The sequence below is a fragment of the Thermobia domestica genome, chromosome 17 (assembly GCF_964235325.1).
Source record: "Thermobia domestica chromosome 17, izTheDome1.hap1.1, whole genome shotgun sequence".
NCBI classification, from domain to species: Eukaryota; Metazoa; Arthropoda; class Insecta; order Zygentoma; family Lepismatidae; genus Thermobia; species Thermobia domestica.
The window spans coordinates 47,448,179-47,592,357 of NC_137470.1; positions in this window are offsets into that span (position 1 = coordinate 47,448,179).

The following is a 144,179-nucleotide window of genomic DNA, read 5'->3' on the forward strand; positions in this document are numbered from 1 at the left end:
TAATCAACTGTTGCTCAACCACAGGTCACCGTGACGTCTCCATATAGAATTATTCTCCGCATAACTAAATCACTTACACTATGTATTTAAGATTTAAAAAACAGAAAAGTTCACCACAACGGAAATCGAGGCCTGTTATCAGTCAAGGCTAGTGGAATTATAAGAAAGAACGGAACATACTTCCGGTGTGTTTTAAAAATATATCAACCATAGCTTATGTTGTGGTTAACTTTTGTGTTTAAAATCTATCCTATGAAACAACAAGAACCACCAACATGATGAAACATGATGTAACTTTACTTCGTAAATTTCCTATGTAACCACAAAGAAATCCCTCTCGATTTCGAGTTGTATTTAAAACAAAAAAAAGGACATAAAATACGCTAATACTATTCTTAATAATAATAAGCATAGGAATACTAACAATACTAACCTATAAACCCCCCTAACATTCCCCCCTAATTATAAAGAAACGTTATGTAGTCCCCTGCAAAAAACATGTACTCTGGTATAGCAAATGTAACTGCATCCCTGATTATTAGAATTTGTATCTGTTATTACCATAGGCCATTAGGGCATAAACTAACACACTAACCATAGGGTCAGTCCTTCAACTATTCAGTCTCCCCCTTACTGACACAACCTCCCATGGATTCACGAAAAGAAATCTAGAGTTGTTATATGTAAGCCTTAGGTACGCTAAAATGCGCGAATCGGTTGTAATGTCTGTATATTGTCAGTATACGTAAATATCAATGTGACTAGCGTAATGCATACCACACAGGATGAGAGAAACCAAATCGAGGTCGAAATAGCAAACAGACTGAGTAGAAGTTTAAAAAAACAAAAAAAAGTTTATAAAAACAGATATACATACTGTGATCATTTGTATAGAACAGAGCTATACAGTAAGTTTGTAATATATTACATTTATTGCATTATCAATGTAGAGAGCAATAGCTAATAATGTGAGATTCATTCTTCGATAACATTAGGATGAGTTTAATATAAAATGCGTATAGACGCACTTAAAACATTTATTAAGCATTCAGCAACTGTTTTAATCGCTAGTTGTTAATTATTCAAGTTATTTTACATACGCGATTTAATCATTTAGTATGCAATCGCTGCTATGTTACAAATAAATATATTACCAGATATGTAATGAAGTACTCAAATACTTTCAAAGATATATTTTCCTTACATGTCATAAAATATTCACTTGATTCTGGAAAGTAGAGTATAGCCTATGCTTTACGAAGTATAACTGGTATATTGAAACAACATAAGAAATTTTGTTCACAAACTGTAAGGCACAACCCCGCAATAATTTAAAAAAAATTAAGGCAACACCATCGAGTGTACTATTCTATATCATTGCATGTTTGTCCCATTTGGCTTATACTATAAACAATGAGAACTACTCTTGTAAATTTATCGTTCATCACAGTCAAACTTTAAAGCGCTTCACGCCATTTTCGTTTGAGTGTATTTAATGTTGAATTTCTTTCATTTATAGTTGAATAAAAATTAGTAGCCTGAGGCAATCACATTTAACACGTATAACTATAATTGTACTCAGTACAGGAAAGACAATTGTACTTAGCAAATCAGTAAACTCACAAAATCTTAATTTTCTTTATAATACTAGAAGTTGTACTCATAATCGGTTCGAAGTCATGCTTAATAATATGGTTAGGAATTGGTTTAAAAAAAAGTCTACTATTGTGAGTTCACACGAAACCTTTTGATAATTATAAGCTAGAAGGATTCCATGATTGTAAGGTTTCATCCTACATATTTCAATCCACTATTTTGTTAGTGGAATTGTGTAACATTTAAACGTACTATAGTTAAGACACATGAAATCTTACAATCCCGCTCTCTTGCAGTTTATTCGTTCATAATCTCCAAATTCCTCAAGAAAGTTTTGTTTTTAGTTTCCTAGCGCCTTACGTAAGGCCCGTTCTATATTAACCCTTTAACTCCCAGCAACTTGCCTTGGACAACCGTTTCTGTAATTGGATATAAATATCAGAAAGATAACTTTCGACATTTTTTTTTGTTTATTTTTTTTTACCGAGGTCGGCGGATAACTGTTACACAGTTGTGCCTCGACGTCCTAAGCCGGACTCAACTTATGGGGCGAGACGCCCGCGCTTTTCTAATTGTGTGCAGTAAGGAAAAGAGAGAAAGGGAGAACGGAGTCAGTTGAGGTTCAGATTGAATTAGCAACCTGATGCCTCATTGACACCAACCCTCACGCATGTAATAGTGGTATGACCCTGGCTTTGATTTACTCAGATCACAGTGCTGGGTCCCGGATGCCACTTTAGTTAATACCACGCAAGCGATAAGTACATGAAATCTATTGTGTATTTGGAGCTATGTGTGAAACAAAAACTGTAAAAATAAATGTAAAATAGGAATTTCAACCCCGGCGTGATAGGGAAAAATCATAGAGAAACTGGATGTCTTAGCCACTATTGAGCATGCCCGTGAAGAAGTTCCTCCAAGCTCGACGAGGCTCGTGACGTCGCTTTCGAGCGACGTCAGACTGGCAGAAATGCGTGGGACGAAACGCCTTTATAAGCGAGGCCTGTTCGCCGGGCCGGTGGATTCTGAAGCCGACGGTCGACGAGTGTGTGTCTTCCTTAGTCACGGCCGCTCCGCAAAAGATCAGGTATGTGATTATTTTTTTCTAAGTTCCCCCTCGACTTGGGATGAGTACCAGGAGATTTGTTAGAAACACCTTGAGAATGTTTAGTACAAATATGAAGTTAATTTAACTCGAGACCAAATACCCTCTTCGAGAATTAACACTTTTCCCTTTGAGCCAATGCAAGTTGCGATGTACGAAGTTCAATCTCACTATTTCCAATAAATCGCGGTTTAGCATAAAACCTTCTAGCACCCGTTGAATAATGTAGGGGTTGTGCTCCTCCTTACGTGGTGTAGTAATACTTTCAAGTTGTAATTCAAAGTAACCGATTTGTAAAATTCATCTGTATTCTCATTTTTATTTTTTTTATTCTTATAAATAAAACGTAAAATGGAATGGTCTCTTTAATTTAGACAAGCCATCCCACCTATCTAGATTCAGCTCACAGTCTTCATATGTTACCTGGGTTTCGATCTCCAGTACAAGCTCTACCACTGTTAGTGCACTTTCTCATCATCTTCGAACCAGTAGGCCAAAGACGCTTTCAATACCGAGGCTAAAAGGGAGTTGGACTCCGAACCAACTTTGTAATACTGGGTAGAGAGTAGAGGAGTGATCTCAAATACGATTTCACAAAAGAAAGTGTACACGATTGCTACGCCAATCCCAGAAAACAACAAAACATCATAACAATATATTTAAGTGGATGTATGTGTGTGTGCGTCAACACAATTCTGATATGTCTAGAGCAATTTTAACCATACTTCTCTTACAATATGGAAAAGAGTACTGTCGGCATACATATCAAAAATGTTATAAAAGAATCGATATCAGTATCGAATCCATACTTCGCTTAGGTAAATAGTTCTACTTTCAATCCAAGTCCAATTAAGCTCCCATTAGCACCCAGAGGGGTTACGTAGCGACATAAAAATATCGGAATCAACCGATATTACATTCGAATCGTAATTTTTCAGCGCCGCTAACTGTGCCGTATTTCCCATTAGTCCAACTAGGCTCGTGCCTAGAGAGCAACACCTTTGAAGAGCGAAATGTTTAAAAATTAAATATATTCATTTTTTCGCATGAAAAAGTTTAAAAAATCAAGAGGAAATATACTGTTTCATAAACAATCCTCTTTTACTATTCTAATATGTTTAATGAAAGCGTAAGAAATCTAAAAATAATTCAGAACATGTTTCCCATTTGATATTTTTTGTTACGTAGTTGTAGCTGTAGCATCTAGTGAGTGGTGTTTAACTGTAAACAATTCACTAATTAAACACTAATTGTTTTATTTTTAAGTTAGGGATCAAGGGTTGGAGAAATATGTAGTAATTGGGGGCGGCGAGAGCAAAAGTGCTTAGGGACGCAGAGCTTCTAAATGCAGCACTGGTAGCTAAATTAATTGGTAGAAATTTTAATGCAATTTAAGACCAAATGTAGTTCTAGCGGTTTCAGCATCCGTTTACTCTCCTAGGAGGAATGAAAGGGACTGACATCAAAATTATAAAAAGATCGACATTAGTGTCGAATCCATAATTTTGGGGGTCGCTTAGATAAAGAGTTGCAATCCAGATGTGATGTAAGTTATGCTCCCATTAGCACCCTGAAGGAGTGTGTGAAAAATGACATGTAGAAGTAATTGAAAATGACCAATGTTAGTGTCGAATCCATATCTTTCGGGGTCCCCAAGTTCATTGGGAGCAATTCTGATGATCTTTAAGTTCATCTTCCTGTTGGTGTAAGGTTCCCTAGCACATCTAATAAGGAGATTCGAAGGGAGTAACATATCCAATGATTCAAAACGACCAATATTAGTGTAGAGTCCATAGTTTCGTTATAACAGATATCAATAGCAACACTTCTGAACGAACTTGTCAGCTGGATTTTGAATTTACAGGGGCAGCATAGAATGCATTTTAAGTATTTTAAGTACTGCTCTAAGTATTTTAATGTTTCTGTATAAATGAATATTACAGCCTAACGGCGGAATGTCTGGGACAACCTTTACCAAACTTTTGGGATATATTACTTTCTATCTAAGAAGAAAATATTGTAGTAGTATGGAATTTTGGAAGTGGGAGGTACTTTTTAATCGTATCAATTTCTCACCGTGAGAAGAAATGATCATTTCAACTATTAAGCCAACCTTCGCAATCGATGAAAAATTGTGTGGATGTATGTTTCAACTTTTAAATGAAATAAGACATGTTAAAATCAAAGATGGACTGGGTCAATGGGTCGGTTGGTAAGTGGGTGAAATGGGTCAAGATGTGTGAGTGGGTCAGTGGATCGTGAGTCAAAAGGACGTGACCTACTGCAAAACACCACTCACTGTGACTCACACTGACCCACCGACCCATTCTGTTCAGTGGATTGTAGACAGCATCTTCTGAACACTGGTGAGCTTGTCTACGTTTTATTTTCAAAATCTCCATTTTTCTTGTTTCCAATGAAAAAAGTTCAGGTACTCTTGGATTTTGATATTTGCAATTCTAAGAGTGGCAATAGCAATAGGAGGTCGATTTTGAGATGCATCCTGTGAGCTTTTAGAGGAGATAACTACTGGAAAATCATATTTTTGAATCACCTGTAATATATGGATTAATATATAAAAAAATGAAAGTAACTATGCGTGATCATCACGGTCAAATTGCAAAGTCAAATGAAATGATGTAATCAGGTCCCAATCCCAACTGGGAAGTATTCATACGCGTATCATTTTCATTATAATACATATCCTTAGGGGGGAATAGGGGTCCGAATTTTTGCGAAAAATTGAGTGTCTCACAAGCCGTTCATGTTAGCTGAAATTCAGTATATATCTCTTTATTAAAAATAAACAGAACGTTTCCTGACATTTTTAAAAATTTTCTTTTATGAGCGGGGGGAGCCTTTTTTTATATATGGAAAATTGGTAGTGGGTTGGTTTGTAAAAACAATCGAAAACGATTGATATTAGTAGAGGAACAAAATGAGAAATGAAAACTACAGTTCTTCGCATTTTATACCCACTGCTTTCTATTACAGTAATTGCTGAAGCTGGTTTTTAATATATAGAGCGTTCAGAGCATAAGGCAATCAAGCCATAAAGTTATGAGAAAAATGGCCATAAAATTTGCATTTCAAGTTTAATTACAAGGTCATTTTTAAATTATTACTTCATGCTTAATTATATGGAAAACTAGTTTTATTGTTTATGTTGATCTACTTGATCTTGATTTGAGACTCAAATTTCATCCTTTTTTCTGCCGAAATGTATCTGTAAGCCAACAAAGAAATAATCATATATGATAAATTTAAATTCATCTTAATTCGGAAGATGAGAAACATTTTACCAATGTATATCGTAAACGTCAGGTCCACCGGTGTTGTAACAGAGCAGTGTTTGAGCGATTGACGGTAGGAATTCAAACTCCGATTAGTGATAATTTCACAGTCTTGTTTCATTACAAGTGTAACCTCTTTAGTCAAAGCGAGGAGGACATGGATCATGGTTCAGAGTTAATGACGATGGGTTTTGGTGGGTCGGAGTTGGTCACAATGGTTCAGAGTGGTTCATCGTTGGTGGTGGGTCAGAGTGGGTCAATGGGTCATTTGGGTGATGGATGATGGTGGATCATTGTGAGTCGTGGATCAAATTTTCATTGACCCACACCATCTCTGGTTAAAATTGTACTCAAGAGAAGAGGCACCGAATTATGCTCAAATTTTGCACATAGATTGTACTCCACCAGAAAGCAGTACATCTGAAACAGTTCACGGTACCACCTCCTAGAACTCGAGATATAGGGGTTTGTCTGTTTGGCTAATAAGACCGCAATGATTTATCCTACCGCAAGCAAGCTTTTTATCATCGCTTCCCTGAGGAATACAGAATTACACGTGGCTAGTAATCGTAACGTTGATTGTTCACGCCCATCCCGGGGTATTTATTTTAGTGTTTTTTTCTAATTCACCTAAATATAGACAAAGCACGCATATAGGACATTTAACGTATTTTGGGGATGTAGATTTATCGTTCGTTGGCGTTCCGTCGTGTCTCTGCCGCTGGTGTTATAATTTTCAAAACTGAAGTGGAGCAATCGCAGATCGTCGCTGCGGGGCCGTCAATTTTTGACGAGAGATCGTTAGTTGTCCATCGGTGATCCACCGACGCTTACGGCATGGTCCGTTGGCACCCCTAAAAATCTCATACGGTGAAACAGATATGAAAATCGGAAAACACGTATTTAATGTTTTCAAAGGTACTCCGTGTCGAGGCAAAACATATGCCAAAGGGCCCCTCGGATGGTCCCCAGGATGGATCCAACTTAAAATTTGAACATGGCAAGGGGAATTTAGTAAATCATTTGAAAGTTGTGCTAGAAGAAGAAATATTTTAAGTCTCGAGTCTCTATGCTAAATTTGAGCAAAATAGCGAGTCAAGATGGTAATAAATTCTTTGAAAATTTCGTGACCATCTCTTGAAATGTGAAACTTTGAAACCGATATCAGAAGATGTAAACACTTGTCTTGTCATTGCAAAGTATAATCCACCAACGTAGAACAAAAAGTATAATGCACCAACGTTCCTTAAATTTTTGTATTCTGCCATTAATTTCATAATTCACAATCACCTTGTCCTTTAGCCTAAAGACACAACCATGGAACGTAGAATTTAATATTAATGATGTAATAAACCCACAACGGAGCACTTCTTGTTTTACCTTGGTGCATTATACTTTTGCAATGGTAAGACAAATGTTTACCCCTTCTGATACCAGTTTCACAGTTTCACATTTCTGGAGGTGGTCACGGAGTTTTCAATGAAGGATTTAGTACAATCTTAAACGCTTGCTATTTTCCACAAGTTTAGCATAAAGACTCGAGTCTATTACCATCTCTTTTAATTTTGGCAATACTTTTAAATATACTACTTGATTCCCCTTGCCATTTTCAAATTTTGAGTTGCACCTCTCCTGGGGACCTTGGCGCAATCTTTTTACCTCAACAAGGAATACCTTTGAAATTATAAAATACGTGTTTTCCAGTTTTGACATCTGTTTCATCGTTTCAGACTTTTAGGAGTGCCAACGGGCTTCATGGATACCATTCTTCTTTATTCTCTTAGTTTTCAGATACAAGCCCCCATGCCGTAAGCGTCAGTGGACCACCAATACGCAACTGACGACCTTTCGCCAAAACTTGGTGATACCGCAGCTACGATCCGTGGTGCTCCACTTTTGTTTTGAAAATTATACCACCAGCGGAAGAGACTCGACGAAACGCCAACGAACCACAAAATTACTCCCCCAAAATATGTTAAATCGTCTATATGCCTGATTTGTTTATATTCAGGCGAGTGTAAAAAAATAGGGATGGACAGAACCGGTTCCTGGTGGAACCGGTTTTCGGGTTTGAACGGATCCGGTACTCAAACCGGTTCTGAAAACCGGATCTCCGAGAACCGGTTCCTCGCGGAACCGCAACTTTGTGGCCATCCCTAGTAAGAACACTAGAAAATAAAGCAAGTACCTCAAGTTGGGCGCGAACCTTCAACCTTAAGTTTACTAGCCGCGTATTTTTCTGACTTCGCCTCTGAAAGGATGAAGAAAATCTCGCTTGTAGAAGAATAAATTGTTGAGGTCTTCATTTAGCCAATCAAACAAATCCCTCTGTGTTGAGTTCTGTGAGATGGTACTGTGAACCGTTTCGAGATTTCTTTCTTTCTGGTGGGGTACTATCTATGTGCAAAATTTGAGAAAATCGCCGACGAGCACCTTCGAAGCCACTCCTCTTTAGTACAATGTTAACCAGAGATGGCGTGGGTCAATGAAACATTGATCCACAACATACTGGTCCACCACACATCGTGACCCACGACCCACCGTCACCCACAATGACTCACCACCCAACGTAACCCATTCACCCAACGTAACCCATTCACCCAACATAATCCACTCTGACCCAACACCAACTATAACAACTCTGAACCATTGTGACCAACTCAGACCCACTAAAATATATCGTCATTAACTTTGATCCGTGATCAACGCCATCTTCTCTACTGATTAAAGAAGTTATATTTGTAATAAACCAATTTTTTCAGTAGTTAGCTACTCTAAAAACTCTCAGTCTGCATCTCAATAGCCAAGTAATAAGTGCCATTTCCATTGTTACAATTGCAAATATCAAAATCCAACCTCATTTTATTACCTCATTTTATGTCTACAATATCTGTGCACAATTTCATTCACTTCGGCTCACTTCCTCTGGCCTTTCGGACCACAACACTTAAAATTTTGGGTGGGGGTTTTGCCCCCTAAAACCGTTTTTCCGCAGAAAATTAACGAATACGTTTTTCCGTATTCGTTTATTTTTGTGTATTGTCCCTAAAAATGTGTCGTTCCAATGTTTCTTCAATTTCTTCTGACATACTGTTATTAGCACTTTCCTCGCTTCACCGAAGCAAAAATAGTTCTTTGAACGTCATTGGTGTTCAAGATCTGGTTGTCTCATTGAAATCTCAACCAAAAATGATAACTCATTATTTGTTTTCGGAAGTTAATAAGCTAACAATGCTTTATCTTGCTATTCATATGACTTCAGTGACACCAGAAAGATTATTTTCGGCTTTATGAAGAATGAAATCTTATCTTCGGAGTAGGCCTACCATGACCCAATATAGATTAACTACTTGATGAATCTTCATTCCTACAAAGATCTTCTCGAAGTTATGAAATAACCCATTAACATTGCCAAGGAGCTCATATTAGTTGATGTGATCTTGAGTTTAACGTCCTTTGAGCAGCGAGGCTATATGAGACGGGTCTTACTGATTAGTAGTGAAATCCGAACCACATGAGCTCTCACCACGGTCTCTCACGCCAACGGAGCGTACGCTAACCACTTAGCCACGAAGCTCGGAGCTCATATTAGTGAAGAAGAAAGTACATTATGGTAATTTCAGTGCAGACAACTACGTACGACGACTGATAAATGAATATTTGTTACGGTATCTTGAATATATTGTGATAATTGTCAATCTTATTTGATGTCATTTATTAAAAAATAGCATTCTCATTTCTGTAACTCACTACAGTATACGAGTTAAATTTCACACATTGTGCAAAAGAGGGGAAGGGATTACAACATACAGTCGCGAAAGAAATAAGTCAGGCGGGCAAGAGAAGAAAATATTCCCAACTCTATTTACGTGAGTTAACTTCTGCGAGAGACTTTCTGCTTTCACGCGAGGTCTGTAGGCATCTTTCCCAAACAAATCCAGTATCTGCTGAAAAGCAATGTTCTTTTCGATACTAAGCTTAGTGCTTTTAGAAAGAGAAGGAAAACAGTACTTGAATTTGTTTTCGAGGAAAACAAATAATTCATGCATAGTAGTTTACAAGTGCCAGATTACCTATTATAATTAATTCGGCTTGTGATGTGTAACAAGTCGTTCATGTTACTCTAATTGTGTTGGAAAGGCGCTCCCGATTCCGACGTCGATTGGTTGGGTGGCGGATTGATTTGGAGTTTACTATTCTATTCAGAGCGAGGCAATTTAACACGTGGACCTATATCTTAACGTGGAATCTGAATCACATAAGCTCCCACCAGGGATCGATCCCGGGTCTCCCATCCGAAAATGAGCACTCTAACTATTATGAGGGAATTCTCCACGGTTCAGTGGTGCTATTCAGCTGGTTCGATAGAACCGGTGGTTAAAATATTTTCAGTTCGCAGAACCGTTTGTTAAACCCAGACAACAGTAAATGTTACCCAGTTACACCCAGAAACAGTACATTTTTCTTTAACTATCTTTGTTTTTAGAACCTCTTGCAGCTACAGGGTTAAACATATGATATCTCAGAACAAGGTATAAGCGTTTATTTCTTAATCTCAAATGCTCACATATCAAGAATGAGAACTGCGATTACATCAGTATAGTTGTGAGGGTTATTTATATTCGAAACGTATACACACCATTATCAACAACGACGTCAACTTCGTGATTTTTGCTATTGTTGTTCACGAAGGGGAGCTCTCGTCTCGTGAAGTATCATGGAAATTAAATTTTGTTTTGAAAAAGGTTTAATTATTTCTATTGAACGATGTCGTCTTGTGCCGTTTCCTCAGCAACTACTTTCTGCACACAATAACACACACATCAGTAAATAGCATGTATATCAGTTTTCAGTATTATAGCGTGTCGTTTACTCGACATACATTGCAATCAAAAGATCTTATAGTTGTAGCATCTGAACTATCGTATAAGTTGTGTTTTAAATATCCCAATCATCTATTGCGTAATTGCTGCTACCTGTATTGCGTGAAATTTCCACCAATATTGTTTCACGCGTTTAACTTAACAGCTTTTATTATTTCTCTTTGTTAAGGAGGAAGTTTGGATCACACATTCTTTATAAGTGAGATTAAGAGATTAAGAAAGAATCTCCCTTAGTCTTGAAGGAAGTAGTAAAAAAAACCCTTAGGTAACAGGAAAAAGACCCTTAGATAACAGGAATAATAAAGACTTTGAAGTTGAATATTATGCTGCCCACACCAAACGAAAAATTTTATTTTCAGATGGACAATGATCCAGGCATCTTTATCTTCCATTAAATAATTAAGAATCACTGTTGATTGAAAATGCTGAGAAATAAGAGGTTTCATTCATTATGTGTATGGGGACAGTTGGTCGTAAAGGTGTAACAGCTTTCTCAGTCCAGCTATTCTGAGTGAGGTTTTTCTTCGGTTTTCTTCATTCATACCAGGCAAATGCCGGGATGGCACCTAACATACAGGTCCCAGTTCACCTACTTCCTTTTCCATTCCTGTCTTCCTTCGTCACTAATTGACTCCATGCCGCCTCGAATGAATGCGATGATAGATAATATTGGTTCGTGGATACACTATTAGGTTTAAAATTATAAGATTTTTATGTTTATTGAAGACTGTTTTGTTCAAGACTAATATTAGTTTGAAGTGTTCACGAGCAGAAGGGAAAAAATAGTTCTAAGCATTTGGAATTGCAAAGACACACTGAGATATTTTATCTTGTTCTTCTTGTTTAATAAGTGAAATTATATTTTTTTTCTTTTTCGATAGGAATTATTTTTAATTCATCATTTTTCTATTGGAGTTAGGGAAACATTCTGAACAATTTTGAAACACACAAGGCCAAAGCGAACTTAAGTAGAATATTTTATTTTGTTATTTGTGTGAAATATATTTTTTTCTTTCTTTCTTCCTATATACCAAGGGTAAAAGTGGATCTGAAAAGGTAGGGGGAGGCATGAGTCACGCCACTCCCCGTGCCTATCTTTGGCCATTGTAAATTTTTAGAAAGTAGAAGGATGCCTCAGATATTTTCTGGAAGTGAAGGGGCGACGTCCCCCGACGTTCCCCCTCAGTTTTACCCCTACTATATATGAGAATTAACATTTCCCTTTATTCATATTATGGAAATAACAAAATGGATATTCAGAATAGTTTTGGTTTTCAAACACTTAATGCCAAGAAGCAAGCATATCTCCATGAAATAAGCATATCGTTTCATTTGTTTCTTTCTTCACTCTTCTATCTATCTAGTCGATCGCCTGAAGGCAAAACATCGAACAGCAAACAAGCTGGTTCGACACGTGCCAACGACAGAATGAAAGTCTTGATTTTAGTACTAAAGCTGCCTTCCAGGCAAAAGAAAAAGAAAGCAAAATGCCCGCAGGCGAGGCTCTGTGACTAAAACAACTGATAAGACTTTTTTTTATTATACAGAAGGTTGTTGTTGAAGCCTCTTTATTCCTTATAAAAACAATATATCCAGATTCACGGAAGCCCACAGGATAGAAAGTTGAAAAAATATCTTTATCATTCAGATCCTTTATTACCTATATTATTATTATTATTATTATTATTATTATTATTATTATTATTATTATTATTATTATTAGTAGTAGTAGTAGTAGTAGTAGTAGTAGTAGTAGTAGTATCACATAATATTTTTTCGTTAGTCTTCACAGCAATTAATACTTAGCAGCAGGGGTAAAAGTGCTTGGGAACGCGTGGGGACGCCGACCCCCATCTCCAAAAAATGTGTATGGCGTCCCCCCAGTTCCGAAGGAATTACAATGGGCAAAGATAGGCATTGGATACGGCGTGATGTCATGCCGCTACCTACTGTCCCCTACCTTTTCAGATTCACTTTATCCCTGCTTAGCAGGAAATCGATAGAAAAGTTAGTAGGACGTAGGGTGGTCCTTAATTTTTGATTTCCGAATTTCTTTGGACGAAACCCCCAAAAATGGTTCCATGTGGGACTAAATTAAGCCAGGAGAAAAGTTAGCTCCATTGAATAATTTTAAATGGTACCTCAAGCGACCTAAACTTTTGAACCCGATTACTATACATAGTATATGGGAAAAGTATTGAATAAACTCTTGTAATTTAGAAACGCTTTAAGGGAATGCGAAAATACCCTTGATAATGGGACCAGAAGAGGAGATACACCTAATTTTGTATTGTATTGGCATGGCGGCTATCTTGAAGTCCGCCATCTTATATTCAGATCAAAATTTTTAAATTGGAAGAGGGTTATGTGATATATCGTTTTCTGGTACCGTTTTACCAGAAACACAAATCTGTCAGTATTGTAAAGATAGCTTTAGTCGTGTAAGAATTATTACCTATGAAATGATTTCGGGAATGAAACTCTTGTTAAAACAAAAAAAAAAAAAAAAAGTTCAAATGTCAGGGTTAACATTTGAATATTTCAATTTTCTAGTTAGTTTTAATGGAAAAAATGCAAGCTGCGGATACAACCATATTATATGTCGAAAAGGAATTTATTTAATTGGTAGTGCCAATGAACAGATTTTGGGAAGTAAATTACAATCAAACAAGCAAGTGTTGAGTGTCTTTTTCTACAACTTGAGAACGGTAAATATTACAGTGAGGGAAGGTGCACCATTAGCTGTTAAAGAAACTGAGGTATTTTGGCAAAAGGCAAGGATCTCGGTTAAGGATACCCAACGCAGTGTTGACAAACTGATTGTATTGTATGAGAAATGATGAGCATTACATAAGAACAATGAAACGTCGAGTGAAGCGCAAAGGCAAAAAGAAGTAGTCTTCTCAAGGCTTGTCTGATTCATTTGATATAGCACACACTAATGCTCTAGGTATAATTGAAATCAAGAAAGATAGAGAGTTTCTTTTGTCTCAAAGACGAGGTCAACGGTGCTTGCATTCTGCTAAAGCAGAAGCTCTAAAAAAAACTTCTATACCTTCCTTGTAGACACCGCATTTATGAATTAGTTTTAAAATGTGTATTTGATAAGTGTTGTGTTTGGTTTGCAGCTGAACCGAACGTTCCTCTATTTAAGCGTTTCTCAGAACGAGTGGTATAAAATAAGTTGCACTAACTTTCTTCCAGGAATTGATGATGATGATGATGTAAGGAACAATATTTCCGATGGGAAAATTGAAGTGTTAAATTTTGTTATCAATCTTGTAGAAACAGGACACCACAGGAAGATTACAGGGAATTTTTTTGACTGGTCATCATATTCTTGGATGGTATACCTCCTCGAGGCGTTTTCTTTCGTTTGCCTGGAACAACTCACCATGCAGGGTGGAAGGGAAAAGCAATCTACTGTTTAAAAACATGTCTCTTTCGCTAACAATTTAGTTTAACGAAGCAAATAGAAACGGGCCTTCGGAGAGTATGCATTTTTCTAATACGACTATATGTGCAAGCTTGCTTTAAATGTGATTGAGCATCCCATTCACCATTACAAGACCTGCAACTTTTGAAAGGTTTGTACAGTTATAGACAAATAGATGTTGAATTCTCTCTTTAAATTCTCTCGCTGTCTCTGGTACTTGGCGAAGGAACACGTAGTTTTTTTATGTAGTTAGCATTATGAAAAAAAAGTGATTGACAGAATGAGAACTGTAAGGGGAAACCGTGAAACAGCAAAGAGGCTTGATTCAATAGATGATACGATAAAAATTCTTGTGAAAAGAGAAATCAGTCGTTTTGTTAAAATAAACACAAATTTTCCTCGAGAGATTTAAAATACCTAAAGGGTTTCTTGAGTGTGATTAGGTTTGATGGTCAAATAATAATGACTATTAAATTCAGTCACGTAGCAAACAATGCAGCAGAAGGAGAAGTGAAACAAATAGAATATTACAACAACGTTCTTACGAAAAATGAAGAACCGAAACAGTTTCTTTTGCGGATAGTGAAGATCCACAGATAATCTTTTCTTAGATGTGTCCAAAGTGAACTGTGTATCAAATAAGATTGAAAACTTCTTCCAAGTTATAATTTTTCTCTTTCCTCATAATGGTCTATGAGTCATCTTGATGAAAACTTATTTTTAGTTCATAGCGAAACAAAGATTTAGGTTTCTCTAGCAGTTTGTTTCACTTTATGTAAAAAAATAACATAAAAAAAGCAAAATTCTTACAAATATGTTGTCTATAACTACAATAAGAAGGATTTCGTTTTTCATGTGTAATAACTCTTACATGATTGTGTAATAACGTATCTTGAAAATAATGCCAGATTTGTGCTTCTGGTAAAACGCTACCTCAAAACGATATGTCCTGTGACCCTCTTCCTATCTAAAACTTTTTCCTGGACTCAAGATGGCGGATTTCAAGATGGCCGCTATGATAATGCTATACAGGATTAGATTGGTCTGTTTTTCTAGTTCCATTATTCAAGATATCTTCCCATTTCCTTAAACCGTTTCTAAATTACAAAGGATTGTTCCAGATTTTCCCATATACTACGTATTTTAATCGGATTCAAAACTTTAGGTCGCTTGAGGCACCATTTAAAATTATTCAATGGATCTAATTTTTCTTTTGGCTTAATTTTGTCCCATATGGAACCATTTTAGAGGGCTCGTCCAAGGAAATTCCTAAATTTATTTTTCCCATATAAATAAGGACCACCCTAGTAGGACAGCTACTCTTTATTGATAAAAATCGTAATTTGGCAGTTATTAAAAACAATATTCCTGTGTCTAGAGGTAGAAGAGAGGGGACTATGCAAGTTACTATTGCGAAGTATAAAAATGAAACCTGTGTTCAACACTGACTACGCATCATTCAAGGATTTTTTTTTAAAAAAAAGCGAAATGCTTACACCTTTTCAAAAGTAAAATTAATATAATTACTAATACATTCATTGAACAATTCAGGGTTAGCAGCACTCTTAAAACCACTTGAGATCTTTCGAGTGCAAATTCAAGTAAAGTTAACGCATGGAAGACCCAGGTTCGACTGCCGTTGGGAGTTCATGTTATTCGGATTCGACGTTAATTAGTAGGTCTACGTATCATATAACTACGCTGCTGAAAGGGACGTTAAGCTCAAAATCAACTAAAGAAAAGTTAAAACAATGAGAAAGTTTTCAACTGTTTTGAAATATTCAATTCTATGTTAATTAAAACTACATACAGTATTTGATAATAGAAGCATCGACAGAAATACAATATTCAATAAAGCAAACTTTTCGAGTAGGGTTTGTCTGAAGATATTTACAAATATAGAAAATAGTTTTAAAAGGTGCATAATGCAGAAATACTATTTTATCGCGTATGAACTTGAGGTTTTTAGAACAGCAAGTTCTGACCAGGTATTAACATTGCAGAACCAGGATATGATCAAGGGATGGACTAAAGCATAGTTTCCAACTTTACCCAGTGTAAATAAAGTAGGATTGAAACCCATTTTATCCAGTGTATACCTGAGCGTCATCGGGGGTTGTAGCCCCTATAAAATTCCCCTCGGATCCACACCTGTTGAAACTAATTCATATTTCATAACTTCACACACGGCACGATCAAGCACTGAATCTATTGAAATCTTACTACTTAATAATTATCGAGTGTCTACAATTTTTCTATTAAAGCTTATAGTATATTCTATCATAATATAAATTCTCACTCATGTAGTGTGTACTATTGTAACTAGAGATGCGCAGGAGACAAGATTTGTGGCTGTCTCGTCTCGAAAATGTGCTGGAAAGGTGATGTCGCGACTCGAAAAATGTATATTTCTCTATTGGAAAAGCCGTGTCTCGACTCGAATTTTGTCAGGAAAATCCTGTCTCGATTCGTCTCGTGCGCATCCTTAAGTGTAACTCATGATAAAAATTATTTGTTTTCAAATAAAATGAAACGGTTGATGTGGCCGCTGCCGAGTAGAAGACATGCAATATATTAAATCGCCTCGCAACCCACTTGCCCACACGCTTAGGTTACACTCTTCAACCTTTTTCCCATGGTATCTAAAGTATCGGCTAATCTTAAATTCGCATTGCCGATTCGGATTTTCTAACAAGAATTATTATGTTGCAACTTAATTTGGATGTAAAATCCTGACTTAATTAGCATTTAAGAACATTGCAGTGTGCATTAAAATCATGACAGAAATATAGTTAAATCTCAGTTTCAAATTTCATGTCTACCGAATACTTGTACTGTCATTTGTTTCAATGTTGGTAGGAGCCAAAGGTTCCAATTCATCCCAACTTTCCGCTTTAATTCCCTCTATTTGTTTGTAAAGAAATATAGTAACACTTCCGAAGCGTAACACTCCGATTTTGATAAAATTTGAAAGGTAGACTATACATGAAATAAACGAATACGGGTTTCTTATTTTCTGCGGAAAAACGGTTTTAAGGGACAAAAGCCCCCAACCACAATTTTGAAAGTTGACGCCCGAAAGGCAAAAACCAAGTAAACCGAAGTAAACGAAATTTTACAGACATATTGCAGACATATTGCAGACATAAAATGAGGGAACACTTGTTTCGTATTTTCCTGGAAAAACGGTTAGGTGGGGAACGGACCCCTCCAAAACAAAAGTGAAGGCCCGGAAGGCAAGAGGAAGTGAATCGAAGTGAATGAAATTGTGTACAGATATTGTAGATATAAAATGAGGGAATACGTTTTTCTTATTTTCCTGAGAAAAAGTAAACCGTTTATATGGGACACAGACACCTCCAGAACTTTGATCTCGAACTATCAAACTGCTAATAAGAGTATGTCAGAAGTGCTTGAAAGACATGAAGAATTGGAACAGCACATTGTGTAGAGAAAATACGCAAAAAAACGAATACGGCTTTTCTTTTATTTTCTGCGGAAAAAAACTGTTTTAAGAGGCAAGAGCCCCCGCAAAAAATTGAAATTTAAAGACCAAAATGCAAGAAGAAGTGCACCTAATTGAATGAAATTGTGTACATATATTGTAGACGTAAAATGAGATAATTGGGTTTCGTATTTTCCGGATAAAAGCGGTTGAGTGACGCACGGACCTTATAAACTGTTGATTACGGAATATCAAAAGTGCAAATAAGCATACGTCAGTAGATCCTAAAGAATATGGAGAATTGCAACGAAACTTCGTAAAGGGACTATTTTTAAAACAATATATGAAACGTGTTTAAATTTTTGCGGAAGAACCGTGTTGGGGCCTAGGCCCCATCCGATAAAAGGAAAATACTACCATAATAGCGAAGGAAGAAATGGACCCAAAGAAATCAAACTTGTGAGTAGATATTATATAGACCAGGTGTAAAATAAGTACTATCGTGTTTCTCAAGTGTCCCTATCCGGTTGCTTCAAATTTGAAAGATCAACAGCAATATGGAAATAAATCGACATGTTTTTTTTCTGTTTATGCGGAAAAACATTGCAAGGGTTAAAGGTGCCTCTGAAATACTATAAAATACGCTATACTGTTTGCACTCGATAGTTTTTCCACTCAACACCTCGGTTCACTCAACAGTTTTTTTTTCTTTCAAGAAAATTCGCAACATGTATTCCCTCAACTTACTTCTACAATTTTAGTGCATATATCATTCACTTCGGTCCAATTCTTCTTGCCTTTTGGGTTGAAATTCCAAAATTTTGGACGAGGGATTGTGACCCAAAGACCATTTTTCCCTTGAAAATAAAAAAATGTATTCGCTTACTTTTTGCCTATTGTTCATACAAAAAGCTTCGTCACAATTCTTCATGTCCTTTATACACATCTGACATAATGTTAGTAGCAGTTTTGATATTTCGTGACCAAAGGTTTTGAGGAGTCAGTGCCCTACCCAACCGTTTTCTTCAGGAAAATACGAAACCCAAATTCCCTCATTTTATGTCTACAATATCTGCGTACAATTTCATTCTCTTCGGTTCGTTTCTTTTTGCATTTCGGAAGTCAACTTTCAAAATTTTGTTTGGCAGCTTCTGCCAACTAAAACCGTTTTCCCGCAGAACATAAAAAAAACCCGTATTCATTTACTTTCTGCGTATTGTCCATACAGAAAGTTATGTTCCAATTTTTCATGTTCTTTACACACATCTGACATACTGTTACTACCACTTTTGATTTTTCGTGAACAAAGGTTTCGAAGGGCCCGTGCCCCACACTACCATTCTTCCAGGAAATTACGAAACTCGTATCCTCATTTTACTCTGTAATATCTGTGAACAATTTCATTCACTTCGGTTCACTTCTTCTTTCCTTCCGGGCGTCAAATTTCAAAATCTCGGGTGGGGGCTTTTGCCCCATAAACCGTTTTTCCGCAGAACAAACAAACTGTATCGCTTTATTTTTTGCGTATTGTTAATACACAAAGTTATGTTGCAATTTTTAATGTCGTTTGCACACATCTGACATACTGTTGCTAGCAGTTTCGATATTTGCAGATGAAAGGTTTGGAGGGGTTCGTGCTCTATCCAACCCTTTTTTCCTGGAAAATAAATCGTATTCCCTCATTTTACGTCTGCAATTTCTGTGCACAATTGCACACATTCCGGTTCACTTCTTTTTGTCTTTCGGGAGTGAAATTTGCAAATTTTGGGTCGGAGCTTTTGTCCCTAATACCGGTTTTCGAAGAACATAAAAGAATCCGTATTCCTGTAATTTTTGCGTATTATCAATACAAAAAGTTTCGGTGCAATTCTGCATGTACTTTACACACATCTGACGTAGTGTTACCAGCATTTTTCATTTTTTTGTGATTAAAGGTTTGGAGGGGTCGGTGCCCAAACCAACCGTTTTCTCCAAGAAAATACAAAACCCGTATTCCCTTATTTCATGTCTACAAAATATGTGCAAATTTTATTAACTTCGGTTCAGTTCTATCTTCCTTTCGGGCGTGAACTTTAAAACTTTAGGGTGGAAGTTTCTGCCTCTAAAACCGTTTTCCCGCAGAATATAAAAAAAACCGTATTCGTTTACTTTTTGGCTATTGTCCATACACAAAGTTAAGTTGCACTTCTTCATGGCCTTTACACATATCTGACACTGTTACTAGCAATTTTCATATTTCGTGATCAAAGGTTAGTGGGTCCGTGCGCACCCAACCCTTTTTTCCAGCAAAATATCAAACCCATTTTCCCTTATATTGTGTCTACAATATCCGTGGACAATTTCATCCACTTCGGTTCACTTCTGTTTGCCTTTCCGGCGTCAAGATTCATAATTTTAGGTGAGAGCTTTTGCCCCTTAAAACCGTTTTTCTGCAGAAAATAAACCTTATTCAGTTATTTTCTTCGTATTGCTCGTACATAAAGTTTCGTTCCAATTCGTCATTTCCTTTACACAAATCTGACAAACAGTTAATAGTACTTTTGATATTTCGTGATCAAAGGTTTGGAGGGGTCCGTGTCCCACCCAATCTTTTCTCCAGGAAAATATGAAACCGGTATTACCTCATTTTGTCTACAATATCTGTCCATAATTTAATTCAATTCAGTTCACTTCTTTTTGCCTTTCGGGCGTCAATTTTCAAGTTTTTTGGTAGCCTCTACTCCATAATGCCGTTTTTCCGCAGAGCATAGAAAAAACGGTGTTCCTTTATTTTTTGCGTATTATTGATACAAGAAGTTTCGTTTCAATAATTCTTGTCCTTGACACACACCTGACATACTGTTACTAGCACTTTTCATATTTCGTGGTCAAAGGTTAGAGGGGTCCGTGCCGCATCCAACCCCATTTCCCAGCTAAATACCAAACCCAGATTCCCTCATTTTGTATCTACAATATCCGTGGGTAATTTCATTCACTTCGGTACACTTCTGTTTTCCTTTCCGGCGTCAACATTCGTAATTTTGGGTGAGAGATTATGGCCCCTAAAACCGTTTTTCTGTAGAAAGTAAAAAAGCGTTTTCCTTTATTTTTTGTGTATTGTCCATACAAAAATTTTTTTTTGCAATTCTTCATATCTTTAACACATATCTTACATACTGTTAGTAGCACATTTGATTTTTCGTGATCAAAGTTTTGGACGCGTCCGTGCCCCACCCAACCGTTATCTACGAAACTCGTATCCTCATTTTACGTCTGTAATATTTGTTCAGAATTTCATTCACTTCGGTTCATTTCTTTTTGCGTTTCGGGAGTCAAATTTGAAACTTTTGGATTGGAGCTTTGGTCTCCAAGTACCGTTTTTTGCAGAAAATTAAAAAAAACGGTATTCCTGTAATTTTTGCGTGTTACCGATACAAAAAGATTTGGTGCAATTCTTCATGTAGTTTACACACATCTGATATACTGTTACTAGCACTTTTCATATTTTCGTGATCAAAGGTTAGAGGGGTCCGTGCCGCATCCAACCCCTTTTCCCAGCAAAATACCAAATCCATATTCCCTCATTTTATATATACAATATCCGTGGACAATTACATTCACTTCGCTTCACTTCTGTGTGCCTTTCCGGCGTCAATTTTCATAATTTTGGGTGAGAGCTTTCGCCCCTTAAAACTGTTTTTCTACAGAAAATAAACCTTATTCATTTATTTTCTGCGTATTGCCCGTACATAAAGTTTCGTTCCAATTCGTCATTTCCTTTACACAAATCTGACAAACAGTTAATAGCAATTTTGATATTTCGTGATCAAAGGTTTGGAAAGGTCTGTGCCCCACCCAACCTATTCTCCAGGAAAATATGATACCCGTATTCCCTCATTTTATGTCTACAATATCTTCAGAATTTCATTCAATTCGGTTCACTTCCTTTTGCCTTCCGGACGTCAATTTTCAAGTTATTGTTTGGGAGCCTCTACTCCCTAATTTCGTTTTTGCGCAGTGCATAGAAAAACCGGTGTTTCTTTATTTTTTTGCGTATTATCGATACAAGAAGTTTCGTTTCAATACTTCCTGTCCTTTACATACACCTGACATACTTTTTCTAGAACTTTTCATATTTCATGATCAAAGGTTAAGGGGGCCGTGCCTAACCCAACTTTTTTTTCAGGAAAATACCAAACCCGTATTCCCTCATTTTATGTCTACAATATCTGTTCAGAATTTCATTCAATTCGGTTCACTTCTTTTTGCCTTCCGGACGTCAATTTTCAAGTTATTGTTTGGGAGCCTCTACTCCCAAATGCCGCTTTTCCGCAGAGCATAGAAACACCGGTGTTCCTTTTTTTCGCGTATTATTGATACAAGAAGTTTCGTTTCAATAATTCTTGTCCTTTACACGCACCTGACATACTGTTACTAGCACTTTTCATATTTTGTAATCAAAGGTTAGAGGAGTCCGTGCCGCATCCAACCCCTTTTCCCAGCAAAATACCAAATCCATATTCCCTCATTTTATATATACAATATCCGTGGACAATTTCATTCACTTCGGTTCACTTCTGTTTGCTTTCCGGCGTCAAATTTGCAAATATAGGGTGGGAGTTTCTGCCCCCTAAAACGGTTTTACGCATAGCATAGAAAAAACGGTGTTCCTTTATTTTTTGCGTATAATCGATACAAGAAGTTTCGTTTCAATAATTCTTGTCCTTTACACACACCTGACATACTGTTACTAGCATTTTTCATATTTCGTGATCAAAGGTTAGGATGAGTACGTGCCGCATCCAACCCCGTTTCCCAGCTAAATACCAAACCCATATTCCCTCATTTTATATCTACAATATCCGTGGACAATTTCATTCACTACTGTTCACTTCCGTTTTCCTTTCCGGCGTTTTAATTCATAATTTTGTGTGAGAGCCTATAGCCCCTAAAACCGTTTTTCCGCAGAAAGTAAAAAAAAAACGTTTTCCTTTATTTTTTGTGTATTGTCCATACAAAAATTTCTTTGCAATTCTTCATGTCGTTTACACATATCTTACATACTGTTACTAGCACATTTGATTTTTCGTGATCAAAGGTTTGGAGGGGTCCGTGCCCCACCCAACCGTTATCTACATGAAAATACGAAACTCGTATCCTCATTTTACGTCTGCAATATCTGTTCAAAATTTCATTCACTTCGGTTCATTTCTTTTTGCCTTTCGGGTGTCAAGTTTGAAAATTTTGGGTCGGAGCTTTGGTCTCCAACTACCGTTTTTTACAGAAAATAGAAAAACCAGTATTCCTTTAATTTTTGCGAATTACCGATACAAAAAGTTTTGGTGCAATTCTTCATGTACTTTACGCACACCTGACATAATGTTACTACCACTTTTCACTTTTTGTGATCAAAGGTTTGGAGGGTCCGGTGCCCCACCCAACCCTTTTTTTTCAGCAAAATACCAAACCCATATTCCTTCATTTTATGTCTACAATATCCGTGGACAATTTCATTCACTTCGCTTCACTTCTGTTTGCCTTTCCGGCGTCAACTTTCATAATTTTGGGTGAGAAATTGTGTCCCTTAAAACCGTTTTTCTGCAGAAAATAAACCGTATTCAGTTATTTTCTGCGTATTGCCCGTACATAATGTTTCGTTCCAATTCGTCATTTTCTTTACACAAATCTGACAAACAGTTAATAGCACTTTTGATATTTCGTGATCAAAGGTTAGTGGGTCCGTGCGCACCCAACCCTTTTTTCCAGCAAAATATCAAACCCATTTTCCCTTATATTGTGTCTACAATATCCGTGGACAATTTCATCCACTTCGGTTCACTTCTGTTTGCCTTTCCGGCGTCAAGATTCATAATTTTAGGTGAGAGCTTTTGCCCCTTAAAACCGTTTTTCTGCAGAAAATAAACCTTATTCAGTTATTTTCTTCGTATTGCCCGTACATAAAGTTTCGTTCCAATTCGTCATTTCCTTTACACAAATCTGACAAACAGTTAATAGTACTTTTGATATTTCGTGATCAAAGGTTTGGAGGGGTCCGTGTCCCACCCAATCTTTTCTCCAGGAAAATATGAAACCGGTATTACCTCATTTTGTCTACAATATCTGTCCATAATTTAATTCAATTCAGTTCACTTCTTTTTGCCTTTCGGGCGTCAATTTTCAAGTTTTTTGGTAGCCTCTACTCCATAATGCCGTTTTTCCGCAGAGCATAGAAAAAACGGTGTTCCTTTATTTTTTGCGTATTATTGATACAAGAAGTTTCGTTTCAATAATTCTTGTCCTTGACACACACCTGACATACTGTTACTAGCACTTTTCATATTTCGTGGTCAAAGGTTAGAGGGGTCCGTGCCGCATCCAACCCCATTTCCCAGCTAAATACCAAACCCAGATTCCCTCATTTTGTATCTACAATATCCGTGGGTAATTTCATTCACTTCGGTTCACTTCTGTTTTTCTTTCCGGCGTCAACATTCGTAATTTTGGGTGAGAGATTATGGCCCCTAAAACCGTTTTTCTGTAGAAAGTAAAAAAGCGTTTTCCTTTATTTTTTGTGTATTGTCCATACAAAATTTTTTTTGCAATTCTTCATATCTTTAACACATATCTTACATACTGTTAGTAGCACATTTGATTTTTCGTGATCAAAGTTTTGGACGCGTCCGTGCCCCACCCAACCGTTATCTACATGAAAATACGAAACTCGTATCCTCATTTTACGTCTGCAATATCTGTTCAAAATTTCATTCACTTCGGTTCATTTCTTTTTGCGTTTCGGGAGTCAAATTTGAAACTTTTGGATTGGAGCTTTGGTCTCCAAGTACCGTTTTTTGCAGAAAATAAAAAAACGGTATTCCTGTAATTTTTGCGAATTACCGATACAAAAAGATTTGGTGCAATTCTTCATGTAGTTTACACACATCTGATATACTGTTACTAGCACTTTTCATATTTTCGTGATCAAAGGTTAGAGGGGTCCGTGCCGCATCCAACCCCTTTTCCCAGCAAAATACCAAATCCATATTCCCTCATTTTATATATACAATATCCGTGGACAATTACATTCACTTCGCTTCACTTCTGTGTGCCTTTCCGGCGTCAATTTTCATAATTTTTTGTGAGAGCTTTCGCCCCTTAAAACTGTTTTTCTACAGAAAATAAACCTTATTCATTTATTTTCTGCGTATTGCCCGTACATAAAGTTTCGTTCCAATTCGTCATTTCCTTTACACAAATCTGACAAATAGTTAATAGCAATTTTGATATTTCGTGATCAAAGGCTTGGAAAGGTCTGTGCCCCACCCAACCTATTCTCCAGGAAAAAATGATACCCGTATTCCCTCATTTTATGTCTACAATATCTTCAGAATTTCATTCAATTCGGTTCACTTCCTTTTGCCTTCCGGACGTCAATTTTCAAGTTATTGTTTGGGAGCCTCTACTCCCTAATTTCGTTTTTGCGCAGTGCATAGAAAAACCGGTGTTTCTTTATTTTTTTGCGTATTATCGATACAAGAAGTTTCGTTTCAATACTTCCTGTCCTTTACATACACCTGACATACTGTTTCTAGCACTTTTCATATTTCATGATCAAAGGTTAGGGGGGCCGTGCCTAACCCAACTTTTTTTTTTCAGGAAAATACCAAACCCGTATTCCCTCATTTTATGTCTACAATATCTGTTCAGAATTTCATTCACTTCGGTTCACTTCTGTTTTCCTTTCCGGCGTCAACATCATAATTTGGGGTGAGAGCTTGTGGCCCATGAAACCGTTTTTCTGTAGAAAGTAAAAAAGCGTTTTCCTTTATTTTTTTTTATATTGTCCATACAAAAATTTCTTTGCAATTCTTCATGTCGTTAACACACATCTGACATACTGTTACTCGAACATTTGATTTTTCGTGATCAAAGTTTGGGACGAGCCCGTGCCCCACCCAACCGTTGTCTACATTAAAATTCGAAACCCGTATTCTCATTTTACGTCTACAATATCTGTGCACAATTTCATTCTCTTCAGTTCACTTCTTCTTACCTTTCGGTCGTCAAGTTTCAAAATTTTGGGTGGAAGCTTTCGCCCCTAAGTCTGTTTTTCCGCAGAAAATTAAAGAAAACCCGTATTCCTTTTTTCTTTGCGTACTGTCCATACAAAGGTTTCGTTGCAATTCTTCATGTCTTTTGCACAGTTCTGACATATCGTTAGTAGCAATTTTGATATTTTGTGATCAAAGGTTTGGAGGGGTCCGTGCCCCACCCAACCGTTTTTGCAGGTAAATACGAAACTCGTATTCCCTCGTTTTACGTCTGCAATATCTGTGCACAATTTCATTGACTTTGGTTAAATTGTTCTTGCCTGTCGGGTGTCATCTTTCACCATTTAAAGTGTTTTTTTTAATTAAAACTTTACATTATGTAACTTTGTCTTTTTTATGAGATTCTTTTTTTGGATGGGGAGGATGAAATGCTTTCCTCTGATATCTTTTTCTTGCCATTCGTCTTGTTTGAACTGCTTAAGCAAGATCATTTTGTAACTTTTGATCTCATCCAACTCCGTCACGATAATAAAATTGTTATTTTTAACAATTTGTTTTATTCTCTTATTTGCAGTTTGTCCCACTGATATATTTTTTACAAAATCTAGGTTTGGTCCAACGCCTTTCGAATTCGGAACCAACCCAATCGCCGAGCTTTTTGGGTTGCCTGCTATTGCAGGAAAACGAGAAATTCAGGTGATAATGCACTTTTGGAGTCGTGTATATATTTTTCTTCATTACAACTGAGTTCACGCTCACGTATGGACTCTCATGAGACTGTGTGTTATTTTCTGCCCGGAGTGATCATAGCAGCCCAGAGCCGCGGTTCACTTGCACCGAATGCGTGTGTGAAGGCGTATATTTAAGACAATATAAAGCTAGCAGCTGTAGCTCATGTGAGCGGCTCATAGGATCCTAGTGTGAAGGCTACCTTACTCTACGGATTTTTGGAGGACATTGTATCTTTAACGAACATGGAAAGAATTATAGAGATTACTATTTACCAACGAAAGTAAGTTTGTGGACACTAATTTAGAATAGATGACCATTAAAGAATGAACTTGCATTTACAATTCATGAAACGCGATTACAGATATTTTAAACTAAAACAAGGGAAGAGAAATTTTAATCATTTTTAGTGTCTGAGAACAGCAGTATTTGTGATTTAAGAAAACACGAGAGGTGTTTGTTGAAAAACTTTTAGGAAATTTATACTGTGTTGATGACACGTTTTCTCCCTAAGCACAAAAATAGAAGAAAGTTTGCCTTGGCATGGCTTGGTTTATCATGATGAAATTTGGAATATGTGTGCATGTTTAAAATAACACTTCCCTTATTGATACACGAGAAACGAAGATTACCATTATATGATATACTAAACTATGTTCCCTCACGATATAAAATACTGGAATCAATATATGAAAATGTTAACACCCACTCCTAAAATAAATAAATATAAATATTGTTGCCCTTAATTAAGATATTATCATACTATACCGTAGCATTGTACTGTATTGATTATCTTTGTGGGTATTGCATTCTGTTTTTTAAGAAGAATATCTTCAATTTTTCTAGAATTGTAAATATTATATGTGCTCTTCTAATTCTTGTGGTGGATTAATGTTACAATGGAGGACCCTGTCGTAGCAGAGCAACATAGCTCAGCGGTTAGAGCATTAGATTTACATTCGAAAGGTCCCGCGGTTGATTCAAAGCCAATTACTTTTTCATTTTAAGAACAACACTTAGAGGTTGCATTGTGTAGGAAAAATATTTAAAGGATCCGTATGAATATATTTGTAATGCCTAGGTAACCATACTCTATTTCTGAATGGATATAAATTATTTAAAAAATATATACTCGTAAAATTATTGAAGAGAAAAATGCACTAGTTAAAATGTGTAACGATGTGGAAATGATTTAAGTTATAGGATATACTTTTCTGGGTCGGTATAATTTGAATTTCTTTTTACACATGTACCTTATAATTATTTGTGGATCCTTGCAAAAAATAAATAGTGATAACTATTGCAGGGTAGTGGCAAAACTTTTATTGGTTCGCTAATTGATGGCTATCTTTTATTCTTTTGTAATATTACTCAGTGTTAAATAGTGCTGCTAAAAGTTGCGCTTCCGAGACTCTATATATTCAAAGATGAATCCCAGTCTAGCGCAAATTTCAATCTCGTGATGAACTTTACTTACGGAAGACGCCATGGCTATTCTCAGGTGCGGAGTTTGGGAATGGCTAATGGGGCTTCCACCCAAGCCCCGTTATATATACCTATATATAACAGCACCGAAACGGAAATGTTTGAATTTATTAGTACTTCTGGTTCCGACACTGAATTTCGTAGATGAAACATTGTAACGAGATATCGAGAAGTGGTTTCATGCAATTGATTCGTCGCCTCAAGAATAGGCTCTTCTTCTTCTTTTTCATTCCTTTCTACATTCTTTTCAAACCAAAAGTAGTTGAAATAAACGACTTTTGTTTCCAACCTTTGTGGCCATAGAACTAAAACAGGAAGTGGTAGGGAGTTATGGCTTTCTGATACGGATTCAGTGTCCGAGGAACAGACCCTACCTTTGATCTTATTTCTGTATTCAACCAATAGTTATAGTTCTACTACTTGAATTTTGAGTATTGAATTCTCGAAGTTTGGACAGTAGTTTCATGATGTGAAACTACGCTCACTTATTATTTTATTATTTCTGTTTATAGTACTTCTTGAATAACTGATAAATGTAGTATATAAATCGTAAGATTTTTCCCCTTGGAACTATTTTAGTTAGTCAGGACGTTTAACGACAATACGACAATTATATTTTTGCTGTTATTATTTGCTTGTCAGACCACTGGCTGATTTACCCTGTACAAAGGACATTCTAATAATGTTACTACTACAATTATATCCTACTATACACTTTTCTTGCTCTTTCCATTCATTTCTTTTTAACCGGTGGGGCCACTCGGTCGAAAAAGTGTAAAAAGCTTTTTCCAGCCCGCCATCCTAAATGAGTTATTTCTGGGTTTTCCTCATTCACACCAGGCAAATGCTGAGGTGGTGAATAACATATAGGTCCCAGGCCGTTTCCTTCCTTCCCTTTCCCCGGATAGTGTGTTTGTCGAGGGACGTCATCCCTCATACGCGACGGGCTAGCATGGCCACAGATGACGAAAGCCCAGAAATCTAAATCCTAAATCCTAAATCATTTCCTTTTAAACAATTAAATTGTAATATTTACCTTGATCCATCCAGCCATTTAGTTTTATCATCGCTCAGTGTCAACTAGTGGTGTCAAGCTGTTTAAATAATCATTTGACCTTATGATCAGTCAATTTGCGTGATTAAAATGTAGCCTTGATACCGTATTGATTTTAGGGATGGTATCGAGACGAGACGAGAAGAGACTTCGTACAGTTTCGGTCTCGTCTCGGTTGATAAATAGCGGTCTTTGTCTCGATCTCGTCTCGAGTCACAAATCGCTGTCTCGGTCTCGTCAAGGTCAACAGGTGCTTGTCTTGATCTCGGTCTCGGTCTCGAAGGCCAAGTCTCGGTCTCGTCTCGAGTCTCGTCTCGAAAGTCTCGAAATAAATAGTATGAAATTAAAATTGTGAAAGTATTATTATCGTACAGTCTGTCGTTTCCGGTTCTTACTTTTTGCCTTCATTCTTGACAGAATTCTGGTATGATGTACTTCTTCGTAGCTATAATTTGTTAGCGTTACTGCTTTCCATGCGTGTGTTCCGGGTTCAATCATCAGTGGGTATAACATACCTGGGGAAAAACCCTAATAGTAACCCATATTTCACTTTCAGCAATAGACTTTGTCTCAAATAGCCTCAGTACTGTCTATACAATTAAACTCTATTAAATTAACTCCAGTACTATACAGTAGTTTGTTTCCTTCCTTTGAGTCAGAATTGTTCAATACCTCCTAACGGAATAACGCAACACATAGCATCCCGAATGTATTTAATCGTATTGAAATTGAAATTTTACAATTTCTCACTTATTATCCAAAATACTCTGCTTTGATTGTCATTTTAAAAACAGAATATAACGTTCATTATCGTAACAAATAGAGTAAATTATTACCACCATATATTTTGTTTCAAATGGATCAATTGCTTTATTGCCGTTTCACATCTTAGTGTTTAATTGACACTTAAAAACAGGCACTTCCTTAACCTTATGGTGGGAGCTACTGCATTCATCTTTGCTATCTGTGGTCTCGGGTTGGATCACCAAACAAGTTAGATTCAAAGTCTTATGTTTCGTATAGTTCGCGTCTCACTTTAAGTACATTCTGTTTCTTATACAAGTTTATAAGGTAATAATGTATTATATAAGCATATGTCCAGTGCCGTAACATAGATTAAGCTTATTCCTGAGTTCTCAGCGGTGCATGGGGCCGCGGTAGCTCAGTGGTAGAGCGTTCACCTCTGGTGCTTTGGGTTCCTGGTTCGATCCCAATCCCCGCCAAGTGAACTTTGTGGTGGACAAACACCGTGTGTGTGGGTTTCCTCGGGGTTCTCTCGTTTCCTCCCACTTTCTTGATTCCACCATTTCATTCATTACTCATCATCACCATCTCCTTTAGCCTAACCGGCATAACCGTGGGGCCTTAAACTCAAAGATTTCATTTCTTTTTTCTCAGCGGTGCATGTGATCTTTATTCGAGAAAACCAATAATGCCTTCATTACGCTGAAATTTTATATTGCTCGAAAATTACTTGCGAAACATGGACATACATATTATGTAAATATACAGGTAATTCGAGCTATATGTATCTATTTTCTCTGTCCCGGCAAAACAAGGGATTCCTAACTTTCTAGTTTTTTTTTTTAATTTTCGTAGTTTTGCTGCAATATGAAGGATCAAATTTGTTTTTCGCTGTACGAATTTCGTTAAATTTTGGATCTGTTTTTACTCTACGTTACCAAGTAAAAGTTATATATATACATGAACTTAGAACTTTAGAGGTAGACTATGCTAAGTCATTTTTTGGTCGAAATAGAGTTAAGAATACTTTTTTAATAGACTATGTTCTTTCTAGTGGTGTAACAATGTAAGTCTAAAAGCATCCTATTACTTTGTAACTACTTAGTATATTTTGAAAACAGTACTATAAGTCTTACTTTAGGAACTGGTTTTTCGCTTCTCTTGTAAAATTACGAAATTATGACTTCGTTTAGTTTACCTCTGAGATCCAGATATAATAAAATCATAGCCATAATCATTATCAACCATTGTCAATCCACTGCTGGATGAAGGTCTTTCAAAGTCTTCTCCACAACTATCTATCTTGAGCAATTCTTTTTCAGGTTACTCCCCAGTTGTCCTTGATTGCCTCAAAACTTCTTCTATAAGAACGTTTCCTAGGCTGTTTTTATCTCTTTGTATCATGTCTAGAATTATTTTTGTTCATCGATTATAATGTCTTGCAATATGTCCATCACATTTTCCAGCGCATGTTAAAAATTATTCAATTAGTATCAGTCATTAGTTGCCAAATAATTCATTTCTACTGTATATATTTGGCCTACAAATAGTTCAAATCCGCTACTTTTAGAGCACAGACATGCTACTTTTTGATCTTGGAATGTGGCAACACTGACTCAATGATTTAAATCAACCCAATGTGAGGACCTGCATTTGGTCTAGCGGCTAGCATGCTTGACTTCGGTTCGCGTGCTTCCGAATTGGATTTCCGGTGGGGGTACAGTTGAACGAATGAGGTGGTTCGGATTCCATTATAATCATTAGCTCCACGTCTCCTTTAGATGCCCTAGCACACTAAACAACAAAAATCAGAATCCTGAGGTGCCTCCACAACAATTTTTAAACAGGAAGTTTGACTACGGGCCTATGATATAAAGTACTATCTAACTACCTCCACAAAAATTGTTGCGTATCTAAAACATGTATTTTTGGATCTACTAGTTCCTAAGTGAAGTCTTGACCCGACTACAGTAGATCCCATAGTTTTGGAGCTATGGACCTTTAGAATTCATTTTTTCATGTTTGCAGCAGCCTATAACAAGTAAACGATGGGGTTTTCGCCCTATGTTTATTGCAAGTTTTTTGTTTGTTTTACTCTCAGGAATCACTCCTCTGCTTGTGAACAACGAATTTAGCGCCATACTATATATATATATATATATATATATATATATATATATATATATATATATATATATACAGGGTGGTAGGTAACTCCACCGACAAACTTTCGGAGGTGATTCCTTATATGAAATGAAAGAAAAAAGTTCTGATAAACATAGGTCGAAAAACGTCTCCTTTCAGAGTTATCAACCCCCGAAAATTCGAAAAATCGTGTTTCGAAACGCCCTGCCTTAAAAACTATAGAAACTATCCCAACCGGTTTAAGAAATTACACAGAAACTAGTATGCAATCTATCTAAATAAACATGTTTTACCATCCTCCGTTATCGGCGAAATCCACGCGCCATTAGTACTTAAAAGAATATCCCTATACCTCAAATTCCTATACCGATAACGGACCACGGTAGAACATACATATTTAGATAGAATGCATACTAGTTCCTTTGTAATTCCTTAAACCGCTTGGGATCGGTCTTGTAGTTTCTAAGGTAGAGCGTTTCGAAACGTTAATTTCCGGCGGTTCATAACTCTGAAATGAGACTTTTTTGCCCCATGTTATATGAATTATAATTACATAAAAATGCTCATATTGAAATCAAATAAAGTTCAAACGGTAGCGGAAGGATTACATTTTTACCTGTAATCTGCACTAGCTCAGTTCATTCACCGCCACACCTCCAACTGGGCGCCATTTACGTCCACACATTCGCGTAGGCGGCGCTGGAATTCACTCACAGCGTTCCGCCGTGTTTGATCCGAAATGGCAGCCACAGACGCCCTGATTTTGTCCTTTAAGTTCTCCAAACCACTTGGCTTCTTTGCATAAATTTCCGTTTTTACATGACCCCAAAGCCAGAAGTCGTAGGAGGTAAGGTCGGGTGATCTTGGTGATCGACACACCAGAATTGGTTATTTTAGCACTGCGTACCAAAGAACACATTGAGCTTTCTCTTTCACCGACACCATCTTTGATACGGTAAAAAAATAGTCTTCTCAGAGGAGTTTTTCATTTATTTATTTATTTAAAAGACACACACACCAATACAGCTTACAACTTACTTTTAACAGTCAACATTGAAACAACAATGAAAACAACAATGGATAGAATTTGGTAAGAAACTGACCCTTGCCCTCCCTCTCCCTCTCTCAACGTGTTCAGAGTTGCCGCTTATCTAACAGTGTTGTCCGTCCAGACTTTATGAAAACCCTGTATATATATATATATATATATATATATATATATATATATATATATATATATAGAGAGAGAGAGAGAGAGAGAGAGAGAGAGAGAGAGAGAGAGACAGACAGACAGAGAGATTATATACAACAGCAGTGGATTTTGTTTCGGGAGAGGCTTGAGGAACTGGTAAACATTTGTGTTGTACGTGCAATGCGAAAAAATGATTACAAATTCATATCGGGAGGGGCTTGAGCCCGACACCTACACCCTAAATACGCCACTGTACATCAGTCAACCGTTCCCATATTATCTCATACAGCAACGAAACAAATTTTGAGTAAAGGCAAAATAACTATCAATATTCGAGACGAGACCGAGACTTTCGAGACTGACCATGGTCTCGTCTCGGTCTCGTCTCGATTTATAGAGGTCTATCTCGGTCTCGGTCTCGTCTCGGTATGTAAAAGTCCGTCTCGGTCTCGTCTCGTTACATAAAAGTGCGTCTCGGTCTCGTCTCGATAATTCGAGACGAGACCCAGACGATACCGAGACTAGTCTCGGTCTCGGTACCATCCCTAATTGGTTTCTTGAATAATAAACTATGCTCTCCAGGAAGAATAATATAAAGTGTTATTAGTACAGTGGACATAAGCTAGATGTTATCAAATAAATTCCTACTAGCTTTTTGAATGTCGTAATCACAAATGTCACAAAACAAATTCTGTTCTTAAACCAGCAACGATAATCAATAGCGTCAGGCACTATGGCATTTGTTATTGACTCAGCAACCTCATTCAATATTAAAATCAACTATTATACAGCTTTGAATATATAACTGTGAAAATATGTTTTTTTAAAGTCCATCACTCGTTTCAGCAACTAAAATATGATATATAGGATATGGATATGCACTTTAAAATAGAATTCAAAACACCGTAGAATGTTTAAACACCAAACGTCTTCCAACGGGAACCGAACACACAATTTTTGGCCCTAAAGTCGTCCGTACTGTCCATTACACCATCACCACCGTCCGTTACCAAAAGTTGAAGTTATAAACTAATTGGCCCTCACTCTACAAACACAAATACAAATATCTATTTGAAATTAGAATAAAGCAAGATTAAGAAACCTGGTGGAAGAAGCGTGAGTCCCACACTTATCACTTAATGACAAGGAAAGAGTTATAGTTTTGTAAAAAGTAAATAACAAAAAGGTTTGGCATGTCCCACAGCCAGTATTTTCTAACCACTTCCAATAAGTGGCACCATTTTCACTTTAAGCAATCAAAAAAATCCTTGGAAAAGTAGTAGACGCTTTTCTTTCATCAGAGTGTTTATTATTATTTGTGGGATCGTAATACATTTCACAAAGACTTTATTCACTTATTTTAAATCTTTTTTTTCTTCTTTAAAACGTTATATTCTGCAAAAAAAAAAAAAAAGATACAATACTAAAATCTCAATAGCCACTTTACTACTTTTCTGGTTGAAATGAGATTCCTATCTGATTTAGCAATAGCACAATGACGACTTTCTTTAACTTCCTATGATCTAATATAGTATTGGTTTTAACTCAACGCAAAGTAATATTTCGGGTTTAGTTTACGACGATCGAAACAGCAGTTGTGTTCCTTTTTTTATTTATTATGTTGCAATGCGATACGCATAGGTATTAGAAGATGGGTCTGCCACAGGAACAAAGCTGTTCCGCGAAAATGTATTTGTACTGGGCGGAAATAATGATACAAGTTCCCTTCAAAATGCGAAAACTATTTTAGTGGCATTTGTACTCGATATATTTAATTGTGGCTCTACTTCACCAACATACGTTTTCATTTACAGAATATAATTAGTCTATAATAATAGATAGGAGAACAATAGAGAGAAGTGCAGAGGTCTTATTAACACTCTCAGCCCCAACCCTGTTTGAGTAAATTTCATCCCGGGACCGTACTACGGTTTGCTATGAACACTGTCAGCCCATATGTATCTATTTGATACACGTGGTTCATCAGTAAACCCTCACTGTGTATCAAAAAGATACACATGGGGCTGAAAGTGTTAAAATCTTGCAGAGACATGGGTTTAGAAGTAAATGCAGAGAAAACTAAATACCGTCGGGATCGTAATACGGTAAATTATGGATGCGATAAAATATCAAATAATATTTTTGATAAAGTGGATTCTATCAAATATCTAGACGGAAACCATATTCACGAAGAAATTAAATGTCGACTAAAAGCAGGGAATTCCTGTTATTATTAGTAGAGAAAAAATGGTCGATCTGGACCATACCTAGGCCATAAGAGAACAATCCAGGTATCGCCTGATCCGAAGTACTCGATAGTCCAGTGTCGTACGATACGCCATGACCCATGTACCGTTCAACCATGGAAAATGGAACACCCCGAAAACTCGTTCTCTTTTATGAGCACTTTTTGGGAGTAGCTATATTCATTCCCTTTTATGAGCACTTTTTTTCAACCCCTGTTTTAAGATAGTAGAAATTACATAAGATTATGAGCCTATTTTTCAACCCCATTTTTCAACATAGCAGAAACTGCATAAGACTATGTAACATAACAAAGCTAATAAAAGAGTATGGCTTGTTTTCTAACCCTTATTTTAACATAGCAGAAATTACATAAGACTATGTAACATAGCAAAGGATACTAAGATAACAGACAATAGCGGGGATGTATTCGTACTCGTTTATAAGCACTTTTTTGAACCCCTATTTTAACATAACAGAAATTACTTAATACAATGAAAACATAAACCAATCATATATTACACAGAGACTACGAACATAGCAGAGCTGATAAAAGAGTATGGGCTATTTTCTAACCACTATTTAACATAACACAGATTACACCCTTATTTAATACAGCAGGGGTGTATTCGTTCTCTGTTATGAGCACATTTTTCCACCCCTATTTTCACATAGCCAAAATGACATAAGACTATGAGCACAGAGGCTACGAAAACACTTCTAAGTAACAAGCAAAGACTACTAACATAACAGAGAATAATGGGGTGTATTCGTTCCCTTTTATCAACCCCTACGTAACATAGCATATAATGCATAACACTGTGAACACAGAGACTACAAAGAACACTCCTATGTAACATAGAAAAAGACTATAAACACACCTATGGTATACCACAACCCTTATATAACATAGTAGATATTACACAAGAAAGGCTACATAGTATTAGACTATGAGTACATTTTCCAACCCTATTTAACATAGCAGAGACTTGACCAGGTATAGTAAACTGTTTTTTAGGGGTGTACTCGTTCTCCTTTATTACCACTTTTTTTAACCCCTGTTTTAACATAGGAGAAATTACTCATCTGGTCCTGCATGTCCCAAAGTACTGAACATCGAGGCTATCGAACACAGAAGCAACATATTGAGGTGCTGGCTCCACATTCAGTAAAAGGTCATCAACTACTACATGCCTCAAAAGTACTAACCTTCGAGGTCAAAGGTCAAATGTTTAAACCCTAATGACTGGTAAACGAAGCAACGTATTGATGTACTGTTTCCACATTTAGTAATAGGTCATCAACTACTGCATGTCACAAAATACTCACCATCGAGGTCAAAGGTCAAATATTTAAATTAGAATAACTCGTAAACGGAGCAACGTAGTGAGGTGCTGTTTACACATTCAGTAATGGATCCCAACTATTGCATGTCTCCAAAGTACTGACCATCGAGGTCAAAGGTCAAATATTTAAACCCGAATAACTCGTAAACGGAGCGACAATTGAGGTGCCGTTTCCACATTTAGTAATGGATCCCCAACTACTGCATGTTCCAAAAGTACTGACCATCGAGGTAAAAGGTCAAATATTTAAACTCGAATAACTCGTAAACGGAGAAAAGGAATTGAAAGCGTGTTTCTACATTTAGTAACAGGTCATCAACTTCTACATCTCCGAAGAGTACTGACCATCGAGGTCAAAGGACAAATGATTAAACCGTAAAAACTCGTAAACGAAGCAACATATTGAGGTGCTGTTTCCACCTTTAGTTACATGTTATCAACTTCTACTTGTTTTAAAAGTACTGACCACGAGGTCAAAGGTCAAATATTTAAACCCGAAAAACTCGTAAACGGAGAAAAGGAATTGAAAGCGTGTTTCCATATTCATTAAAAGGTCATCAACTTCTACATGTCTCTAAAGTACTGACCTTCAAGGTCAAAGGTCAAAGGTTTAAACCCTAATAACTCGTAAACGAAACAACATATTGAGGTGAAGTTTCCGCATTTGGAAACAGGTTATCAACTTCTACATGTCTCCAAAGTACTGACCATCGAGGACAAAGGTCAAATATTTAAATTCGAATAACTCGTAAACAGAGCAACGTAGTGAGGTGCTGTTTCCACATTTAGTAATGGATTCCCAACTACTGCATGTCCCAAAAGTACTGACCATCGAAGTAAAAGGTCAAATATTTAAACTCAATTTACTCGTACAAGGAGCAACATATTGAGGTGCCGTTTCCACAGTTAGTAATAGGTCATCAACCACTACATGTACCAATAGCACTGACTATCCAGGTCAAAGCTCAAATATTGAAATCCGAATAACTTGCAAACGGAGCAATATATTTAGGTGTTGTTACCACATTTAGTAACAGGTCGTCAACTACTGCATGTACTGAAACTACTGACCATCCAGGTCAGAAATCAAATATTTATCCCTTAATAATTTGTAAACAGACCGACAGAGATATTTTTGTGGCCTATTCAATTTTTCTACCCAGCAGAAAAAAGTGTAGAATGAATAAATTTGAGTGGGTTATTTACTTTTGTTTTAACGAGACAAAAATCAAAGAAACGTTATTTTAATTAACTGAGAATTTTATAACTCTTGTACTACGCAAATAAAGGAAGGAATAAATTCGTACCAGTAGAAAAAAGTGTAGAAGGACCATTTTAACTAGCTGAGTATTTAATACCATTTTATACTACTCAAATAAACGAAAGAATAAATATGGGTATTCTACTTTTGTACCAACAAGAAAAAAACGAAGAAGGACCTAGCTGAGTATTTTAAATCATCTTGTATTATTTAAATAATCAAAGGGATAAATTGAGTGCCTATTGATTTTTGTACCAATCAGAAATAACATTTTAACTAGCTCAGAATGTCTATACCTTTTTGTACTATTTAAACAAAACAGAAGAATAAATTTGTACTAACGAGAAAAAGCGAAGAAGTTTCACTTCAACTAACTCTAAACTTCATATCATTTTGCAATATTCAAATAATCGAAGGAATAAATTTGTGTGACGTATTCAGTTTTGTACCAAGGAGAAAAAAGGAAAGAATTAACATTTTGGGCTATTCAAATAAACGAAAAAATGAATTTGGATGGAATATTTATTTTTGTACTAACGAGAAAGAAAGTAAAGATATGCCATTTTAACTAGTTCAATATTTCTGTAAAATCTTGTACTATTTAAACAAACGAAGGAATATATTTGAGTGGTCTATTCAGTTTTGTACCAACGAGAAATGCCCTTTTTAACTTGCTCGGAAATTCTAGGCCATGTTGTACTATTTAAACAAACGAAGTGATAAATTTGAGTGACGTATTCAATTTTGTACCAATGAGAAATGCCATTTTAACTAGTTGAGTATTTTAAACTATTCTGTACCATTTTAAATAAACAGCGGAATAAATTTGTACTAACCAGAAAAAGCGAAAGAGAACTCAGAATTTATGTATAACTTTTGTACTGTTCAAATAAGCGAGAAAATATATTTGGGTGTCCTACATTTATATCAACAAAAAATGCCAGTTAACTAACTCAGCATTTTATACTATTTTGTACTCTTTAAATAAACAAAAGAATATATTTGTACTAACTAGAAAAAGTGGAAAAATACCTTTTTAACTGGCTCAGAAGTTCTCTACCAGTTTGTACTATTTAAACAAACGAAGGGACAACTTTTGTGTGAGCTTTTCAATTTTGTAGCAAGAAGAAAAAAGGCTAAGAAGGACCTTTTTAACTAACTCAGATATTTATATCGTTTTGTAATACTCAAATAAACGAAGAACTAAATTTGGATGGAATATCAAGTTTTGTGCCAAGCAGAAAAAAGGAAAGAATTAACATTTTGTACTAATCAAGTAAACAAAGTACTGACCAGAAATGGTGAAGAATTATCATTTTAACTAACTCAGCATTTTATACCTTTTTGTGCCATTCATATAATTGAAGGAACTAATTTGAGTGGTCTATTTGATTTTTGTACCAATCATAAGAAAAAACCAAGAAGGTCCATTTTAATAAGCTTAGCATTTTATAAACATTTGTGCCATTTAAAAAAAATGAATACGTATGTTGTAGAGTCCTATTTCCTTTTGTACCAACAAGAGAAAAAGCGAAGAAGTACTATTTTTAACTGGCTTAAATTTATACCTTTTCGAATATTTAAACAAACGATGGGATAAATTTGTACCAGAAAGAAAAAGTGAAGACTTGCCAGTTTAACTAGCTCAGCTTTTTGTGCTACTCAAACAAAACGAAGCAATATATTGGAGTGTTCTATTGAATTTTGTACCAACGAGAACTGCCATTTTTAACTAGCTCAGAATTTCTAGACCATGTTGTTCTATTTAAACAACGGAATAAATTTGCACTAACCAGAGAAAGCAAAGAAGTTTCATTTTAACTAACTCAGAATTTTATATCATTTTGTAATACTCAAATAAACGAAGAAATAAATTTGTTTGACCAATTCAGTTTTGTAGCAAGCAGAAAAAAGGAAAGAATTAACATTTTGTACTAATCAAATAAACGAAGGAATAAATTTGGGTGGCCCATTTAGTTTCGTACCAACCACGACAAAAAGCGAGGAAGGTCCATTTTAACTAGCTTAATATTTCTGTACTACTCAAATAAGCGAAGGAATAAATTTGGGTAATCCATTTTATTTTTTTACCAATCAGAAGTAAATCAAAGAAGGTCAATTTTAACTAGTTCACCACTTTATACCATTTTGTACTATTCAAATAAACGAAATAATAAATTTGAGTGTCCTATTCAGTTTTGTACAGATCAGAAGGAAACCAAAGAAGGTCCATTTTAAATAGCTCAGCATTTTAACCTTTCTAGGGGATTCAAATAAACGAAGCAATAAATTTGAGTGTTCTATTTTTGTGGTACTAGAGTTTGTACTATTTTGTATATTGTTGTGTCACCCAGAGGAAGGACCACTTTAAAGTAGCATTGCCTCTCCCGTCACTAAGTAAGGCTCATTGTTATATGATTAATGGACATGCGTTTAGCGAATTAGGCCTTACATTTAGTATAGGTTTGCAAAATACTAAAACGGAGACTCTAAAGTCTAAAGTTTCCCGGTCACTAACTACATATTTGAACGTAAGATTTAACAAACCAGAACTGCCATTGGTTACAGACGATAAATATTCAATTAGAAGAGAGTTGTGCCATAATTCAATTTTAACTTAATTCTGTAGAACAGACTCAATAGCAATTAGCGTTATTAAGGGATGAATACGTGCTAAAGAAAACTGATGAAGGGCTACGAATCATGGCAATATAAAAAAAGAAGAAACAGCATGCTTGGCAATTTTGGATCACAGTGCTGATAGAGGAAAAGGCAGAAGGAATACTAGACGAAACGAGATCATATCAAAGCAAAAATAAGCTCACCAAGGGAAAAGAAGTTTCCAAAGTTCCATGTTGCACACCATCTATAGAAAAGTGCTGAATTATTAGCTACGAACAGCTTTATTCAACTCAAAACTATTATTCTTTCCGTTGCTGCAGATATTTAAGTTTCTCAATATTAATGCACTTTAAATAAAATAAAAAAGGAACGATACGAATGAGGTACCTAAAATTTGTATCTTTAGTATAGTGAGGGTCCTAAGGTACAGAGTATTGAGCGCATTTTTTTTTCTTATATAACATAGGGCACCTTAATAGTGTGGAAATTAAACGACTATTAACAAAAATTTTTCATTAGGCAAAAGCTCCCTATTTAGTGCATTTTTTACGTGACGAAAGAGGCAATGCTATTTTAAACTGACACAGCAATATACAAAAAGGTGCAAAATCTAGTACCACAAAAATAGAACACACACTTTTATTCCCTCGTTCATTTGAATCCCCTAGAAAGGTTAAAATGCTGAACTATTTAAAATGGACCTTCTTTGCTTTTCTTCTGATTGGTACATAATTGAGTAGGTCACTCAAATGTATTCCTTCGTTTATTTGAGTAGTACAAAATGGTATAAAGTGGTGAACTAGTTAAAATTGACCATCTTTGATTTACTTCTGATTGATACAAAAAATAAAATGAATTACCCAAATTTATTCCTTTGTTTATTTGAGTCATACAGAAATATTAAGGTGGTTAAAATTGACCTTCATCGCTTTTTGTCGTGGTTGATACAAAACTAAATGAGCCACCCAAATTTATTCCTTCGTTTATTTGATTAGTACAAAATTTTAATTCTTTCCTTTTTTCTGCTTGCTATAAAACTGAATAGGTCACACAAATTTATTCCTTCGTTTATTTGAGTATTACAAAATGATATAAAATTCTGAGTTAGTTAAAATGAAACTTCTTCGCTTTCTCTGGTTAGTACAAATTTATTCCTTTGTTTCTTTAAATAGTACAAAATGGTATAGACATTCTGAGCTAGATAAAATGGCATTTCTTGTTGGTACAAAATTGAATAGGTCACTCAAATTTATCCCTTTGTTTGTTTAAATACTACAATATGATCTAGAAATTCTGAGCTAGTTAAATATGGCATTTCTAGTTGGTACAAAATTGAATAGAACACTCAAATTTATTGCTTCGTTTTGTTTGAGTAGCACAAAAAAAGGTATAGCATGCTGAGCTAGCTAAACTGGCAAGTCTTCACTTTTTCTTTTTGGTACAAGTTTATCCCATCGTTTGTTTAAATGTTAAAAATGTATAAAATTTAAGCCAGTTAAAAATAGTCCTTCTTCGCTTTTTCTCTCGTTGGTACAAATGGAAATAGGACACTACAACATATGTATTCATTTTTTAAATGGTACAAAAATTTACAAAATACTAAGCTTGTTAAAATGGCTTTCTTTTTTTCTTATGATTGGTACAAAAATCAACTAGACAACTCAAATTCATTCCTTCGATTATTTGAATGGCACAAAAACGTACAAAATCCTAAGTTAGTTAAAATGGTCACTCTTCGCCTTTTCTTGTCAGTACTTTGTTTACTTGATTAGTACAAAATGTTAATTCTTTCTTTTTTTCTGCTTGGCACAAAACTAGATACTCCATCCAAATTGTTTTCTTTGTTTTTTGAGTACTACAAAATGATATAAAATTCCGAGTTAGTTGAAATAGTACTTCTTAGCTTTTTTTCTTCTTGCTACATAATTGAGAAGCTCACTCAAAAGTTGACCCTTCGTTTGTTTAAATAGTACAAAATAGTAGAGAACTTCTGAGCCAGTTAAAAAGGTCTTTTGTTCGCTTTTTCTAGTTAGTACAAATATATTTCTTTGTTTATTTAAATAGTACAAAATGGTATAAAATGATGAGCTAGTTAGCATTTCTTGTTGGTATAAGAGTAGGACACCTAAATATATTTTTTTCGTTTTTTTTGAGCAGTACAAAAATTGTACATAAATTCTCAGTCCTTTTTCGCTTTTTTCTGGTTAGTACAAATTTATTTCGCTGTTTATTTAAATAGTACAAAATGGTTTAAAATACTCATCTAGTTAAAATGTCATTTATCGTTGGTACAAAATTAAATACCTCACTCAAATTTATCACTTCGTTTGTTTAAATAGTACAACATGGCCTAGAATTTCCGAGCAAGTTAAAAAGGGCATTTCTCGTTGGCACAAAATAGAATAAGCCAGTCAAATATATTCCTTCGTTTGTTTAAATAGTACAAAATGGTACAGAAATATTGAACTAGTTAAAATGGCATATCGTTGCTTTCTTTCTCGTTAGTACAAAAACAAATATTCCATCCAAATTCATTTTTTGTTTATTTGAATAGCCCAAGATGTTAATTCTTTCCTTTTTTCTGCTTGGTACAAAACTGAATACGTCACACAAATTTATTCCTTCGATTATTTGAATATTGCAAAATGATATGAAGTTTAGAGTTAGTTGAAGTGAAACTTCTTCGCTTTTTCTCGTTAGTACAAATTTATTCTTCTGTTTTGTTTAAATAGTACAAAAAGGTATAGACATTCTGAGCTAGTTAAAATGTTATTTCTGATTGGTACAAAAATCAATAGGCACTCAATTTATCCCTTTGATTATTTAAATAATACAAGATGATTTAAAATACTCAGCTAGGTCCTTCTTCGTTTTTTTCTTGTTGGTACAAAAGTAGAATACCCATATTTATTCTTTCGTTTATTTGAGTAGTATAAAATGGTATTAAATACTCAGCTAGTTAAAATGGCCCTTCTACACTTTTTTCTACTGGTACAAATTTATTCCTTCCTTTATTTGCGTAGTACAAAAGTTATAAAATTCTCAGTTAGTTAAAATTACGTTTCTTTGATTTTTTTCTCGTTAAAACAAAAGTAAATAAACAACTCGAATTTATTCATTCTTCACTTCTTTCTGCTGGGTATAAAAATTGAATAGGTCACAAAAATTTCTCCGTCGGTCTGTTTACAAATTATTAAGGGATAAATATTAGACCTTTGACCTGGGTGGTCAGTATTTTTGGTACACGCAGTGGTTGATGAGCTGTTACTAAATGTGGAAACAGCACCTCAATATGTTGCTCCGTTTGAGTTATTCGGGTCTTAATATTGGATCTTTGACCTGGATGGTAAGTACTTTTGGTACATGCAGTAGTTGATGATCTGTTACTAAATGTGGAAACAGCGCCTCAATATGTAGCTCCCTTTGCGAGTTTTTCGGATCTAAATATTTGATGCTAGGGGCGTCGAACTCTCTCTATGATTCGTTTCTGTGATGATATTCCTCTACACCTTCATTTCACAACTCTGCTGACAAACTCAAAAGTGTCTGCGCCGATGAACCGGCAGAATGATATTCATTGTACATGAAGTTGGTTGTTCTCTAACGGTTCGATCCTGCTTGCCTCCGATGATCCTGCACCTTCCTCAACTTCGTGGCAAATACCCTTTGTTGTTGTGTTCTACTTGGTTTTGTGTGGCTGAAGAATGATGACTTTGGAGTTCAAAGAATCTGGAAGTGTCAGGCTGTGCTTCAAGGTATGCGGAAGGGCAATGAGGAAACTAGTCGAGTTTATTAACAAATATGTGTTTACAGAGGCTGTCTGAGAGTGTACAGTCTTAATAAAAGTTTTCTTCCGATGAATTTTAACGAGAGCTCCTAATTTTGTAAAACACAGTCGCAATTTAAAAAAATAATAGAATTTAGCGAAGTAACTTAAATGTTTGCACCGTCATTTCACAGTCACATCTCTCTGATTACACTGATACTTCACAATGCTAATATTTCATTACTTTTGAAAAGGTCAATACCGTACAAAAATTCTTCGTGTAAGTAATAGAATTGGAACTGATCTACAGTAACCACATATTCTTTGCACTACACCTTCAGCAAGAACTATAAATGTTACGATAATATAATTTACAGTTTCTTAGTAACGTTATTTGTTTCATTGTTCATTCAAATTATAGTATATTTTCAACATCCGTGCAGATTAAAGTTCTGGTATATGTTCATTGTGTAATAAATAGCATAACGTTATTTTTGAAGGGAAAAGCATAAACTGTTATCTTAATGCTTGAAGAATCATAATAAGTTAGCGGCTTAACATTTTACCAGGAAAGTTTGAAGAGCATATCTTTCATAACAGCCTCCTTAGAGTTTCATCTGAGGGAGCGAAGATTGACGAGCAGACACAATGCGTTATTTTTTTATTCCTTGTTACTTATTGAACGTTCATTAAGCTGATGGAGTCTGTTGCATAAATGTATTATCTGTGCAATTGTTGCGTTATGGTTAGTTATATGTCATTATACAACCAAATGTCTTGTATTACTTTAGTTCCGTGTAAAACAAAGAAAAAATGTTTTCTCATATTCGTTTTTCTTTCTGAAATACTAGACTAGGTTTCAAACTTGTGCATAACTTTGTTTTGTATAGATGTTTCTTTGCTTTTTTTACAAGAAAACTGCATCAATTATCGCCTACACTTACTACATTGTCTACTGAGAAAAGTATGACGTTGACTATGGCACATAACTGATTAAGATTTCCCATTATTTACTCAGAAAACCTTGAATTTAAGAATTCTCTTTAAGTCTAGGGAGTGAAATTCATTATATAAATTCTTAATTAAAAAAATAAAGGAAAACGTATTTCAGCGTTTACAAATATTCCGGTCCTGAACGGGGAAAGTGGGACAATATGTAGTATTATGAGAAAGAGGGAAAGCGATTTATTCAAAGACGCTCAGGTTATATTAATATATTTAAAAACAAGGGATATGTTTTTAAAAAAATAAATGTTGAAAAAACATTTTTTTAATATTTGCGCCAACGTTGGTAAAGGGATTCAAAATCGACGGCCGGAATGGAGTACCACATGAATCTCTTAAGTTAGGGAGATGAAACTCGGCGTATAAATTTATCATTAAAAATAAGGAAACATATGTCTCACTTTCTTTTTTTTCATTCTCGTCTTAGGAAAAAAAGGATAATTTGTATTTTTGTCTTGTGCATGGAAAGAGACGTTTGTCTGTTATTTCTGATCGCATCACGAGAAAACGGTTTAATCGTTTGAAATGCTTCTTCGAACATACCACTTGTCTCAGAATGTAAGAGAGTTCAAACTTGTGGGTAAATTAGAGTACATTATGGATTTAATTAATTGCATTTTCATCGAACGGTCTATCCTAAGGGGAAGAAGGTTGAGGGCTCAATATTTTTCGTAGACATATTCTCCCCGTGAAAACAATGGACATTTCAGATATTATAAATTGTATTGTTTCAAGTAATTAACATTCTTGAAGCAGTTGTTTCTTATCTTGTTTATACTGAGTGTTAAAATATTTGTCACAATATTTTGAAAATAGATTCCTTACATCAAAATAAGAAACAAGTTCGTATAGATCTGTGTTCGGAAGTTCATACTTTCGTAGCTATAGGATGCTAAAAACGTGAAGAAATGAACTATAAAGGTCCATAGTTCCACTACTATAGGACGGATCGTAGTCGGGTCAAGACATCGCAGAGGAACTACTATGTGAACAATCCAAATATCCATCTTTCAGAACCTCCGGTACTTGCACAATCATTTTTAGAGAGGCTGTTTGGGAGCAATTGATCACTCTCCACCTACCTCCAAAAATTGTGTAGAAACACTGGAGCATTCTTAAACATGGATAGTTCAGATACCAGTTCCTCAGTGATGTCTTGACCTGACTACGATAGGTTGCATAGTAGTGGAGCTATGAACCTTTGAAGTTCACTAGTTTCACGTTTTCGGCACCCTATAACTCGAAACTATCCACTTTTGAGCACAGATTCATATGAACTTTTCTTCTTATTTTGATATGAAAAGTCTGTTCCCGAACTATTATGACACATTTTGTAACACTATATATATATATATATATATATATATATATATATATATATATATATATATATATATATATATATATATCGGAAAGCAGTTTATTATTATTATTACAAAGCTTTTAAACCCCGATATTCATTTTGAAACACCTTCTATTTTTGGGAAGCTCAATTGATTTTAGAAAACCAGTTTTTCGCTATCTATTATTTACTCTATAACAATCAACGTTGAAACCGAAAGTGGTTGATTTATACCACCCTACGGTTGGTCCATTCCCGGCGGAAGCTCATGTGGTTCGGATTCCACGTTAACCAGTAGGTCCACGTCTCATATAGCCTCGCTTCTGAACGGGACGTTAAATTGAAAATCAACTCGACTCACCCCACGGTTGAGTACAGATTTAAGGGAGAAGATGTTCTTAAAATGCTAGATGTAAATAATAATAATAATAATAATAATAATAATAATAATAATAATAATAATAATAATAATAATAATAATAAAACTTGCTATCTCTAGTCGTTTTTGCTTCATGTAGATAAACATTGGAAACCGGAAGCTGTAGTACATTTTTCTTTGAGGTAGATAGTTAAGGATATGGCTGAAATGTATCTTTGGAACACTTAATCAATTGCAGAAAACCAATTCCTGTTGTTTACTACAGTTTTCATTCTACAGTGATCAACGTTAAAACCTGAAATGCATAATTGAAACAACTTACTGGCTACACTAGTGATAAATTATTAAAATATAATAGCACCGATTGATTTTAGAATTTCGGAATTAGATTTCAGAGTTTTTGGCATCTAAGGCCATGTTAGCCTGTCACGTATGAGAGTTAACGTCCCTTGGGGATCACACTATCCGAGCAAAGAAAAGGAAGAAAGTGGCTTCGAACCTATATGTTAGGTACCATCCCGGCATTTGCCTGGTGTGGGTGAGGAAAACGCGGGAAAATTTCACCCAGGGTCGCTGGTCTCAATAAGCTTTTACACTTTTTCGACTGTGTCCCCCCACCGGGAAGCAAACTAGGGTTGCTCGCACCAAATAGCACCAATTTAGTGGAAAGTTATATGGAATGTACTGAATGTTGACAAGTTGGGAAAAATAAGAATAATAAAATTATTATTATTATTATTATTATTATTATTATTATTATTATTATTATTATTATTATTATTATTATTATTATTATTATTATTATTATTATTAAACCTGTTGAAGAAATATTCCTCTGATTGCTGTTATCTGAGTCTCGGATTCCATTCAGTTCGTAATATGACTAAAAAGTGTCTCCCTAGGTGTCGCTATTATCTTAATTTTGTTGTCGATAACTTAGGTACATTTCAGCCATAAATATCAAATAATCTTTTAAAAATGTATTAAAGAAACAAATGGGTAAGTAGTACTACCTCAATAGTTTATGATACCTGCATCAAGCTGGTAGAAAACCATGTCCTATGTTCAAATACTCCCGAAAAATTCTGTAATATCCTTCTTATTTATTAAAGGTAGTCGTCACTCTCCACATGTTGCAATGATCAACACGTGTATAGTTCTTATGTAACTTTTTGTAGAGCGTGCACATAACTTTGCACGCCCAATGAACGAAGTCAATATACCTTCTGTTATAAGCATAACATAAAATGACTTTTATTTTTTTGCGAGTTGTAGGGGAGGAAGATAAATAATAATAAAAATGCGGGCACTCTCACTGAACATAATAACATCTGTTCTTAAGTTGATTTGAGAATGATTCATACTGTAAAATGACAAATATTGTATGCGTCTTTGTTAGGAACAAATGCGTTTGGTACGAGCGGTCCCAGGTTCCATTCCCGGTGAGCACACACAGTCTACGCTGTGTAAAGACTTTTCCAAGATAGCCATCCTCAGTGACGGGTGTAACGTATCTTTCAACTTTAGGAAAAAAAGTTTAGTTTCGATCAGCTGATTTCAGTGACTTACTTATGAGTTAACAATCTGGAGTGGCAAGCTCATATATCTTTGCGTGTTCGTATAGTGTTACCTCCTTACGGAAAATTACGGGGATACGGCACTAGTCCTAAACGGCAAAAGACGTAAATTGTATTGAACATAAACACACTAGTCCTAAACGGCAAAAGGCTAAAAGTGAACTAGAGCCTTTGTGTTTTGAAGTGTGCCCGTGCTGGCGCTGTTGTCGACGTGTGTTTTCCCGTAACTCCCTCGAAAGAGGAGGGACAAGTTGCTTTGGCCGAGATCCTTCAATAGTAAATGTGTATGGGGTTGCCACATTGATAGGCTTCGCTATGTACTGTCTTGTTACCCATTCTAAGTAGCTTAAGACCTTCACTCGCCAAAATCAAAAAAAAACTGAACGACAAATTTGCAACACAGCCAATACCATTCACTTCTTTCCCGAAAGCAAAGGGATGGTTTCCCCCGTAAGACGGCGACAGGGGAGGGACAGAAGTGTGTTTCACATATTTTGCGAGGGCACATTTGAAATAGAAAGGTTCTAGGTGCAAAAACCTAAACGGTGTAAGCTTTAAAATCTTTCGTCGCGCTACCATGCCATCTATGCCAAGAATACTGTAGAAGCAGCAGAAACAAGTAACGAAAACGCAATTTTATCCCTAAGGAATGGAGATTATGGAAAATCCTCAAAGAAAACATACATCATATTGTCTAAAATTCAAATAATTTTTTAAATAAATATACCGTGAAACATTTTCTTAAATCCTGCAGCGATTTAGCTAAAAAAAAATCGGTACAGCTAAAATGCATGCGGTGCACAAGCCACTTTCTTACTGAACTACAGAATATCTAAAACAAATATCTTCCGGAACTGAATTCCGTTTATTCTGATCCAACTAAGCCGCTGCGCAAAAGAGTATTTGTTTGCCACCGTCAGGAAAAGACAAACCACAATCGATACAATGTGTTACGGAGTATAATTTGGCACATACAGAGCTTGATTCATTTATATTGAGCCGAATTGGAATGTGTCACTATTCTAGGAAATGCCGTGTTTCTACCGCTGGGTGTGTTCGATCTACTGGCAACCTCTACTGACTATTGCCTGGCATCAAAGTTTCCATTATTGGAGACTGCGTTGCAGCTGGACAATGCATATTGCTTCCCACTCCTCTTTAAAAGCTTTCTACAGGCCAGAGACAGTGTGGAATCGGCGATGGGACAGGCGCCACTTGAGGAACCCAATAGCACAATATAATCCATTGAGATGGCCTGTGGACGTTTGACATGAATGTCAAAGAAGGGAATTGTCGAAATTCCAATATGGTAGATTGTCAGATCTAATTTTATGAAGTACATAATAAACCAGTTGAGAATGCTCCATGAACATTGCCAGAACGAACTTATAAAAGAATGGAGAGATGAAGCGGGAAAGATAAATTGTGATTGTTCCTACATGTAAAAGTAAATCTTTTATCCGCATCTTCTTCTCTATGTCGCAAAAATTCGCAAAATATCATCTCTCTATGACTTACGGTTCCCGAGATATGCTCCTTAAATCACCCGAAATTCGAACTTTTTTGGTCAATATCTGCGGAACGGTGGCCAGTTGGCCAGTAGCCAGTTGATCAGTGGCCACCGATTTCTATTTGGTACCAAACGGTTAACCATCCTCTTAGGTATTGATCAAAACCAATATGATCTCTCTAAAACTTATGGTTCCCGAGATATGACTCCTTAAATATCTGGAAACCGGCCATTTTTTGGCCAATATCTCGGGAACGGTAAGAGTGACGCGAAAATTTTAATAAATTTTTCAGATAGCTTTTGATGCTCTATCGAATGCAGGGTTCAAAATTTAAAAAAAAAATCGCAAATAACAGACAGACGGACAGACACACAGACATAGAGAATTCAGTAAGGTACTTTTTTAAGTTCGTTGAATATAACAAGATTAAAATAAATAACACTAAATTTCTGAAAGTTGTTAGGAACTACACTCTTGATTGATTTTCTTTTATGATCACATATTTAGAAATCCCGTCAATGTTGTTAGATCGGCAAGTGTTAGTATATTATCTGATTAAGTTATAGTATCAACGTGACACAAAATAGTCGTTTTAATACTTTCAGACACTTTATTTTCTACAGATCTAAAATAAATAAATAAAAATCTTAATTACAGTTTAAAGCTTTATTTAAACTAATACCATTTAGGGAGAAAGTATGTCTAGAGGGGATATCTTCTTTCTCGTTGGAAATCTTCAAAAGTGTAGCGAGGAAGCCGATAGTATCCTAATTTAGTATTAACATATGAACGTTATTCATGCACTTTTCTTAATAGATCATTATTCTTTGTGCTAATTACCTACCTTCAAAGTCTGCGTTAAAATGCTATTAGACTCTGTGATGTCGGAAGATTAGTAAATTTGGATGTTTTGGATCGCTGATCATCAGGGATTCTAATCTGTTCATCAAGTCGATTCTTGATATTACCGCTTTCCATTTTATCTTTGCCACATATCCCCGCCATATTGTCTTCAATTTCTGTTTCTTTGTTTAAGGACGATGTGTAAGGATCTTTGTCATGAAACAGTCTCTTATATTTATTCTGATGGCAATATTTCCTAGATTTATGACTTTTCTCTAACGTAGTCATCTTCCCCTGATTTTCCTCAGTATTAGTGTCTTTGTTCTTTGTTTTGGCTATATTGGAATTCAAATTCTTTAAATCAAAAGTGTTCTTTGTTTCCACAAATGATCTTTTACCTATTTGCTTTGCGGCTTCATTGCAACAGGTACTTCGATCTGAACTTGCTTTGATAAGTCTTGGAATCTTTGAAGGTAAGTTATTTGCTCTGGCGTAACGCTGCTTTATTTCTTCCGTTGTTTTCTTTGATGGGGCATTTAACATCTGTGTCTTTCCTTTCTGAGTCTGGGATGTACACTTTGAAGGTTCTAGTCTCGGGTCTACTTGTTTCTTGGGATTATTTTTCTTCTCTAATGATTTATTTGGAGCTGAATCCATTAGTTTAGTGGAAGTTCTGTCAGAATTATTAGCCAATGTATTCTGATAAACACATTTGTTTTGAGCTTTTGGTTGCTTTAATGTATTTTCTGAACTATTTTCTTCATCAGCCTGGTTTTGAGAACATGCATCTTTATCATTAACTTTTTGAATAGCCTGTATACTGCTTGCAGTGAATTCTCCAGTTTCTCTTTTTATGTTATCATTTTTTCCTGGTTTCTGCTGAATCGACAGCTTTTGCTTCTTTATGTCAGGCTTAGTTGTACCATTGTTCGCAAGAACTTTCTTCGGCAGCGGTTTCCCACGTTCTATAATTCTCTTTCGTCTTTCGGCGATGTACTGCTTCCTGACAAGAACACTTGATCGCGCACCTTCAATGGTGCCTTTTATAATTGCTGATACTGTGTCGTTCGGCAAGTAGTATGGACTTGAAGTGTCATCTGAAGATTCTAACGCAAGTTCATCTGGAGACGTTTCAAGACTTAAAACGTTTCTAATCGATATATACTCAGCATCGTTTTTAGTATACATGTGCCTGAAGTTAAAAATTGGCCTGTCACAGACAACTGAAAGTGTGGTGTTACAGTTAGGTTCTTCGTTTGATGTCAGGAGTACATTATCCGAAGAAGGGTTTTGCAAACACGATGTTGAAGATACAGGTTTTTGTTGATTGTCAGTATTGTTTGCTGTTGATGTCAAATCTGCACTCGATATAGCTATTCGTTGCTTTCTTTTCCTAAATATTGTTTTATATCTTGTAGTACCTCCATACAAAAATGCAGCTCTTCTAAGTGATTTACTCCAATAACTACGAGGATTGTCAACATATATGACATTGTCGTTTTCGGATTTGGAAAGAGTAGAAAGTGGCAACCCAGTGCATGTTGTAGCGATTATGTTTATGTATTGTTCGTTATGACCACGGTCCTTACATTGCTTTACTAATTTATTGACTTCAAGTTTTACTTCGTCCTTTTGAGTTATAACTTTTTCATAAACTTCGCACCACTTTACTTCATTTTCGGTTGAAGCGTTGGAGTTATAAGTGATTTCTTTCATCAATGAATTCCAATCCCCAAGTGCCGTGGAAACTTCATAGTTTTCTTTAGACTTCATAGCTGTTTTTGAACAAGGAGTGTAAAGTTGTTGGAACTTATGATCCTTGGGGTCCTTCCGAAATAGACCTAATTTTCGCTTCATCATTTCAGTCAATTTGAGGAGATCACGACATTCCTTGGCTTTCACCTTTAACTCTTCAATGAGTGGATCATCATTTGAAGGTCTTGTTTCAGTAGATTTCTTTGAGGGATTACCTTGTTGGTCTCCAGTAGTTTTTGATGTAGCCGAAGAATTGGATCTCCTGAGCGACACAGAAGCCATTGATTTAGTTTGCTCTAAGTTTGAGCGTTTAGGTTTTATATATTCAGAATTATCTTGTATCGTCACTTTTGATGTATTCATTCTGCTTTCCTGAAAGAATACTGAAAGGATATACTTTCTTTAGTTATTTATATGTAATGAAACTTCGGTAGTTGATGGTAAGAAAGTCAAGGCAATCAGAGTTGAGCTAATAGTGTACAGATAGTGTGCGAAATGAACTGGAAATGTCAGAAGATGCACGTCATCCGATCATAAGTAAAATGTTTGTCAGCCTTTGTTATAACAATCCTTTTACTCAGAATTCATGCTGTGAACTATTTGAGTGAAAACAAGTGACAAATTGTAAATCTTATAACTTTGTGTATTCGATTTTTACCACTTAGTGTCAAAGCTTAACTTTGGTCGTCTCCATTTTCAAATACATTTTAAGCACATGGACTCAAAGGGATATGTGAACAAGGTAAAGAGTACGATCATTTGATATATATCAAGAAGGGACGTCCATCCGACCTATAGAAAACTATAAATTCGACACTGATAGTGGCCATTATAGATCACTTATATATATATATATCTTTCTCCCCTTCCCGCAAGTGGCGGAGCTCATTTTGCATTTAAACCGGATCGAAAATGTCACAGTTCATCAGAGTGATCCCGAAAACTATGTATTAGACACTAATATTGGTCATTTTGGATTATTTTTATATACAGCTCACCTCCCCCTCCTCCGTGCTGCGGCACACGGCATCAGAATTGTCACTGTTAATCTCAATCACTCCTAAAACTATTGATTCGATGCTAATATTATTCATTTTCGATCGTTTTTAATGTTTATCCCCTCCCCTCCAATGTACCCTCCCCCTTCCCAACTATTAGGGCTGAACTTGGATTGAAATAGCATCAGAAGTGTCACTTCTTGTCTCATCGACCCCGAAAACTACGGATTCAACACTATCCATCATTTCTGATTATTTTTTAAAATTTCTCTCCCTCTCTCCCTCCCCTACGTTACATCATCAAAATGAATAGCCTGAAGTAATCCCTGCCCCTAAACTCATGTATGTTGAAAGTTTGATTTAGATCTGTCGTGTGGTTCAAGAGTGATGAAGTCACAAATGCAGTCATTTTTATTTTAATTTTTTACATATATATCTCCCCTCTCCCACCCCTATGCTGGCTCGTCAAAGTGAAACGATAAAAAACATCCAAAGCCCGACCCCCATATATGTAGAAAATTTGATCGAGATTGGTTAGGTGGTTCAAAAGTTATTAGGTTTTATTAGTTTTTATTTATACGTCCCCCTCCCCTCCCCCTATTCTAAGATGTATCGTTAAAGTGAAATTACAAAAATGTTTCAAATCCAAACCACATATATATTGGAAATTAATTGAGATCGGTCAGATAGTTTAAGAGTTATGAAGTTACAAAATAGTCACTTCCAGTCTTATATAAATTGATTTTTATCTATCCCCCCTCCTTCTTCAACCCCAAATCGTCAAATTTAAATCATAATAACGATCCCCGGCCTGAACCTCATCTAGGTTGAAAATTTGATCAAGATCGGTTGAGTGGTTCAGGAGTTATTAGGTGTTACTTATTTTTTACACCCCCTCCCCTCAGTTCTACCATCAAAGTGAATATCCTGAAATCAGCCCAGCCTTAAAACTCATCCATGTTACAAATTTGATCGAGATCGGTGGGGCGGTTCAGGAGATTTAGAGTCACAAACATAGTGATTTTCAATATTATATATATAGATTAGCGTAGTACCTGTTCTTTAGAAGGAAATAATAAGGTTCATGGAAAATATTTGAAAAGAAAGGGAGCGAAAGAAAGCTATATTATTAAGCTTCAAATTTCAAGATAGAATTCGCACGAACAAAAGATTCTGAACTGAATCGTAACACAAATATCCTGCTTTCTGTCAATATTTAATTTTTTTCCTTTTTTTCGTGTGGATATGGTTTTGGTCTGTTAACACCTGTCCTCATTATTGAAAGTATCTACCTTGTCGAAAGTATTATTTGACGAATCCATAATTTGCAATATTGCGATCTCGGCGAACTTTCGTGTATTTAGTTTTCTCTGCATTTACTTACACACCCATGTTCTCGCAAGCCTTTAATAAAACCTTCGCATCTCTTTCTATTGTTCTCCTATCATCCCCTGTCAGGTTTACATCATCAGCACACGCCGTAACTTGATGAATACCATTCATCTGTAGCCAGTGGCTGCGATTGGATGTTAAAAGTGGGGGTGCAAGACATGATCTGAATATTTAGATCTTAATGTTAGTTTACCTGGCTGATGCTAACCCTTAATTTGACGAAAGGTTGTATAACTAATAGGATGCTTTCTTTTTTCAGTTAAAATACCGTATATCGTATTTCATATTTTATATAGTAAATTTACAAGTAGGTACTAGCACTTTGTAAATTGTTAAGTAGGTATTGAGAGGAAGTAGGTACTAGCTCTTTGTATTCTTAAACAACGAAAGTGTAACAAGAGATTTGATTTCTTGCTCATGAACATCTTAAAATTCTGTCTGGAAAATTGTGAGATCAGATTATTTAGTAACAAATTTGCAAAACAAATAAATAGAAAGGATAATATTAATCATAGTAATAAATAATGGGGCTTGTTTTGTAAAACTTATATTGAAACCGGTGATTAATGAACGACTTATATTTTTAACTCCACACATGCTATTAAATGTATGTTATTACTCTTAGAAAGACAGTAAATATTACGAGCGTATGCTACGACATTTAAAGAAATACTTTTGCAGCTTCCCGAAACATATTCGTTGACATTAGGTGCAGTTTTCACTTTGTAAATCTAAACTCAAAAATACTTAGAATCACTCCGCACTCCAGTTACATAAAACAATCCTAAAATCTAGAATTATGTTGAATTCACTAAAGTTTATTGTATACACACTCGTACACCCCTAAACGCACCACTTCACTCGTATATTACACTGTAAAGCAATGGAAAAGGTAAAAGGTGTTTCTTATTACTTGTTTTTATCAATATTCCTTGCTATTAGATAAAATAATATACATTTTAGGAACTATAAATTTTTATGCAATTAAAGAATAACTTTTGAAAGTTTCTTTTTCTTTTTCTTTTTTTTTCTTTTTTGCGAAGTGTTGAAATTATTGTTCTCCAATAGGTGAAATTTTGGACCATTTTCCATGGTAATTAAAACACAATTTCTGATTTCTTAACACCACGGGAAGAGAAATAACCAACACGTATTCACGCAACGGCAAATATACGGCATCATTCTTTTCCATGAATCAGTAATATATACATTAACTTTACATTTCCAAATGAAACTATATACATTAGTGGGTTATTTCAAAAAAGTGGGGGGCAACTGCCCCCTTTGCCCCCCTAATCGCCGCCCATGGCTGTAGCTGTCTTCGATTTATATATATATTCTTTATTTTATTAAGAAAAATTGAGATACAGCTGTCATATTGAAAAGTTTGATAGGGTACATAAGATAGAATACTTTCTTATACTAACTATAAGTGGCTTATACTATTGAGAAATTACCTTGCTGCTGTCCAGTATTTTTTCGCGTGCACGAGGAACTGGACCTGCTACGTGGCGCAGAGGTTTCTGATAAGGATTGGCTGAACTTCGGGCGTGTAGATTCAAGTTTTGGCCACTCAGAATTATCTTGTATTATCATCTTTGAAGTATTCATTCTGTTCTCCTGGAAGAATATTGAAAGGTCATAAGCATTTAAGTTAGTTGTATATTGATGGTGATATTAAAATTAAGACGACCAGAGTTAAGTTACAGCATGTTGCATCTGAAAGAGAAGGGCGTGCACATCATTTAGTGGTAAGCAACATTTTTGTAAGCCATTGTCATAACAATCCTTTTATTTCAAGATTCACGCTGCAAATATAAGTAAAATTATGTGGCAAAAGCCATGGTAACTGCAACGAACCAGTTGGTTTCAAATATAGATAGTTGTAGAAGGAGAAAAGAACAGATGACTAGATTTTGATACCTGGGTAGTACTATTAAATGATTATACGAAGTGTGAACGTGAAATGAAAGCAAGGATAGGAATGGCGAAAGAAGTCTTTAGGAGGAAGAAAAGTCTATTTTGTGGGAACTTGAATAAAGGGTTGAGAAAAAGACTCATAAAATGATTCGTGAAGAGTATTGAAATGTATGAGGCAGAAACATGGACATTACACAAAAATGATGAAAAAGACTGGAAGCATTCGGAATGTGGGTGTGGAGAAGAATTGAGAGAATTAGTTAGATGGAGTGAAAAAGAAACGAAAGGGTGGGGAGAAAAGAAATCTTTTATTTACGTTTTATTAAGAAGAGGAGGAGAAACTAGTTGGAATATTGGCTTAGAACGAACTGTATCATGAAGGACGTGCTAGAGGGTATGGTGGCAGGAAAAAGAGAGAGAGGCGAAGGAAACTACAATTAATGGACCATATCAAAACAGAAAAATCGTACTTGAAGACGGAAAGGTTAGCGGAAGACCGTGAAACATGGAAACTTTTCAGTTGCAGCAAGTGACCTGCTAATAATGACAGAATACCTTTGATGATGAGGATAGATAGATATTATAGAATTATCCTCCCTTCCTTGCTTTAGAGTTCAGCTTTTGTAAACACAACACAAATTCCCTTTTTTTCATTAAGAGAGTGTATGCTGAATTTTAAACCTTCAACTTGCCCGAATTCTCATATTGGGCACTTTCTGAATAAAGTAAGTGACATGTAGATATTATAGAAATGTCACCAACTCCCTCCTCTTGAAAGCTGAAGTTTCGGGAACGCTTAAACTTGTATTTTTTGTTTTAAATTAGGAGTTTATATATCAAAGGACATCTCCAGTGAGTCCCTACTTTCTTGACCGGTGAGTACCAGGGTCGATATGGGTAGTAGAGAACCGGTAGGCTCTGCAGATTACGAACACAGGTCACAAAGTGAGGTCGCATGGGTAGTAGAGAACTGCAGGTCTCGATGTCGCAAAGTGAGGTGTGTTCGCACAGGAGTCGAAAAATCCGATCGACGGTCCCGACAGTTTAACGGTCACTTCTCGGATCACCGTGCACCACTGGAGAGGCTTCCAGTGATCTTTGCATCTATCCTCATCTCCTGACCCTATTGTGTAATTCTATACCCAGTGAAACCACAAGTAGCAGCTCAGCTGACACATTGGTCGAAATAGCCGAGAGCGATCAGCAGTGTCTGGCCGTCTTTAACTCTGGCACTGGAAAAACTGCAAATGTGATAATGTGGTTTGGATATTCGGAAACTTGGATGTCTTTCCGTTGTCCCCATACTCACAATGGTTGAAGGACCCATCGGTCACCGGAAATACCCCCCATAATTAAACAATCAGTTCTACTGGGCCGGTTCTCGTCACTTCCTGTGAGTATCCTGCTGGATCTCTATGGTTTCATATGTAGCGTGGGACATAGAATTACGCAAGATAGTCAGGAGATGAGGAAAGACCCAAAGATCTAAGCCGGAAGCCTCTCCAATGGCGCACAATGACCCGAGAAGTGACTACAGCACTGTCGGGACCATCGATCGGTTTTTTGACTCCTGTTCGAACACACCTCTTTTTCCGATATCGAAATCAATGTTTCCGTTAGGGGTGGACGGTTCCTGAAAAACGTACACCGCGGTTTTGGTTTGTCACTTAAACCGGTTTGGAACGGTTAACCGAACCAAACCGACCCCAAACCGAACCGAACCGAACTGATCCCAAATCGAACCGAACAGAACATATCTCAAACCGAACCGAACCGAACCCTACCGTTCAGAACTATCGGTAGAACTTTGACGAACTAAACTGTCGTCAGTCCGAGTCAAAGAGTTTGAAACGTCGTTTCGTTTACTATTGGCTAACCAAAACTTAATCGAACTCCGTCAAAGCGAATTAAGCTATGTCCAAATGGAGCAAAATTTAATCTTTAACTCACTAGTAACATACGATCAGTTAGTAAATTTGTGTCTAATAAAATATTTTTACTTGCCACAATTTTTACGTATAAACAAATTATATTGGACCATTGTGGATCTTAATTTTGTTAAATTTTGTATTAAATATTGTACTGTTATATGCGAGTTGATATTGATCCAAACAATAACAATTTACAGAATTATATTGTACGTAATGACAATATTGATTTTATTTTCATGGTCTTCGTTAGTGTTAGGTTTTGATGCATATTAATATTTAGAAATTAAGTAATGGTCTTTTCCACTGTCCTTTACCTAGGAAACAATATTCCTAAGTTCTAGGAAGATGAACTTTGATAAACTGATAGCTTATTGCACAAAGGTGTTTACTAACATAATGTGCCTGTGAAATTCCCAAACGGTGGACTGCGGAGATTTTTCACAATCAGAATGGCAAACCTCAAACCTCAGAATACCTAGAAATACGTAATTTTGTAGGTAGATATCCTAATATTCAAAGGAGTAATACAAATTGTTAAATTTTAGGTAGTTTTAGTACTCAAATAGTATAACTAATATTTCAGTTGTGCGATAATATTTGCTTCGTACTATAATATGATTCAGTACTGTTAAAGTAAAGTAGTTCCCAACTACCTCAGTCTATTAACATGAGTATATGATTCTCATAATAAAATATCAATAGATAAGAAACAAGTCAGTCTTTATTCAAAAATACTTATCTTCAAAAATAAATAAATAAATAAATAAATACATCATATTTAATAACATTCTGTAAGTAATAAGTAGAAACCTCCTGTGAGTCTTACCAAAACGTTGTGATTCCGAGAAAGAAATTTTTTAACAAATCCATTTCTTTGCAAACCGACAACAATATTTATTTAATAGGGCGCCAATACATTACGGGGCACCTTCTCGTTTACTCATTTTCAACATTTCTTTTTTTCTTTTTTTTTACTTATTGCATGTTCGGCGCCCTCTTGCTACCAGCCCCCTTCCCCCGTAGCTACGGCTCTGGGCGTGATTATCTTCTCCGTCACGATGTAGGTTTTAAACATTTGCTAATCGGTATGCACAGATATCAATCTCTGACGGAACAGTTGCGCTAAGTTGCAATTTTTCGCTATCTTCGATTCTGGACAGCAAACATAATGGCGAGGGAACATCTACCATTTCCGACTTTAATTTTGCTTTATTTATTCACCATACGGTATGGAAGCCAAACGATTGTGATTACAGAGGTAATGGAGGAGTACACACGTGAGGAATTGGCAGACATTGATCTGACATACGGGAAAGCGGATGGTAATGGCCGTGTGTCACAACGGCTGTACAGACAACAGTTTCTTAATCTTAGAATTCCACACCACGTAACTTTCTCCAGTGTAGATCGAAGATTACAAGAAACAGGATTGCTGGAAGTACATAGGCCCAATGCTGGACGAAACAGAACCGTACGGACTGTGTCTTTTGAGGATGAAATTTTGCTCCAGATCAGAGAAAACCGTCCACCAGCACACGGGTAGTAGCTGCTGAAATTAACACCCATCATCGGCAGGTGTGGAACATGCTTCACGAAAATCAGATGTACTCTTTCATTGGCCAAAAGGTGTATGCATTACACGCCGCTGATTATCCACGTAGGTGGGAGTTTGTCCAGTGGCTACGCCAACTATGCTAATACATCCCGCTTTATGTCTCGTATTCTCTTCATAGATAAACCTATATTTTCTCGTCATGTTTTGATTAACACTCACACTCAACATTTGTGGTCTGAGGCAAACCCATATGGAATGTCAACTCGTGCCCAGCAGGAACGGTGTTCTGTGAATGTGTGGGCATGAATCGTTGATAATTCTCATCAGATCGTACCAACTACCACAATGCCTGACCGGGTGGGAGTATCGGATATTTTTAAGGGATTCTGCCTGAACTACTAGAGATTGTGCCACTGGCTCTTCATCGAAACATGTGGTTTATGCACAATGGTGCTCCAGCACATTTACTCTGGAGGTGCGAAATTGTCTCAACGCATCCTTTCCGAACAAATGGACGGCAGAGGAGGACAGGTATCTTGGCCACCTCGCTCATGTGGCTTTAACCACTTAGATTTCCTTTTCTGGGGCCATATGAAACAACTAATCTACGCGACGCCTGTGCAATCAGAAGAGGATTTGGTTGCTCGAATTGTTGCTGCAGCGTGGAGCATTCAGGAAACGCCAGGAGTGTTTCAACGCGTCCGCTGCGTCGGTCCCTTCGCTGCCGCTATAACCATTGCATTGAAGTGGCGGGTCGAAACTTTCAACACCTTTTGCAGTGTCCGTTCTGACAACCATAATCTTTTCATGTAAACAAAGACTCGTACAAGTATCTTAAATGGAACGAATATTTTGATTTTGTTTCACATTCGTCAGTTTAGAACATTGATTGAGAAAAAAGTGTACTCTAGTCGCATTTGGTTGATGCACTGATCGAAATGAATGTGCTAAAAGAGTTATGTCTATTATTATTATTATTATTATTATTATTATTATTATTATTATTATTATTATTATTATTATTATTATTATTATTATTATTATTATTATGCGTTCTCAAAAGCGTTGCGATATCATTAATATGAGCAGGTTACCAATCGGAATTTCTTTATTTTCTGTTACCTATCGGTTTGTGCTGCACGTATTTTTACATTTTAGCGACGTAAAGTTTCCAGTGAATTCTTGTACAACGATTTCACTAGTATTTTTTGAGGAGGTATGCAACCACACAGTAATTTTTACCTCATCCGCCATCTTTTATCTGCATGTATGAGTATTGACCTGCCCCGTAGTATTATTTTCAGAGAGTGAAATGTCCTTTACATGTGTTGTCCACTCAATTTACGTCATAAAATGTCAGAGAATCCCTAACGTCCTTTTGGGAATCCCTAACGTTCTTTGGGGAATCCCGTGCGCCGCCGTTACATAAATCTGAAAACTTCAAATTTGGATAGAGCAGGTTAGGATCCTTTGACGATATCATGCCGCATCACGTCTAAGATCAGTAGTTTCTGCAATATTTAACTCTAAAGTTTGTTTTCCCACGCTTTCGGCAGCCTATAACACGTAAATGACACGCTTTTCTCCCTATGTGTACTGAACTTTGTTTGTTTGTTTTGCTCACAGGAATCACCCCTCTGCCTTTATACAAAGAATTTAGCGCCATACTGTGTAACGTCATCAGAAACAATTTGACCAGAATTACGCGACAAAAGTAGCTGTTCCAAAAACAGCACGAATTTTCTTGGTTACCTGATAATATTGCACGACGATATATTCCACATACAAAACGTAAAGCATACCCCCCTAGTCATTTCAAGATGAGTTTAATGTTTCATTCTAAACGTAGCTTCTTCTGGAATAGCATCCACCCTTCAAGTAACTGACCCCCCCCCCTATCATGGTATCTCCTAAATCCGCCCATGCCGTAAAGTTGTCTTCCAAATGATATTAAGAGTTTTATTCCAAAATCCAAAGCATCAGTAAAAGTACTCGTACGAACCCTCAATTGTTACAGTAATATCGAAATAATTTTAATCTGAATAAAGTTATACCGAAACACATTACATTCAGCCTTATTATAATGTCTGGGTTCCTAACAACGCAAACTGCATTTCTGTCGATTTCAAATATTGAACTGAAACCGATCAAAATAGCCCTCAAAAAGGGCCCAACAGTTCTTAAACCGAACCGAACCATTCTACAAACCGAACCGTTTCTAGTGTTGCCACGAGACGAGACGAGACGAGACTTCGGGCTGTCTCGTCTCGTTTCGTGCAAAGCATGTCTCGTCTCGAAAAAATGGGGTTGTCCCGTCTCGTCTCGTCTCGTTTGTCTCGTTTTGTCTCGTCTTGTCTCGTAAAAATATAGCAGCATACCATGGGAACGAAAGTAAAATGTAGCAGGCTGCACCATGCTAATCAAGATACAACTAACAAGGGAAGAGAGGGAGATTATATATCGAAGTGGAAGATGGTTTATATACCAATCGAAAGCACTAATGACGCCTATTACAAAACTGTAATAAAAATTTTCCGAATGCATATACTGTGCGAGTTATATGAATATACAGGGTGTCCAGAAAATCCATTTCCATCCCTTGAAATCGCAAACGATGAGACAGATGCCAAAACTGGAAAACACGTTTTTGAGCATTATAAAAGTACAATGTATCAAAGCAAACATTGTTGTCCCAGGGCCACCCGCAGAGTCCCAGGCGGGATCCAACTCAAAAATTACAAAAGGTAAGGGGATCAAGTAGTATATCGTTCGAAACTTCTTGAGAAATGAAAGAAGACGAACAAGTCCCAACTCTCTAAAATTACCCTGTGCAAAATGGCGGCCGGTCAAACTGTCAGCAAAAACGTCATTGTAGAGTCTATGGCCACCCTCCAAAGAAAGAAAAAAAAACTGAAACGGTACGACAGATGTCAAAAAAGAAAAACATGTGTGTCATCTTTTCAAAAGTACAATGATTGAAAGTAAAAATGTTTGCCCCAGGATCCTCCACAAGGTTCCAGACGGAGTTCTACTCAAAAATTTTCAAATGGCAAATATGGTCAAATAAAGCTGTTGACAAAAAAAAAAAAAAAAAAAAAAAAATGAACACGGAACAAGTCTCGATCCTTTAAAATTACCCTGTGTAAAATGGCGGCCGGTCAAAATGTACATCTTCATTTCGATTTTCTGAGCACGTTCACTTTCCATTTTGCAATCGGCACTTGTTTTCATTCTGAGACATTTGTACGTATTTACTCTTCCTGGTGAAAGGAATTCTTTCGTTTGAATCATTTTATAATTGATAAACCAGATAACGAGCATAAGTACCACTGTTGTGCAGTCATAAACATAAACAAGTAGAGGTAAGAGTCTTTACTTCTGATGGCTCCAACCTCTACTTATTTATGTTCGTGGAAGTACATTATATGTTAACTAGTCAGTTCTATGCTCAAAGACGTCAAATGTTGTCATTTCTTTTCTTTATGTCTTAATTTGCTTTTATTTATTTTATTTTTTTTTTAAATTTATTTAAACATTACTGGGCTCAAAGAGCAGAATCTCACAGTAGGGACATTTCCTTTCTTTCCGTTGAGTACAAGAATTAAAGTGAAAATAAACTAAAACCCGGTTACAGAAAGAACAACTAAAATGCAAGATATTTGCACAGTATTATCGTAGAGCGTCCCTACTTGTTCTATCTGCTTTCATTTAATAACAGCTTTAAACGATGTGTTACTTGACCTCCCTTGCCATTTGAACAATTTGAGCATGACCCCGCCTGGGACATTGTGGATGACCCTGAGACAAATATTTTTACTTCCAATCATTGTACTTTTGAAATGATGACACACATGTTTTCCTGTTTTGACATCTGCCTCACCGTTTCAGGATTTTTTGGGGGGTGGCCACCGACTTTACAATGACGTTTTTGCTGACAGTTTGACCGGCCGCCATTTTGCACAAGGTAATTTTAGAGTATTGAGACTTGTTCCGTCTTCTTTCATTTCCCAAGAAGTTTCGAACGATATGCTACTTGACCCCCTTACCTTTTGTAATTTTTGAGTTGGACCCCGCCCAGTACACTGCGGGTGGCCTTGTGACAAGAATTTTTGCTTTGATACGTTGTACTTTTAAAATGATCAAACACGTGTTTTCCAGTTTTGGCATCTGTCTTATCGTTTGCGATTTCAAGGGGTGGAAATGGATTATCTGGACACACTATATATTCATATAACTCGCATGGTATATGCATTCAGAAAATTTTTATTACAGTTTTGTAATAGGCGTCATTAGTGCTTTCGATTGGTATATAAACCATCTTCCACTTCGATATATAATCTCCCTCTCTTCCCTTGTAAGTTACAAGTATTACCCAGAACACACAAGACAAGAAATGTCACGGTAGCTACACCGTGAAGCCTTCACCTCTGGTGTATGGTAGTCGGTTCGATCTCTGTTAGTGCCATGTGAGCTTTGTGGTGGACAAACATTGAATGTGTGTGGGGACCGCGGTGGCTCAGTGGTAGAGCGTTCACCTCTGGTGCTTGGGGTCTCGGGTTCGATCCCAGCCCCGCTAAGTGAACTTTGTGGTGGACAAACACCGTGTGCGAGGGTTTTCTCGGGGTTCTCCCGTTTCCTACCACTTTCTTCATTCCACCATTTTATTCATTACTCATCATCACTGTCTCTTTTAGCCTAACCGGCATAACCGTGGGACGTAAAACTCAAAGATTTAATTTCATTTCATTTCATTTTTCGAATGTGTGTGTTTTCTCGAAGTTGTCTAGTATCCTACCACTTTCTTCATTCCACTAATTTTCCCATCATCATCCATACGGCCAAAGTTGCCTAAAGGTCTTAAAAATAAATTCAAATAAGCTCACAAGGCAATTTACAAGATAATATATCTCTGCTGTTAGTTGTCTGAGGCTTCTCGACCCTGGCTTCTTTTTTTTTTCTTTTTTTTCTTTTTTTTTACATTCTAAAACATTGAAATTTGTTTCACCAGTTTCAACACACGAATATACAGTAAATTGCTCATAGGTACGTCGAAGATGAAGACACTAATGTTAAATATGTTTACACGACAAGCAAAGTTCGATGTAAAGTTGTCATCATCCCCGACACTATCGTATACTATCAGCCCACTTGCTTTATAGTGTCTCTCTCTCTCTCTCTCTCTCTATATATATATATATATATATATATATATATATATATATATATATATATATATATGTAGAGAGAGAGAGAGAGAGAGAGATGGAAAGATATATAGATAAATAGAGAGAGATATGTGTGTACACTTTGATTTCATATATTCCAGCCTTTAGGTTTCACAGAGTTAACCCATAACAATCCAAAAACTACTTTCCATTTTAGCATATTTAGATTTGTTGCAATTATTAAAATATTATTATTATTATTATTTAAAAACTCGAAACCAAATAATTTTATTGAGTAATGGAAAGTATTTGATTGAAATTTTATATGTTACTGCACACTAAGCTCTGCTTAAAATGCCATAGTAATGGGAGCTGAACGACACATCGGACGAAAGAATGCTTGGGGCCAGTCTTCACCTCCATGGTTCAAATCTGTTCCCATAACCGCGGTGTGTGTGCTACTATGTGGTGATTGCCCCGTTTGTGTAACAAACTCATCACAGTACACTCAGATTAGCTAGTGGCTAAAAAAAAAAGAGTTGATTTTTGGGTGGCCATTTTGGATTAAAGTTTCTTATATTGTCGGGATCTATTCGCAATCATACAACGTACATCTTCATACCAAGCCGAGCGGTCTGCGGCAATAAACCATCGGCTTGAAGGCCCCGAGTTGAGTCCCGGAAGGGTCATGTGTATGGATTTTAACAACATTTGTTTTTTCGTATTGTGTCAGGGGGGGAATCGTACGGGATAAAAGGATTTCAGTCTGAAAAAAATGGAGAGAATATCCTCCCCAGGATACTTTCATGGGAGTAAGGAATTTGTAAAAATATAGGATATTCCTTTTTATAGCAGGTTTAAAAATATGGTTTGGGTATTCTATTTCTTTTCTGTTAATTATGTTCTTCAATGTTCGATTTTGATCCTTCTCATGATATTTTCTGTTTTTAACGGAGTTCCATGAATATTATACCAAATGTTCTTTAAACTTATTAAATTCGAGAGGTTTTATATGCCTGTAAGAAACAATTTCTGAAGATAATTCAGGTCCTAATGAATATTATTCACTAGGAAAGGGAAGTATTCATCTCCTCTCAACATGGAAGCAGAGGGCAATTCTGCACTCCGGTCAGATGAAACATTTCCGCGTAACAAAACGAAGGTCCTCCTGTAAAACTTCTTTACCTAAAGTGTTATTATTAGTATCATAAATTTGCTGAAAGCAAACAATTTGAAGGGTTCGTCGATAATATCTTTGCTTTCTTTGTCCTCCGCCAGCCTTCCAAACGAAGAGGTGAATTTTACAACATGACTGCTGTATAATAAGCGAGCGATTGGTAAAATGGTAAAAGTGTCTTTTTATGTGTATTTGTATGTGTGTGTGTGTGTGTGAGAGAGAGAGAAGACAAAAATATTAGTTGCAAGATGACATACTTCAATTGCCGTTTTCGGTTCATATAGCAAAAAGAATACCGCCACAAGAGAATAAAGACAAGTGTAAACCTTACCCAGTTTTCAAATTGAATAGACGGTGGTGTTAGTTCGGTTTCTTGACCTTGTAAAAATCTTCCCTGTCTTTGATTTTGTTTGTCATAATTTCAGCCAGAAATAAAAAACAATGAGAATTCCTCAGTTTACAGCAAGGGGAATTGGGGACAAGACATTAAGGATGATATTTCTGGAAGCTCATGTATCACAATTGTTTCATTCAATAGACAGAGGACACTTTTCTATTAAGGCTTTTCAACATGTTTCCTCACAAAGGGGATTTTCCTTTTGCAATCTATATGACCACTGGCAATTTCAATCTTGGCCATTCCCGCCAGCGTTTTCATTTTCGAGACACGAGACGAGACGAGACATTTCACGAGACGTGTCTCGTCTCGTGTCTCGTCTCGTTTTCGAGACGGGATAAGCAGTCTGTCTCGTCTCGTGTCTCGTCTAAGAGGGTTCTGTCCCGTCTCGTGTCTCGTCTCGTTTACGAGACGAGACGAGACGTGGCAACACTAACCGTTTCAAAACCAAACCGAACCGAACCGAACCGTTCCCAAACAGAACAAAACCGATTTCAAACCGTACCGAACCGAACTGAACATTTCCAAAACCGAACCGAACCGTTTTCAAACCGAACCGAACCGTTTTCAAACCGAACCGGACCGGTTTGAAGTCCAAACCGATTGATTCGGTTTAAACTACAAACCAAACCGAAAGCTGATAACCGGTTCTTGGAACATCCCTAGTTTCCGTGACCTACAGAGCCTACTGGTTCTCAGCATACCCATATCGACCCTGGTACTCACCGGTGAAGAAAGTAGGGAGTCAACAATGCATTGGGTGGAGATGCCCTTTTACATCTTATCTTGAGTGAATCTGTACACTGACCACTTTCTGATTAAAAAGGGAAGTTTGGACGTTGTTGAAGTTAGTCTCATTTTCTCCCCTCAGGAGAGGATTTCTTGAGAACAATGCAACACGTATTCCTTTATTACCTCCCAGCGTAAGCATACTAGAGTTTGTTGTCTTACTCCAGATCGGATGAATAAACATATTTGGTGGTCCGGCCCTGCTAGAGACAGACTCGACTTGCCTTGTATGTGGTACTTTATTTCCCAGTAGCTACTGGCCGGATCTGAAAGAAATTCGGTGCGCAAGTAGCCCACCGTCTAGGAAGTAGAGATCGCTATAATTGGTAGCCGGATTCATCAATGGACAGTCTCGGCTTGACTTGGCTTGTCTTGTATGTGGGACTTTATTTTTTGTCATTACTGGCCGGATCTGAACGGAACTCGGTGCGAAGTAGTTCATCGCTAGGAATTAAATATCATTATATTTAATGGCCAAGAACAGACTCGACTCGACAGCAGAAGCTGTGTTGTACAGTTTAGTACACCGGAAGCTTCCGAGTTCGGTTCACGTCTGCTTGTTTTTAATTAAGAGTACATACACAATTTCAAACCTCTATGTTACCTGAGTCCCCACATCAGACACTTTCTGAATAAAGAATGGGAAAGCTTGATTAGATTGAAATGTCCCAATTATCCTTCTTAGGTGCAGAATTACTGGAAACGTTGAAACGCGTTTTTCTTTTTCTTTATTTTCAATGAAGAATTTATATGCCGCATTCCATCCTTCTGACTTGAGAAATTCGTTAGATATCAAATAGTTGGCAAGAAATTTGAACCTCAATTTTTTTACCACCCTTACGATAGAGTCAGAAAATTCTTCCTTTACTCTTGCTTCCATGATAAAAAGAACTTTCTGTCAAAATTTCACATTTGTATTTGTAGAAGTACGACCCCTGGGCGATGATCAGTTAATCACTTTTACTCTTTTATGTACAAATTGACAAGAAACCACATCTGCACAAACAAGAAACTGCATCTGACTGGTATGCATATACAAGAAAAGTGACATGCAATTTGTATCAAGAAAATCAAAATAGCTCCTTATCAGCGAGAACAGCGTACAAATGGAATACTTAACATTAAAATCCAAAACAATTGAGAACTTAAACTTTCTTGTACGTTTTGTATTGCTAATAAACATACATAAAACAAACAGTATAGCAGTAAAACGATCTAACTACATAAAACATTTAAAATATTATTTAACTTACATGCAACTTCTTTCTGTAGAAATAAATCGTAGATCTTTGTTTCTAAGCAGCAATTTTTTTTGTTGTTATTTGCTTTGTTAAATTATTTCAATATTGTTTGGATACAATCCAAACAATTAATACTAATTAGTATCTTTAGTTTAAATTTAAAAATATTTTTTTTTATTTATTTCGCAAAAGTGAAAGATGATTATATGAAATTTTTGTCTTCCCTCTAACTATAAATAAAGCGAAATTATTATTACTGGTTCATTATTTCACGAAGAGTCAATTAAAAGCAATTTATTATTTCAGGTTTTAAAATGTAATTGCACTAATAGAAGACTATATAACTGTACTCTTCACTCGTTCTTCGCGGGAGAAGAGTAATGTTTAATAAATAGAAAATCGAAAGTTTGAATGTTGTGTTAATTGTCCTATTTCCAGCTTTAGAAGTAAAATTAAAACAAAGAGCTGAGATACATACGTTCTTTGTATCTAATATCACATCTTCAACTCAAACGAATCCTCACATCCGAATTCTGGAGAACTTGCTCAAAGAACAGGGTTGTTCCATACACAATATGCTCTTGGTAGCCCCAGAAAAGAATGACTGGCGGATAATTACAAGATGAACATTGTTAGGTGATATATATCAAGGCGGCTAAGATGTTGGACTGCCAAGTCCTATTCATCCCCTTCCAATTTTGCGTTTGAGATGATCGCGTACTGCGCAAGGAAAATGCCGCCGTGTTGGAACCATACATTGCTAAAATTATCCAGCCGCTGATTCTGTAACAACTACGAATGGAATAACATGGAAGTACACACAAACTGAGGGACGTGGTGTGAGACATGTGGTTGTACTACTTGACTGCCGATGATATACACCCAGATGTCAAATGCAAACCGGGGCTAGTATTATCTGGTACCATTGGGATTCTCTTCAACCTTCACATGTCTGTTACGGCTCAGAAACACGCCTAAACACGCTGTTATGCTCACGTTATACGCACGCTTCATCTGTTAAGAGAATCAACCGTGGAAAGTGATGCTATTCTGTACAACATGGAAGTAAAAACTTACACAATGTATTGGGTGGTGCAGAATCTCAGGCCTTCATATCCTGCACCTGTTGCAAGTTGTAAAGTTAGGTTTACTGTTTTAGAAGAAGTTGCCGGACACTCTTGTGATCTACAAATATCTTATGAGCAATTGCTCAAGTTCTCGACGAAGGAATAGCCTCTTTATGTTCCAACATGACTTCTTCAAACGCAACTGTATGGCAAGCCTTCCTAGCGCCATAGTTACTCCTGTTGACCGCAAATATATCGGTTTCCGCGCAGACATCCTTCAATTCTCGCAATCATGATGCATGATATAGTGTAACGACCGGGAAAGCATTCCGCATTGAAGCGACTGGAATTTCACCCATTGTATCTACACTCACTATAGACCAAGACCAGAATCTCCTTATACTCTCTACATACTTCACCATTCAACCATTAAACTGGACTGTTTACATCAATCAAAATAATTTATCACTGCGAACTGCGTCAAACAGCACATACGCACAGCGAACTTATTGACTGTGTTCCTTTGCCTACCGACCCAAGTATTTGACAAGGTTTGCTTCCTGGCACGCCATATGCCGGATAATGAATGAAGCATTCATTATAATACGCCATTGTCACGTCCGTTGGCGCTACCAGGGAATTTTGTCCAAGAGCACTATAAATCTTTTAAAGGGAGCATGTCATACGTATTACTTTGAGAGATTAATAGCGAGAAAGTAAAAAGACTGCGCGATATAATTCAATTGTTCTGTCCTATGCTATCTTTATTATTTCCTTGTATTCGTTTCATCTCCTGATGTACGTACAGTATCACATGCGTGTGTGGTATCATTAGCTATTATAAAGCAAAGGCCAGAAATCACTAAAGTAAGCTGCCTAAAGTGCGGTAACTTTATTTCCTCGTGGAATGTAAAGCTAGGTTGCCACGTTGCAAGAATCTTGTAGCTGTCGTTAAAAATGTTTGCAACCCCATCTTTCTATTTTACTATTTACAACTTAGTGAAAGCAAGAAAGATATCTCCACCGCCGCAGCACTGCACTCTAGTGGACAAATAGTGAACATCTTCATTAAAAACCTGCATTTTGGTGCGCTTCAACTACCCGTCCAAAAGAATCCGTCGTTTCGGAAGCGACGAAACAGTTTTTTTTTTTTTTTTTTTTTTTTACTTTATGTCAATGGGAGGGCGATAGCAAGTAGCAAGCAAAACGTCCCAGACAGTTGCACATAGTTTGACTCCTTGCATGATGAAAAAACTGTTGCATGTCCCATTCAAGACTATGTTTATACATAGAAATATTGTAAGGTTGCAAGATTTTTAAATGACTGCTACAAGATTCTTGCAGCATTGCAACCTCGCTTTAGGTATTCTGTCTTTGTAAGAACGGCAATGGTTTTTTGGAGCAGGCAAGGCCACGTGGCGGAAAAGGTTAAAATTCTGCTCGCGTGCTCAATATATTTAGTATACAATGTTATACCAGGTCGATCATAAAGTTTCTTCGAGATAAAATTTTTCTTGGCCCTTTGGTTGAGCCCGTTGTCATGGCCAGTGATAATATGATGCACAGGAATTGCAAATAGTTTATGAGTTTTTGCGTCTACTGATCACATAGTGCTAGCAATGCGTCACTCAGTTTGTACGAAACATGACACACTGTCTCCGGCAAATCTGTCATCCCTTGGAGAGGTCCTTGCGTAGCGTCCTTATCGGCTGGTTTATGATAAGATGGATTTCTTCAGGTATATTTTTTTTGAGGACTGCATCCTCTTACTCCTCTCCTTTGTTCGTTATGAGATGCCATATGTCATTTTTCTCTATTTCTAACAGCTTGTAAGTTTAAAGGGGCGATGAATTCTATTGTGTGTCATGTTAACTTATTCTTCGTGTCATGTTAACGTAACATGTATTCAGTTACGCCCTGCATGAAAATGGGATGAGGTTGTTAGTTCGTACCAAGACCTTAACCTTGCTAGTATTCCGCATAAGATCTTAAAATAAAGAAATGACTTACAAAATTTCCTTTACTGGTGATCTTTTAAACATCCAAAACAGATCGAAAGTAAGTTTCTTTTTAATGGAAGTGAAATTTTTGATCTAGATTTGGAAAGTATACTGCAAGGAAACACAAACGTGTTTCAAATGTTTTTCTAAATCTAATATTCACCTTTGCTCTCGAAATGACATTACTGTGTAACGGAAACATAAGGTAAATACAGTTAAATCATTCCTCCATGGAATATAAAATCGAGGAACGTGGATGTAGTTAAAATATTAAGTTCCTTGATAGAATACAAAGGTCTTTGGTTCAGGTTTAGAAAGTACGCAAGAAAACAAAGAACTTTGGTTTTAAACGTCTTCTGCAGAATCTATCTTTTGCTTCTGGAGTGATATTGACATTTAATGGTGTAATTATAACTATTTTCTGAAGGTATTCCCGAAGCCATTTCAAGGCTGAACAGAAACCTTTCAGAAAAATGTTTGTAACACACGATTGTTATTTTCTTTGTGGACGTTCCTAATAAGATAAGAAAACTACCACATTGCATTTACGAAATTCGACCTTTGGTCTGAGTAGACCACTTTTGATGGAAGTTGAAAATTTTAGTGGATCAATGGTAGACTGTTCACTCTGGTTCAAGCGTCCCAAGGTTCGATCCTGGGACACACAACTACGTGTCTGTGAGTTTTCTTGAAGTACTCCCTTTTCCTTCCATATTCTCATTCACCAATTCTTCCATAATCAGTCATTCATTTTCCTTAATTAGTTGTGGCCCCGTGTAGCGTAGTCGCGAATGCTCTTGCCTTTGGTGCAAGCGGTCCAGGTTCGATTCCCTGTGGGAACACTGGGTCGGAAAAATTGTACTAGCTTTTTCAGGCCAGCCATCCTGAGTAAGTTATTCCTGGGCGTTCCTTATTCACACTAGGCAAATGACGGGATGGTACCTAACTTAATAGTTCCACAACGCTTCCTTTTTTCTCCATTCTTTTCTTACTCCCCAATCCCCCAGGTGTGTTATTGCCGGTGGACTTTATCCCTCGTAAGTAACGTCTTAACATGGCCATAGATGCGGGAAGACCAGAAGAAACCATCACTTTCAGACTCTGAAAAAATATATAGTGCACCTAAGGGTATTATATTGTAATATCCCATGTGATGTTGTAAACAAACAATTCCACATGTCAGTGTTTACAAACACTACCACGTGGTTCGGCAAGAAGACTTCACACCAGATGGATCTAAAATCACTTGCAAACGACGTCTTCTAGCCCCTCCCACGAAGCAGAAGACGACATCGGAGCAGCAGCGCCACCGCCACCCAAGGAACCCTATAAATTGGATGGATAAAGGCAATTCGGTACCAGTTTTCTGGTGTCCCTCCTATTGTTTGCTTCGGAACATTAGAAGTAACCTAACCCCAGGGCCTCTAGTCTGCTTCAAAACTACGCCTATCCTTTCTCCTGGCTTAGCCTGCTTCGGGGCTCTAACTGGAAATTCTAACCATATCCGCTTAGCCTGCTCTGTTAACCAACTAACCTACCCACTGCTTGCTCGAAGCTTTGAGCCCCTAATACCATTCTGCCTAGCCTGCATCGGGACTCTGCAAAAATCCTATCTGCAACCACACGGTCAAAGGCCAACTAAAACTAACCTTTAAGATTAAAAAAAAATAATTTACAGCATTTTGTAAAAATACTTTTATAAAATAATAAAATTGATAGTGAAAAATAAATACCAAACACACTTTTTATTAACGCTCTACATATACCTATATAAGACAAAGTTTTACAATATCATTTTGAACAAAAAAGTCGGCGGCGTGCCTCTCCAAAGTATTTTTGATTTTTTGAAATTTTCAACACACACACACACACAATTAAAAAAAAATAGTTCACATTTACACCTTCATAGTGTCTACAATCTGGAAACTTTCAACTTATTTGGGTCACTTACATCAGTATTAAAAAAATATATATAAATAAATAAATTTTGAGAATGTATGATACGATAATTCGGTAGTTAGTAGGGGTACGGGTCGAAACATTTTTTGAGGTGGTATTAGGTCAAAACTAACATTTTGGATCAATAATGACCCAATTTGGATCAAGGGCCGATTTCACTATATTAATAGGAAAGACTCTTTAAGAATCATCCGTACTGCGAGGTTGCTATTTAGATACTCTGATGAAGACGTCAGTAACATGCCTCATAGACTCAACTCAAAATATGTGATCCTGTAATAGAGTTATGTTGAAGACGATCAGCTATTGCGAGGTATGATCTGTTCTGTGGAATACGACCTTCTATAATAGTGTGTACAATCTCCAACTGTCCCGCGATTGAAATCCTGGCGTGGTTTTGAACTTACGGAAATATCATAACTGTTGTTCATAACCTCTTGTTACATAACCACGTAAACCAAAATCAGTGGTATTCTACTAATCACTCAAAATTCATATTTTATTAAATTAATACTGCTAGAAATAACTCCAACATTGTAAATTTATTATGGACACAGCATGATCTACATTTTAAGAAAATTTGATATTCGGTTTAGCGTACCTTTCAGCAGCGAGCCTATATAAGACGTGGACCTACAGTTTAACGTGAAATTCGAGTCACATGAGCTTCCGCCGGGAACCGAACTCAAGTCTTCTACGTCAAAGGGGCGTATGTTAACCGATTAGTCACGAGGGAGGTCCCATTTTATGAAGAAATTTGAGCAAAACTATTTAGTGCGATGGTATGTCCGGTTTAGTACATCTGAGATGAAATTTTTAATTGTATAGATATTAGGAAATGTTCAATTTGTGGTATATACTTTACATGAAATATTACGGTCCTTAATAACACAAGTACTATTTCTAAAACGCAAAGAAAACTTAAAAAATTAGAAATATAAACTGCTACAACCGAACGTGTATGAAACAAACAATATATGATAATCTAAGTACTAATTACTGAAAATTTGTTTTAGAAATGTTTAACTTACGTGTATCTTCTAGCTGCAACAAACGTAACAATGAAGTTGTATCTATGAAACAATGCACATTGTAGTTCAAAATTCATTGTTGATTTTTTGTTATTCGCAATCTAGATAACAATTAAAAGTTACTAAACGATTTAAATATAAAAAATATTGTTCTTTATGTACAAACAAAACCAAGAGTTGTTACTTTCAAATTCGAAGTATTTCCTGAACAAAGAAAATTGAAATGATCAGGAAAAAATAAATTATTGAAAAGCCGTGGCTAGAATGTCCCACGACTATGCCATTGAGACTAAAGGAGACGATGATTAAAGCAAGTGAATGATAATGGAATAATAGGTGGAATGATAATGTGGAAGGAAACAGAAGTAAAACCCACAGACACGATGTTGTCCAGCACAAACTTACTTGGCCGAAGATGAACCAAACACTCCACACGCCAGAAGTAAGCGTTCTACTACTCAGCTACCGTACTCCGCACGAATATTCTGGTGAAGAACAGAAAAATGAAGTGAAATTTCTGAGTTTTACGTCCCACGATTATGCCGGCTAGGCTAAAGGAGACGGTGAAGATGAGAAATGAATGAAATGAAGAAAGTGAGGGGAAGCGGGAGAACACCGAGGAAACCCACGCACACGGTGTTTATCTACCACAAAGTTTACTTGGCGGGAGCAGGGTTTGAACCAGGGACTCCATACAACAGAGGTGAACGCGCTACCACTGAGCCACGGCGGCCCTTCGGTGAAGAACGGACTATGCTGCAACACTTAATCTTGTATGATGTTCTGGGGCCGCGGTGGCTCAGTGGTAGATCGTTCATTTCTGGTACATGGGGTCTTTGATATGATCCCACCTCGCGCCAAGTGAGCTTTGTGGTAATTGGGGACCCGGGTTCGATCCCAGCCCCCGCCAAGTGAACTTTATGGTGGACAAACACCGTGTGCGTGGGTTTCCTCGGTGTTCCCCCGTTTCCTCCCACTTTCTTCATTCCACCATTTCATTCATTACTCACCATCACCATCTCCTTTAGCCTAACCGGCATAACCGTGGGACTTAAAGATTCTTTATGATGTTCTGTGTATCCAACAATTGTGCCAAATTGGAAACCCAGCTGTGGTTCGAAACCCACCTTAGTAGTTCGATCACGTGTTCAGGAGTTGCTATCTTTCGAGCGAGAACGGAAAGACATGTTTAACAATAATTTTACTTTATAAGGAAATGAAATGATATCTTTAAGTTTTACGTCCCACAGTTATGCCTGCTAGGCTAAAGCACACGGTGATGAGAAATAGATGAAAAATTAGACTGAAGAAAGTGGGAGGAGACGGTAGAATCCCGAGGAAACCCACGCACACGGTGTTTGACCACCACAAAGCTCACTTGGCGCGAGCTGGGGTCGAACCAAGGACCCCATCCACCAGAGTGAATGCTTTACCACTGAGGCACCGCGGCCCTCTAGTTTATAATATTAAGCGTTACAATTATATTTGCTTAATGGTATTCCCTTTTTATTTTATTTTATTTATTTATTTTATTTATTTATTTTATTGGTCCAGAATGTATTATTTGAAACTTATAAGTAAGAAATGAAGTGAAATACAATCATTGCTTCAGCTATTATTGAAAAAAGTAGCTCTTAAAGGATTGAATGTTCCAAAAGTGTTTTATTAAAATACTTTAAGACTCGATTATTAGTCTAACACGTCTGAATACTGGGAACATATTTTAAATTGGAACCACTGCCTGACAGAAGAAAATTAATTGACTCTGTATTTGTAGGGACGATATTTGAGAACCGATGTAAATCAGACTATACTTTAAAATAAATGTGTATTTTAAAGTTCTAAATTTTAATGGAACCAAATAATAGGAAATATATTTTGATCTCTAGGCTGTTAAAAAGCTACAATAATTGTATATCTTACAATATAACTTTACTTTAGAATATATATTAACTTAATAGATGTTCTTATCTTTACTTGTACCTTTTGACGTTTCTGTATTTCAGAAATTGACATAGACTACACTGTCAGAGTTTACCCTTTTATTAGTTTATTAAAGTTAAATATTATACTTTGTCCAAAGAGCTGGGCATATCTAAATAATAATAATAATAATAATAATAATAATAATAATAATAATAATAATAATAATAATAATAATAATAATTTAAACGTCTATCTTAACCATAACATCTATTCAAATATCAGTTTCACATGTACACCACGTAAAGGAGTTTGGTTTCTATGGTGTGATATATTTTCACTTAATATTGAAACCGAAAGCGAAAGTAGATTTCTACTTTTTCTCGTTACACTAGAGAGATTGGAGAGGAGATACGATATACAGGGTGTTTCAAAATGAATATCTGGTTTTTAAAGCTTTGTAGCATTTATTACATTTAATGTACAATAATAAGTAATGTGTCAAATGAAAGAGCAACTCAAACAGTTTTTGCTACAAGTATTCAATGTGAGCACCATTCATCAAACGGCACACATCGAGTCGACAGACGAGAAAGGCCCATAAACTTTCCACCGGGGTAGGGCACAAAATACATTCAATTTAGGGCAGTCTCGTTGCAACTGTACCATCTCGCGGGAATTTTCAGATCCCCATATGCGAACAGTTTGAGTGTTCACATCACAACTTGGGTGAAATGCTGATTCATAACTGAGAACGACACGATTCAGAAAATCTTTATGGTCATGCAGCAATATTTCATCTACGAAGTTGGCATGTAAACCGTAGTCTGTAGGCTTTAGAGCTTGTAGCAATTGCAAATGATAAGGACGTAGTTGTTAGCGTCTCCTTAAAATTCTCCATACAGACGGTTTCACTGTAACTATAGGTTCAGTCTTTACAAAACATAAAAAACAAAACTCTTTCTGTTCTCTAGTCGCCATCTTTGCTACTAGCGCTTTCTAATGGCAGACAGAGGAAACATTGTATGCTCATGCGTATTATTATTTATAATTGTATGTATTATTTATATTTTTAAGTTAATTCTAATAATTAGTACAAAGCTTTTAAACCCCGATATTCATTTTGAAACACCCTCTATTTTTGGGAAGCTCAATTGATCTTAGAAAACCAGTTTTCGCTATCTATTATTTACTCTATAACAATCAACGCTGAAACGGAAAGTGGTTGATTTATACCACCCTAGGGTTGCTCGATTCCCGGCGGGAGCTCATGTGGTTCGGATTCCACGTTAATCAGTAGGTCTACGTCTCATATAGCCTCGCTTTTGAACCGGACGTTAAACTGAAAATCAACTCGACTCACCCCACGGTTGAGTACAGATTTAAGAGAGAAGATAGTACATGTTCTTAAAATGCTAGATGTAAATAATAATAATAATAATAATAATAATAATAATAATAATAATAATAATAATAATAATAATAATAATAATAATAATAATAATAATAATAATAATAATACTTGCTATCTCTAGTCGTTTTTGCTTCATGTAGATCAACATTGGAAACCGGAAGCTGTAATACATTTTTCTTTGAGGTAGATAGTTAAGGATATGGTTGAAATGTATGTTTGGAACACTTAATCAATTGCAGAAAACCAATTCCTGTTGTTTACTACAGTTTTCATTCTACAGTGATCAACGTTAAAACCTGAAATGCATAATTGAAACAACTTACTGGCTACACTAGTGATAAATTATTAAAATATAATAGCACCGATTGATTTTAGAATTTCGGAATTAGATTTCAGAGTTTTTGGCATCTAAGGCCATGTTAGCCTGTCACGTATGAGAGTTAACGTCCCTTGGGGATCACACTATCCGAGGAAAGAAAAGGAAGAAAGTGGCTTCGAACCTATATATTAGGTACCATCCCGACATTTGCCTGGTGCGGGTGAGGAAAACCCAGGAAAATTTCACTCAGGATCGCTGGTCTCAATAAGCTTTTACACTTTTTAGACTGTGTCCCCCCACCGGGAAGCAAACTAGGGTTGCTCGCACCAAATAGCACCAATTTAGTGGAAAGTTATATGGAATGTACTGAATGTTGACAAGTTGGGAAAAATAAGAATAATAAAATTATTATTATTATTATTATTATTATTATTATTATTATTATTATTATTATTATTATTATTATTATTATTATTATTATTATTATTAAACCTGTTGAAGAAATATTCCTCTGATTGCTGTTATCTGAGTCTCGGATTCCATTCAGTTCGTAATATGACTAAAAAGTGTCTCCCTAGGTGTCGCTATTATCTTAATTTTGTTGTCGATAACTTAGGTACATTTCAGCCATAAATATCAAATAATCTTTTAAAAATGTATTAAAGAAACAAATGGGTAAGTAGTACTACCTCAATAGTTTATGATACCTGCATCAAGCTGGTAAAAAACCATGTCCTATGTTCAAATACTCCCGAAAAATTCTGTAATATCCTTCTTATTTATTAAAGGTAGTCGTCACTCTCCACATGTTGCAATGATCAACACGTGTATAGTTCTTATGTAACTTTTTGTAGAGCGTGCACATAGCTTTGCACGCCCAATGAACGAAGTCAATATACCTTCTGTTATAAGCATAACATAAAATGACTTTTATTTTTTTGCGAGTTGTAGGGGAGGAAGATAAATAATAATAAAAATGCGGGCACTCTCACTGAATATAATAACATCTGTTCTTAAGTTGATTTGGGAATGATTCATACTGTAAAATGACAAATATTGTATGCGTCTTTGTTAGGAACAAATGCGTTTGGTACGAGCGGTCCCAGGTTCCATTCCCGGTGAGCACACACAGTCTACGCTGTGTAAAGACTTTTCCAAGATAGCCATCCTCAGTGACGGGTGTAACGTATCTTTCAACTTTAGGAAAAAAAGTTTAGTTTCGATCAGCTGATTTCAGTGACTTACTTATGAGTTAACAATCTGGAGTCGCAAGCTCATATATCTTTGCGTGTTCGCATAGTGTTACCTCCTTACGGAAAATTACGGGGATACGGCACTAGTCCTAAACGGCAAAAGACGTAAATTGTATTGAACATAAACACACTAGTCCTAAACGGCAAAAGGCTAAAAGTGAACTAGAGCCTTTGTGTTTTGAAGTGTGCCCGTGCTGGCGCTGTTGTCGACGTGTGTTTTCCCGTAACTCCCTCGAAAGAGGAGGGACAAGTTGCTTTGGCCGAGATCCTTCAATAGTAAATGTGTATGGGGTTGCCACATTGATAGGCTTCGCTATGTACTGTCTTGTTACCCATTCTAAGTAGCTTAAGACCTTCACTCGCCAAAATCAAAAAAAAACTGAACGACAAATTAGCAACACAGCCAATACCATTCACTTCTTTCCCGAAAGCAAAGGGATGGTTTCCCCCGTAAGACGGCGACAGGGGAGGGACAGAAGTGTGTTTCACATATTTTGCGAGGGCACATTTGAAATAGAAAGGTTCTAGGTGCAAAAACCTAAACGGTGTAAGCTTTAAAATCTTTCGTCGCGCTACCATGCCATCTATGCCAAGAACTGTAGAAGCAGCACAAACAAGTAACAAAAACGCAGTTTTAACTCTAAAGAATGGAGATTATGGGAAATCCTCAAAGAAATCATACATCATATTGTCTAAAATTCAAATATTTTTTAAAAATAAAATTATCGTGAAACATTTTCTTAAATCGTGGGAATAGGGTAAATTAATCTCTTTATTTCCTGGAAATTTCAAATACAGGCAATGCGAATGGTTGGAAATTTCTAAAGAAAATATTTGCTACAGGTAGATGTGTCAAATTTGAATAATGTTTATGTATGTTTACTGAAATATTGTTCTGTTATCATATTAAGCATAAGTGTACACTTGTAGCACGGAGTAGATTTAATCCATTTTACTCCCTTGCTCTAAATCGATTAGAACTCCAAATGATACGATTGTTTACTATCGTTTGAGGAAAGTACATGCTAAATTTAATTAAATCCGCTTAAATTTTGTAGACTTGGACAGACATACACACAAAGGTCAGTTGAGTCGAATGGTAAAAGCCAGTTCACGTTTCTTTTAATAAATCCGAAGAAATCCATTTGGGGCAGTAATCACTTCAACGGAACTGAAAGTCATTTGCTACATCCAGGGGCGTAAATAAGAGCCCCGCAGACCCCACATTGCCTGGGTCCCAAGCCATCAGGAGGCCCCCAAACCGTGAAGTGGAATGTAAAAAGGGACCCCACAGCACGTTGTTAGCGGGAGGGCTCCCAAGCCTATAGTTACGCCACTGGTTACATCATAAATTTTATAAAACCCGTAGTGAAGAATTTCGCTGCTTAAACAAATATGATCTAAACAAATATTTAACTAACTATATAATTCGCACGCTAAATTGAGGTCTGATTTTTGCCCAACCTAAAATGTGGCAAACGAGTGAGGAAAAAAAAACGCTAAACAAAATTCTCATCTTCATTTAATTTTGAAATAAGTTGCAGAATTTTGCGATAGAAAGTGGTGACGTTATCGTGACAATTTTCCTAAGGAAATAGATTATTTAGAGATTTTGGGAAATATCAGACCAACACTCAAAGAAATCTCTTTCTTATTTACTAACACTAAGCTTTTTTTGGCTCATAAGTTGTTGTTTTGTTCTTAGTAAATAAGAAAGAGGTTCATTTGATGAGTATTGGTCTGCAAGTATGATGACAGTCTTAAGACTTGAAGTCTGCAACATTATTAATATTTTATTCTGATATCTCCTATATGACATTAGTCATATAGCCTATTTTCTATTGAGGAACTAGGCCTACTAGTAACCAAAGAACATTTAAATATCCGGAGCATTTTGAAATTTTGTTAAAACACTTGCTTCACCAAAATGAATTTAACCAGTCCAACAAGACATGTTGTTTATGCAGCTGAAATTTGAAATAGGCCTACTGCTGACTGATTAATTGATTGGTTGATTATCATTTAACGTTTTCTTTCATCAGCGAGGCTATATGAGACGTGGACGTGGTACACAGTTTTGACGTGGAATCCGAACCACTGTAATTCAAAGCTCCCTCACCGGGAATCGATCACCAAAGGCACGCTTACTAATAGTCACTAGACCAGTGAGGAAGGCTTGTAATAATGTTGCTCATTTTTTTATTAGGAATAAATTACAGGTGATTTTATTTATTATCGTTTAGTCAACGTAACGAAGATTGATTGATTGATTTTAGTTTAGCGTCCCTTTAAGCAGCGAGACTATATGAGACGTGGACCTACCGATTAACGTGGAATCCGAACCACATGAGCTCCCGCCGGGAATTGAACCCGGGTCTCCCACGCCAAAGGCGCGTACGCTAACCGCTTAGCCACGAAGGAGCTACGTAACGAAGATGTCCAAATTACAGTGAATGTGATAGTGCAAGTATTGAACCATTATGTGGTGGACAATTCACTATCTTTCTTGTCAGCTTCGCTCTGAACCCTGTCACCAAATTAGCCTAAGGCATTCAAAGTGAAAGTGTAGTTCTCTGAAGAATGTTAACCCTCCTTCGTCCCATCCCCATTGTTAAGAAACCAACTACCCAACCCCGAGTGCATTTTCGCCGATCCGAAGAGGTTCGTCCAGTACATGGCTGAAGTAGCACTCTTATTGGTCAGTACGGATGACGTCACAAAGATTCAAGTTCAACCTGCTACAGTACTATGCGTATTGCTTTCGTTTCTCTGTTTTGTGTGTGTGTGCTTAAAAACAAAGAGAGGAAATTATTAATATTATTACTTGTGAAATACATTGCATTATAATTCTTGATTTATGTTCACTTCTTACGCGGTACAAATAAATTATCCTTAAATAACTCTTCGTCCAAATAAAAGTGTTATAAAACGCACTTCACATGAATGTTATTATTGACTACAATTTTAACATTTTTATTAAATCACAGAGACAATATTAGCTGATGGTACTCACAATGAATACACTGTTTTTTGTTTTTGTTTTTGTTGTTGTTGTTGTTGTTGTTTTCAGAAATCGTACACTTTGATATGCAACACCTTTTGATTTCAAATTTATATACAGATCTTGGGTTCTACTCAGTTGATGATGTAAAATCGAAAACGTCTTGGCCTCGTTATCATACTTTTACCATGTACAAAAATGTTTCTCAGATTACATTACACGCTCCAGTTCGTCTTTAATTCCATTCAAAAATAGGTCTAGTTTAGAAATATTTTTCGGCAAATAACGTTGTAGTGTCGTTATTGATAAGCCTTGCTCGGTTCAATTGCACGAGAAATGCCCACCAAACTCAACTATATGGCCATTATTAGCTAGCATTCTTTATGAACCATATAAGGATACCAACTGGAACATACAATATGAATTGCATTATATTTCTTTGGAGTTTAGCATCCCTTTCAACACCAAGATTATAATGAGACATGGACCTACCGCTGCACGCGGAATCTAAACCACATGGGATTATGCCGGGAATCGAATCCGGATCTCCTGTACTAAAGACGCGTGTTAATGATATAGCCACTATATAGTTCCAGACAATGTAAAGTTAACCCTGCTTTTCTTTAAAATGAATATATCAGTCAACTTTACGTTGCCTTTAAACCAGTGGTTCCCAAGGGCCAGCCTACTGAAGAGCAAGCGAGGGATCACAAGCTGACTACAGAAATAAACTGTAAATAGAGATCTGCGCGGATGCGGATATATATCTCTTTTCTGTGCAGATAGCGGATAAAGTTGCGGATAATGTTTCCTACATTTTTCTACCTAAAATAATGCTGTGAATTATGTGATAATGGTGGAAAGAGCACTAGAAACGTTTGTTTTGAATTAAAAGTTCTAAAACCAGTTGAAAATACTAAAATCAAAATATAAGTGTGTTTGAAGCTTGTGACTCAGTGACAGCAAAAGGACAAAAAATGACGCGAGAGTGTGTCCTTTTATTGCTGTTTTCAATATTTTAACAGCCGTTTTGTAGGTAAATGACATCTCTGACCTAAACAGAAAGAACGGCAGGCCCCATCGCTACTCCTCAAGTACTGCTATTTGCTGTAAAGAAGAAAATATAATTGCCGCTAAAACCCCTCTGATAAAGCTCAAAATTTTCAGACCATTCGCATTGAAGAGGAAGAAATGTCTTCAAATAAAGTTTTTCTATCCTGAGAGGTCAGGAACCAAAACCCTAATTTAAAACACCGCATCCCCTTCCATAAACTGAAAACTGGTCAGCAGAATTATCTTTGCCTTTTGTGACAAACTGGAGAAGCGCGTAGGTCACCGAAATAGTAAACAAGTCACATCATACGCTAATCTTTCTCTCTCCCTCTCTCTTAAAAAAAAAATCTTTTTCACTGTTTCCTAATACAGCAGATACCGGATGCACATTTGCGACCCCACAGATTTCTCTTTTCGGAGAGATGCACGGACCTCAATGAACATTCCGAGGGATTGGAGTTTCTCTCTCTCTCTTTCTTCTTGTGTGTATGAGTATATGTATGTATGTTCTGGGCCTCTGGTAAAGAAAGAAAGAACAACCAATGCGTTGTTTCTCCTACTCTAAATGTGTCCAACAATGAGTGGGTGCAGCTAAGAAAAGCAGTAAATTCTAAACTTCCTCTATTACCTCTTCCTGAAATTAAAGGCGTAGACTTCCTATTTGTATTCGAAGTTATTTTCACTTCTAGTTTCAGTAAAAGCGTAGTCGTGAAAGCAGGGGCGGATCCAAGGGGGGGCGATCGGGTCGATCGCTCCCCCCAGAAGAGGAAACTTTCTTATTTTATATATATAAATAAAACTCATCCCAAAGTTTGGAGCCCTTAAAAGGACCAGTATGACAACTTACCGCCCCCCCAGAAGTCGGTCCTGGATCCGCCCCTGCGTGAAAGCTTGAGTTGATTTTGAGTTTAACGTCGCATTTAGCAGCGAGGCTATAAGAGATGTGGACCTACTGATTAATGTGGAATCCGAATCACATGAGCTTCCGCCGGGAATTGAACCCTGGTCTCTCACGCCAAAGGCACGTACGCTAACCGCTTAGCCACGAATGAGCTTGGTCGGGAAATAATGCATTGCATTGCGTTGTTAGTTTTGTCACTTTTTTTTAATTTAGTGCAATTACTGGTGCTAGTGTCAGTTCGGGATATTTGGATGTGTTTTCCCTGTGATTAATATTTATTTCTTAATAACGATTAATTCTATTTCGCCTTTGTGTTTATAACAAATGTCCCCCTTTTTTTATGAGTAATGTTGAAGTTTAAAAACTTAGTGACGTGCTCTAAAATTAGTCGATTGATGGAATATTACCTACGTGGCATTATTTTGGTCCGATATCTGCATTTGAAGATCTTGGGTAAGCACATAAATCGTTCATTAATTTCTAATTTGTATCTGCACGATTTATATTGCATTTTATTTATCGTAGTTGGTATTTGATCACGAGGAAACATATAATATTTTGTTTCGTTTGATTCAGAAAACTACGTGTATTATAGAATATGTAAGTTGTATATACCGGTATTTGCTACCTCATTATGCGGATGCTGGTGCGGATAGAGGTGTTGCGGATGCGGGTGCGGATGCGGATAGAGATACTGTGGATGCGGTACAGATGTGGATGCGATATTTTGTATCCGCGCATACCTCTAACTATAAAATTGTCCCAAAAAAATATATTACGTGTTTGATAATTTGTCTTTCGTATACTCCCATTCGAGACTTTTAAGTAATTAAACATTTAATAAATATAAACAGATGAAAACAAGGCGAGTGGTTTGAGGTTTGGAGACCTGTTCAGCAGCGAAGCTATATGAGACTTGAAGCTACAGCTTAACGTAAAATCCTAACTACATAACTTCTCGCCGGAAAAGAAGCTCAAGTCTCCCACACCGAAGACGTCTAGCGTTGTTTAAAAGTTTGTAAGACTATACTTACATGGTTCAGTCTATAGACAAGCTAGTTCCTAAGATATTCTCTTTCGTTTCTAAATTAGTACATATAGTTTCGTAATGGGTAGGTGGATAGCGTACACACCTTGGCGCAGAGGCCCGTGTTAGACTCCCAGCAAAAGCTCATGAGGCTCCTGATGAAATGAACGCTAAATTCAATTTGAAAATCAGATCTAAATTACTACATCTTTCCTGTAAATTGCCAGTTTTTGGAATGTTATTTCAAAATTCGCAGTAAATGCAACATACAATTGTCTGCAGTGTTTTTTTAAAACTAGTGTTTTCAGATCTGGTATCCTTGCTCTTAACTTCACTCCATGTGCTATTCAGGTGTCTGATTTTTTAGGTCTCCTACATTTCACAGTGGATTATGAAGCAAATCATTTTCGAAAGCATTCGTAGCAGAATGAAAATCCACTGATGAAATAGGTCCATTTAAACATTACGAGTTTCGTTTAGAGATAATTTAAAAAAAAATAACTCCTGCAGTTCGTATGTGCATTGGGCGTGGAGACATATTTTGTAACAGATGTCATTGTAATGTCTTTATTGATAATGGTTTCTTGATGCAATTATATCATGAAATGCGTAAAAAACAGGTCAATCTGTGCTGACTGGTCCGTACAAGCTAGTTTTGCATCAAATCCGCACAAGGACAGGGCGAAACAGGAAGAACAAGTGAGAGGTTATAAAGTGTAAGTGATAATGTTTAAATGCGTACGTAGTCCTGCCCCCCCCCCATCAAGCAATTCTTCGAAAACAATTTCAATCGTTTGCACTTCGTTAGCTCCCATTTGCTCCGCAGTAGCTCCGTTTGCTCCCTTACCGTTCCCGAAAAAATGGAATCGTAAAGTGGGGGCCAGAACAACGTCGTTCCAGCCACCCCACCCAACTAAAAATAATAGTTGAAGGGAACGGATGGTGGCATTCGTTTGTACTTCGTTTGCTCCCATTTGATCCGCAGTTTCTGCGTTTGATCCCCTACCGTTCCCGAAAAAATAGAAATATAAAGTGGGGGGCCAGAACAACATGGTCCCAGCCCCCCACCCAATAGCAGAGAGGAACGGATGGTGGCATTCGTTTGTACTTCGTTTGCTCCCATTTGCTCCGCAGTAGCTCCGTTTGCTCCCTTACCGTTCCCGAGAAAATAGAAATTTAAACTGAGGGGCCAGAAAAAGGTGGTCCCAGACCCTCGAATTAAAAACAGTCACAGTGAGGAACAGATGGTGGCATTCGTTTGTACTTCGTTTGCTCCCACTTGCTCCGCAGTAGCTCCGTTTGCTCCTTTACCGTTCCCGAGAAAATGGAAATTTAAACTGAGGGGCCAGAAATGGTGGTCCCAGACCCTCGAATTAAAAACAGTCACAGAGAGGAACAGATGGTCGCTTTCGTTTGTACTTCATTTACTCCCCTTTGCTGCGCAGTAGGTCTTTTTGCTCCCTTACCGTTCCCGAGAAAATAAAACCTTAAAGAGCGGGGGCAGAACAACGTCGTCCGATCCCCCCACCCAACTAAAAATAATCGCTGAAGGGAACGGATGGTGGCATTCGTTTGTACTTCGTTTGCTCCCATTTGCTCCGCAGTAGCTCCGTTTGCTCCCTTACCGTTCCCGAGAAAATAGAAATTTAAACTGATGGGCCAGAAATGGTGGTCCCAGACCCTCGAATTAAAAACAGTCACAGTGAGGAACAGATGGTGTCATTCGTTTGTACTTCGTTTGCTCCCATTTGCTTCGCAGTAGCTCCGTTTGCTCCCTTACCGTTCCCGAGAAAATGGAACCTTAAAATGCGGGGGCCAGAACAACGTCTTTCCAGCCCCCCACCCAACTAAAAATAATAGCAGAGATGAACGGATGGTGACATTCGTTTGTACTTCGTTTGCTCCCATTTGCTCCGAAGTAGCTCCGTTTGCTCCCTTACCGTTCCCGAGAAAATAGAAATTTAAACAGAGGGGCCAGAAAAAGGTGGTCCCAGACACTCGAATTAAAACAGTCACAGAGAGGAACAGATGGTCGCTTTCGTTTGTACTTCATTTGCTCCCATTTGCTGCGCAGTAGGTCTTTTTGCTCCCTTACCGTACTCGAGAAAATAAAACCTTAAAGAGTGGGGGCAGAACAACGTCGTCCGATCCCCCCACCCAACTAAAAATAATCGCTGAAGGGAACGGATGGTGGCATTCGTTTGTACTTCGTTTGCTCCCATTTGCTCCGCAGTAGCTCCGTTTGCTCCCTTACCGTTCCCGAGAAAATAGAAATTTAAACTGATGGGCCAGAAATGGTGATCCCAGACCCTCGAATTAAAAACAGTCACAGAGAGGAACAGATGGTCGCTTTCGTTTGTACTTCATTTGCTCCCATTTGCCGCGCAGTAGGTCTTTTTGCTCCCGTACCGTTCCCGAGAAAATAAAACCTTAAAGAGCGGGGGCAGAACAACGTCGTCCGATCCCCCCACCCAACTAAAAATAATCGCTGAAGGGAACGGATGGTGGCATTCGTTTGTACTTCGTTTGCTCCCATTTGCTCCGCAGTAGCTCCGTTTGCTCCCTTACCGTTCCCGAGAAAATGGAACCTTAAAATGCGGGGGCCAGAACAACGTCTTTCCAGCCCCCCACCCAACTAAAAATAATAGCAGAGATGAACGGATGGTGACATTCGTTTGTACTTCGTTTGCTCCCATTTGCTCCGCAGTAGCTCCGTTTGCTCCCTTACCGTTCCCGAGAAAATAGAAATTTAAACTGAGGGGCCAGAAAAAGGTTGTCCCAGACACTCGAATTAAAACAGTCACAGAGAGGAACAGATGGTCGCTTTCGTTTGTACTTCATTTGCTCCCATTTGCTGCGCAGTAGGTCTTTTTGCTCCCTTACCGTTCTCGAGAAAATAAAACCTTAAAGAGTGGGGGCAGAACAACGTCGTCCGATCCCCCCACCCAACTAAAAATAATCGCTGAAGGGAACGGATGGTGGCATTCGTTTGTACTTCGTTTGCTCCCATTTGCTCCGCAGTAGCTCCGTTTGCTCCCTTACCGTTCCCGAGAAAATAGAAATTTAAACTGAGAGGCCAGAAATGGTGGTCCCAGACCCTCGAATTAAAAACAGTCACAGAGAGGAACAGATGGTCGCTTTCGTTTGTACTTCATTTGCTCCCATTTGCCGCGCAGTAGGTCTTTTTGCTCCCTAACCGTTCCCGAGAAAATAAAACCTTAAAGAGTGGGGGCAGAACAACGTCGTCCGATCCCCACACCCAACTAAAAATAATCGCTGAAGGGAACGGATGGTGGCATTCGTTTGTACTTCGTTTGCTCCCATTTGCTCCGCAGTAGCTCCGTTTGCTCCCTTACCGTTCCCGAGAAAATAGAAATTTAAACTGATGGGCCAGAAATGGTGATCCCAGACCCTCGAATTAAAAACAGTCACAGTGAGGAACAGATGGTGGCATTCGTTTGTACTTCGTTTGCTCCCATTTGCTTCGCAGTAGCTCCGTTTGCTCCCTTACCGTTCCCGAGAAAATGGAACCTTAAAAAACGGGGGCCAGAACAACGTCTTTCCAGCCCCCCACCCAACTAAAAATAACAGCAGAGATGAACGGATGGTGGCATTCGTTTGTACTTCGTTGCACCTATTTGCTCCGCAGTAGCTCCGTTTGCTCCCTTACCGTTCCCGAGAAAATGGAACCTTAAAATGCGGGGGCCAGAACAACGTCTTTCCAGCCCCCCACCCAACTAAAAATAACAGCAGAGAGGAACGGATGGTGACATTCGTTTGTACTTCGTTTGCTCCATTTGCTCCGAAGTAGCTCCGTTTGCTCCCTTACCGTTCCCGAGAAAATAGAAATTTAAACTGAGGGGCCAGAAAAAGGTTGTCCCAGACACTCGAATTAAAACAGTCACAGTTAGGAACAGATTTTCGCTTTCGTTTGTACTTCATTTGTTCCCATTTGCTGCGCAGTGGGTCTTTTTGCTCCTTTACCGTTCCCGACAAAATAAAACCTTAAAGAGTGGGGGCAGAACAACGTCGTCCGATCCCCCCACCCAACTAAAAATAATCGCTATGGGGAACGGATGGTGGCATTCGTTCGTACTTCGTTTGCTCCCATTTGCTCCGCAGTAGCTGCGTTTGCTCCCTTACCGTTCCCGAGAAAATAGAAATTTAAACTGAGGGGCCAGAAATGGTGGTCCCAGACCCTCGAATTAAAAACAGTCACAGAGAGGAACAGATGGTCGCTTTTGTTTGTACTTTATTTGCTCCCATTTGCTGCGCAGTAGCTCTGTTTGCTCCCTTACCGTTCCCGAGAAAATAAAACCTTAAAGAGTGGGGGCAGAACAACGTCGTCCGATCCCCCCACCCAACTAAAAATAATCGCTATGGGGAACGGATGGTGGCATTCGTTTGTACTTCGTTTGCTCCCATTTGCTCCGTAGTTCCTAAGTTTGCATCGTGACCGTTTCCAAGAAAATGGAACTTTAAACTGTGAGGGGCCAGAAAAAAGGAGCTCGGGAACTTCGAGGGGCCAGAAAAAAGTGATCCCAGCGCCTCGAATTAAAAAAAAAATCACGGAGAGGAACAGATGGTCTCAATCGTTTATACTTCCTGTGCTCTAAATTGGTCCTCAATTTGTCCGGTTGCTCCCCTGGCGTTCGCGAAAAAATAGAATTTTAGACTGGGAGAGTCAGAACAACATGGTCCTAGCTACCCACTCAATAGTAGAGAGGTACGGATGGTGGCATTCGCTTCTAGTTCGTTTGCTTCAATTTTCTCCGCAGTTTCTCAATTTGCTGCCCTGCCGTTCCCGAGAAAATGAAACATTAAACTGGTGGTCCAGGAAAGCGTATCCCAGCACCTCGAATTGAAATAATTTCAATGAGGAACGGATGGCGGCATTCGTTTGTACTTGGTTTGATTCGCGGTAGCTACGTTTACTCACCATTCCCGAGGAAATGGAACTTTAAAGTGGAGATTAGAACAAAATTTTCCCAGCAACCCACTCAAATAAACATAATAACATAGGGGAGCGGATCGTGGCATTATTTTGCACTTTTTTAGCTTCGATTTGCTTCACAGTTACTTGGGTTGCTTCCCTAACGTCCTCGAGTAAGCAGAACTTAAACACGTGATCTCAGTCACCGTCCCGACGTATATAATCGCAGAGGGGAGTGGATGTTGGCTATATCTCGTTTATTCATATTTGCTCCACAATTGCTCTGAGTACTCGTCTACTCCGATTGTTGTTAAGAAAGACGAATTTTGAAGCGGTTGGTGTGGAAATGTGATCCCAGTCCTCAATCTCCTAAAAAAATGTAGTAAAAATATTTTTTTGCGTGATTTGCTGCGAACTTCTCTGGAATTGTTTCACTTTCTTCCCTATTGTTCCCCGATTTTTAGGAGGTTGAGGACTGGGATCAGATTTTCACACCAACCGCTTCAAAATTCCTCTTTCTTAACATCAATCGGAGTAGACGAGTATTCAGAGCAATTGTGGAGCAAATATGAATAAACGAGATATAGCCAACATCCACTCCCCTCTGCGATCATATACGTCGGGACGGTGGCTGAGATCACGTGTTTAAGTTCTGCTTACTCGAGAACGTTAGGGGAGCAACCCAAGTAACTCTGAAGCAAATCGAAGCTAAAGAAGTACAAAATAATGCCACGATCCGCTCCCCTATGTTATTATGTTTATTTGAGTGGGATGCTGGGAGAATTTTGTTCTAGTCTCCACTTTAAAGTTCCATTTCCTCGGGAATAGTGAGTAAACATAGCTACCGCGAATCAAACCAGGTACAAACGAATATCGCCATCCGTTCCTCATTGAAATTATTTCAATTCGAGGTGCTGGGATACGCTTTCCTGGACCACTAGTTTAATGTTCCATTGTCTCGGGAACGGTAGGGGAGCAAATTGAGAAACTGCGGAGCAAATGAGAGCAAACGAAGTACAATTAGATGCCGCCATTCATTCCCCTCAGCGATTATTTCTAGTTGGGTGAGGGGCTGGAACGACGTTGTTTTGGCCTTCCAATTTAATGTTCCATTTTTTCGGGAACGTAAGCGGAGCGAACGGGAGCAAAGGAAGTACAAACGAATGCGACCATCTGTTCCTCTCTGTGACTGTTATCAATCCGAGGGTCTGGGACCTCCCGTTTTTGCCCCTCACTTTAAATTTCTATTTTCTCGGGAACTGTAGGGGAGCAAACGGAGCTACTGCGGAGCAAATGGGAGCAAACGAATTACGAACGAATGTCACCACCCGTTTCTCTCTGCTATTGGGTGGGGGGCTGGGACCATGTTGTTCTGGCCACCCACTTTAAATTTATATTTTTTCGGGAACGGTAAAGGAGCAAATGCAGAAACTGCGGAGCAAATGGGAGCAAACGAAGTAAAAACGAATGCCACCATCCATTACCTTCAACGATAATTTTTAGTTGTTGGGCTGGGACGACGTTGTTCTGGTCTCCCCACTTTAAGGTTCCATTTTCTCATAAACTGTAAGGGAGCAAACGGAGCTACTGCGGAGCAAATGGGAGCAAACGAAGTACAAACGAATGCGACAATCTGTTTGTCTCTGTGACTTTTTAATTCGAGTGTCTGGGACCAACTTTTTCTGGACCCTCAGTTTAAATTTATATTTTCTCGGGAACGGTAGGGGAGCAAACGGAGTACTTCGAAGCAAATGGGAGTAAACAAAGTACAAACGAATGTCACCATCTGTTCCTCTCTGTGACTGTTTTCAATTCGAGGGTCTGGGACCACCTTTTTCTGGCCCCTCAGTTTAAATTTCTATTTTCTCGGGAACGGTAATGGTGCAAACGGAGCTACTTCGAAGCAAATGGGAGCAAACGAAGTACAAACGAATGCCATCATCCGTACCCTTCAACTATTAGTTTTAGTTGGGTAGGGGGGCTGGAACGACGTTGTTCTGGCCCCCCACTTTAAGATTCCATTTTCTCGGGAACGGTAAGGGAGCAAACGGAGCTACTGCGGAGCAAATGGGAGCAAACGAAGTACAAACGATTGAAATTGTTTTCGAAGAACTGCGTGATGGTGGGGGGGGGGGGGGGGCAGGACTACGCACGCTGTTTAAATCAGTGGTTCCCAACCGTTTACCTGGCGCCTCCTTCTTAAACCCCGTATACTTCTCGCTAACCTCTCTACCACTCATAGGCCATATGTGTTTTTTTGTCTGATTTCAAATACAGCATTGAAATCTCAAGTCTTCAATAATAATAATAATAATAATAATAACGATAATGCAATCATAGCCATATTTTCATCTTTAGTTCCCTCGTAGCTATATGATTAGCATAGACGTCTTCGGCGCGAGAGACCTGAGTTTGATTTTCGGCGAGAACTTATGTAGTTAGGATTTTACGTTAAGCTGTAGTTTAACGTCTCATATAGCTTTCCTGCTAAACGGGTCTCCAAACCTCAAACCACTCGCCTTGTTTTCATCTGTTTATATTTATTAAATGTTTAATTACTTAAAAGTCTCGAATGGGAGTATATGAAAGACAAATTATCAAACACATAATATTTTTTTTTGGGGGGGGGACAATTTTATAGTTTATTTCTGTAGTCAGCTTGTGATCCCTCGCTTGTTCTTCAGAAGGCTGGCCCTTGGGAACCACTGGTTTAAAGGCAACGTAAAGTTGACTGGTATATTCATTTTAAAGAAAAGCAGGGTTAACCTTACATTGTCTGGAACTATATAGTGGCTATACCATTAACACGCGTCTTTAGTACAGGAGATCGGGATTCGATTCCCGGCATAATCTCATGTGGTTTAGATTCCGCGTGCAGCGGTAGGTCCATGTCTCATTATAACCTTGGTGTTGAAAGGGATGCTAAACTCCAAAGAAATATAATGCAATTCATATTGTATGTTCCATTTCTTATCCTTATATGGTTCATAAAGAATGCTAGCTAATAATAGCCATATAGTTGAGTTTGGTGGGCATTTCTCGTGCAATTGAACCGAGCAAGGCTTATCAATAACGACACTACAACGTTATTTGCCGAAAAATATTTCTAAACTAGACCTACTTTTGAATGGAATTAAAGACGAACTGGAGCGTGTAATGTAATCTGAGAAACATTTTTGTACATGGTAAAAGTATGATAACCAGGCCAAGACGTTTTCGATTTTACATCATCAATTGAGTGGAACCCAAGTTCTGTACGTAAATTTGAAATCAAAAGAAGGTGTTGCATAACAAAGTGCACAATTCCTGCAAAAGCCAGTGTATTCATTGTGAGCACCATCAGCTAATATTGTCTCTGTGATTTAATAAAAATGTTAAGGTTGTAGCCAATAATAACATTCATGTGAAGTGCGTTTTATAACACTTTTATTTGGACGAAGACTCATTTAAGGATAATTTATTTGTACCGCGTAAGAAGTGGACATAAATGAAGAATTATAATGCAATGTATTTCACAAGTAATAATATTAATAATCTCCCTCTCTGTTTCTAAGCACGCACACACCCAAAACAGAGAAACGAAAGCAATACGCATAGTAGCAGGTTCAAATTGAATCTTTGTGACATCATCCGTACTGACCAATAAGAGTGCTACTTCAGCCATGTACTGGACGAACCTCTTGGGATCGGCGAAAATGCACCCGGAGTCGGTGAAGCGGAAATCGACCTACAACGGATGCGAATTTTGTGGTCAGGAACTGCATCAATTAGTAAGTATACAACAAAACTAGTAAATCCCAGATGTGTTAAATCAGACCTTCAACTTCAAGTTTTATTGTATTGCCAAGCCTCAAGGCACGTTCATTGTCGTGCTCTGTAGATAATAGCAATGTATCCGAAACCATGCTTCAAAATCATACCTGTAAATTGTCCGTCTTTTATCAAACTAATTTTGGCTTACGGGCCAAAGCCCTATCAAATAATTATGATGTAATCACAATCATCGAAAGTTTTTTTTTTTTAACATACTGTCATATTGATGGGTAATTCTTTAATAAAAGATATCTAGTTTTTCGTCAAGACAAAAATCTTGAACTATCAAATAATTACAAAGGAAGGTTGTAATAAAAACAGTATCAAAATTACAATGTATCCTATATAAATTCTTATGATCTAAATTTTGAATATGTAATTGTCAAGCTCTCCAGTCACTCACTAAAGATGTTTATTTGTGCAGTATACATTCCTCCGAATACAACTGTAACGACATATGAATTGTTTTATGAATTATTGAGAGTAATGTTCCAATAGGAAGCAACGTCCTTTGCATAGGGGACTTTAATATAAATCCATGTTATAATTTTGGCCTACTTTCAACAAATAAATATAAAGAATTAAATAACTTCATGTCTCTGTGTGACTAAATGTCCCATAATGACATTCAAAATAGTAATGGTCGAATCTTAGACTTAGTACTCTTAAATCTTAACGACGTTTCTGTAATAAAAGTGTGTTCTCTTGTTACTAATAAATTCATCTCCCAGCTTTACTTATCTCTTTCCCATTTAAACACCTCCAGAAACATAAGAAATAAGTTAAGGAATCGGATTTTAATTTCAGAAAAGCAGATTTCGAAAAGATGTGCATAGAACTCTAAAGTAAACTGGGATTGCCTTTTGCAATCGAATGATGTAAATATTGCAGTAACAAACTTCTATCAAATGATTAACAACATATTTTCTGTATGTGTTCCAATTAAAAGACATATCAGCGGAAGTTATCCATATGTTGGTTTACTTATAGGCCTAATTAGGAAAATAAAATTCAAGACGTACCACCCTAACAAGTGGAAATGGCGATCAATAAATGCACTTTATCATCGCGATCTATTTGAAATACTGTACTGCCTAAAGAAATAAAATCTGACAAAATCAACCTACAATACTTTTATTTTAAACTCAGAATGCTGTATCGAAAAAGACCCAAACCAGCTCTGTTGTGTTCTTAAACGCAAAACACATTTGTCATCAAGCACCCTTACGTACAATAGCCATTATATCCAACGTGCCAATGAAATAGCACAGGCATTTGCACATTATTTTCATACAGTTTACAACAATGTACCCGCCACATAAAACGTTGACTCAGCTTTCTAATCGGACCGAATGTAACATATTAAATAATCTTGAATGAAATGAAATAAACCTCGAAGAAATAGAAAATTCTATACGAGCGTTGAAACCAAAAGCATATTGTGGTCCTGATAACATTCCTCCTTATGTTGTGGAAGGTTGCAATGATCTACTTAAATACCCACTCCGCATTACATTTAATATTTCTATAAATATTCCTTGCTTTAAAAATATTCTTATATATAAACGCAGCAGCGCAAACCTGTCTTCAACTTTCAGGGGGGGGGACGGGTAAGAATGTTCTCATAACGTTTATATATATATATATATATATATATATATATATATATATATAGCAATGTTCAAAATTTTTATGAAGTTGAAAAACAATGCACAAATGAAGATGAAGGGAGCACAGTTGTCGTCAACATTGGAAGGCGGGCAGATTTGATGCTTATTCTGGGAATGGGGAGAGGGGGAGATGAGACTCATATTACAGTAGATGAATCTAATAACTCTGTTGTATTATATATCAGGCGATCTAGATGAAGTAGTGGTACATATCAGTGCCGTGAACACATTCTGAAATCTGAATATATGCATATTTATAATTGATATGTTTTTACTGAGGCATCCACAATGATCCACATTAATATTTTATTACACTTGTTTTATAATAATATAAATAATGACTTTCCCGAAACTATGAAGAAAGAAAATCAATTATGTATGACACAACAATATGATGGTGATCTCAATAGCATTATAGCAATCGTTACAGGAATTAAACAAATAGTTGGAAATAAAGTAACTAATTAATGACAAATTTAATGTAATGAAGTTTCAAATCTTTAAATCATTAAGGTGAAATGGAAAAGCCAAGATAAATCAATTTCATTTCCCTTTCTTTTGTGGCAGTCGGACACAAATCTCACTTATTCCCAAAAAACACTTTTCATATTGGATTATTGGGGGATCATCACCCCAATTCTAAGATTGATGGGAACATAACCCTCTTCATCCCCCCGGGATTTGCGCCAGTGTATAAATGTAATTTTGTTTTAGTTTTTATTTATAAATATTAAAATTATATAATACAGTAGTTAAATTTCAACGAACCATTATGGTGCAGGTATTCAACATTCTTAAGAGCTACACTTGTTTATTTCGATTTAAAGAAGCTATAATTAGATAATACATATTTCGCTCGACTTTTCTATGAAGTCACAGCTTCATTACTTGCTAGTATATAAATTACCTACTTTGCAAGGTCAGGCAGTTTCCTTACATTATAATCTTTTTTTAAAAAAAAAAAAAAAAAAAAAACCTTCGGTCATGGAAGTTGCTACTAAAACAGCAAAAATAAACACCTGTCTGAAACAAATACCATCTCCTCATAATAACCATGAAAAAAATATATATTTTTTTAGTCATCGAAGATGTTTGAAGTCCTTTGAACAATAAAATGACAGCTCAGACCTCAAGAATGTGCTTTTTCTTTTTGTAAGTTGTTTCAATCTTCCTTTTCAATTCTGCACATGGAATGCGTTTCCTATCTTTTTGGCTCTGAACCAAATGAGCCCAAGTGAGTGCGAAGTGAGCGCGAGCTCGCGCTCACTTATCTCAACTGGGCTCGCGATCACTTTTCTCAACTGAGCTTGCACTCACTCGGGCTCGCGCTCATCTGTTTTGACTGGGCTCGCACTCACTCGCGCTCGCGTTCAACTGTCTCAACTGGGCTCGCGCTCACTAGCACTCGCGATCACTTCTCTCAACTGAGCTCGCACTCACTTGGGCTCGCGCTCATCTCTTTTGACTGGACTCGCACTCACTCGCGCTCGCGCTGAACTGTCTCAACTGGGCTCGCGCTCACTAGCGCTCGCGATCACTTCTCTCAACTGAGCTCGCACTCACTCGGGCTCGCGCTCATCTCTTTTGATTGGGCTCGCACTCACTCGTGCTCGCACTCACTTCTCTCGATTGGGTTCGCACTCACTGGGGCTCGCGCTCACTAATCTCAAGTGGGCTCGCGCTCACTTCTCTCAACTGGGCTCGCACTCACTCGGGCTCGCGCTCAATTATTGAGCCCGAGCCCGGTTGAGCGCGAGTGCCGAGCTCATGAGCGCCGGGCTCGCGAGTTTGGACACCTATGGCGAAGAGTGCGTGACATCGCTACTTACGATTCAAGACAGAGAGACCACTAAAAAAATTCACCGTCCAAGGCCCACCGGGAAATTTCCCGGTTTCCCGCCTGGCCAGTACGACCATGGCGCAAGCTGTACTGCAGAAAACCCAAGCTTCACTTGCGAGACGTTTTTCTTTAAATTGAAGTAAAAAGCGAGGGCGCGTTCGATTTTCAGTTGTTCTCAAAAACCACGTGTTCTCTGACCTCTTAACTTTCGGCGCCAAGGTTGTGTTCGCGTTGTTAGCGTCTTTTTAGCATTCACCTTGAATAAAGGATTTTTTTTAATTGTGGTGTCTAGTACTTTAGTCCCACATACCCATGATGTCGCTCTTTATTTTCTCAAAATTTCTGTAACCATGAGGCATAACAGATTGTAGATTGTGGTATTTATGTATAAAGCATAAACGTCAACATAGATGGCAGCAGATTTGAGACTTCTTATTTCGCGAAAGAATACAGAACTGTTGCAAATATTTTAATACGAAGTTAAAGTTTAACTTACAGTGCATACTTTATGGGAATGCTGTGTTTAAAGTTTAAATATTTTTCTGTGTTTTTATAAAAAGAGGTAGAAATTTCAATTACTCGGGGATAATATAACAGGTTATTAGATATTGGTAGAAATCAACGCCGCATTCGTTTTATCACCATATCGATACTGGACTCCATAGGAAGTGATCATGTTCCTATTAAGTTAGAGCTACGCTGCACAGCACAATCTTCACATCCATTGCCAGCTAAGAAAATCTACCGTTACAATCAGGCTGATTGGGATCAATACCGCTCCGCACTTGACGATGCCATGATTCCGCTCACTGTGCCTAATTCACAACATAACCTCGATTTAGTAGTCACTACACTCACTGAAGCAGTTCAAAATGCGGCTGACCGCTCTATTCCTACTACTACCACACATCCTCATAAACCCACATTACCGCCACGATACCTTTCATTAATAACTGCGTCACGTAGAGCTTACCGAGAGTACCGAATGAGTGGCAACTTAGAAGCACTTAGACTCCATCGTCAGTACCTACGCATTACACATAACTACATAGTTGCGTACAAGAAACGACAGTGGATCCGAACATGTAATACTCTGGCTGCCGAAACTCATCCAAGCAAATATTGGCGTAAATTTCATCAACTTACTGGCACAACTTCATCCACGCCATATCCGCTCACTCACAACAATCAAGCTCTCACTACTGACTTAGAGAAGGCAAATACCTTCGCCCTCTTTTTTCAAGGTATCTTTACTCCGTTGCCTGGGTGGCATACGCCACAACGACTTCAAACAATCATCAACCGGCAAACTGATCCGACCTCAGATCACTTAAAACCGTCGGATAATCATCTTCTTGAACCAAATAATCCGCTTACGCAGCCTATCACACCAGACGATATCACTACCAGTTTACAAAAGAAACGCACTTCTGCACCTGGCTTTGATCGCATCACGTATGTACTCATCAAACATGCGCCTCCTTCTTTTCTTCTATTCCTCAGCCAACTTTATACTTTCATCCTTCGTACTGGTTTCTTTCCACTTGATTGGAAATACTCAAAGGTTCTTTTATTTCCGAAGCCAAAGAAACCACCATCGGATGTTCAGTCGTATAGACCAATTCATTTAACTAGCTGCCTCTGTAAAATCTTGGAACGGATTCTTGTTCGCCGACTTCATGACCATATCCGAAGTCACAATATTCTCCCTATTCATCAAGCTGGTTTCCGGCCTCATTTTAGTACTATAGATCAGCTATTACGTCTTACCACGGCCGTTTATAACCAATATAACCGGGGTTTTCCTTCTTGTTTAGTAACGTTTGATCTCGAGAAAGCGTTTGATAAAGTTTGGCATCCTGGGCTTATTTATAAACTACATCATTATTTATTACCTACTTCCTACATACGCTTGGTCAATTCCTTCTTAACAGGACGTCTGGCATACATATACATAAACAGCACTCTTTCTCATCCAATCTTCTTACACTCTGGAGTTCCTCAAGGCTCGTCTTTGTCGCCTCTCCTCTATCTCTTATACGTTGCCGATCTCAGATTACCAGCCAACATCCAAATTTATCAGTTTGCTGACGACACCGCTTTTCTTTCAACAGCCCGTACTATTCAACAAATTAATCGCCTTATGCAACCTGCTATTGATCGATTTGTAGACTGGTGTAACATATGGAGACTGAGTATTAACTCTGCGAAGACACAATCACTTGTATTTTTACCACCAGGACGACGCTCCAGAGTGTACCGTAACCCGACTTTACTACGCCTTCATGTTGAGCATACACCAGTTCCGGTTCATTCGACTCTGACTTACCTTGGTATCGTCTTTGACAGTAAACTATCTTGGATCCCTCATCTTAAGAAGGTTGTCACCCAGGCTCAAAATCGTCTCAATTTGCTTAAAAGGCTAGTTGGTACAAGCTGGGGCTTACAACCCTCTACAGTACTACATACCTACAAAACTTTCATGCGAAGTACCTTAATTTATGGTCACACGGCTTGGGTATCTGCATCTGATAAATATTATAAAAAATTGTGTATCATGGAGAGACATGCTTTACGGTTAGCGTATAGAATCAGGTTACCAAGTCCAACCAGGCTCCTGTACGATCTTATCGATTTTCCGTCCTTACTCCCACACTTGGAGCAGCTTCGAATCCGATATATTACTACTCGGTATGCGTTACACCATGAAATGCTACTGGACATTATACGCTACGATAGAGACAACGATACTCCACCACGATACATCGACTCTCCGCTACAACACTACATGACACTATATCACCTCCAATTGGACCCTGCCAGTAGAGACCCCGAGATCTTTGCCATATATCATCCACGTCATCTATCACCTCATGTTTATCCATCACAGGCACAGTGATTACCAACTAATATGGGCCTCCCCTGTCTTCATCAGTTCCTGAGTGGCCCCAGGAACAGAAGATAACCTGCATCTGTCCACTAACAAAACCTCGTGATGTGGCGTCTAGTGCAGTTCATTCATTATCATTTCATCATATCGTCCTTTCAGTTAATATATTATGTTTTCTACTTCGTTACTAGCCTTTTCCCTTTTTAGCCTATATGTATATATAAATTGTTCTACTTTTCACCTATATACTCATTGTGCACCTATCACCTTATATATTTGTTTTTTGCACCTCTTACCTTTTGTTATTATTGTTATTGTTTTGTTATCGTTCCCTTGATAAATCATTATCAGTATTGAATGTATGTATAAATTATTTAATTCTTAATGAATAAAGAAAAATCTCATAGACCTCCTATAATATTATGGAGTCCAAAATGTTTATGAACCACTCCCCCGAAGAAAGGGCAAAACCCTTTAACCGGGTAAACGGCCAAAAAAAACCGCATTCGTTACACATACTCACTCAGAATTCAGAATCGATCATCGATTCACAGATCTGAGGTCGATTGCTAACGCTCTACGAGCATTCAGTAGCACTTTTTGTTCATTTAGGGAGGATTGTACTGTTACAGACAATCGACATCCCCTTGCAGTCCGTATTGCTGACTCAAGTGGGAGCCCGTGGCCATCATCATATTCGTTTTCTCATCTCTTTTGTGGAGGGCCAGTGCTTGCACTGACCGACATCTCCGCGAGGACGTATTGTTGCCTCAAGTGAGAGCCACAGTGGGCTTCCTCTCGATCGAGGACGCTTTAGAACCTCATTTCATCGTCACTTTCATCCTCTTCACCGCAGTCTTTTGCGCCCATCTGGATGGCGTCCGGGACTACCACAGCAACCTCCTGGGCCGTCTCTGAACCCCACGTCAGTGGGCCAGGGGACTGACCGAAGGCATACATCTGCTTCTCAAGGCAAAAATATTGGTAGATCCCGATCACGCACACCAAATAAACATAACGCTTCCTCAACTCAGCCACCATCTAAGCGTCATCACACCGTGAGTGAATCAGAACAGTCTGTCTCGTCCATGAACCTCGACGACGGTAATGAATTTCCATCTCTACAAGATTCCTCGAAACCTCGTCTCCATTCATTCTTACTTACTAATTTCGATACCAAATTTGAAAACACCAAGCTGGCTTTCCAACAGCTCCTCAAATACCTACCCCGCGCTTCAGTCCCTCAAATTGTTCGTACACGAAACGGGATAATCTTCAAATCCTATGAGTCAACATTCTTAACCACTGTACGTAACAAATGCAGCTTTGAAATCTTTGGTAAGCATGCTCAAATGAAGCGACTCGACTCCAAGGAGTTTAAACAGACGCCACCACCACGAAAACCACCGGCTCTGTCAGTTGTTATTAGGGGGGTTGATCCTTCCCTCACAGACGACGAGATTCAGGAAGAACTCACTCTCGAGGGTCACTCCATACTTAAGTGTATCCGCATTAAAAGCGATCATGGAGCCACGTACATGGTAAGAGTTCTAACTAATTCACAAACTACCATTGATGACCTATTAACTTATGGCGCTCTCATCTATAAAAAGAAGCATAGAGTCGAGCCGTCGAAATCACCGCCACCTATACCATTGAGATGTGAACGCTGTCAGGCGTACAATTCTCATCCAACTTCGAAATGCACACAACCTAGCAAATGTGGATACTGTAGTGGTGCCCACGACACCAAGGCTTGCACTAACTTAGCTAAGCCCCCTCAATGCTCTACATGTCCGGAGCAGCACCCGACTTATAGTTATCGCTGCAAAGCACGGCCTACAGTTGAGCTTCTAAATCCGGAGCTAACTGTCACGTTAAGACCTGTTTTACCACCAACTCAGCAAGCTCTACCACCACCAACTGCCGACGAAGCTATTACTATCCAACAACTACTTTCATTTTTCACTATCGCTATGCAAAATATCTATCCTTTTCTTCGCCAACACATTCTCGGCGTGGTCTACCACTCTGCTCGCCTCATCTTTAAGTGTTCATTTCAAGCCACATACTCTGGCTCACACGTTTATTTTCATGTTACCCCACTTGAAGAACATGCATCACCCGAAACTTCCAACCCTTCTGCTGCATCGTAATTATGGGTATTTCTCTATTATTTGTTAATATCCGGTCACTAGCCTCTTACTATACCCTTTTTGAGCAGCTTCTCTTAGAATAAACCATCCAAGCCTTTCTCATCAACGAAACTCATCTTACCCCATCCATGTTGTTCAAAGTACCTCGATATACATTTCTTCGTTGCGACTCTGCGATAGCAGCACGCCGAGCAAACGGAGGTGTGGCCATCGGCTTCTATCCTTCAATCAGTCATCGCCAGTATCATCCATCCTTGCCTAATCTGCCAGAGTATCTCATTATTACTTTGTACTTTCGCTCTCTTTACCTTACCATCGCCACCATCTATGTACGCCCTGGACATCCAATCCCCTATTCATTCTTTCAATATATATCCAATACCTTTAAATACTATATCATCATGGCCGACGTCAACATTCATAGCCGTCCGGATAATCAAAAACAACGTTTCTTTGATTATATCACTACTCATACCACAGGGAATATTTTTCATATCCCCAAGCCCACTCGACCTATCACTGAAACCACACCAGACGTAGTAATTTCCTCTATCAACCTTTCACAACGGTGCACTCTTGAGGTACTAGATTCCATTGGTAGTGATCATCTTCCCATCAAGCTTCACATAGATCAACCACAGGCTCCTACTACTCGAGAATTACCAGAACCTCGTCGTATTCCACGCTTCGACCAAGCAAACTGGGACGATTATCGTTCAACCATTACCGCCGACTTACCCCATATTGAGCCGCCTACTACAGAAGAGGATCTATATAATCGTATGTCCGACATCACCAGCTCTATCCGTCATGCTTCTGACCTCCACATACCAACCACTGCACTAACCAGGTATCAACCTCGCTTACCACCAAGCTACTTACCTCTAATACACCGTTCCCGTGAATTCTTCCGTGAGTTTCAGCGCACTGGGAACTTAGAAGCTCTTCGACATCATCGCAAGCTCCATCGCACAGTCCGAAATTATGTCAAGGCATATAAACTCCGTAACTGGGTAAAGACTTGCAACACCTTAGCAGAAACTTCCCACCCAACTAAGTACTGGAAGCGTTTTAATATGCTAACGGGCAAGCTTACCCGGACGCCTTATCCATTGCTAATTAACGACTGTCCGCTACATACTGACGAAGAAAAAGCCAACGCTTTTGCCGACCACCTACAAACTACATTCACACCCTTTTCACCAGACTTTCCCCGAAGGCATCCTACTGACATCTTAAACTTATCAGCACCATATTTACAACCAAGTGAAACGCATATCCTCCCCGGTAATAATCCGCTTACCGTTCCTATCTCTACTGCTGACATCTCATCTGGTCCTGGTCTGGAATGGATAACGTACCGCCACATCAAAGAAGCACCTTACTGTCTTCTTCTCCTTCTTTCTTATATATATATATACGTTCATTCTCCGTACCGGCTACTTTCCCCCAGACTGGAAAACCTCCTCTAACCTCATGTTTCTAAAGCCTAACAAACCTCCAGCTTCTGTTGAATCGTACCGACCGATTCAACTAACCTCCGTATTTAGTAAAATCCTAGAACGCATCATTGTCATCAGACTTCATCTTCATCTCACTACCCATAATCTGTTACCTGTGCATCAGGCTGGTTTCCGTCCTAATTTTAGCATCAACGACCAATTACTCAGACTCATAAATCTCATTACGAATCATTATAATACTGCACGTCCGTCTTGCCTCATTCTTTTCGATCTCGAAAAAGCTTTTGATAAAGTTTGGCACTTAGCTATCATGTTTAAACTTCACCGCTTCCGGCTTCCACTCTCTTATCTCCGCTTCATCTTTCATTTTCTTTCTAACCGCCTCTCTTACGTAACCATCAATAGCTCTCTATCTCATCCTATTTTTATTCACTCTGGTGTACCTCAAGGCTACGCTCTTTCACCCCTTCTATACCTTTTGTTTGTAGCTGATATGCCGGCACTTCCTCTCAATGTGCACACTTTTCAATATGCCGATGACACTGCTTTTCTCTGCACAGCCCGGACCATTCAACAGATTAATTCTTCTCTAAGCATAGCGATCGACTCCTTCCTTCGGTGGTGCAATACGTGGCGACTTCACATCAACTCCACTAAGACGCAGGCAATAGTTTTTATTCCACCTCGCAAGCGCTCTCGAATACAAAAAAATCCGAACCTTCTTAACATCAGTGTCGATGGCACACGAATTCAAACCGCCAAACAGGTTACTTACCTAGGTCTCACTATAGATCATCACCTAACTTGGCGGCCATATTTGAAAGAAATCATTCGCAAGGCCTACAATCGACTAAATCTATTTAAACGTCTTATTGGCACCACCTGGGGATTACAGCCTAATACAGTCCTGAATACCTACAAGGTATTTTTACGTCCCATCTTGACGTACGGCCACCCTGCCTGGGTTAGTGCTTTGCCTTTTTTCTATGCCAAATTGAAAGTACTCGAACGCCATGCTTTCCGTTTAGCTTATCGAATCAAGCTCCCGAGTCCAACGCAGGAGTTGTATGACCGCATAACTTTTCCTACCATACTTCATCACATAGAAAAGTTAAGGCTCAAATTCATTACCACCCGATTTCAGCAAAGACATCCTTTACTTCTGGACACCATGGACATCGACCGCCACTACGATCTGGGATATAATTTCGTCACTTGCCCTCTATCTTTGCTCTTCTCCCTTAATCTGAAAACAATTCCACCTGACCACCCCGATCATTTTGTCGCTTCTGCCTACTCTTCCGACCATCTTCCCCATCACGTCTCGCCCACATATGTTGCACTGTGAACTCATCATACTAATAGGGCTTCACTCGTCTTCATCACTGTCCAGAGTAGCCCCTGGACAAGAAGATAACCAGCATTCGTGTTTTTAACAACTTGTTTGTGTTTGTCCTGTCAAGTGCACCTCATCATCATCTTTCCCAGCCCTAATGATTATGATCACAAGATCATAATGACCAAGTGGATACCATAATTGTATAATATAATGAAATAAAGATGAAATATAATAAAGTGGTATATATAAAATGATGCTCCAGTCTTCCTACATATCCCTTAGACCAGCTCCAATATCCTCTCTGCCCCAATAATTTCACCTCTCAACCCGGATAAAGGGCGTAACCCTCGCAAGGGAGCTAGCCTTCGGCTAGCAAAAAAAAAAGCATTCGTTATTATAATAGTCATTACTTTTAGTTTGATTTTTTGTAGAAGCAAAGCGGAGTCGTAGGTGTATTTACGGCTGTGTTTTTGCTTCAATTATTGTACATATTGAGATGTTATAGATATATTTTGTGTGCTCAAGGATTTCTTACTGGAGATGGGAAGTTTGATTCCGTTCACTAGAATAACTCATAAAAAGGACCTAATCCATGGAACGAGTCGTTCCTTTCTAACATGAATACTTTGATTCCATCGGAGATGCAAGTTATACATGTTCGTTCATTTCTTCCGTTGTATATCGTGAAAACTCGGAAACCTTGGGTTGTGGTGGAACCAATACCTTTGATGCTTGAAGGAAGTTGAAAAAAAATGCCATCTCATCTGTTTCTGCTGGTCTGACTGTAGGGGGCGGGAACAAAGCTCTTCGGGGGCGGGTTCTGGTGTGGAACAAAGCTCTTGTTCTCTAAAGGGTCGTGTACACCATAAAAGATCTTGTACAAGAACATGTAGCTGTCATAAAAAAATCTTGAAACCCAATCTTTCTATTTACTGTCTACACATATCAACTTCTTGAAAGCAAGAAAGACATTTCCACCCATGCAGCACTGTGCTCTAGTGGACAAATAGTGAACCTTCTCATTACAGGGTTCTGCCTGGATGACAAATGGGTTTACCTGAATCACCTGAATGAAGTTTCTCTATATATTGCATTTTTCTTCACATTTATGTGGCTTTCAGATATTCACTATTTTTAATTAAGAGTTCAAATACAGAATTACACACCTCCAATTTAAAAAAAATCCTTACATTTGACCTTTTTCTAAACAAAGAATCGCAAAATTTGAAATATTAAAGAAATTGGCCTTCATTCCCTCTTCGACATCGAAATTTTTGACAACGCTGCAGCATGTGTTCAGTTATTTATAACAAGGAGTTGATATGCCGAATTTCACGTCCCTTACTTAAGGGATTTCTAAAATACTCTCGGTAAAACATTTGAACACCCATTACCGCTTCCCCATTTGAGTTCGTATTTTAATTTAAAATCCTTTCTGATTCCTTGCTATCATATTAAAATGATTTTTCTTCCAAATATCACATTTTTTAGTATATTAGTATGACCTGGGCCAGTGGTGTAACTACAATGGAGCGAGTGGAACAGTTGCTCCAGGGCACACAGTAAAAGGGTGCATGTGCGAACGGACTTTATGCAAAGAACGTTTGAAATCATTTCAAAAGGTACGCTATGACTATTAGCAATTAATTGGCAACAGTCGATACCGGAGGCGGATCCAGGAATTTTTGAGGGGGCGGGCAGGTTTGAAAAATAAACTTGAAACATTTTTCGATATTTGGTTCGCTAACTAAAAGTGTGGACTGCAGTGCTTCATAATTCGTATTTATCTCCACCCTTCTAGAGGCGGCACTGAGGAGTGGCGAACGCACCCAGAATCTTCCTTTTGAAAGAAGTTTTATATATATTTTTTCCTACAGCCTTTAAACAAGCGCTCCGTTAGGGACTAATTTATATATTTTACTCCTCATGGAATATGGATTTCTCTCAGGATTAGAAACCTGCTTGTGTTTGATTATTTTTGAAAGTATATTTTAACATCAAAAGATGATATTATATTACGAACGTTTCTATTCTATCCATTAATTAAATCACATCTAAAAGTGAGACAAGTGTAATATCAGAGAAGGGGGATGGGATAACGAGTCAGTTGTTACGCCATGCCAGCTCTGTTGGCCCGTGTTTCACGATGCGAGCAGGTGTTTTCACGATTCATCTTACAAATATCTCCCAAACCGTTACTCCCTGTTAAAAATCTTAGTGAACCTTCTTTGTAGAAGTAGTCTTAGAAATAAAATGAAAAACGAACAAACAAGCCAGGCTGTACGATAACGAAGATATGAGTGATACCGTAAACGCTTCCAGAGGGAGGGGGTCTCGATTTTTACAAATATCCCCTAACCAGTTACTTCCAGCTATAAATTGTACTGAATCGTATTTGTACTACGTAATCTCAGGGGGAAAGAAAGAGTGAACGCGCTAGATTATATAGTAACGAAGATTTGAGTTATGCCATAAACGCTTCACAGGGGGGTTTAGGGGATAGCGGGATAAGCATCAGGGAGAATTTAGGAGAATTTTGAGAAATTATACCTTTACATGTGTGCTAACGATTGGTAGATAATTCATCTTGCTACAAATTTGTTGACATTTTCCCTTTATTGACCGGGCTAGTGGGCAATATATATATATAACCGGGTCACGGATAATTCGTGGGTTCGAGGAGCCTCCCTTGTTGGACCTACTTGAGATAAAAAAAAAGCTTGGACTTCCAGGGTTAATCAAACTTGGAAAACAATTCAGTTGGTATTCGACTCTGGAAAATCGAAGTCCCGGATACTCGACGCAAGAACAAACAGCAATGAAAACCATAATGTCAGGTTAAGCAAATGTTAAAAGCACAGGAAAAATGGGCCGCTAATGGATTTACATATCACTATTTACAAATAGTAGGTTTTGCCAATATCAAAAGTTCAGAACAGAAAATAGCAAAGAAAATATAACTATTTATAATGCAATAAGTGTTTTACATGTCCACTTTCTATTATTCATATCATTATAAGAAACGACAAGCAAAAATTTTTCAAACATTTAGTTCCAGTGTTATACGTTATGAACAAAGACTAGAGTCGTTTCTGCAAAATCTGAAACACTCTTCCAATTTTTTCTTTTGGTGGTTGACCCACAGCATCTTGATGAAGCGCAGTTGAAACCGTTTCTTCAACTTGTTGAATTCCATGAATAAACTTCCAAATAGTTGGGTGGGACATTCCTACCAAATGATGAAACTTCTAGTTTCACGATTCACAAATATTATTTGTCCTAGTTGCTGTTCAGGGTGGCTTGGTGAACATTCCAAGTGTCTGGGGAATATAGAAGGGGCACATTACGTAAGCGAATATTCCCAGACCAAGCTTTAAGACGGCAATTCGCGCCGGACACGTAGTACTATCAAAATAGTCCAGAAGTTCCAGCTCTTCCTCTGAATTCTCTTGTATTAATTGATGCACATCTGCTATGAGAAGAAATGCCAATCCATTCGTTTTCTCGCAAAATAGACGAATATTTTCATTGCTCTTGTACCGTTCTGTGAGTCCAAGCTCTTGGACCTTCCTTCATGTTGACTAAGTCAGATGAAAAACTCAACGGTGTATAAGACTTGAATTTCCAAAAGTTGCTTTTACAGCCGCATTTCCTCTATCTTGAAATCCATAACCACAGTTACAGGGTCTGGATATTCACTAAATTCATTGCACTGATGCACCACCACACGAAACAGTTCTTCATATGAATTTTGTGTGTTGCAGTGAATTAAGGCGTAGGCCTACACCTAGTAAAGGAAGTCTTAGCTCAAATAACATATACGTGATTTTTTTTAAGGAACCATTGAAAAAATGCCGTCCACCATTCATGTTTCACTTCTCAATAGCTCCATAAAGCTATATTTAAAGACGCTTATGCTTTGCCTCTATTTAGTTCAACAAAGGTGAAAAATAACCGTGACAAAATTTCCTATATGATAATATTTCTGTGAAAGAATTACTGGAAATTTAATATCTTGTCTCAAATACGATATCTAAAATAGGGCTATGTAACTCATTATTTAATAATAGAGGAAGCAACTACAGTTTTAGAGGAAGCAACTACAGTTGCCCTGTACAAAAGCTCCAATTTAAGCAATACTTTACATGCAGTAACATAACTAGGTGGTTGCGTGTTAAAAGGACATTAGAAGAACTTAAAACACTAAAACGGCGTAATCGAATTTTCCGAAGAAATAAAATTAATTTCGATGATTTTTTCCAAACCAAACTTTGACTTTCCGCTGAATAAAGTCGAAGTCACTACTCCAAAAAATGAAATGAAATGAAATTTCTAAGTTTTACATCCCACTGCCACTAGGCTAAAAGAGGCAGTGATGAAGAGAAATGAATGAAATGGTGAAATGAAGAAAGTGTGAGGAAACGAGAGAATCCCGAGAAAAAACATGCACACGATATTTGTCCTCCAGAAAGCTCACGTGGCGCGAGTTGGGATCGAACCAAGAACTCCATGCACCAGAGGTAAATGTTCTACCACTGAGCCATCGCGGCCTCTATTAATAAAATTGCAAACCTTTATTCATGTTATAAGTCTACAGCATACAGTACATATATACATTGTATTATTTATACTTTTTATAAACTATGAGATGTAAATAATGCCACGGACCTTCTAACGTCGTAAATATATTTCACGTGAATTACTTTTCTATATTGAAAGTATTTATGGCGAAAACCTATCAACACGATATTTTCAGATTTCGAACATCCAAAACTGGAACGTTACGCGCTTAAAAGTAGGTCAGATAAGCTAGTGAATCTGCATGCATAGTAAAACTAAGTGAAGTTGACTGATAGTAACTCCCCCTCCATCACATTTGGTGCCTCAACTTTCTGTGCTATTCGCCTATCTTCACAAAATTGATTCCCTCCCTTCACAGTGTTTCACGAAAAGCACTTGGACCCAATAGAGCGCTCAACTCTTACGCGTTTGGTCCATAGGTCAATTTCAGCCACTGTCAAGTGAGATTTTGGTGGACAAACACTGTGTGCTTGGGATTCTCCTGTTGCATCCAACTTTATTCAACCATTATCACCTATCTCATCATCAACCATAAGTCACGTTAACATGTTACTAATATATTAAACTTAAAGCGAGTTATACTAAAGTAATCGGTAATTAAAGTAATATTTAATTGATGTTATAATAACTGTTGTACTTACTCAGGCTTTTGTTTCCTTCCTTTGTTGTTTTTAGTTGTAAACAAATCTCGTTCAGTAAATGACTCATCATCATCTTATTATTATTATTATTATTATTCACCAATTTAATGCCCGAGGCTACAAATATCGTTCGGTAGTTAGTAAATATATGAAGCTTATAATAAACTAATAAGAGCGTGTTGCGTAGTAAAGTATTAACAGCACGAAGTAGAAGATATAGAATGAGGGGTGTTACGACCTCCCATGCCATGATACGATATGCATAAACCGACTCGCAAGAAAACGACAGTTGTTCTTTGTTCAATGACGTCACTCATGATGAAAGAAACAACTGTCCATAGGCGGTCAGAATCTCACATACAGATGGATGTATGAAATATATAGCTGACGTATATAATATACGTATACATGTGTAGTATACGGAAGTTTGTTAGATGTCAGACACCCTGCAGCGACATGATATAATGTCTAAATGAGAAAAAGGCAGTAACTATGTAGTATATGGATAACGTATGCTCCGTACAGATTTCCGTACTAATCATAAGGATTCCATATATTTGTACAACATACCGCTGTCCGAATAACGGATTTTTCTCAGTGTACACATAATTCTATACTATATGCAATAGTATCATATATACTTTGATTTTCATATTTAAATTGTCAATGTAAATAGCAGCAACACAAAATATCAATATCAATATCAAAATACTTGTATGTTTTTTTGTATTTTCAATCAAATCATAGTGTCAGATAATGGGGGATCAGGGCCGTCTTACGCATCCTTTTGCATTGTTTGCTTAATATATGGCCAAACATGTCTTGAGGCTGTGAACTGTGGAACCTTTTACGTACTGCGAGCAGTGGCGGTTTTAGCGGGTAGACACGGGGCTACCCAAAAATATATAAAACTGAAAATATATAAACACTAAAAGATATAATAAAAAGTAAATATATTTTCACTTTTTCTATTAATGGTAAATAATTATTTAATAAACAGCATCAACAACTACTGTAAAAGTAATTTCCTATTGTCATTAATCAATAAAATGTGCATATGTATCCATACGCGAGGAGCGGACCTACCCAAAATTAAAATCCTAAAGCCGCCCCTGACTGCGAGCTTTAGCATGTTGGAGGTGAACTACTGGAAAACAATACAATTGAAATGACTTGATACTAGACCGAAGTAAGTTTGTTTGTTTCAGGTATAATGTCAAACGGTTTACTTGCAACTGAGTCAGTCAATTTTCAATTTCTATGCAGTTAGCTCTCTTTCTTTTTTTTCTTTTTCTTTAATCACATTCATTTTTACTGATATAGATGTGAATAACGCTACGCTGCTAATAAGAGAATAGTATCTAGTTATTTTTCCAAGAATAACAAGTAGAATAACATCTAAAATTTATGATAAAACTAAAAGAAAGAGTTATTCTTCTTACAGAATTATTGCGAAAAAATGAAATGAAATCTTTAAGTTTTACGTCCCACGGTTATGCCGGTTAGGCTAAAGGAGATGGTGATGAGATATGAATGAAATGGTGGAATGAAAAAAGTGGGAGGAAACGGGAGAACCCCGAGAAAACCCAGGAGCATGGTGTTTGTCCACCACAAAGTCCACACGGCGCAAGCTGGGATCGAACCAGATACCCCAAGCAACGGAGGTGAACGCTCTACCACTGAGCCACCGCAGCTTCTATCTACAATCAAAATATAGGCATAATTAGAATAATTGCAAAACCTAACGATTTCTGATCAAGTACAACCCTGAAAACTATGTACATCAGTTCAAATTTCATTAATATTATTTGGTGACAATCAGTTTATCGGAAAAAACATTACTATTATTATTATTATTATTATTGTTGTTGTTATTATTATTATTATTATTATTATTATTATTATTATTATTATTATTATTATTATTATTATTATTATTATTATTATTATTATTATTATTATTATTATTATGAAAATTAGTAATTGTGAAAGATAATAACTTCGATTAAAGCTGCTATGATTACAAAATTTAGCTTGCAGTACCATTCTGAATTCAGTATGCTATTTTCATATCTGTGAGGAAGCTAAATTATTTCGATGCCTACATTAATGGAACCGAGCTGTTAACAAAAGAAGAGACACTTGTTTTCCCTGGCAGTCGTAAAAATGTGTATTTTGGCTCTTCCCCCTCCAGCCCAAAAGAAACCGTTGTTTCGGAAGCGGCGCAACTGGATTTTCTTTTATGTCAGCGGGAGGGCGATAGCAGGTAGCAAGCAAGACGGCCCAAAAAGTTGGACACTGTTGAACTTCTTGCAAGATGGAAAAAATGTTTTATGACCCTATCAAAACTATGTGTACACGGGGAAATATGGTAGGGTTTCAAGATTTTTTTTATGACAGCTACAAGATCTTGTACAAGATCTTTTATGGTGTAGATTGGCCTTAAGACTCGTTTTGGCACCCCCTGACTGTGGCGCCTCGGGTAGTTGCCCGGGTTGCCTGGCCCTTGGTACGCCTCTGGGTACAACGCCAAGGGAACTATTCTTCCTTATTTATTCACTTAACATATTTCTTTACTTTCAAATCTATCTTTCTATATTGTATAAATAAAAATGAAAATGACAATGTTGTGACTTATTAACTCTTCAACAATAAGACTGATCTCGATCAAATTTTCAACATAAATGAGGTCTGGGATGATGATTTTCATAATTTCATTTTGATGGTGCAATTTGGGGAGGGAGAAATGTGTAAAAATGAGCGAAAATGAGCGATATTAGAGCCGAATCCATAGTTTTTGGGGTCGGTGAGATCAACAGTGACACTTCGATGCCGTTTCAGTCCCTATTAGTACTTCTAAGATAAGATGGTACCATATAAAAATAATTGAAAATGACCGATATTAGTGTTAAATTCATATTTTTTTACGGTCCTAAAGTTGATTGGGGACAGTTTTGACGCTTTTTATGTCTAACATGAAACGCATTCTCCCCGTGCGAAGAACGGATATTTAAGGTAATATGTATAAATTCAATGGCTCATTCACTGAGTCATTCATAAACAAATCTCTCTGTTATTAGACGAACTTTGAAATTATTTACGAATGTTCTCCTTCTAGTCTATATTGTAGATAAGACAGTTTTTTTTTTTAATGTAACTCCTAAAGCTAAGAACGAGGGGAGAGCTTCAATGATTTTTGCCCTCGACAAATCTCCGAAACTACTCACCGTACAACCTTAAAATCTTTTGTTTTCATCGCACCCTGGGCTGTAGACTATACGGGTATTTTCGAAATGCAACTTCCTATGTAAGGGAGGGAAGATTGTTTTCTTGTCGTTCAGTACAATTTTGAGAGTAGAACTATTACATTTTGAGTAAATATTTTTCTTTCCCTACTGCAGATTTTTTTTTTAATTGTGACTTCCTAAAAAGATGGGAAAAAGGGCTTTCTTCTTTCCGTTCTCCAGATCTTTAACCCTATTAAGTATAAAACCTTGAACAATTTGCTTAAGCATTTTCAATTCACACCAAGTGATTTTGCGAAATTTGAGCTTCAAGGGGAGACTGAGGCTTAAACTTATTGCCTTTCTGTTGGTCTTTGAACTTTTTTCATAAATATTCTTGATTCACTCAGGCTCTAGATGACACGGGATTTTTGAAATGGTACCACTAAGAAAAACAAATAAGAAAAAAAAACATGATGTAATATTTTTCATTCTGGATTTCCTAAAACATTAGGTGCCTGATCTTGAAAACTTTTCATTTCTACCTTCTGAATTAGACACGGTTTTACGAAATGAGATCCTCGGTCTGAGGAAACGGTCTGTATCTCTTCCTTCTCGTTCCCCAGATCTCCGAAATAGGTGTACATAATCATAATTTTGTATAGATATTAGGGTATAAATTTATGGGTAAAACTTTTCTAAAAAATGAATCATGTAAGAAGGTGGAAATGGGGTTAGATGTTTTCTCGCACTAGAAAGTTGAAATTTTGTGAATATATAATAAACTGTATACTTTAAGACAGAATTTGAAAATGAAATCTTTAAGTTTTACGTCCCACGGTTATGCCGGTTAGGCTAAAGGAGACGATGATGATGAGAGATGAGTGAAATAGTGGAATGAAGAAAGTGGGAGGAAACGGGAGAACCCCGAGAAAACCCACGAGCACGGAAGACAGAATTTGAGTAATAACTCCAAGGACACGAGTTAGAATCAAAAGATTTCGCATTATTAGTAATTTGCTAATTTCTTTTGAATGAAATGAAGTGAAACTTTTTAGTTTTTACGTCCCACGATTCCTCTCCTTAGGCTAAGGGAGACGACGATTAAGGCAAGTGAATGATGATGGAAGAATTGGTGGAATGATAATTGAGAGGAAGTGGGAGTATCCTGATAAAAATCACGGACACAATGTTGTCCACCATAAATTTATGTAGCCGGGGATCGAACCAGGGACTCCACATACCAGAGGTAAGTGTATCTATACCACTGAGCCACCTTCCTCTCCCTAACTTCTTTTGAAACTAGCTATATTTTGGCATGCAGAATATTAGTATATTGTGCGAGAGATCGACTTGGTCAAGTTTGGGAACTGAGAAAAGACATTTAAAGGTGCTTTACGGAAGATTAATTTCGATGAATATGAGATTTAGTAACAATTTCCGTTGACACTGTGAAAATCTTGTGATTTCCGGTGCAAGAAATTGATTCACCTCAGTCTCAACTCTGATAAAATACATTTAAAAAAATAGATTTTGGGATTATGCGTATCGCCTAAAAATTTTGCCTAATGATTTACGTAGATTTTGGTGAATCCTCCATTTTTTGCTGCTAAAAACGGTCTGATCCAGCCTTAACGTTGCGAAAGTTATTTAGGAGCTGTTGCGTGAAGTTTTACGTAATTCCAGGGAAATCAAAATTCTATTAAGAAGTGTTTTAAATGAAGAAAATTTGCACATATATCAAATATTTTTTCATAAACCTATTTTTTTCCGTGCGAAGAACGGACATTCTCCTAGTAATTTATTAAATTACTTGCTTGATTTGTCGAAAGAAGATGTTTACTTTAAGATTAAAATTGAGTAAGACATCATGAAAAAATAAATATTTCCTGTGTTGAGATATGTGTCTGAAATTATATGAACTTGAAATATGAAAGTCACCATTGCCATTATTTTTCTGTGACAATGAACTTTCTGCCCTCTTAAGACACAAGGTTATTTACTTTGATTCATGTTGTATGTTATTTGAAGCTTATATCTTGTACTATACTTTATTTGGATTGGAAATGCTGTGTGTTATTTGATAGGAAGTCTGATAACATTTTATATTAAAACAGAGAACTTGTTTTTATGCCAGTTTCAGTATGTCCAGACGTGATTAACATTATAGTTTGTTGTCTTGAAAATAAAGAAAAGCGCCTTTATTTCTCCGAGACGAACATACTGCTTATTTCACAGATGTTCATACAACAGATGAGTACCTGGTTGATCATTTTTACACTACACAGCATGTGACTTGGTCCCATGAGGATCTTCGGCCTTCTTGTTCCTAATCCGCTAGAACAAGACCTCGTGAGAAACGCAAGTAGACAACTCACCTAGTACTTATACATCCTTTGTATCTAACAAGCATAAGCTACGTATATTCCTAAAGTAATATATCTTGTCCACCGCCTCCTACCTCCGATCCGCTCCCACTAGATGGATCGAGGAGGCAGTGATTTTGATATTACCACTTTGCCTTGCGCCTTACGCCGCATGGGACACTTTCTCATTGAGAAACAATGTTTCAAAGAACAAGTGCTTCGTGAAATAAAGCTGACTCATATTGATAAGAGAGGAACTGAAAGAAAAGAAAGGTTGCCTTTCCTACAAGACGCAGCTTGAAGAATACGGATCTATAAATACCACATCCACAAAATATCGTGTTCATCTGAAAGAAACCATAATACTCTTTCCCACGGTACCAGATCCATAGCCGGCTACTATTTGAAGTAGTGTGGAGAGAGCGGGAGAGAAATATAGGAAAATGGGCCATTAGGCTATTTTAAGTGCGGTGCATACCAATCTACAACTATGTGCGGTCAATATACCATGAAACAATATAAGCATTCGTTCTTAGAATGTTAGGCGAAAACACAAAATAAGCATAACATATGATGAAAATCTATTAAGCAGAAAAGTGGTGAAACGAAGTATTCAGACTCTTATACAGTATTTTACACTACAATAATGATATACAGTACAGTACAATGATAATAGCCACGATTGGAAGAGAAATGATTATGGTCGATCATATAATTGAGGAATAATCCTCGAAACAATGTTGTAATTAATCAGAAGAAAATATTCCCCAAAATGAATATATTTTTATTCTTTTCTGAATAGAGAAATAGTGATAAACGTTCACACTTGCAATGGTACCTATGGCATGCCCAATCGGACAAATTTTACATGTTGACTAAGTTTATCCCTAGGATATTTATAATATTCCTCAAATTCATAATTTGAAATTGAAATGCTAAATCGTATTCCTCTGTATGTCTTTTTCAAACAATTCCTCGTCTTCATCCCATACAAAGTTTATATACATTCCTTGCACCGCATTGATTCCCTCATAAAACACCTGGTCATCCTTGAGAATATTCGACTGTTGCCTTTTATTTCCATTAAGCAATATTGTACTGGAATGTACGATTTTAGTGTATTGCTCTTATGCCAATTTGTTTCATTTTCGTGCATTTGCACATTATATTTCTTATGCTTTTCCTTGCTTTGCTCTGCTCTGAATTTCTGGATTTCCTGTACTCTCCTTCAATAATGTGTATTCTGTCTCTCCTGTTCCTCTGTTGTTGAAGCCTTTTCGGCATATTCTCTTCTTTACCTACACACTCGTTAATGAAGACACTCAAATATACTGTACAAGAACTGAATAATAGAAGTGATGCTGGATTTGGTTCCCAGTCAAGGGCGCCGATCCTGGGAGGGTAGGGGGAACCCAAAGCTCATGTGACCCCTGTATTTTTATGAATATGTATTTTATATGTATTTTCTCTTGTTATATGTATTGTTATATGCACTTCTTTATGAATGGGCCCCCCAAAGTTACAGAGAAATCGGCGCCCTTGTTCCCAGTAGGGCTTGCCTGAGACACAGACTTCAAAAGCAATTTGGATTCCATTTTAAATAGTATGTCGGGTAACGTATAGCCTCTGTGTTAAAAAGAATATTAAGCTCCAATCAATACATCTTTTTTTTAAATTGCATATATTAATTATTTTAGATTTTTATGTAATGATTATTTATGGTGTTTGCTTGTCTCTCTTCCTATCGCTGTTTGAAATTCATTCAAGATGTAGAATTATTTTTCAGCTTCTCAAAATCCCATGGCCAATATAAATTTGAATTTTTCGCTTATCACGTCAAAAGTAACTGACATTTCATTAGTACTATGTTATCATTTCAATTAACTTTGGAGAACCTTTGATTACTCTTACTTCAATCATACAATTTCTTCCAAGACAGCATTTCCCAAACTATGTTTGACGGCTACCCCTTCGTGAATCCTATATACTTCACGTCTCTCCTCTTTCCTGCCGCTCATTGATCTGACCCTTTTTGCGATTTCAGATACTGCATTGAATTATTGAATCTTTCATAATAATAATAATAATAATAATAATAATAATAATAATAATAATAATAATAATAATAATAATAATAATAATAATAATATAAGAAGTAGTAGTAGGAGTAGCATAATTGATAATTATTTTGTCTCTGTAGAATGCTTGAAAAGAGTACTTGGAACACCACACAGGGTTTAGCTCGAATTGGCTCATTTTGACTCGACTCGACTCGAAACGGCCCAAATTCGAATCGAGTTGCACGAAATTTTCGAGTCGAGCTGAAAAATGTCTGTTTCGAGTCGAGTCGAGTTTTAAAGAAAACTCTCCCGTGCCCATCCGTAGCAGATATTCATTTTTTTTTTTGCGCAAAAAATCGGTTGAGTTGTTTTGAGTTTAACGTCCCGTTCAGCAGCGAGGCTATATGAGCGCAAAAAATCGGATCCCCACTACCCCCTTAGGGTATGTTTTATAATAAAAGCTATGTGATACCATCCCAGTTTGGATTAAGACCTAAGCCAAAAGTCATTTCATTTGACTTTTCAATTTGGCTGTGATGGTTAGGCACACATAATTACATTCAAATTTGTATTATAATAATTTATATATTACAGTAATTCAAAAATTATTATTTCCAGTATTTAGCTCCTCTAAAAGCTCACACGCTGTTTCTCAAAAGCCAAGTAGTAGTATAAGTCCTATTGCTTTTATTACGATTACAAATATCAATATCCAAAAATGCCTGAAGTTCTTTTTTCACTTAAATATACTCATCTCAAATAAGTAAACATAAACAAATGAAAAAGGAAAGGAAATGAATGCCATGCAAGTAGAACGTAGACAAATTCACCAGTATTCAGAAGATGCTGTCTATAATGCAGAGAGTCGCTGGATCAGAGTGAGCCATGGTGAGTGGTGGGTTGCAGTGGGTCATGATGGGTGGTGGGTCTCAGTAGGTCACATGCTGTTGACCCACGACCCAATGACCCACTCCATCTCTAGTATGAAACACTGTGACCTTGAACAATTACTATTACCAATATTAGGATTAATTGCATTTTATTTTCACTCACAAAGTTTTTATTTAAATCCCTATCTTCCGCACCAATTTATAAAATTCCGTCCATATGTCCCTACGGTTACCAGAAATGTCTAAATATTTCTAAGTTAAAGAAAGATACATATCCCTACAGCAGACAACACTTATATTCACTATAGTTAGTTACCATACAGTGAGCCAGCTAAACTAACTTTTGGCAACCAATTATTGATCAGCGCGCTGTTGTCAAACCTGCGATGAGTGTTTCAGAGGATGAGTGTTCTGTAATGATGAGGCACTCACTAAGACTATTTAATACGTTATAACAATACATAAATACGTGACATTAATTATAAAATTATCTTAGCATGCGTGTTATTGATAATCGTATTAATTGTTATTACTTGTAAAAGCGGATCTGAAAAGGTAGGGGTATGGTAGGTAGCGGCATGAGGTCGCACCGTCCCCTTGTCTATCTTTGCCCATTGTAATTTTTAGGACGCCGTACATATTTTTTCAAGGTCGGAGGACGGTATCTCCCCGCGTTCCCCCTCACTTTTACCCTTAATTATTATAAATAAATATTAATAATGTAAGTATATTCTATTTGGTTCGGATGTTCATGTATTCGCCATCTAGTTCATAATCTTTCAGAGTTTAATAACATTGTTTTACTATTACAAGAAGTTCCTTATATATATGTATATATATATATATATATATATATATATATATATATATATATATATATATATACCCACCTAAAGTTTTCTCTTTGGACTCACAAAAATTTGCTCACCACTGTGCTAGGATATAGGATATATATTTTCACTGAAATTTGTTAGTAATTATGAAAACACGAAATAAATTCGTCAATATATTGCTATTTTGAAAACTCACCGTGACCCACGACCCACTATTACCCACCACCCACCGTGACCCACTGTGACCCATCATCCACCATGACCCACTGTGACCCACCACCCACCATGACCCACTGTGACCCACCATAACCCACCACCCACGGTGACCCACTCTGACCCACCGTGACCCACCACCCACCATGAACCACTCTCATCCACTTTGACCTACTCTGACTCACCAAAATCCATCGTCATCAACTCTGAACACGATCCACGGCCTCTTCTGAACTGACTTCAGAGTTTACACTTGTAATAAAACAAGACTGTGAAATTGTCACTAATCGGAGTTTGAATTTCTAGTCAATCGCTCAAGCACCACTCTGTTACAATAACGGTGGATCTGACCTTTACGATATAAAACGGTAAAGTGTTTGTCAGTGAGGAAAATGAAACAGTTCGAGGTGGGGGGAAATTAGTGTGTGCCTAAAATATACTTGTACTAAGAGAGTATTCTTGCAAGTGTTAATTTCTGAACGCATTCCACAAGAAACTTCTATTCGCAGGAAAATATCCCTGTACAATATGGAAAAGGTTATGGTTTCTAAGTTCACAGTATTTTTCTCACAAAAGACTTGAAAAATCAGTTGTTCATAGGGTATAAAGATGCTCGGGTACCCTATGTGAGAGCATTTCCATAAAGCATGCTCATAATTGTAATTTCTGTAATCACTAAAACACCACGTTAAATTTAGGTTACAAATATGCATAATTGCAATTATTATGAATATTTATTCAAAGTAGTTTACCTAAAGCAAAGAAGAGACTTACTAAAAATTAGGTACAAAGTTGAATAACACAAATAAGCCATTAGTAATACAAGTATACATTTTTCGTAACTCGTAATTTTCCACCTTAAAACAAATCTGAAATCGGATTTATTTCCTGTTGGTAACTTTTTCGTGGTAAATCGTCCGCAGCGGAATGATGTCCATCCTTCAGCCAAGAAATAACTAGCTCGTTTATTTCGAGCTTGTCTAGCGGTGGGCCATTAACATTGATGAGCAACAAGTTAGACAGTGTTTGAGCACTTAGTCTATTTCTAATATCAGTCATCTGTAAATTCATAAGGGGAAATCCCTGTTCGCACTCTGTCGTGGAAATTGATAATACTTCTACCCGATTTCTGCAACTTCTCATCGACAATCTACTTGTTAGACTTAAGTCTGATAACGATTTTTCTTGGTCAGGTTTGAAATACTCAGCAAGAAGTATCATCTCTCTATCACAATACAACATCTTTTCCATATCGACCACGTCAGTTGGCAATGTCGACCCATGTAAAACAGAAACTTCATCTACCACGCCTTTGATAGGGAATCTTGTGAACAAATTATCAATTAAAGCCTGATAAACTGATTTCTTATTTGTTTATAAATTTAATTTTTGTAATTACACATGAAGGTTTGATACCATTACCAAGTTTCCTCCCCCGTCTAGAAAGCGAAAGGGAACGAGGTTCCTCGAAAGTGTTCAGAGGTGAATGGGAATTTCCCTCCTTCTTCCCCTTCAATTACCACACTGCTGTTTGCCATGTGCCAAATTACGATGAATTTCAATTAAATTATTATAATATAATTATTTCCTTGTTGAATTATCAATACTTTTCAGTGGAAAAAAGGATGAAATTTCAAAGTTCCAAATCAAAGTAAGTAGACCAACGTAAAGGGGGGAAAAAAGTGTAAAATTTTCCATACAATTATGCGTACAATCCAAACTTAAAATTTCCGTGTAATTAAGCTTACAGTACAAATTTTATGCCTATTTTTCTCACAACTTTATGCGTTGATTCCCTGTGCTGTAAGCGCTCCATATAATAAACATAAGCTTCAGCAATTATTATAACAGAAAGCAATGGATACATGAAGTCAAGCACTGTATTTTTTGTTTCTGATTTTTTTCTTAAATAACATCGATCGTTTTCGATCATTTTTACTAGGGATGGGCACGAGTCGAGCTGAAACTCGACTCGACTCGAAACTCGACTCGAATTCGAGTCGAGTTTCGAGCCGTGTAAAAGGTAGTTTTCTCGAGTCGAGTTTCGAGCCGAGTTACTGTTTTTGAGATCGAGTTCCGAGTCGAGTCGAGTTTGATACATGGCTCGCTCGTTTAGCTCGATTTGAAATCATGGTCTGATTAAACTGGAAAGCGAAAGCCATGAGAAATGTAAGCCGTACTGTGGAATACTTTTAGTGTTGCTCACGAGAGGATACACTGCTTGCATCTCATCTCGTCTCGATAACGAGACCACAATAGATTTTTTTTTTTTTAAATAAAAGGACAGCCTCAAATGTCGTGAGCACCAATATATGTATATACTGTAGTTTTTACCATCAAGGATGAGACCTGCACGGTCGTATTTCTGAACCTAAGCAGAAGCCCAACCCGAGTAGTGATGTCAACGGGCTCGGCTCGGTTCAACTGAGCAAACAGCTCAAGCCGGCTCCGTTGGGATGAGCCATCGGCTCGGCTCAATTGAGCCGATGGCCTGAGCCGACTCGTTCGGGATGAGACACCGAATCGGTTCGGCTTAGGTGAGCCATCGGTTTTTGCCGTCTCGGTTAGGTGAGATGTTGACTCGACTCATTTTTCGGTTCGGATCGATAATAGATGAGCTGTGAGCCGAGCCACTCGATCCGTTGACAACCCTAAACCCGGGCGGAGCACCGCGGTGATTCAGATAACTGCTAACTCCCGAACAGAAAAATAACAGGGTTGCCGGGGTATTCTAAGATGGATATAGGCCTATACATGATGTGTCTCATGTAACCCCTCTTTAATCAAATTGATGTGGGTATCAATTTATCTCCTGGTATACACCTTTATGCTATAGCCGTGTTGAAGCAGCTCTCACGTTATGAATACTCGTAATTAATTAATTAATATGTAAAATTTACCATATTTTCCAATATTTTATCATATATATATATATATATATATATATATATATATATATATATATATATATATATATATATATATATATATATATATATCGAATAAATCTTGCAACCATAATTATCAACATTAAATCTCCTTGTCTTTATACTGTATATGTGACTGTGTATAGCTGTGTTGAAATGGCTCCCCTTATGAATGATTAATAAAAGGGATAATTCAAAATTGATCACTTTTCTTAATATCTTATCATAGGCTATATGGAGAAGTTACTAATTTTTCAGTAGACCATTAACATATTGCTTTATTAGTCTGTTTTTCTGTTAGTATCATCATTATAAAGAATTCTAGTGACAAAAGAAATCATACTTAACTTTAAATTATCTTCATAATACTCTTTCGTAATATTCCTATATTGTTTTTAGCTTTATAATTTTCCTATGGTATCTTTAAATTCCTCATATTTAGAATTTCTTGCGAGAAGAATAATCGTCATCTAGTTTCTACATATTATTGTTATTATTATTACCAATATTATAAAAAGCCTATTCCTGATAACAATGTTGTTATTTGTATAATATGGGCAGCTCGTGGAAACATAATTGTATGCCACATTTTCTGACTTTCGAGTAAGTATGAAAAGAAAGTTCATCATTGCTATGCAATTCGATACAATGGCACACACCAAACAAGTTTCAATTGTGGTTTAATACCAATCCAGTCCACCTAATAACTTAATTTTACCAGAAGTGACAATTATCATGATGTTCGCTAAATCTTCTCATATCATGGTAAAAACGAAATGAAATCTTTAAGTTTTATGTCCCACGGTTTTGCTGGTTAGGCTAAAGGAGACGGTGATGAGAGATGAGTGAATTGGTGGAATGAAGAAAGTGGGAGGAAACGGGAGAATCCCGAGAAAACCCACGAGCACGGTGTTTGTCCACCACAAAGTCCACACGGCGCGAGCTGGGACCGAACCAGGGACCCCAAGCACCGGAGGTGAACGCTCTACTACTGAGCTACCGCGCCCCCCACATATCATGGTAAATAAAGTGCTGACTACGCTTCTTCATATTTTGTATGGCCGGAAATTCTCTTTTATCTTATTCATTGGAGGCAAACGTTCTTACAGATTTAGACTGGACTGCAACTGAACACGTGTGGTTTATTGTTCAATAGCCCTGCAACTCTGCAAGTAAACAAGTTACCACCAAACGGAATCTGTAATCAGAGGTCCCTCCCTACAGAGGTTCAGACTTTTCTTTACTGAATAGTTTAAGCTCTTTCCTTTTTTTATAGTAGGCAATAAAAATAAGATACAATTAACAATATTACTTTTCTGCGGCAGTGTGTCATTTACTTGAGCAAAGCTATGGTAGTCAAAATTTGCAGACACTCCTCAAATAACAGGAAGAATCCCACAGCTATTTACAAAGGCAATCGGAAAAACAAGTTCATTTCTCTGCTTTCACGAAATATTTACGTGTGACACTTTGCGTGCTGAAATTAATAATAATAATAATAATAATAATAATAATAATAATAATAATAATAATAATAATAATAATAATAATAATAATAATAATAATAATAATAGTGAATATCTGTAATATATTATCATTATTCATACTTTATCTTATTTCTGACAGCAGTGTTACATACATAATTTTGTCTTCTTCAATCACAAGCCATTGTTATGCTTATTCGATTCAAATCTCTCCTCCGAATCGTTCTGCTTATTTACTCAGTAAAGTACTACTAGAATAATATTCATTCAAAACAATTCTTTGATCCAATACTTGATCCAACTTTTTGTTGTATATACCCACATTCATGTCCAGTTCCATCTAAAGAAACTAGTGTAAAAAATATTTGTTCCCGAGCGTTATAGTAGTGTATGATTGAATTCCGGATATATGAAGGCCCATAAATATGCAAATTACATATGGGCCGTTAAAATTAGTGCAGTATGCATTGGGCCGCGGAGAACTTCGCATTTGAATCAATTTTACATGAATACCGAGAGAACACTTCGCGAATGTAGCATAGATTGTGTCTTAAAGTTACTCATATACAGACCACGACAATAGTCTAGGAGACAAAGTTTGTGTCTGTCTCGTATCGAAAAGGTATCGTAAAAGTGGTGGTCTCTTAGGAACTGTATATGTACCTGGAAACGTATGACTTCATGCCCACCATCAACCAACTTTTGCAGAATTAAGTGAACGAGAGATATATTCATTTATTTATTACTAAGCTACCAGATACAATCTCAGAGGCCATTTTACACTGGAGCCCTCAACTCAACAATAATAACAACATTGGGAAAGGAAGTGGAAGGATGGCGACCAGAGTCTCTATTTTAAGATACCATCTCAACATTGACCTGGTGTAACTGAGGAAAACCCTGGAAAACCTCAGTCAGGATACTGAACTCTGGATTCGAGCATGGGACCTTCCGATTGCGAAGCAAAAACGCTGTAATAATAATAAATCTTTGAGTTTTACGTCCCACTCTTATGTCGGCTAGGCTAAAGGAGATGGGAATGATGAGAAATGAATGAAATGATGGAATGAAGAAAGTGGGAGGAAATGGGCGGGCCCCGAGAAAACCCATGCACACGGTGTTCAAGTGTCATTGAGAATAATTGTATTGTGTATGTATGATACTTGAAGAGAGTTCTTGAACTACACACAAGATTAGGCTCGATTTGGCTCGTTTTGGCTAGAATCGACTCGAAACTCGAACCAAATTCGAGTCGAGTTGGAGGAAATTTTTCGAGCCAAGTTCTAGAGTCGAGTTCAAACATGTCTGTTTCGAGTCGAATCAAGTTTCAAAGAAAACTCGGTCGAACTCACTCGTGCCCATCCCTAATTTTTACAAACCAACTCACTACCAATTTTCCATATAGAAATATAGAAAGTGCCCCTCCCCCACATAAAGGAGAATTTAAAAAAATGCTAGGACACATTCTGTTTATTTTCAATAAAGAGTTAATACACTGAACTTCAGCTCCGTAAGTTTAACGGCTTGCGAGATACTCATTTTTTTTTTCGCAAAAATTTGGATCCTCACTACCTCCTTAGGATATTATGCATTATAATAAAAGCAATATAACATCCCAATTTGGATTAAGGCCGAACTATATACCGAAAGTAATTTCATTTGACTTTGCAATTTGACCGTGATGATCAGGCACACATAGTTACATTCAATTTTTTTTTATATATTACAGTGATTCAAAAATGTATTTTTTTCCAGTAGTTAGCTCTAAAAACTCACAGGTCTCGAAAGCCAAGATGTAGTATAAGTCCTATTGCTATTATTACTATTAAAAATATCAATATCCAAAAGTGCTTGAAGTTCTTTTTTCACTTGGTTAGATATACTCACCTCAGGTAAGTAGACAGAAACAAGTGGAAAAGGAAGGGAAATGAAGGTCTTGAAAGTAAAACGGAGACAAATTTACCAGTCTTCAGAAGATACTGTCTACAATGCAGTGAGCAGAGAGGGTCGGTAGGTCATGGTGGGTGGTGGGTCGCAATGGGTCACGGTGGGTGGTGGGTCATGGTGGGTGGTGGGTCACAGTGGGTCACGGTGGGTCACAGTGGGTCACATGCTGTTGACCCACGACCCACTGATTCACTCAGAAAACTTGACCCACTTGACCCACTGACCCACTCCATCTCTGATATATAAAGCAGTTCGTACATTGTCAGAGCCGTAGCTAAAGAGGGGGGCAAGAAGAGCGGTCGCACCGGGCGCTGATAGTAAAGGGCGACGAACAAGCAAGAAAGAAAAAGCGCTGGAAATGAGTAAATGACGAGTCATTCCAAAAACTTATTGGTGTCCTATTAAATCAATATGTTTATCAGTTTGCAAAAAAATAGATTTAAAAAAAAATTTTACTCGCTCCGCTTGCAATTCGAACGTTTCAATAAGAGTGATTGCAAGTTTTAACTTATTACTTAAAAAATGTATTGTATATGATTTTTTAATAACGATGTGATATACAAGGTAGGGTGTAATAATATCTTATAGTGTACGGAGGAGCGTTTTCAAAATCGGAAACGGTCCAAGTTTGAAATACGTGTTCGGCATTACGATGGTGATGAATTTGCTTAGTTAATCATAATTTTTACTCAATCAGATTAACCACGATGGTGAGAATGAAGATATGAAAATGAGAGTAGCGAAGAGACATGCAAGTTGCTGTTTGCGCAGGAACATTAACCAGTTGAGAATGCTCGAAGAGTATTGCCAGAACTAACTTAGAACGAATTATTTTTTTCTGAAATTTATATGAAATTTAATAATTAATTTATTTGTTTAAATTCGATAGATAATACACTTACATATTTGGAACCTGCGTATTAGGGGATCTATTGAATTAGCTATATAGAGCTGTCACATTTTTATCACCGTATATATACTGAAAATGCAGATATAACCAGTGGCAATCGGTTGTTATTTGGTACCAAAATGTTCACCATTCTCTTAGGTATTGATCAACACCAATATCGTCTCACTATCACTTAAGGTTCTCGAGATATGGCTCCTTAAATCTACCGAAATCGGAACTTCTTCCAATATCTTGTAAACGGTAAGAGTGACGCAAAAAATGTCATCACTTCTTTCAGGTAGTTTTTGATGCTCTATGGAATGGACGACTCAAAATTGAAAAAAAAAAATGCAGATATCAGACACACAGACATAGAGAATTCAGTAACCAACTATTTAAATTCGTTGAAAATGAAGGTAAACAAGGGTAATAATAACATTTTTGAAGTTGAAGCAGTTGTAGAATAGGAGCTTAAGGGTCATAACTTAACCCAGCGAATTTCGTCTTGTTCAAAGACGGATCACTATCAGTGATTTTTTTTTCATTCCATTGACATATGAAATGCTTCCAATTTGAAGGAATTTGTTATGATTTCTCCATCAACTACTTGTATCGCCAGGATATTTCTTCTCTGCATACACTCTCTCTCTCTCTCTCTCTCTCTATATATATATATATATATATATATATATATATATATATATATATATATATTCTAGACTGCCCGGGAAAAAGAGTATAAGTCAAAAAACACAGTTTTTCAGGAGGCGATTTTTTTTTAATTTACTGAAATACGTTACAGTTTTGCCGAACACTGTCGTAACGAAACATTATTGCTAGCAAGTAGAATGTTGACAAAGGAGGAATCTTTCACTAATATCAAACGGTCTTTGAAATATTTGACTTATACTATTTTTACCAGCGTTTTGATGTGGACTTATTCTATTATGCACTATTTTACATTACGTGATACACATGTAATATTCGTCATATAAATGAAATTCAACTTTTATTCTTCCTCAAAATGTATTTTTAAAAAGATTCCTGGTTGTGCAAATATTAATAATAAATATTGAAATACACGTTTAGAATAATGATGTTTCCTTTTAATGGCTAGAAGTATTCTATTCCAAAATAAAGTTATTTTCCTTGGGAGTAGAATATTTCTTGCCACTAAACAGAAACACCATTACTCTACATGTATTATTTCAATTCATTTTATAAAATTGCTTACACTTACATTTCTCAAAATGTTTGTAATAACTGTATTTCACGAAAATTAAATGAAGATGCGTAATAATCATACAATGTTTATATTAAGCAGTTCTTTGTAAATGAATATCAATAACTGAACTTCATGTTCATCCATTGTTCTCAAAATAAAATTCGTACACGTGACACTGCAATCTTTTTTCACTCATTTTCTTCATGCTCTTCTATGTCTGGATATACTTCTGGGATATCTGATGTTTTCAGTCCTTGGTAGAAGGCGTGGAATGTTTGAGGTATCAGTGGAAGAAGAGCGAAAAGGTCCTTCTTTTTCCTTCTGATAGGTAATGTGGTAGTGTAGCATCTTGCAGGCATCAAAGCAGCTTGGGAACATCCTCTCTGGCAGAAATTGATGGTCCTGAAAGGTTCTTTTTCATCTAGTGTGTTTTTATAGTACAGTTTTCCAAGTTGCTTGTCATATCGGAACCATTTTGCACTATGCCAACTAAATTGAGCCCCGTCATCATCTTTTTTGCGAAGAACAAAGACAGTTTTGTTGAGATCACCGAAGTCGATGAAAACACTGTATTTGAGTTCTGTAACATTGAATTTGGTCTTTTTGCCTACCGAACGCACCAATTGATACCAATCATAAGGGTGGGAAATTGATATGCTTAGTCTCTTCTTCTGTTTCTCTATCAATCCATGGTCGACATCGCATTCCATGTGGCTGTGACCACTAACCAAAAATTTGTGGTCAATGCATTCAAGGTGTTCGTTATCTTGCATAACAACAAAAAGCATAGCAGCTACATGCGAGTTTTTGTTTTGGCCGGCGCAAGTATCTGATATAACACAACATGTTTCACATCATAAGGAAGATACGTCAGTTCTTTGTATATGCATCTGGCGATCTGGTTTCCTTCCCGAGCATTTTCAGTTTCGTTCCACATGTAACAGTTCACACTTCCAGTACTCGTTTCGTGCATTGTTAAATTAAACGTCCATAACTGACGTTTGTAAAATGCCATGGACGTATTCAGATAAGGGGTTGGTAAACATTGTTAAGGTCGAAAGAGTAGCATCTCATTGACGAAGTCTGTTTTGCTATTTGTTTGTCCGTGTCCTTTGCACGGTATGCAAGTTCAGCTTCTAAATGATGTTGATTCAATTCTTCCTGAGCAATGTTCACTTCTTCATTCACAGCGATAGACTTTCGCATATGTAAAACATCATAGTTGTGGCAGGTATCTACTTTAGGCTGCTTAAATTTTAGATTCATCTTATGAAATTCTCTTTCGTATATGTTACGAGATACCGAATGTAAATGTTGCTCGGTATAAAGCTTGTACATAATATGTAAATTCAAATGTGGTGGCAAAAACAAACGACTGCTTCTACGTCTTGTGTAATGCGATTCATATGCTGGGAATGAAGAGATATGGCGCTTTACTTCATCAAGTTTTTCGTCGGAGCGTTTGTTTCCCGGCGCACTGCGGCCTCTTTTATCGTCTGATGTGGTTCCAGAAACAGAAGTGGTTCCATCGGCAATAGCCCGTGTAACAAACATTTGAGTTTCATCCAATGTTAACATAAAACAACTTCTACACACACGTACGCGTTTACCGTCAATTTTGAAATGGAAAGTGTTTGTCTTTGTTCTGTTTCTCGATTTCTCAGGATCATTTGTTCTTTTTCTGCGAACGGCAGGTTCTTTGGATTCAACGAGGGACGCAACGTACGCAACTCTTTTAGTTTTGTCCCCCCAACGACCAGTATTCTTCAAACAGCTTTCCCTTATACACCGTCCATCACTATCAATTTTCTCTAGAAGATCTTTACACTTCACGCGGCAAATTTTGAATGGTTTTGAACATCTGGACTTGACGACTTTTCCGTGCCAGTTAATGTATTCTTTTCCGGTGTTTCTTTTCACTTTCCTCTCCTGTCTGTTCTTTCTTGAATTTATGGAATATCCTTGAATTTGTCTGGATTCGTGGGACGTTTATCAGTAATACTCGGTTGGAATATTACACTATTACTATCACTTTCACTATCATTATCAGGTACATACGGTTTGTCCTCGATTGAATCATAGCTGCTAAGGTCAGAAGATTCACTTTCACTGCAGCACACAAGCTTTGCTTTCTTCGGCACTTGCCTAATAGTAGCAATATTAACATTTTCTAAAACACCTTTAGGGGAGCCACTCGAACTTTGTTCTCTATTTAAACTTTCAGTAGGAAATTTTCCTTTCCGTGTGACCATGCCGTGATCAGCGTTGAGATCTGCAGATAGAGACAAGCTTCTGTCCTTATCATCGACTTGTTTACTGCTTTCATGGATGGACTCTGCACATACTTCATGGTTTTGAAGTGAGTCAACTTCCTGATCGAATCCTAAAAAAAAAAATACAAAAGGAATAGATATATGTATATGTATGTGTTGACAACACACTATCTATACCTGAGAAGGTATAACGCCGTTCCTTTCCCGCCTCTTGTTTGCGGTGACCTTTGAGCTGTGTTACCACACGACTGTTTTTTATTAGTTTCACATAAAAAAAAACAAGTTTAAACGTTTATGAAGCAGAGTTACAAACGATTGCAATTGCTTCATTGTGAGGCTGCACAACTTGTCTATAGTTTTTGGTGGTTAAGTTCAAGTAAGTTAGGCAACAGTCAACAGTAGTGAATGGCTACCCAACACCACACTCCGTACGTGACAGCAGACACAAAAGCGGGAATCCAACAACTTTTTGCTTTCTATTAAGTACAAAGGTTCTTCGAATAATCGACCTCGCAAAACACCTGTGTAAGTTTCATTTTTAGAGAACACCCTTTTTATTTTTCCGGCTACACCCTTATCTGATCCCCTTTTTCCAACCATGGTCCGGAATTCCCCTCAAGTATGCTTGCACATTAAAATTTTGGCGGGAGGGGAGAAGGCGGGAAGTATCGCACACTGCTTGTCGATTGTTAAACACTGTTGCAATACCTTCACCAATGTGAAGAAAATAATGCAATTAGAAAAAAAAATGAATAGGCTTCAAAACGCATATTATTGATTCGATTAAACAGCCGGGGTTTAAGATTTAAGTAGCATTATTAAACATGTGAAATTAGAATCTATTATCTGATAATAAACAAAATTAAAATATGACTTATACCCTTTCAACACACATAACTTGTTTGACTTTATAGTATATGTTGACTTATACTATTAAGTCACAAGTTTATATGTTGGTCCAAACAATATAAGTAAACATATACTCTTCTTCCCTACCAGGCGTAAGTATGAATGACTTATACTAACAGTCCCAAGACGCGATTATTCAGCTCACGTTTAGAATTGACGTATACCGTGTGAACAGCAGCTGGAGCATGACTCATAGATCTCAAATTTTGACTTATCTCATTTTGGCCAATTTGTGACTTATACTCTTTCTCCCGGGCAGTCTATATATATATATATATATATATATATATAATGTATGTGCGTTAGTGTATACCAGACTAGAAATAACTCCCTCGTGTGTATAGCATACGCGCCTTTGGGGTGGGAGGCCCAGGTTCGATTCTCAGCGGGAATTCATGTGGTCCGGATCCCACGTTAAGCTGTAGGTCCACGTCTCATACAGCCTTGCTGCTGAAGGGGACACTAAACTCAGATATCTAATCCAACCCAATAAAATGAGAATCAGATAGCCTATTATACTTATTTCAAAGTGAAATAATGTTATGATTTCCATTGGTTATTCCTTGCAATTTGCAGTCACTTCGAATAAGCATACAGGTAATTTTATGAACTACAACTTGGGAAAATATGTGTATCTATTTTAACTAATTGGTTCATTATCCAATCATTTCTCTCTTTTTCTTATAAGCATTACTAAAATATTTATTTAAAACATAATGCAGGCAGAGAAACAAAAAAAAAATAATAAACAGTACGATAAATAAAGTAATAAATAATAACTATTCTTGTATAATAACTGACTTTTTAAAGTCGGATTTTTTTTTTAAAAAAAAGTAACTCTCGGTAAAAGAAATGTTTTAAAAAATAACACGGCTTGAAAATGAAACAAAACAAAGAAAACCACAAAACAAATATATATTTACAATAATATTAAGGAAAATTTCCTACTTTAAAATCAGACAAAATTAACATGAAACGCAAGAAGGAATAGACATAATAGCTTCAATGAATCTGTAAGTATTGCAGCAGGTAAGAAATATGACAATTATTTGAGCTGACTTTCATAATTCTCTTCGTTGGCTTTTGCTCCTCGTAACTTACGTTACTCATTACAAACGGATACACAAAAGTTTCTCAAAGAAGTGTTACTCCACGTGGAGTTGATGAGAGTTTGGCATTAGACACTGGAATCGTATTGGCTAAAAAGGTCGAAGAATTTAGGGGTGTCGCTGTGAATCGAATAAAGAGCTTTGTTTATGTCTTTTGACGCCAACTAGAGACCCGATGACCGGTAATGCTAATAATATTAGCACGCTGGTCCCCAGTTAAATACAGCGTGATCAAAGAACACTACAATGTGAACGTACTATAAAAATGTAGTGGAAACGACAAGCATTCCATAAACGATTAAGCCAATCTACTCACCAGATTCACGTGCTATGGAATGTGCATTTCCAAAGAAGTCGATCGAGTGTTGAGTACAGACAAACTCCAAGTGAACGTCGTAAATCATTGGTGTATCGCGATAAGAAAAGATCGAAAACTGTTGTCAGTGCAGACAAACATAAAGTTGAGTCAACAATTATAAGGTGGTTTACGAAACAAAGAATTGTTGACATTGCTTGAAAGCAATTTACACTGGAGCACCAACGTATGGTTCAGACAATTGTAAAATGGTGTGGGATCAGAATGTGGGAGGAGTGATGTTACAATTGCATATGCAAATATGGGGATTAAGAGATTGGGCCCTTGCATATAATTTCAAGGCTGAAGGCCAAAAGAATTAATGTAAATGTCGGTAGAGAAAAGGATTTAATATCCTATGAAGTATGCACAATAAACAATTTTGAAAAGATTATGTAATTTAAGCAGAGACTCTAGATTTCAGGGTCCTTGGTGGTTTTAACGCAAAACCTGAGCGGAAATTACTCACAACATAAAACAAATTGCGTCACACGAATTCATGGAGTTACCCTGATCATGATGCACAGCCTGTAAAGAAACATGGTACAGTTAATTATGTTGCACATACCTTTTGCTGTCCTGAGGGTGCAGATAAAGGAGACTCTCTAGGTTTTGCTGTTAATCCTTTAATGGGGATCATGTATCCACAGAGAAACTGTACACTTTAACAATCACACACACAAGCAAGAAAAAATATTTTAAAACTTTTTACTTTACGCAACTCTGGTACCAGGCCTTTGATTATACTTGAGTTCAAGGTTCGTGATCACGCGTATTTTCTTCTGAAGGGTATCCTCTTCAGTGGTGTGTCTCCGGCCTTGTCCTTGTATCCTCCACCACTTCCGGTTTGGGGAGATGTCTTTCACCATTCAGCATCCGGTAGAAATCTCTTGAATGGGTTGATTTCCTCTTTCTTCCTGGGCCCCTCTACTGACTTATCAGCCGAAGGCGTTCACCATCAACTAGTCCTCTCTGACGGGAGACCTTAGGGGCCTGTCGCTACCAGCCTGGGTTTTGTCCTCGTATCATGACACAGCCTCTCAGTGAAGAGTTTGTATAAGCATTTTTATGAGCTACATGTAGAACGTCTCACGACACAAAATAAAGTTAATTCTCAAATTACGAGGCACTATGAATATTTATATACAGCTATTTACATGTGACAGATGCAGCTCTTGCTTTGAACATAATGACGCGAAGCTATTTGGCACTGTTCTTCACGCAGTGTATTATTTGCACGACTTGAGAAATACACTGTTATGACATCAAGCACACTCAAACATCAAAGAAGCCTGCATCATAGTTCGTCACTTTCATATTTACATGATACTAATTCACTTTGAAAGATTCAAACACATTCACTCGCGGAAATACATTCTTAAAGTTTTCTCGGTACACCGAAAACAAACTATCGGTCGTTGTACTATCTAAGGACATTGTGCGTCCTTCCCGCGAGTCTAAGACCAATTACTATTATAGGCCAATGAGAGAAATAACCAAGGTCCGACGCGTACTCTCTCAAACCTAATAGCCAACTAACCAGGAGTCTTCGAATCTTGTTGTTTAAACAATGGACAGATTTTTGTTAGTCTGAAGACTCGCTGCAGAGCTGTCCACTTTTCAAATGCCGGGTTAGAGAGGGGTGTTGGATGGTAGCACTCTTGTTTGGTTCACCTGTGTGGCCTACTTTTGACCAAATTCTACACTTTGGCGTAGTTTCTTTTAAATAAATTTTCACTCGCTTTAGGTATTCAAAAGGTGATATGCTCACCTTAAGGAGCACACAATTAGCTTTCTGTTGATATGTAATATGATATATAAATAATAAGTTTCACACTTTAAATCGGTACACAAACAAAATATTATATCACTTTTTCTTCCACACTCACTTTGATGTCAACTTCCATCCCCTGCTGCCTCCTGGCGGCAAAATATCAAAGTTATCACCTGTATGACTGAGAGGGGATGAGGTAGTTAACATAGGAAGTTTTGAATGTTTTTTTTGAGATTTGGAGCATTTAAATGATAAATATACATATAGAACTTGAATAACATATAAACACAGCCTAATAAGCAGCATCTCTAGAGCTGACATACTCTGTAAACATCTGTAAGGATACAGATTACCTTTGAAGATGCCCCTCTCTCCCTCAGGTTGGCGTCTGCAAGAGCATAAAAAATAGAAAATATGGTACGTCTTCTGTATACATGTAACTTAACAGTACCGTGATCACTTACAAGACATATATTGAGTTTTTTTACAAATTGATATAAAGAATTATAGGTGAAGCTACGTCATACATTAGACAGACGGTAAACAGCCATGTTCCGTCGGCTGCTCCTGTAGATGCAGAGTCTGAATATTCAAGGCTCACTATCCATATTGAGGTTGCCAAAAGTAGGCGTGGCTAGCAAAATTCACTCTCTATTCTATTATGAAAATCGTATGTAAATGCGAAGTTTTCGTGAACTTGGAAAACAATACTCTGTTCCGACTTTCTGTCTCGTCGACTCACTGTATCTTACCCACATACTAGGGACTAAAATCGAAATCCTATCTCTTACTTATACTGCTGAACTTTTATCGAATACTATTCTCAAAATGAAGATGGTAACAGTGGCTTCACTCCAGCTGCTAAAAGCTTGTATCTTTGCTGGAACAAAGGTTGAACTTCAAAGTTCTCTTTTTCTTTCAACTGTTTCGTCGTCCATACGAAACTCCAAGTTTCCAAGTACGTTTCTTCTATGAGTTCACATTTAAGAATATATTTCAATTTTACTTTTTATATAGTACATAATTAAAATATACCAATATTAATTTGATTCCACACTTCAAATAGATACAAAACACTAAATATTTAAATAAAACACGTAACCTAATAAATGTAGCTTCCCTCTAATCCCTTATATGACACACAACAAAATAAAACGAAACCTAATTTATGCAAAGATTAAATATGAAAATTAGGCAAAAATTAATTATGTAAACACAAAATATATAAATTATTGTGTGTCTATTTCAACATTCCCCTCCTAAGGAAATGCAACCGTTAATTACTTAATCGTTGCATTTTCTCTAGAAGTGATACATTTGAATAATCATATAACAGTACAAAAACTTATAAACTAAAAAGATGATCTGCTAAACACTTGAATAAGCAATAAAGAAAACAAAACACAGTACTAAGAGTATATTTACATTTTTCAGTTCACGCTCACTTTTCTTTTCCTTTTGTGAGGTGTTGTCATGCGTTGCGAACTGGTTTCCCTGCAGTCTATCGAATGCATTTTCTCTTTTCTCTTTTTGCATTTTTTCATTCTTCCAGTGGTTCTGTTGCTACCTCCTGGAGTGTGCCCTGCCGTTGTTTGTACTTCTTCAGTTGGAAGAAGTTCCGTTTCATTATGTATTGCTTGGTATCTGGGTCACCCAGTGTAGACACATTTTTATCTGTTTTGAATAGGATGACATACGGTCCCGTGTATAATATTGGTATTTTCTTTGTAATACCAGAGAAAGCGTCAGACTTGGAAACGCTCTCACCAATACAATTTCACCGACCTCGAAGTGCGCGCGTTTAAGGAAGGCCTTTTTTTCCTACTTTGTGCAGACTTCTTTAGATTCCGTGCCGCCATCTCTGAGTAGTACTGTATCGACTTATGTCTTTCCACTTTTGGGATTTCAAAAATCTTCGTTATTTCTTTCGATGGTGATTGTCCAAAATGTTCTTCATACGGGCTAAAGGCAGTCAACAGATGTACCGAAGAGTTCAGACACTTTTCTCTTTTCTCAACGTGTTTGGGCTATTCGCGCTGCATGTCGTGGCACAATTTTCTTAACATTTTCATCTTCGATCTCACACACACCTCTGCCATGTTTCCCTGAGGACAATATGGTGTGCTGTAGATGGGCTTTAAGCCTAGCTCCGCGAGTTCCCTCTTCCATTTGGTGCTTGCGAACTGTGTCCCATTGACTGTCAAGATAATCTCAGCAGACGGACACAGTTTCAAGAACTCTTTCAGTTTCTTCAGTGCTGCATCAGTGGTGGCTCTTCTACATGCAAATAAAACAATCAGCTTCGAGAAAGCATCGACACACACCAAGATGTAGCTGACGTTTCCCACTCCTACCGGAAGTGGGCCTAGCCAGTCTAAGCATATTATGTATCCGTGTCGTGGCACTAATACTGGGTTCAGTGGTCCCGACAGATATGCGTGAGGGGGGATGCTTTCTGACACAGGCCACACGAAGCTGTGAAATTTCTGATTGTATTTCTCATTTTGTGCCATACAATATACTCAGTTAACATGGGCATGAGTTTACTGGCTGACAGATGTCCTCTCTCATTGTGGTAGTATTCTAACAATGGCTGCACAAGGACTTCCGGTAATCAAATCCGTAGACCAACACGGTCACGCTTGCATAGCTGTCCATTTGATAATAAGTATTGGTGATTATCGCTAGCAGCTTTCCCAGAGTTTTCTTGGTTCTGCAGCTTTCTCTTTATCGCTCCAAATACAGGGTCTGATGTTTGTAACTCTGGCAACACTGCTACCAGTTCTCTAGGTTCTCCTGGGATGTGAGTTAATATAGTCATCAGTGACTCGTTTAGTATCAACTTTTTCGATGTGTCGAAATGTTTCCCTGTATTTGGTGGGTACCGTGAGATATAATCACTCAGGTTGTCTTTTGATTTTACATACTGAATTTCAAAAGACAACATGCTCAAAGTAAGTATCCAACGCACTAATATCTGTGACGTCAGCCTACATAGAAGCAAGAAGCGTATCGATTGGTGATCCGAAAGGATTTTAAAATGATTTCCAATCAAGTAGTGTCTGAATTTGTTTACCCCATCGATCACTCCACCGAGCTCCTTTTCAGTTATTCCGTAGTTACGTTCCGCGGAATTAAAAATGCGTGACGTCATACCTATCACACGTATTTCACCGTTCTCATCTAACTGGTACAAAAGTGACGAACAGCTGACATCGGATGCATCGCATTCCAATATCAGTTGTTTGTCAGGGAGTGGTTTCTTCAGCACTACTTTTTCCCGAAAGACTTCTCGTAACTTGGGGAACGCTTCTTCATGACACGGAAGCCATTGAAATTTCACTCCCTTTTTTAAGCAGCTGAAAAAGTGGGAACAAGACCTCAGAGTACTGAGTACTGAATATACGGTAAAACTGGCAGTACCCTATAAAACTACGCAGTTCTCGCACGTTCCTTGGTCTTCTGAACTCCATCACCTTTTAAAGGTTCTCAGGTGCTTTCTGAATGCCCTCTGGCGAGAGTTCATATCCTAATATTGTAATTCTACGTCGTGAAAATTGACATTTCTTCAGACGTAGTGTGAGACCTCCTGTTTGTAATTTTTCTAGCACAATATCTAGGTGGCGTAAATGATCTTCGAAGAAAAAAGAAGTTAGAGTTATGTCATCGACATAGTGGTCAGAAAAGTCTCTACGTTCATCCCCTAGGATGCTATTGATTGCACGTACACATGAAGATAGGCTCTGCTTCGTCCCAAAAGGTAGCTTCATAAATACATAAGTTATTCCTTCGCGAAGGAAACCAATGTACTTTTAACTGTTTTCGTGCACTAACACTTGCATAAAAGAGTCTACCGCATCTATACTTGAGAACCAGCGCGTTTCACAAAGATCCTGAAGTGTACTAAGATAAGGAATGGGCTGGTCAAATTGACTGCGTGTAATATTCCCAAGTTTTCTGGCTTCGACACACACGCGCAGAGTACCATTCTTCTTGGGTACGACGAGGAGCAGACTTCGATAAGAAGTGGAATACTTCTTAATAATTCCCCACGCTACCCATCGATTGATGGTGTTGGTTTCCTCCGTTCGATGTCTTAAAGGATGCGGGTATATTCGCGCCTTTAGGGGCTAATCGTCTGCAAGCACGATAGTGTGCACATAATTCTTTATGCATCCGGGCTTTTCATTGAATATGGCTCGATGTTTGTAGAGTACGTCGTACAGTTGTTGTTGTTCATCCCCACTAAAATCAGTATACTTTTCGACGTTCTCTTATCTCAGCTGATGTAGCCTGTGTTCGAACTTTCGCCCATTCCTGTGGCGACTAAACAACATTTGACAGTTCAGTTGCGGTTGGGAACTCCCCATCATCCAACCGGCTGCGCAGAGTAGCCAACTCCCTCTGGTTGCATCGTTCTGCATCTTCCAATGCAAACTGAAGGGCAGTAAGCGGTCCCCTACTTGACACGTACATACTACTAACTGTGGAATTACAACAATCAACCAGATTATCTTCGAAATCCCAGGATAATTTTCTTATAACTAATTCATCCTCTTCAATCTCAATGTCGCAAAAAGAAACCTCAATGTGGTGGGGTGATTCAACAACAGTACCTTCTTATCATAATCTGGGATGGCTCTACTTTCTACAAAAAAACTTTGAACCCAAAATGGGCTCACGGTTCAGCCCTTTTACTATAATCGCCAAGGTGTAAAAATCCTTTCTTTGAATCTCTAATTCTAGAAGCATTTGTCCAATTATCGAGGCTACGGACTGCCCAAAGGAGGAACTAACTCTAATGTTAGTAGACTTTATAAACGGAGTTGGGGATTCACGCTTTCTAATACTTTCCCTAAGCTGGAGCGAGAGCGCATTCATGCTAGCTCTGCTATCTAGTAACGCAATTGTTTTCACTCCAAATAGCTCGACTTCTACTTCCGGTAAAACAACAATGTTGTTTGTGGGAAGTTTCACAGCCGAGGAGTTCAATAAATGTCGAAATATCGCATTCTTCTCTTCATATAGATTCTTATCTAAACTAATTTTGTTCCCATTCCTTAATAAAAGAAAAATTTCAGGCTGACGAATGACCTTATTTTCTTCATGAGAGAAGTGTGACGTGCTAATAATTTCTTTACATTTTTCACAATTCTCATTTTCTACTATTTCTAATCCCTTCACTAGTGTCCCAAAACTTTCTTCTTCTTCTTATTCTTCGTTTCCATAACGAGTTTCTACGCTTGAATTACGCACATTCCCAGAAATATTGTTCGCCGGTACGTCCAGAATATTCAGTACCCTAATATTCTGCTCACCGCTCTGAGAATGTGCGTACAATTCTTACTTTCGCGAGCTGTTCCCAGGGCTGTTCGCTCTCGAACTTGTACGAGATGAGTTAGGTCTCGTGGACGGTCCAGCCCTCTGTTCATGTATCCGGAGCTCGTTCATCTCCGCGGCATAGTCACTGTTTCTACTACTATTATTGTTATTGCGTCCTCTGTTTCGAAAAAGTCTTTGGGCTCGCCCATTGTAACTAGAGTTTCGAGACGCCCCGCTGTCTCGAGTCAGATCACCGGAATTTCTCGTTTGTCAATTCTAGTTTTGATATCAATTTCTCGGATTGCCTTTTCTTCTACCCCTCTGTTGATAAAGTCCATTGTCTCTATGGCGCCTTCTGTTATTACGTGAGGGGTTATTCGGCTTATTGTTTCTCTTCGGGGGGGAAGACTGCCCTACTTCTTCTTCTACGGTTAGCGTATTTATTCCCCTTCTGCTATTTTGGCTCGGTGGCTGATAAGTACTTTGTAGCTCGCTGACAATATTCAAAAGTTCGTCAATAGCCCGCGGCTTCGACAACACAATACAGCGATAGATGGAGAAAGGTAGCTGTCGTGGTAGCATGCGAAGCAAAACTTGGAGAGACCAAAGGTGGGTCGAGTATGCTGTTGGTATGTAACAGCTCTAACAGGTACTCCGTTGGCTTCTTGCTTCCCCGTGTCTCGAATCTGGAGGTAAGAATTGAGGCACGAAGGTTAGCGAGTTTCTCCTCGCTAAGGTATTAATCGCGAAAGTGGGTGACGAGTTCTTGGTAGTTTCTGCATTTCCACACCGTCACTTGATACCACTCACGTGAGATGGCTTTAAAGCATCGTCCTGCGAAAGTGAGACGACGTTCTTCTGGGACTCCGGTCAGATCAAAATAACTTTCAAGCTCCACGAGAAAATTGCGGGCTTGGACTTCGTTCTCGGTCCCTGTAAAAGTCGGTTGTGTCAGATCACGGTGCAAAAAACCGAGTGCAGATGCTAACTGGCACTTCTGTGGTACTGAATTGTTGTGAGGGGCAGCCTGCTCATCCGAACTCCCTTGCCTCGAGAGCTCTGGGGACTGTCTCGGATTACTCGGTCCTGCGACCGTTGTCTCGGATCCCACATTCGAGACAGAGGCTGCAACATTCGCATTTGAACTATTTTTCCGCACCGTCTCTCTTAATAGTTCTAACTGTTCCCCCACCTAAGTTCGGCACGCCTCAATTTCGACTTTAATTGTCCCACTGAATTTTCTACTCCATGCAGCTGTCCAGTTACAGTACCCACACTCGATTTGACACTTTCGACCTCGTTGGTTACTGCAGCTATATTCTCACCTCTTTTCTTCACATCATTTCTCAAATGATTCACTTCGCGATACACCTTAGCGAGATCGGAGCTAAGAACCTCGGTAATTTCCTCTATTTTATTTTCCGTATTTACCACTAATTGATGCACGCGTTCATTTGTCTCGTGAATGGAGTTTTTGAGCTCCTCACAGGACACGGTGATTCTACTCTATAGAGCATTCGCTGTGGTTTCTAACCTAGCTTACAGCTCCTGGATATTTTGTGACAGTTCCTGCCTAATACTGACAGTGATTTCTCGTTCCACCGTGTCTAGCCTCTCTAGTAATATCTCACTAGCGTTCTCATGTCTACGCTTGATCTCCTCCATTGCACATTCATGAGCCTTTTTCTATTTCTTCTGAAATGTATTTTAACATGATATAAAAAGAAGCGAGACACGAATCAGAAGCGATACCAGTGAATTGCGCGGAGGTGGACGGAATCGGATCCCTAACCTGCTCCGATCTATTTCTCTATCTGTGGGTAGATTACTCTCCACTAACGGAACTACTTTCTGCCCTGAAGCGTCCTGTTCTACAACCGCGCCGCCATCGGTATGAAAATTAACTGAGTGAAACTCCATCACCTGTCCAACTTCCTCAAACTGATTTACGTTACTGTCGACGGATTCCTCCTTAGCTTTACGTTGGCTACGCGTTAATACCATAAGTAAAAAAAACCTCTAAATTCTATAAGGTTCTAATGTTCACTATTTCAATCAATGTAATTCCCCTCCAAAAGAATAAACAATTCAAATATATCTGAAACACAATATATCAAATGGTATTTACAAATAAAAAGAAACACATACAAATAAACCTGGATCTTTCTGGATAACACGCGGCAACCTGAAGGAAAGCTAACTAATCCGCGTGAGGCTTATATCAATTTCCATGAATCCGGTAAGTAATTCCCGAATGCTGGTGTGGCTGCATGACCAAATAAAAAGAACAAACGAAAATGACAAAATACGAATTACTTTTATGCCACGACCATTCTAAAATCAAGCAAACTTTAGAAAAGGGATTTAAATTTTCCTCAGGTCTACGTGTGCAGAGCCCCACACTGGGCGCCAAGTTCTTGAAAAATCGTGTGGGATCAGAATGTGGGAGGAGTGATGTTACAATTGCATATGCAAATATGGGGATTAAGAGATTGGGCCCTTGCATATAATTTCAAGGCTGAAGGCCAAAAGAATTAACGTAAATGTCGGTAGAGAAAAGGATCTAATATCCTATGAAATATGCAGAATAAACAATTTTCAAAAGAATATGTAATTTAAGCAGAGACTCTAGATTTCAGGGTCCTTGGTGGTTTCAACGCAAAACCTGAGCGGAAATTACTCACAACATAAAACAAATTACGTCACACGAATTCATGGAGTTACCCTGATCATAATGCACAGCCTGTAAAGAAAC